Source organism: Falco rusticolus, chromosome 8 (genome assembly GCF_015220075.1).
Source record: "Falco rusticolus isolate bFalRus1 chromosome 8, bFalRus1.pri, whole genome shotgun sequence".
NCBI classification, from domain to species: Eukaryota; Metazoa; Chordata; class Aves; order Falconiformes; family Falconidae; genus Falco; species Falco rusticolus.
In genome coordinates, this window is record NC_051194.1 from 20,539,251 (window position 1) to 20,645,738 (window position 106,488).

The following is a 106,488-nucleotide window of genomic DNA, read 5'->3' on the forward strand; positions in this document are numbered from 1 at the left end:
GAAGAGGACATAGAATTATTTAAGGAAAAACATGCAGATGGCATGTGCTATTGGAATAGAAAATGAGACAGGTCAGTTATACAGACTAACCTGAACTGGTTGGGAGGTGGAGAGCAGATGAGACATGTATACTTTATCATATCAGAAGGCATTATTTTATATGATCAAGAATGTAGGTCACGTCTGACTAAAGGAATTGTATACATAAGAGCCGTGTATCAAAAAGGGCTTTGGACTAGTCAGCAAACCAGTTCCATTGAGAGCTTATGCTCAATGTGTCAGCTGGGATTGTCCTTGGATATGTAAAGTTGCTCATGTGTGCCAGGGAAGGGTTGGGACACTGGTTGATGGAGGTTGGGGATGTTAGCTGCCTTGATCTCTGTCAGCCCTTGGCAGCTCAAATTTACAAATGGCTAAAAGCTGTGAGCCATCAGTTACCAGAAAGGAAGGTAGATGGCTTTTCAAAACATTTTAAACAGTTTTCTGAAACAAAGCTTGGGGTAGGTGGATGGGTAGGCGAGCAGAAGAGAAGCAGACATGATAGCCTTAGATAGGAAGCATTTGGACAGTCTCTTCATTTTGAACATGTGTCTGGACATGGGCACAAATCCAGTCTTGCCAAACTTGCCCAGTTTTGCATTTTAAGACAAGTTTTGGGAGGAGGCTAGGGGAGCTGGACTAGGGCAGGAAAAGGTAGTACATGGTTTTCACCATGTTTTGACAGTGCATAGAAAATACAGGAAGGTGTAATAGCCTCCCCCACCCTGCATTTAAAAAAGGACGTAGGACTTGTGGTTGAGCTAATTTATCAGAGAGAAATGACCTCACCCAGCTGCACAGACATGAAGAGACCTTGGGAGCTTTCAAAATCAGTTAAAAAAAAAAGCACTCTTTGCCATGTGAGTGATTGAGCAGCAGGGCATCTGTCCCATTTGCTGCCATAATCCCACCATTGATTGACTTGTATGGATTTGGTAGTCAGCCCTATACCTTTGACAGAGCATGTACCAGCGGCCCAAAGCCCATTGTCAGCTACAGTCAACAATATAGATATTTATGGTGGAGCATATACATGACCTTGCAGACTGAGGTCAGGGAGCATGGACAAGAGCCTCTGGGGTTATAAGTTTTTAGTACATACCTCTGTGTTGAGGAGGGACAAGACTTAGTATAACATAAAACTTTTCCAGAGTCTAACCTGTGGAGTGTGCAGCCCATGCTTACACCTGCAGTTTGCCTGTGACCTATTTATTATCTTATACAGCTACATGATTCTGGTCGACACTGTGACAGTGAGCGCTTCACCGCAAAACTCACTTGCTGTAGGGGTTTCACTTTTAAGTTAATCAATGAAGAACTAACTGCACCATCAATATTGATCAGGCTGTGAAGGCTTTGGCATTATAGCACTGCAATATCCTGCTGCTTTCCATTAGCTGTGTGCATACTGTGTGCCAGCACCTACGCAGCTTGACGGGTTAACAGGGGGTGCCCAGCACTACACAATAAGGGCTTAAGCAAAGATAATTGATAGGATTTTTTATTTTTTCTTAGGTACAAACAACGGGAGCAATATAACTCACAGGTCAGCAGTTCCTGCTGTCAGCCAAACAGCGTATTTGGCAGCTTTGCAGATGATACGGGCTGTCCATTTGTGAAAGCTTGCTTGACCTAGCGAGCCATTAGCAAGAACTGTAGGCAGAATAGTCCCTCCCTCTGACTGCAAGTGAGTGCATTTAGTGCCCTGGGTTGACTTGTCACACTTTGAATCTCTGATACCTTCTAATGTGGAAGATTTCTCCTACCAATTCTGGCTAATAAATGTCTCCTTGTTTGTGCTGCTGGCCAGCATCTGACCCTAGGTGGTCAGCTGATACCTTCCTGTGCAAAAGGAGATTAAGGATAAAACTGGTTTCACGTTTTTGTGCCATTTACTCCCTGAGAGCAGAGGGAGGTACTTGTGCCTTCCAGTTCCCAGTGCAGTCACCCTTCAGGTAAGATGCAGCTCATCTTCACGATTGCAATTACACTGCAGCTGCACTTTGTGATGCTTAGTGGCAGCTTAAATTCAGTCCTACAAAGAACTTTCTGAGTGTATAGGTAGCTGGTCTAACGGAATTTACATACCCTTGGGGTTAGGCAGCTCCTTTTTATCAGGTAAACACCCATAAGCAGATTTGTGGTTCACTTTCTTGAATGTCAGTACCTAAATGTTGCATAATCCCCCTTTAGGCATCTAAGACAAACAGAATGTCATGGGTTTAGGCTTGTCCCTTATCTAACATGCATCCTGGTAATTTCCACACTGCAAGGTAGGGAGTTGAGAGCAAGTTCAACAAGGTTAAGGCCCTTCATCCTGTCCCCATGCAGCCCTGGTGCCAGCTGAAGCTGCCCACAGCTGGGGTTCAGCATCTGGGAAGGGCCAGGTTGGCACAGTGGATCTAGGCAGGGCCTGAGCCTCCTGTGCCAGCCCCCAGGAGTGACATCTTGGGTCCTCACTGAGCCTAAGGCTGTTTGCACCACAGGTGATGAAGAGGAAGGGAGACAGCAGTCAGTAATAGCTTTGACAGTGTATATATCTGAGGGTGGGCAGTGGAGATGTTTGAAAAGCCACAGGCCCTGGGGTACAGAATTTATTTGATTCATAATTGCTTAGCACAACGTTTCACAGGTAGAGAAACTGCAGGTAAGATTCTTTAAAGACTGGTGGAAGTAAGTTCTTCTAGGCAGAGGATGATTCACGTTTTCCTAAAGGAGGGCTATGATATAGTGGGGGCTTATTTAGGACATGGGATTAGTTTTCAGTCCAGTTTTCCTCAGAATTACATGCATTTTTCTACTGAGGCTGCACTGAGTGGAATTTAAGTCTCAGAAAAGTTGAAGGATTTATCTAACAGGAAAACTATTGCAGGATTAAAAGTCTAGGGTAGCTGTGATTGATGTGTTTTACCAATTACTATGTCTTGTCAGGCTTCTTGTATGGTGCCATTCCCATAATTAATGGGCAAGGACTTTCTAATTTTCCTTGGTACTGCTCAAATGGTGCCAAGACACTTGAAGTGTCCATAAAGTACCACCAAAGCAGCTGAAACAGGGCTGCCAGGGGCATCTCTAATATTATCCCATGTCAGTGCTAAAGCCTGTAATCATGTGTAATGCCCCAGCACTGATGCAACACCCACTGCTGATCCCATAGGGCAGCCCTTTGGGGCCTCACATTTGGTAGAAGATTCAGATATTACTCCTGGAATGGTGCATTCATGACATGGGCTTTCACATAGGTGTGCCCAACACCCCATTTATGTGCCTTATTGCAATGGTAAGCCTATAGGATAACATTTCCCACCTGACAGTGTACATGGCATTATCTCTTCATGACATGTCCCACTCCCCACCCCCCCACCCCCCATAAAAGAGCTCATTATGTTGAGGAACAAGTGAGTTGAGTGGTGGGAGTGATAAGACTTATGATTGCTCTACTTGGTATGAAGGTCAGTTTAATACCTCCAACTCTTTGTCAGGGTCCTGATTTTAAAATCTAGCAAGCCTAGCATGTCCTATACTTCCCAGAGCACATATTTGCTTCATGCAGGTTAAACTATAGGTGATGATATCAAAAGGTTGTTCAGCTGTCCACTAATTTCCTCTTTAGAGACACAGGAAGGAAGAAACCAAAGGACTTCAGTGTTCACTTACTCATCAAAACCAAACTTCTGATCAAAGTGAAACTTCTGCACATTTACAGGAGCCTTAACAGAACGTGGGACCCTTGGCACTGTGTTTAAAAAGTTTCTGTGTCAAGGAACAGCCAGTAGTTTCCAGCAATTAAATAACAGCAAGATTGAGGAACCTACTTGTTCTTTAGGACTCAAATGAAGATAATGACTCAGCTCCTTCCTGAATGGATCCTAAATGGGATCCACAAAACTTGTTTCTAGGGTCAACTAGGATAAGGAAGGAAGACTGCACATGGTTTATTTTACTCAGTTGTTCACACACAAGCTTGGCTACAATTTGAATTAAAATGTGAGGCCAATTGTGTAAAAGAAAGCTGTATTTGGCTTTACATTTTAAGAATATAATTAGAGTCTGACAACAGCTCATTTTAGAAACACAGAAAACTCTGACTGAAGTGTGTGGTGGAATGATCCAGGAAGAATCATGGACTCATTTTGTACCTAAATATTTTACATATAGATTAGGGAGCTAATAAAATGAGATTTCCTGGAGGAAATCTGTTTTAGACCCTTGAGACTGTTATGCCCCAGAATGGGCAGACCTAAGTTCTTGACCAGCCAACATGAGTAATATATGCTATAGAAATTGTACTAATAAGCACTGTTCTATAAAGGTAGCTTATGCACATTTCTCCTGGGGAGAAAGTCAATTAACCATGTAATGGCTTTTTCAAAAAATGGAAGCACATCAAATGAGTGAAGAAGGGGAAATGAAAGATGACCCTAAAAGATATCAAAGCTGGCTGCAATTAATTTCAGAATGGATTTTCATATATGAAATTTGGGAAATGCATTTTGGGTTCTGTGTTCTTCTCCTTATGTAAGATCATTGCAGAACTTTAATTCAATCCCCTCCTGTGATGTGCAATGACCCAAATACTGAACAGAAAGAAACTGCACAAGACTAAGTCTTAGAAGCCTAATGTAAAATGAGATATCTTTTTAATGACAGGATGCAATTAATATACAACATAACTCTGGCTTAGTTGTTATAAAAGCCAAATAGTTTTGGCCACTGATCTTGTACGTATAAAAACCAGACTTCCAAAGACAACATGCTCACAGAAAATATATGGATTATGAGAGAAATAAATTGTTCAACTGGTAAAAAGCCCCAAAATTGTAAATCCTTGTTAACAAATTCTGCAGAGTATTTTGTCTTGCTCATTTCACTGTCAGCAAGATGATAAAAGAAACTTCTGGTTTTTTGAGTCTTGTTGGCTTTGGCCACCTCTGATTTCCATTTTTGTGTGGTATTTAAACAGTAACCTCCAAAGCTGTAGCAGAATGTGCAAACTCTGCCCCCTGCCCTGCACCCCCCTCCCCCAGTCCTCCACAAATACTTCATGCCAAGAGGTTCTCCTCCTCCTCCACATCCAAAATCAAAGATGTCAATGGTATAAGTTGTACCCCAGCTTTGAAATAGCCAAATTTCACTAAAGACATCTCAGCATTCCAGCTGTACTAGAGGGTTCAAATAAGGAAAAGTCTTCCAAAAATCTGGTGAGGTGCCTGATGCAGTGAAAACACAGTGAGTCTGTATAATGTCTATTCTATAAGTGCAATCCAGTCTCTATTTAAATAATTCCGGCAAGAGCATCTCTTCTGCTCTGAGAGTTTTTTCTGTTTTATCAGATCTCCATACTGGAATGCTTATCCTCAGATATTCTGCTTCTGTCTACCAAGTCATGTAAGCATACAGTCCTCCTGCAGCAACACTTTAAAACTTTGTGTTTAAACAGGCCAGTCAGAGACATGCTGCAACTCCTGGTTCATGCTGTCTTGGAAGACCAGCTGTGTATGACCACTAATGAGAAATGAATTAATATGATTTGCTTGTATAGAGGAAATGCAGGCACTCAAAAGAAAAAAGAATTAAATTAAAATCTAAAAATAACCAAATGTTAAAGATTTCTGTAAGAATTAAATCTTTGTGATGAATTTTTGCCAGCAGCATTCAGGAGAACTACTTTATGATGAGTACAAAAGAACATTATCAGCCTGTTTAAGTTACCAGTTTATGAACATTTAAGGAACACCTGGATTACTCACCAAATAAAAAAGTAAGTCTAAATGTACTTGCATAGCACACCTGCGCAGAAGAACAGCTCCCTCCCCAAATCTTACAGTTTTTCTTCTTGACTAGTCTTTAAACCTGAATCAAGGATTCTCTTTCTCAAGTAGCATCTTTTTAACCGCCAGTAAAACAAGACTGGTAGAAAAAGAAAACTCTGAATAGACCACATGAGGCCATTGGTTGTTCATGCTTTGAGATATGAATTCTTTTATTAGAGTTCTACCTTCTGTGATGTTTAAAGCCTTGCTGCAGGTTCTTAAAAATGAATAGGAATTGTCCTATTCTGAACTGTCAGCAGTTTGGAAATTTAAAACATCCAGGACATGTCTCAAGAAATCCAGTTGTTCTCTTTGATCCTAGATTAAAGGGACTGTTAGAAATTTTAGAGCTATGTAGTTTCTTACAAAGTTCCAATTAATCCAACACTTGAGCTTTATTCTGTGAATGTACAATTATGTAGAAAACTCCTTGGAATTCCCTCATCAGCTATACTCTATTTAAAAATACATGTATTGGTTTCACATCAACATCCTCAACCACATTCAGCACTCCATTTATACCCTTAGGTTTAGTAATTCACAGAGCTTTAGCTTCACAGATTCTTACCAATAAATCCCAAAATGCATGCATGGCTTGGTTTAAGAAAGATATTTTACTTGTGTTTCATACACAAAAAACTGATAATCAACGGTGGCTTAAAAAATTAACACTACTCCACTTTTTCACAAGTGTACAAAAAAGAAATAATGAATTTACATTCAACAGTAAAGCTTAATGTCCACTCTAATAATAGCTGCATTGACATTCACATACACAAGCACAGAATAAATATTTCAGGATTCTTATAAGAGCATACAGCATACATACAGTACTTGAATTTTACATAATTAGTGTTAGTAGGGTCAGAAATTCATAATCTCATAGAAAAGTAAAACTAAAATCAGAAAAGGTGTGGGAGGTAACACCAAGGTACTGCACAGAGCTAGCAGGTTAGTAAATCCATTTCTGTGAGGAGTTTGCTTCTGCTTCTTCATATTAGGACAGTTTGTTTGCAAAGGTGTATCCAAAGTGCAGAGTAATGCAAAAAAAAGAGAAGATATTCTTGTACTTATTAATACATGCAAGAGGCAGCCCCCAAGTCACCCGACAGAATAAAGCTGTTATTGGCAAGTGGCCGATATAATACAGATGTTTCAGGCAATTTTTCTAAAGCACTTTAATAGCAGCAATTGTAATTTATAATGGCTCTAGATTGACTTCTGTTTGGGTTAAAGGGCATCATATTTCTTTAACATTTACAGCTATATTTCTTTATAAATAAATATCTCAAATAACAAATAGCATAGTTAATGTTTCTTTTTTCTCTCTTTTGCATAAGTGTCGTGGAAAAACTCTGACCTTTTCAGAGATATAATGTGCAAAATAATGTTAGAGTGGAAATAGTGACACAGAGCATCACAGTCAGTTACATTCCTGGAATGTCAGCCCAGCCCTTCTTACACTCTGAGGGCTAGCCTTGCCAGGGTAATGCAGGGCTTTAAGGGACTATTTTCCCAATGGCTTGCTTGGTAAGAGATAAAATTTATGGTATCTTAAAGAGCTGTAAATGTGAGGTTTTATTTGCAGGAGTGTGTACAACACATCATATATAGGGCATATGTTTCCACGCAGTGACTTCTCAAGATTTGAAAAGTCTGGTCATCTCCTTTCAGACATTTCCTCCCCAGCCTGAACATCTCTGAACATTTATATTCATTAGGTGTTTCTCCTGTTGCATATTTACCAGCTCTTCTTGCAGTTTATAATCTGATCTTGTATCACCTAGCTGACACCTGCACACAAATATTTCCAATCAGATAGAGGGTGCACAACATTAAAACTTTTAAACCTGTCCTGTAAGTGTCATCAAGACAGGAGCACAGGAACCACAGTGCAGAGTCCAACCTCTCACTGGCTGTACTGTGAAGATTCTCCTTTTCGGCGTAGGAGAAAGGAAACTTGTGTCTGCTTTTTAGATTCTGAAAACAAGCCAGAGTGGAGAAAAAGAGTTAACACCAGACTTAATAAAGCTTTTAAGACAAAACCTGTTAAGCAATTTAGACAGACACTGTGAATTTCCTGCAGATTTTGTCAAGTCTGTACATACAGGAAATTTGTTAACAGTAGGAAGAAGTTGGGAGTTGCTACATAGGAGAAATCTGCCATTATTACAAAAACTGGCTAAGTGGCTTCTTTCAGTATAAACCCCTCACTGGTCACTGTTCTCAGTGGTGCTGTTGCCCTTTTCTTTTTTCTCCTGAGTCTTGTTTCCCTTCTTCTTTTTCTTCTTTTTCTTGGTCTCTTCCTTCTTGCCAAAGGTTATGAAGTCACTTTTGTCAATTTGGCTGTTTGGTGGCTCCTGCCGGATGGAGATGATTGCAGGAGATCCTGGGATAATGAATTTGTCTGGCAACTCACCAGGACCACCTTGTTTGGGATTGCTCGGTCCAAATTTAAAGGTCCAGCTGTTGCTGTTCACACCAGCTCCCACTGGGGGGGACACCTCTCCCGCCTCAGGTTCTGAAAAAGTCAAAACAGCAAGAAAAGCTTAAAGCACCATTAATTACAAGCACTCAGTAACAACTTCTTACTTGAAAACTATGGTTTTAGCCTGGCTCTGCACTGACTTTCAGTTGCCTGGCTGTTCATCTGGGAGTTATGGACTGGTTATGGTCTAGGCTGCTCAACACATACAACAGTATGCACTTACTCACTCCACATACTGGTGGCCTCAATATGCTCTGGATCCCATGCTGTGCCTTGAAATACAGTTGTTCTCTATTTCTCTTTTGAAGTGCACGGAATAAGAGATTGCTGTAATGCAGCCCACTGTAGTGTTTTACAGCATGAAACACAAGCATGTGTATTGTGTGGCACAAGGGCATGTTTGAGCATGTCAAGTCTTTTGGGATAGGGTTAGAGGAGTGTCCAGGGCAGGGGCAGTCAGCCTTGGCAGCATGCACATCCATCCTGTCAGCTGTGTCCAGGATTCCTTGTGCAGGCAATGAGGTGGTGCATCTCAGAGATGAACCTGAGAGCCAACCAGCACGTAGGTTTGTATGTACACGTGTATGCAATGTGGCAGACACAGACCTAGTATAAAAACAGAGGCAAACTGAATTGCCTGGGTAGAGATACTGCATGACTCCATCAGTCAGGGTGCAGAATCTGGTCTCAGCAATATTCATAGTCTTCTTCACGGTGAGGCTCTAACAACCTGCTCCCTTTTTCCAGGAAATGGGATGACTCTTGTAAGAAAGTTGTAAAGTTTTTCTAAACTATGAACTTATGAGCACAATGGGAAATCAGAAAGAGTTGGTGCCAAATTTGTGGTAAGCTGTCAAGAATTGTTCAGAAGTGAATAATATTGCAGTGAGTTCTCACACTGGGAAAGTCCTCACTATTATGTTTCTTTTTTCTTATTGTAGTATCACAACACAAAGGCTGGAAAACACCAGACTGGTGACTAACTCTTGGTTCTGTGAATTGATATGGTAGAATGGTAGAATATAATATTTTAAACAGGCACATATGAAGTGAAGTTCTGTCCCAGCTTTAGGCTTGCAGTATGAAGCAAGTTTTGATTTTATTTCCATGATTTTGACAGGATTGAGCTAATCAGATTGACATGTTTATGTATGTTGCCTTGACAAGGACAATTTTTGAGCATAATCAGATGCAACACAGATTAGGTTCTTCTATGAGAAAAAATCCTAAAACCTGGCTGTTTTCTTTTTTCTTAAACTTTGAAAATTCTTTGTAATTTATGTAACTCCCAATTCTGAATAGTAATAGCATATCCATTTTGTGTATCATTTCAAGCACTTAAAGGATTGTGATCAAGGGAAAGCTCACTGCTTATGTATTGATGCTAAAGCCCTCAAATCTGATGGAAACATTCTTATGTACATTCTAAAACTGCTGTATCACAAACATAGGACCTGTCACACTTGTGATGCTCCTAGCCGCACACAAATTCTTGCAATACTGCAAAAACAATGCCAATACCACTGATGTGATTAAGTCTCAGCATTGTGTATTCTGCATCAGAGCTGTCCAGTTGAATAGGTAAAGATGTTCAGGGTAAAGAAGGAGGTGAGACCTGCATTGCTACAAGGAAGGGTTGGAAAACAAGCTCCATATCCCTTGGAAGAGGAGGCAAGGGCACAGAAAGGAGAAGAAACAGAGAAGTCCTAGGTCTCCTGCAGGTGAAAGAGGGCAGGAAAACAAAGTAGACAGCCTAGAAGGAGACTGCCAACAATTTGACAGCCCAGAAGGTGCTATTCAGTAAACCTCAGCTAACGACTGCTCCATACCCCTGTAGCGATAATGAAGAGTACTGCATTTACTTTAGCAGCCATTTCAGGAAATTAACAGCATCTCCTGTACTTCTTATTGTTTTATGACTCTTCATCTGCTGTGATGTTGTTCTTAAAATTTTCTAATAAAATGTATGTCACACATATCGACATAATGCTCTCCTGGTTCAAAAGCTGAAGAACACATTCTGCTGCTTGACAATCCTTCTCTTGCCTGGCAGCAAAATAAACAGCACTGGAAAGCATGATTCCTTTTTAAGCTTTTCCATACTTACGCAGTATGTCCATGTTACAGAACCAAAGAAATGTGTATATATGACACATCAGAACTGTCTCTGAGACCATCTGTGTAATAGGTTTTGCACAGGAAACTTTGTAAAGGAGGTGATATGACTGCTTTTATAATGTGATGTTTAATCAAGAATAAGAAGAGCCTGTATGCTTCTTTTCCCCCAAGACTGTATTTAATGATGATGAAGATTTGACTTTGAGTTTATGATCTTTGCAGGGATCTGCTGAAGTTGTTTTAGTGACCTTAACTTCCCTTGCATCAAATATCTTTTTTGAAGTTGTTATTAAAGTGGAATTTCCTCTGTTTTATCAGTTGTAGCTTTTCTGTAAATTTTCTACTTAAACATCTTAAACATCAGCTTCAGATTTTTCACACATCTGCCACTGGTAATAGTAATGTCCTAGCAAGCTCTTTCATACTAAATTCATTAATATGAACCAGCTTTAAGTTCGGCTTAATAAAGTATTTTGGTCAGGTACCTTTTATATTGCTTTTCTTTCTTTGAGATGACAAATTACAAAGGTGAATGTTGTGTGTCTTGGCCTTTTCCCAAATTATTAATGAATTGTCTCCCTCCAGGAATACAAAAATGTGAGCTTTCATATTGTACATAATAAATTAAGCCCCATTTGACAAATAAATTATTTCCCCTTCCCAACAAGCCCATGCAACATTCATTCCCAACACCACTGGCCCACAAGCAATGCTCTTTTCCTGTTCTTGGCAGGAAAAAAACAGCTGAAGGTGACCCCAAACCATGTTTGAACATTCCTTGCTCTGACTGGGGAGAGCCCTGTAGCAGTGAATAGTCCAAAACCTGCTCTGAAGTGTACAGGGTTACAACACTGTCTGGAGTGCAGTGCCACCGCAGCACAGCTGAAACATCACAGTGTGTTCATGCCATTTTGATACAAGCACAACGACAGTGACTTTGTATTTTCCATTTTAGCACACAAATACGGTAACATGCAAGAATAGAGGGTGTCCTTGAGGTACAGGATCTCTTGCATGGAAACTCCTTGCCAGTCTAACAGGGTATACATATATGTCTACATCATTGAAATCTAATTCAGAACAGGATTTTGACCCTTTAATCTAGTTCTGCCTAAACAAATCTACTCACTCAATGATGTCAGTAACATTTGTCCCAAATCCACCTGACACAATGTATCCAAACACAACAAACCCATCCTAATCTACCCTGGGATCAGGATTCTGCCAACTTAAAGACTTAGGGGGTTTACTTGCATTTCTGCATGTTCTTCCAGCCCCTGATGATGTTTGTTGTCCACACAAACTAAGCATTTTAATACTTGTTAATACTCACTAAGCCAAAGGACACTAATTATCCTTACAGCTGTGTGGAGAGCTCACATACAAAAAGACAGAGATGGACAGAACTTAATGAGTTAATAGCCAGCATTTCCTATGACTGGGGTTTCAACAATCTCCTCAGAAAATTTCCCTTCTGTGCGGTTTACCTGGTATCATGTGTGTTTATCTGTATTGGCAGGCTGGAAGGTCACAGTTCAGCTGTACTAACAATATTGTATGTTTAGGCATTTCAGATCAAGGATAAATGTCATCGCCTAGTTTCCAAAGCTTCCTTAAACAACTCTTCTGTTTCTTACCAGCAGGAACTTAACAACAAAAACTTTCCACTTAGATGCTGTTTTACATTTAACAGGATTAGTTGTACTTCTCTTGCATATTTTCTGGGTCTTATCGAATGCTTTACAGTTGTTTATTAGACTTAGAGGAAAATCTAAATAAAACAAGTCTACAAGCTATATTCATAACAATTTAAAGCATTACACTTCTCATCTTTCTACAGCTACACAGGAGGTTTTTGCCAGGGTTCTTACATAAAAGCGCAGTCTGGCCATTTCCTGGTGTAACTCAGAGGATTACTTTGGAGACTGTCCCTTTGCTTTACGCTCAATAAATATGGCGATCTTCATGTTCAATGACCAAATGATTTCTTTTTAAAATGCATGCATGCATCCAAAATCGAGGCTGCACCTGCAGCTCCTGATGCTGCTTCGCTTGTGTGTCTGTGTGCTAAAATGGGAAATGAACTTTTCACCCCTTCCATTTCCTCATACTCTCACCAAAACACAAGTGTCTCAGTAGACTTTAAATGGAACCTAGAGCAACAGAGACTCTGCATTCAAGTACATCATATATTTGGTTGGGAGGAAAGGACCTCTAGGTTGTCTTTCAAAATAATTATTTTTCTATCCAGTGACTGTTGTCTGAAAATACATACATACAATAAAAATTACATACAAAACCCTCCACATCCTAAAATCACCTATCTGAAACTGGAAGCAGTAGGGTATGGTGCCCAGCTACTTTTTTATCTTCCAGAGGCATTTACATGTCATATGCTGTAGCCCTCTACTTCCCACAGGACTTGAAAACCATATAAAGCTCTGTCAATAGGCACTTGTTCAGCAAGTCATAATTGCTTTGAAAGCACCCGATTTCCTACACACTGTCAGATAGAAAGTGCCATGTGGATATCATAGGCTCCAAGATCCCAGAAAGGAAGCAGATTGCAGGGGAGCTGTGTCACCTCACTATGCACCAAGCTTCTCGCTTGCGTGCTCCGGGCACTCCTGATCTCAGCGCTGGGGCTTTGCAGAGGTACCTGACTCCTGCTGTGTTCTGTGCAGGGAGCCCAGGCACCTACTACAAAGAACAGGTGACTAAATTTAAAATATAGTAGGTGTAGGCACCTAAATTTTTCTTTCTTAGATGTCATCCACAGAGTAAGATATCACTTTTTCTTAATTCAGCCACCAAACAAGTATGCATTCAATCTAAACTGTCTAATTTAGTCCTTGCTACAGTCTATAGAGACTCTCAGAAGGCAATTCAGCCCACATAGCTTAAATGTCTAGTTTTAGATGCATTGAATTTTCTTTGTTCCTCTCCTTTCTCTGCTGGAGCTGTATTACCTTTGCTTCTTTAACTACAGATAAAGCCCAGACAGCCAGTTTAAACTAGACAGCTAACTTTTGGGGGACTAGTACAAAAAGAGTTGAATTCTGCCTTCAGGAGCAAGCTAAGCAGCATCACGGCTTGGGGGATGTTGTACCAATAACCATGCCAGAGTATTAAAAAAATATAAAAAGTTTGAAATTAATATGTTTAACAGTGACAGCCACAAAAATCCTGTACAACTATTTGCAAGATGAGGACACTTTCTCAGCCTTAATCCCTTCATGGGGGGCATCTTCTGTTAAACACCTGAGAAAGTTCAGTCAGGTTGTTACAGTTGCACCATTTTCACCCCTTAAAAGGCCACATTTTAGTTATGACAGCAATGACACCAGTACAGTTTAGGTCTTGAGAGATCTTCTGCTGCAAAACTCCAAAGCACAGGTCTCTCACTGAGATTTACAGAGTTGTCTTTTCAGATGCAGCATTTGTGAATTCACTCGATGGGTTGGCTTTCATCAGCTTGTAAAACCATCAGAGCTGGTATGTAATACTGAGTGATGGGTACAAAAAGTTTGAAACTGAGATGTCTTCTAAATTTGGGGCAAAATGCCTGCTCACAGAACATGTCATCACTCAGCCTACAAACTGATAGCCCATCAGTTCTGGGTTAAGACTGCAGTTTCTACCTCACTGATATTTTCCTCTCTTTTGGGGAGGCCACGTGTTTCTTTCCTGTCCCTGTATAGCCCCACAGCTCCAATCTGGTGTTTACTAGGAACAGGTGGTGATCACTTCCCATAATGCGAGCTGGCCATATATTCATGTGTCATGTACATCGTCTCTACCTCCTATGCTTCTGCTGCTTTCTTAAAGATCCTTTGTCAGAAGAAGGCTAACTTGTGTTAGAACAGATATGTCCCTGCTCAAGGGGGAGAAGAGGAAACCATTTCTGTGCAGCTTTGTTTCCCTGCAGAGACATTTTTGACTGTGTGACATGCTCAGCCAAGACAGCAGCTTGCTTTCACTCTCTCCCTCCCCTTCACCCCTCCCTACTCAATGCTTTGTCCCTGTCTTTAAAAATTTGGTGGCTCAAGGACCCAGGATATCATTCAGTTAAAAGCTTTCAACTAAATAAACTATTATTATTAAGTTTAAAGGAAATATTTTTCAGTGTTTTTTTTTTCTAGACACCAGAACATGCTGACTGAAGTCACTGTGAGACTAGAAATACCCCATCATTAGTCACAGACCCTTCTGTCCGCAGGTCAGAGTAGCAAAACACATTAATTAAATGAATTTATTTAAAACTGAGATCATGCAAAAAGCAGGAGGCAAATCACAGAGAAAGCTAGTCATTAACCTGATTTCTCTCTTCCCTTCCTCCTCCACTGATGCTGTACTGACTGCAGCTTCTGCCTCTGGCAGGCTTAATGAATATTCACTGTTACAAAGAGCCTGACATTCTGCACTGATTCTGAAACAGCACATCAAATGCAAAGAGCATGCACTGAAAAAACCTCTCTGTGTCATCTGGAAGATCTCTGCAGACATTCTGGCTTTACTGATCATCCCTAAGCCTTTTTGAGATTAAAACACCCATTTAATCGTTTTTTAAAAAACAAATCAGAACAAAAAAAACCCAAAACCCACCCCAGAACAAAACCACAGCCAATAACACAACAAAGCAAGCAAATAAAAATCCATCATCAGCATGATAAAATGACAGATACTGAATTGAAAGAGAGAAATGATTCATTAGAACAAAGCTGAACCATTTTAACTACCAGTTTGCCAAACAATCCCAACCATCTCTAAGGACTATATTAATGTGGAGTCTTAAAGAGAAAAGAAATAATTCTCACTCTTTGCCCTTCCATCTGTTTAACCTGTTCCGCAGTAATGATTCAGAGATAGGAAGAATGACCAAAATGAAAACTTCTCCCCACCAGCAAGCCTGTAGCTTTAATCCATTGCTGGGGTTTAAAGTCAGTAATGTTGAATGGGGTAATTATAGCACATATGTTGTGGGAGATCCGTAACCCCCCACTGCTCCAACATCCAGACACAAAGCAGGGTAAAGGCATGGAGGTCACTTCCAGCTCAGTCTCAGGTTACTGTCCATGCTGACATCAAAATTTAATTTAAACAGAGATTATTTATCTCATTATAAGAAAAACAATCTTACATGGCTCTGTAGTAAAGCAATTGTCTCAGCTCTGTCAGCATACTCTGAGAAACATGAAAGCAAAAATTGATTTGCTTGCTACCACAACCTGCTGTGGCTAGAGCACAACACAGGGTAAATGGCTTCTCGCAGTTGCTAAAGAAGCAAACAGAGCATGGTGGCGGCAGCTCCTCTCACTCTTTTCACTGAAAGAGGCTTTTCGTCCCACAAGAACATGAACTTTCTCAGGTAACATCCTTCCAGTGCTGTACTTGTGCCCAGTCCTGCTCCCACCAGTAAAATTTGTCTTGGAAAGCACCTGCTAGTACTCGGTCAGCACAAGCTTTAACCTTTTCTTCACTGAACTGAGGATTAATCTGCTGCATCACTGAGACAGCAAGCACACACATCCAGGATGCTTTGTATCATCTTTCCAGCTCTAATCAGATGCTGGACCTGGGGGGTGCAGCATATGAATGTTTGCATTGCACAGAGCTTGTTAGGGAGAGACTACTCCTGCGATATAAGGTAGATGGATTTTTATTTGGGTATTTCACCATGTCTGCAGGCCCACAGAGACCATTCTCAAGAGTTCATATTTGAAAACAGCCAAAAAAAACCCCCAAACCCCAGATGATTTTCATCGTATAAATGCATTGTTAATATAGTGTGGGCAGCTAGAGCAGCAGTTGTTCTGCCCTTGCTTGGGGACTGCAGTGTCCCTCAGTACCTGGGAATGGAGAGAGGAGAGGTGGTGTGGCAGCAGCTGGGGACAATGTTCCCCTGAGGCCCCCCCCCGCGGTGGTTTGGCCCCACTGCCCCCCACCCCACCTCCACCAAAGAAAAGGCTTTTCTTTGCCTTCATGTCCAACCAGGTGCTATGCAGCCTCCTTTAGTGCTCTAAACTGAGCAGGCTGGAGGTGGCACACAGCCACCCAGGCCTCTGCTGAGGGCTGGTTTTAGGGTTGCCAGGTGACACATCCCAAAAATGTGGACTTTGAGACAAATATATAAAAACTGGGATGTCTGGTTTGTGGCTCAAATCTTCCTCTGGATGTGACCAAGAGTGAGGTGGCATTCTAACTGCTTTCAGCTGACCGGTGCTGTGTGTGGGTGCTGCCTCTATTATATAAAGACATGAAATATTGCAAAGAGAGCAAAACCCATTGCAGAAGACAAAGCTCTGAATGTCAGGAGGATGGGAACAGATCTGTGCATTGCTTAGTCTATATTATGGGAAGCCAATTCTGGTTGCTGTGTTCTGTTAAATCTAAGTTAAAAAAATATTTAATTCTTAGATATAAGCACTTCTATGTGAAAGACAACAGGCTCACAGACCATCATAAATCCTGCTGTGAAGATGAAAAGGAGGAAGCATTTCATGGCAGCTGTTGCAGCCTATAACAGCACTCTGCAGACAGCCAACCCTCCCACACCTTGCTCTCTGCTAGATGAGCTACTGAACTGAGGCCAAGAGCGCAGACGCACTATCTGTCTGGTCCCCTCCTGCCACTGGAGGACAGTCTGCTTCCGTGGGGTGATCACAGGACCAGCAGCTTGGACTCCTATGCACAGCCACTGCAGCCACCTTCTGCCTCAGCCCCCATCTCAATGGCTGGCTGTGACTGATTCCCCAAATCAGGAAAAATTTAGGTCGGGGATTTCAGGTCACCTGAAGGGATGACAGAAGCAGGATTTGATGTTCTTCTAGCACTGGATATCCTGGACAGGACTAGCTTGTTTTCGTTTGGGTCCACCTTGGACAGTGAACACTCCTAAGAAAATTCAGTTAAATTCAGTCCCTTCTGCTTACCCTCAACAAAACTGGTTACCAAGTACCAGCCTCTACAGTCCATATTACAGCTGGTGCATAAAGAGGAAAGAGCCCAGCTTGAATGCCAAAACCCAGTACTGGTAGGCAAAAGAGAATCCCCTCATTTTAACTGAGCACAATCAACAGAAACACAGTAACTATGGAAACTTGGAGCATCAATTTTAATCTTTCGAAGCAGAACCTAATTTTAACCAACTAATTGGATGCTTGAAGAGGTAGTGAAAGAAAAAGGGCCACATTTATTTCCATGCTTTTAGAGGCATCTATTTTAAGCATGAATGGATGTGTGAGCTTCACCACTTAGAAATGATGGCATAGTAATGGATCACAGACAACTAAAGAATGGTCTTAAAATATGTTTTTTGCTTTCTTCATCTACGTTTAGCTTACAGGCTTCAACCATCCCTCTTGTATATGGCTCCCACCCTAGAAGCCCAAACCATCGCAATCACCAGGCCAGAGGACCACAGTGTGAGGCATCCTGCTTGGATCTTCCTTTCAATGAACACACAAAGCTTTGCAGCGTGGAAAATGTAGTGCCTTGTCTCTCAGAGTTTGAAGGTGGCTCCATGCCCTGAACCTCAGAGCTTGAACCAGTTCCCTGGCTCCCTCCGGCTCAGATCACAAATAAAGGGATAATTTTACTGGTATTTTATGGATGAAAGCTGAAACTGGCCTTTTCTCTATCTGGACCCACAAAGGGAAAGAAAGGGTTCTATTACTGCCTTAGTTTAGTTTGGTTTTATTATTCTCAAGGGATTTCTTAATTTTAAAAGCAAACTATACCATACAGTTATATAAAATTAATTTAGACCTACAAAATCCTTTAGCTGACCTACTCTGACTAGTTTATGACTGAACCTCTGCAAACTTCTCCCTCCTCCAAAAGCCAATTAACTAAATACTAACCAATGTCTATTTTGATCCTCACTGACATGGCTGTTAGCCAGCAACGTGCCCTGAAAGAGGCATGTTACTTTAATACCTTCCTTGGGAAGGGGCTGTAAAACTGAAGACAACGCAGGCCTCAAACTATTTGGACTCTGTCAGTCACAGCACTCTTTCCCTTCCACAATATGTACGTCACATTAGCAGCTTCCTCACATCTCCTGTTACGATCACATGCCATTATTATTCCTTTTTACTGATATGGGATGAATAGACCCAATAATATTTCATACCAGCTAAAAAGGAATTTTAATTAAATGTGATGAGTAACTGCTAATACAATATGATAAGCCCCCTGGATAAGCACGCTACACAATTTCTCTATTTTTTAGAATCCTTCAAACATCCTCTGAGGAGAAAATGGAGATGACCTTGCAATGACTCTCCACATCCATTCTCCTGCTACAGAAATTGCTTTGCTCTTTTGGGTGGTTGTGAGGTCCACACTTGGGGGACCTTTTCTTAGGTTGTAGGTAAATCCAGATATTATGATCATTTAGCGTCATCTTGATCTTTAACCTTTTAAAGCAGATTATTTTGGTACTAATGAGATGAACCAGACTGACTGACCTGGAAGTCTGGACCTACTGCACCATGGCACCAAGCCTTCTACCTGTTTGTCCTTCCCTGTGGCTAAGGGTGTTCTCTCTAAACTGAGAGGACAGTACCTGCTTGAACCGTATGATGAAAAGTTCACATTAGGTTTTCAACAGATGTGTATCTGTGTAGTTCTGCTGAATTTAATAGATCTGCATGCAGTTCTGCTCTGGCTGGCTGTTAAAAGCCAATTTAAATGTGCTGATGAACCTCCTAACTTGCTCAGTGCTTTATTCTATTTATTTGTGTAAACTGAAATCACAAACTGCTAAGTGATGTACTGTAAAGGCCATAAAACACTAAATCAAAATAAGTTTAATAAAGAGATTCCTTGAGGGGGGATAATACACAATTATGGAGTATTAAGTATGGTTATCTAAAGATGAACTCAAAGTTGGCAGTTGCTTGAAATGGATGGCACCACATTGCAACAGCCATTTTAACAAAGCTGCAGATGCCTTTTGTGCTTTGTCTGTAGGAATACACTTTCTTAAATATTCATCAGAAAGTAAGTCTTGGAGGCTTAATACTTCTGCAAAAAGTGGGTAGAGCCATCTCTCTTAATTTTTGATCACTGTAACCTTTTCACAATAGAGTCCTCATAATCCCAGTTTAAGAGTTGGTAGATGACCTATTCTATATTTCAATTATTTTAATTTTATAGCCCCAGTCATGCTTTCAGACAAGAACTGTCCTCTCAATGGAACAATTGGAGAAACAGCTCAGACTTGTCCTTCCACGTAAAATGCTGTACATTATACCCAGGAACTGCTCATTTGCTAATGAACTCTCTTTCAAGAAAGGCATTGCTCAAACAGTTGTTGTAACATATCAGAAAGTGAGTTATATAATATGCCTGCCACTTCACTTCTCTGAAGGAAATGTTAAAAATGGAAGAACTGGCTTGAAATGAACAGAAAGATCAAATCTAGGAAATGAATTATTACACATAAAGTGTAATGGACATAAAACGGATGTCTGAGAGCAAAGTAATGAAAATTAACTTCATTTCTACATCACTGCTTAATAGAGGCTGACTTAGGAAAAAAATCCTATCCTTTAAGTATTAGAAAATTCACATTTCTTGTAGCTGTGATCCCTTTAAATGAAAAGGCAGGGAGAAAATCAAGGACAGACTGTATCTGGATTGATAGCATAGTCATTTTTCTTCCAGGAAATGTGTCATATGCCCAGGTAACTAGGACAAGCTGTCAAAGAATACAGACGTTTAAAAGATCGTAGTGTTTATGAAAGCTAAAAAGTGATGTTATTGCTTCTTGAATTCTTCACTTCAAAAGGAATTTTGAGTTACTATCTGGTGGGTTTTACAGGTAGAATATTTAAAAAATACTTTAACACTGAATTAAACTTTAAACTTTTGTTTTCTTGTTGTAAGTGTGTGTATATACCTATATGTTAATATACAATTGGCTCATTTGTTTTTAATTTCTGTGATTGTTGAGGAGGTGACTGGCTTCTTAATTGTTACAGATATGCTTTACGGGTAAGTGCACTCAGAATGATGCTGAGGGCAACTCCTGACAGCAGCAGGAAGTGGCATGGACACCAACCCGAACACGGACACTTCTCTGAACTGCAGCAGCCGGGGGCTGTGCAAGGCACTTTTTTAGCAGAAAGGAAAACAGTGACAGAGGTGCATGCATTGCTATGTTCTTTGCATAAATTGTAGCCTGCTAATAACTGCAGTAGCCCTTGCACAGAGGTGGACACGCATACTGTAAAGACAAAGTTTCTTTCAGAAACTGTAGGCCAAATCAGATGCTTACACCTCAGGAACACTTTAAAGATCGAGTTGGAAACATGAGGTAAGACCATATTATCTGCAATTCCATCAACGCCATATGCAACCAGGGTCTCCTGAACCAGTCTTTGTGCTTCCCAGGATAAGCCAAGCCCTCTCTCACCTCAAAGAACACCCCATTTCAGATTCTGCTTTCCCAGAATCTTTCCTCAGTCCCAGTGCTACCAATTCAGGTCATGGAGGAAAGAGCTTGTTACATTACTCACTCCGTGTCTGGAATAGTATCTTAATGGGTATTATGTCCTGGTCCATTTTAATCCATGCAGACCACTGAAGTTCACCGAGTGCTGATGTGTGGTGTAGCAGCTCACATATGTCAGATCATATAATCATAAATGCATATTGCTGCCATACCAGGGAACACTGTTCTCCCAGTTGGGATGCCAGGTGCCAGGCAAACCCACTGACCCACCAGCTCTCCAGATCTCTCTGCTGACTGCATTTGGCGTATGAGTTGGCAAACAGTAGCAATTCTTCATTGCAAAGGTGTGAGAGCAGCATGTGTCAGCAGGGGAGCCAAAAGAGCTTCATCTTCAGACTGGAAAACCTGACAGTTCCATAAAGTGGGATTTCTGTAGCTATTGCAATGTATTCCCTCACTGGAAAGTGTGTGTGTGTGGGGGGGGAAGGCAACTTCTGCAGCAACATGCCAGTTGCCTGGACAGCTGAACAGCAGCAAGAGCAGCCATTCATTAATCTTTATATGCTTTCTCCCAGTAAGCACTAGGTGTAAATGGCTCCAGTCCTTAAATTGCTTCATATTCTCTCTATCATCCATGTACTGAACTGAACTTGGATGTATTCTCTTTGCACCAGACTTGAAGAAATAGCTTGGGGTAGCCAGTAGAAGCACAGTTCATGACAAGGAGAAAAAAAAGCTCTATTTATATCTCTTCCTGCTGACACATGGAATAACACACACTTCATTCAAGCATACATACAGCTGCTTAGCAGCTGGAATTTCTGTGCTGGCTTAGAGACTGGAGGAAGTGCAGTCAAGGCACATATACTGTGTATTGCGGAGAAAAGGCAGCAAAAGGATGCTTCAAAATGCTGTGCTTGATCTAGCTCATTCAACTCACCAGAGGCGCACACAATTCTGTATTTTATATTCAAAAATGTGTGTGCATATTTACTGAAACTAGCACTAACATTTAATACCTCTTCCTGTAAAAACAGTATAGTAATACATGTAGATCTTCGACAAGCAGCTATTGACAAATTTTGCATCAGCAATTATCCAATTTGCGTCACTAGTGAAACAACTCAGTGAACAAACAGATTTGTATCTCTGTGGATGAGCAAATCTGCCAGTTGCTTAGAGCTGATGTGTCATTCTTCAGGAGGGGACAATACCTGGAAAGAGGACGAATATTTAGGCTCAATAGCAAATGCTGATGTGAGCCGTAGAGCCTTGCCTATAGTATCTGAGAGAAAAAAATAGAAGAAATGAATTATGATGAATTTACTCTTTTTTTGCAGGGGCCAGAGCTTTCCCTTTGGCACATAAATATTATTTAGAGATACAGACACAATTTGAATAAAAAAAAAGTGATTGAGGAGTCAGCAATACACCAACAAAACAACTGTTTTATATAAATAGTATAAATTTCAGTATAAATACTGAAAATTACTGTTAATTGCTCAGCTGCTGCTCTCTTCAGGGCTCAGTCATTCACCAAAGTATACCAAACCATAGAATCATAGATTCATAGAATTGTTTAGCTTGGAAAAGACCTTTAAGATCATCAAGTCTAACTGTTAACTGCCCAGTCCACCACTAAACTACATTCCTAAGTGTCACATCTACACATCTTTTAAATACCACCAGGGATGGAGACACAACCACTTCCCTGGACAGCCCATTGCAATGCTTAACCATCCTTTTGGTGAAGAATTTTTTCCTAATATCCAACCTAAACCTCCCCTGGGGCAATTTGAGGCCATTTCCTCTTGTCCTATCTCTCATTTCTTGGGAGAAAATACTGACAGGCACCTCCCTACAACCTCCTTTTGGATAGTTATAGAGAGCCAGGTGGGATAACTTTCCCCCTACGGAAGAAGCTGAGATAAACTCATTGACCCAAGGCTACACTAGGACCCAAAGTCATCTGTTTGGACAACTATGTCTGCAACTGCACTCAAACCTGCAGAGCTTTCTTAAGGCAAAACCCACTATTTTTCCCTTCTGTAAATAACTTAGGGATCAGTTCATACTCCTCCCAAATATCTTTCCTCCTTCTCCCTGCAGCTTTTATTTAGTGCTTGTCTTCAGAAACCAGAGTGAATCACTCATTTCCTTCCTCCTAATCTTCAACTATCACAAGCCTTTCTTCAGTTTTTCTGCTGTTTCTTCAGGTAATTCTGCTTTGGGCTCAGTACAAAAGCTGCATTAGGAAAGAAAAATGCTGAGCAGGTGGCACTGCCACAGTCTAACACACACCGAATGGAATCAAGTTTGTTCCCCTGGGGCTATTGTATTTTAATCACAACTAAATAATGAAAGAGCATAAACTACAGTCTGAATTTTCTCATGTAGCTTTTTCTACCCATGTGGGATTTTTGTGTCTCTCATCTTTGCACTGTGGGATCATATCGTGCCCATTCATCCTGGCAATTGCCAGAATATTTGTCACTTTACTTTAGTATCAGTAGTTCTGTGATTTTGTGAGAATCTCAGGTTGCACACGGGGAAAAAAAGAAGTTGCTTTGGCTGCTAATGCACTAGAAAGCAAATGAAAGGAACCCATTCTTTGTTAAAAATAATAATCATAATTTTTAAAACAACCTCCACTTGAGGCTTAAGTTTTGAGGTTTTGGGTTTGGCAGTATAGGACTGACCCAATGCAATGCCATGGTCTGCTTACCCATCCTGTTCTCTACAGCAGCATGCATTTAATAACAGGTGCTTTGCCTTACCCAGGCATCTGCAACAAACAGAACATGCCCTGCATGCCGCAGAGAAAGCAACTGCCTTCATAAATCTAATTCCAGCCAATGAAGAGCTCGTGTCTGAGAATCACAGAGCTGAGTAATCAATAATGATGGTCTGCAAGGCAGAAAAATATCTTCTGATGGCTTCCTTCAAAGCTGTGCATTGGTTTCTGGATTCTTTTTCAGTGCTCCAATATTACACTGCTTCCCTAAAGGCTGTGTGGACCAAACACTGTTATCCTGCATAACTGTATCTGGCACTTGACCTGAATATGTTTCTCCCGATTAGGCAGTGACATTCTCATCCGGAAATTCTGTTTATACATTCAAACTGTTGTCTCAGCATAAAGGCGTACCCAAGGTATTCTGAAAACCCAGCTGAATGTTTGCTAGGATGTACTCAGAACCTTGAGTGAATACTATGATTTGGAAGCTTTCACCCCCAGATTCCAGTATGTGCTGCAACTTGCACCTCCCAGCCTATGTGTATGAAGCGATGGGTCTCTGTCAAGTGGTGGGAGGGACAAGTCTCCACACCACAAATAACAGTTACAACACCTTTTTCCCTAACTGCCAACCTCAGCAAAGAAATAAAAGAATGATAAATAAGAAACAGCCAGCAGCTACTAGCTTTTATTCTTCCAGGTCAAAAATGAAACACAAGCAGGTCTGCAAAGGAGGTAGAAATCTTTGCTCAGCACCTCTCCTCTGCAGTAAATGGGAGACCTCACTGCCAGGTGCAACAATTTGCCCTTTTTCACCAATAACAAAATTATCTCAACAACCAAATATTTCCCTTACCTTAATCCATGTTGTATATTTTTCATATTTACCATCAGCATTGCACCGTCTCAGACCACATGCTCTGTATGAAAAGACCCTGTAACACTTGCCACTCTTCAGAGTGAATAAAGGCCATTCAAAACACAAACAGTCCTCTCTTGTCTCTTCAGTTACCTTGTGAAAGCAGAAGACTTTGTATACAGCCCAAAAGGCCAAAACCTCAGTATCTGGCAGAGCAGAAAGCAAGCTCTGCTCTACCTTTCTATGCTGTATCTATCTATATCTATATCTATTTCTATTCACCAGTTCCAAGAGTAATGCTTTCAGCATCTGCACTTATCTTAACTGCTAACCCAACATAGGAAGGGAGCAATTGTGCATCCAAAAGTCAGAAACAAGGATATTTAAAAATTATAGCTCATCAACACTATACGTTGAACATTGTCTTGACTAGTGTGCCAAAACTTTGTGGAAAAGTGTATTTGTATATTCATAAAAATTAATACCATGGCATTAATGCAGCTCCACTTTTTACCAGTAATTATTTTAAAGTGCAAAATGGACAATCCTCTCATTTTATGCATGCTACATGATGGCTGCTAGACTTTTTGAAGGCTCAAATGCTGCTGCTCCAGCACTGTATAATCTCAGAATTACACAAAATCAAATCTATAATCCCTGTGGCTTTAGGAAAAGCTGATCTGTGTGTGTGTGAAAAGAAAAGAAAAAAGAATGATAACTGATGATGTAGAAAACCCAAGAAGTTAAATTTTTTAAAATCAGTGATCTTTGGATGTTTGATTGCTGTGCTCTGTACGTGGGACTGGTAATAATTAGCTTTCAAGTAACTTCTACAGTATAACATTCTGTACTGCTCAAAGGAAAGGTTATTGCTGTGAAGCTGAAACAGTAAATATTTAATTACTATTTTCTCCAATTCCCAGCCTGTACCTGAAAAGTAGATGTGCAATGAGTACATGCAATCTTGTCCACTTTTTCCAGAATCCATCAGTATATTATCCAAATGCCAGGCAGCAGTATTAAAGACTGTTGAAATGTTTGGGTTAAAATAGTTTGGCCTTCCAGGCACTGTGAATCTTTAACGGAAAGTATCAATTAAAACTGAGCTCATATGAAATAAAATTTAGATCATAAATGAGCTAAAAAAAAAATTAAAAATATACAGATAATTAGAAGTCTCTAGTTAGGAATCTCCTCACCACATTTTAGCTCTTCAACGGGAGCAGGTAGAGGTACGGAGACAACTGATCAGCCCACGCAAGAGAACAGCCACTTGCTTGAGCAGTACAGAGCCTCACTTCCCATAGAAGGCACAGGCTAAATATGCATGTAAGATTTTCACTCATTTCCAGGATTCAGAGGAAAACCTGGGGCTCTCCCACAACCAGATAACCTGTTAATTTCAGTGCAAACAGAAACCAATGAAATTTCACAGAATTTCACAAGTCCAGCTCGCTCATTTTGGTCTAGGACTGCTCCTAGAGCATGAGATGCAGTGGTAAGTCTATGCAGTGCATGAACCACAATGGTTCAAAGACGCCATGAGGAAGAGTGCGCCAATGCAGGGCTGAGACTCCTAGCCATGAGCATAGCTATTCATCTCTTCAGGGGGAATGAAAGCTCCTGTCCTTGGAAAGGAATCCCCAGTGGCAACAAGGCAGCTCTTGCTTGGGGAGGACAAGCAGCACAAGCTGTGGTTCAAAGAGAACAAAATCTAAACACCATGATTTCTGTTCCCCTGTCAGATCTTCTGCCCCCTCTTTCAAGGAAGTGGTATAGATGGTAAAAGAATAGCTCAGATCATTAAAATAATGTTGATTACCTAAAAGTGAGATACAAGTGCATGTAAATAGCACTGGCACTTCAACAGGACAGAGCAAAGAAAGAGGAAACTAGAGTAAGATACTACACATGTGGATTACAGAAAAAAAATCATGGCTATGTAGATGAAGAATTCACTAGAAGTGAAGGATCAATACACAAGGATTTCCTCTATACTGACAAATGATCAGAAAACCTACAGCTAAAAGGGTTAATAGCATAGGAAGTAGAGTGGTTACATGCAGGAACTCTGAATCATCAATGGGGTTTTTACTCTTTCAAGTATCTGGTCATGTTGCATTATTGCAAGTCAACAATCTGAAGGGCTTCCTGGATACTGATAGGGAAGTACAGAATTTGGAAAGGCAGTTGGTGACACTATAAAGGGTTACATCCTTCTATCCTGTGGTCTGGGCTTGTCTACTCAGAGGCTCAGTTTCCTGAGGACTACTGGAGTTTTCAGATGTTAGCATTATTCAGTATAGGATTTCTTCTGCCTTTTTCATCTTCAGCTTGTCTGCCTGGCCAAATCTTCCTGTCTTGGAGCACCTAGATACACTGTAAAGCTGAGTCTGCAATGAAAGGGAGATAGTTGGCTATATCCTTCCTACATTCATTTCTAGAGGCATATCTAGGGTATGATTTGGGGATTTTTCTCTAGGCTTTATTTCTTTTTTGTGAAAATGGTAATTCAGTGCAATTTCTTTAAATGGGTGCCATTCCTTTGTCTTGGAGTTCCTTTATTGTCTGCATATATCAATTCTAAAGATCTTTCAACCCCTAATGCCCTTAAGCATTTAGTCTCAGAAATGTGTACCAGAAGCTGAGACAAAGGCAGTCAGCCACTCTGACCAGTCCTCTCATTTTGTCTGGTAGAACGCAGTCCTTGCACCACAATCAGAAAAGAACACCTTGGGCAGATCAGTTTGTCCTCAAATGGTAGAAATAGCTGATTTTTTTCCAATAAGTTGTTAATGCTGATTCTCACTTTACCTGCAAGTTTGTAAATAATTATTTGGCTGTGGATCTGCTTTTCTAATTTTAGTGGCTATAATAATTTCTTTTTTTCACAGACTGTTCTTGCTACAGAGGTATTACTACATCTGATAGCTGCAGTACATCCACATCTGATAGAAGATACTACATCTACATTTCAAGTAGTTTCATGAATGTCACAGTGGATTCTGTTTTGACTTCAGCTTGCTCTTAGAAACATCCTTAGAGGGTGTGGGAAGGACAGGAAGAACTTACAATGAGTTTTCAGTTCTCCCTTATGAATACATATGCTTATGCAACACTGCAACCACATGCAAGTCTTACTCAGCCTGCTATGATGAACTCCAAGCAACAGTGTCTCATGGTTAGTGGGTTTCTTCTCAACAGCCTGCAATTGCCCACTAGCCATCAAATAGTTCTGTTAATGCAACACAAGCATTTGGTCACCTTCTCTAATACAATACTGCTGCTTATCAGTATTGCTGATTATATTGCAGCTGGCAGCACAGTCCACCTGAAATGGAATTGGTCATTGATCAAATAGACTGGCTGCACATATGGCAGCTGAATGCCTGGCAGGTCTTTCTGACTAGCTATCTACGGAGAATGTCGGTCTGCTACAATAATACCATAGGTCTCCTCTTCATCGTAAATTTCCACATTACCAGGTGGATTCTTGTACCTAGTTTTTCTTAGGCTGGATGGATACAGTATCCAGACTTAGAACAATTTTTTTCCATACACAGTGTCATTGCCTGTCTTTCCCAGCACAGGGCAAAGGTTATAGTCTTATCTAAGAACACAGAAGTCATGTATTTTGGCCTGTATCTACAGAACAGATGCCAGCATTTCCAGTAGTCATGATAGGCTACTCAAATAATAGTGAAAAAGGAACTTGATGAACATAATTCAGCTGACCTGTTTCAGTTACCTGCTCTAGAAAGTGACAAACTAAATGTAACATGTCATTTCTCTCCACCAGAATTTGCTTGAGCCTAAAAGTTTGTATGACCAATTGGGATGCGATCATTTACACCACAGGTCACTAAAGTTAAAACAAAACCCCATCCTGGTTTTCTTCCTGATTCTGTTTCTTACATGTTGACCTGGTACATTTGTCTTGTGTTCAGAGCAATCAAATGGTGATTTGTCTCCTAAAGACCTCAGCATTTCTCTGATGTTGTATCTGGTTGGTTGGGTTGGGGTTTTTTTTGAGTGGCCCCAAAGCCAGATTCACTGACTGATGCGATAGTTACCTACACCTGAGGCTCTGCATAAGCAAACAAGGCAGCACAAATGGGAGAACTGTTCAGTATTTTTGCAAGTTCACTGCAATATGGAGGAGTCACTCATGCTGAGTGTAGCCTAAACTGTTGCTATAGTGTAGCTGTAACCCTCATCTCTAATTTCAGAAATCACTATCTCCAGTGTTGGAGTTCTATGTTCTTCATGCAGATATCTATTCAATATTCTACTTCAATAATAACATATTTAGAAGAATTAATTCTGTCAGGGGATTACTATAGTTCTCAACCCTCTTATCAAATGCTTCATTATTCTTGGACATAGTATCTCTCATTGTTTGTGTTCTTGCTCAGTTAATGAAAGTCCTTATCTTCCTTTTCATTATCTGTTACAATCAACTCTACAACAAGATCATTTGTTGCCTCTTTCTGCCACTATGTTCTCACAAGGTTGATTCTCTACAAGCACAACAGCCCTTGTTCTGAAGATGCAGTTCCAGCATTTAGTCTGTTGTATCCCTGCCCCTTTTTGTGCCAGCATTAGTTTTCATTAGCAGCTAACTGAGTTGAAAATTAAGTCTATGAAAGCCTTTTTAGGCAGATCAGCTCCCTGAACCAGCTAGTTCCATAGTCAGAGATGAAACAATGCTGATTTGAGAGAGGACTGGAAAGTATGGCAAGAACTAGAAGAAAAAGCAAACCCCAAAATGCCAGATTTAGACTGGTATGAGTTGACATGGAACAACACAAAGCCCATCCATCTATTTAGTCCACACAGGCTCCCTGAAATGCAGGCAAGCTCTTCCCTGCTACAAGCCTCACTATCTCCCCTGCCAGCTGCCCCCATGTTTCTTGGAATACAACCTAGGGAACAGCAGGGAAATGTCCCATTGCCTTAAAGCTGAAAAGTAACTCTTTTTTAAAATCAAAATTACTTGCAGTAAGCCTGTAACACAGGTAGTACTCCAGACATCAGGAAGAGATCAGCTTCCTAGTGCTTCCTCCAGACTGCTTTGTGCAGCCTCTCTTCTTTCATCCTCCACAACCTTGCTTAACCATCACCAAAACAAAAAAACCACCACCACCAAAAAAAGAGGCATAGCAGCAAAAGTCTGTCAAGTTCATGATATTACTGTGCTTTACAAAGTATGGATCTGGGGTTTGGATTTTTAGTTAGGTTTCCCAGCAACTCTGTGGTTTTGTACTGACCGCTAGTTAATATAGGGTTCTTGCAGACCTTCTCAAAGAGACACTTTAGAGTTTTTAACTGCCTCTTTCTGTCCTTTAATGCACAAGTGGAGTGCTCTCAAAGGCTGCCTGGAAGACAAGTACAAAGCAGGAAGAAACACCTACATTTTACTTTGACCTACATTTCATCTTCTGATGATTTTTTACTCCACATGAAGGAAATGGGAAAAGCTCTTAAACTAGTATTTATTTCAAATTAATCAGGGGGAATGAACAAATGGAAAGGAGAATCTGCAGATTAAAGTTACCACCAAAGATCTCCAACCAGGGCTGACCTCACAGCAAAGATATGAAGGACCCAGATGCAGCTTCTACAATGTCTATTACAAACACTTGCCATCTGGGAATGGTAAAAAGATAAATACCAGGCAAGAATGAGGTTAATTGCAAACCCTGATGAGGATTACACTTTAAAAATTATATTTGTCATACAACTCAAAGATTCATAAAAATCCATCAAGAAATAAACACTTATAGCATCAGTAGTCATGTCTGGGGTTATACTTTCCACTGAGAACAGCTACAAAGCTGGCAGAAATGCTCTGAGCTTCCCATCATGCTGTCTAGCCAACATGCCTCAGAAAAGATGAGAAGCTGACCTGCATGGATTTAGTCTGCACAACCCACTGGCCTCCCTGCTGGAGCTGCCAATTAGTTTCAGTTGTGGTAGTGTTTGCTCCGATGTGGGAAATTGCCAGTGGGGAACTGGGTTAGGATCACCAAACTATTTTGCCTGTCAGCCCAGAAGTAAGTAGTTCTCTTTCCTAATAACGGGTCTTCTAGATAGGTTTAGCTGCAGTTTGAAAGCCTGTACACTGAGATGAATATACTGCTTTACAGTGTGGAACACCAGAATTGTACTTTGTTCTGTCTCCAAACTTCACTGTTGAAAATAGTTCACTATATAACTGCACCTGCACTCCTCAGAGTGGTAAAGACAGGGATCCAGAGTGGGCCATAGCATGTGTGGTCTTTGTGAAACTCTGTAACCTTTCTTGCCCCACAGGAAATAAGCTCAATGAAAAGCAAAAGGTGATGTTCATCATGATGCTTTATTTCTCCAACTGGAGTAAAGCCTGGGAATAACTGCAGTAGATAATCTGACACTAATGTTATTCATTTATTTTAATTCTTCTGTTTCCAGCTACACATGTGGGATACTCTGCTACCCACTTAGCATAAATTTGCAGCACAATAATAATCTACCCAGAACAGGTAGTTTTTGCCACAAAGAGATGACATTATACATGGTAACTAGAGGGAACAAATACCTTGGAAAGCTAATGAGTAATGTGGTGCTAGCACACTCCTGCTGATAGTCTATGCATGCCGCAATTGCAGGTTATGTCTGTGGGTCAGCTTATCCTCTATATATGACTGAACACATTTGACTCCGGGCGTTTGGAAAAGACACTGCTTACCATTACAGTCTGTCTGCTTATACTGAGATGACAACAGGAGCAGTTCAAAATGTTACAGTGAACAAGGAAGACAAAGTATTCAGTTACTGTAGCTATTAATTATGACCACTTAAACACCACTATAGGCAAGCAAGTTGATTTACCCCCAAAATGACAGCCTCTTGCTCCTGGGAGCGTGCAGGATCATGGAAAACTAATATAGCACATGATAGTGAAAAACTGAGAGCAGGAGGGAGGAGAATGTAACTTGCAACTGCAGATCCTGAGATGTGTTTAACTTGTAATGTTCCTTGGTACTAAAAATCCAGTTTGGATTTTGTGTCTTAAAAGCAATGTTGTAAGGCCTGCAGGCAGAGTTTGATGGAAACATGGGGGAAGGAATTGTTCATTCTGCATTTTTCATTATTATTATTATATTTTTAATACTGGGTTTTGCCATTTTTCACTCATTGCTTTTGTTTCAAAACCCCTCAGATTTTATTCTCTTACAACATTCTGTTCTCCCTTTAAGCCCAGCTGCTATATTCAAGTGATTATGTCCAACAAAAATATCAGAAAATTGAATCAAGAGAACTAAAGACAGTTCAGGACTTCCCTGTTTGTTTTTAAGTTCAGTTGATGGTTTCTTGGTTTCCAAGTGCTTTCCAGTGTATTAAAAATCTGAATTTGAAAATCTGCTGAAATTACTCAAAGATCAGAGCTTGCCTCTTGGAAATAACTAGGTATTTCTTTTCCAAGGTTTTAATAACCTAGCTAGAATAAACTATCCATAGGATGAGGCACTAGGCCAAGGAGGTGTGACCCAAGTAGGTAGGCAAAATACCTCAGCCAGCTCTAGTAACCACAGGGACAAATCCAGAGCAGGAAGGGCAGAGGACCTCTCTTGCCACTGATTGTCTAAGTGAGCCTAAGGAGATTAGCTGCACAATTAGGTATTTAATCAGTGCCACTCCCAGCTGGGGCAGCAGGCTGTCTTGTGTGTGCTTCAGTATTATATGCCTGAGGTCTGACCTTTATGTGGAGATTGAACTCCCTTTGCAGCCCCTCAAATCCCACCCCACGTATGCAACAGGATAGCACACAAGCCCCTATAGAGCCTGTGAATCCATCAGCACAGGATTTACTTGCCAGCCAAAAAATTACTTGTTTTTTCAACAGTTCTTTTTCCTAACAGTCAAAAAACAAGCCATGGGATGTCAGCACAAAACAGAACTGGGCCACTAACGACAGCAAATGAAGCACTTGCTCTGCTCCTAGTAACCAACTCAATCAAAATATAAGCAATTTAATTTCATCACATTCAAACCAATACCAATGAATTCTGTTCTAGCTCCAGTCTCCTTGATGGTGTTTCTTGTGGGATGGGATGAACTGCTGATGTTAACTGTTTTGCTCTGTTTGCCTGTTGGTGTCTGATGCCAGCACTGCATGCTGAGAGCTGGGGCATGCAGGCTCTGCACAAGGTCCTGCAGGCTGCACCAAGTCTCCCCTGCCTTCTCTAAACCTGCCTACCTGTGCAAGCAGAAGCAGCACACTATTTTTCTCAGCATAAACACATAGCAACAATTTCCACAAGACCACAAAGGGTTTGTGGTATTTTTTTTTCTTCCTAATCAACTCATTTATTTTGCTAGCTGTGTGTGCATGCTAAGAGAGGATGCTTTTAAGTATGGGTGACACTAATTATACATGACAAGAGCAGAGAAGCTGCATCCAGATTCATTCCCTCTACAGCCAGAGCCTTGATTTTCTGTGAATTAAATCCCCATGATGAAGGGGATGCCTTTGCATGCTGCTATTACTGTTTTACATCTCTCATTACACCCTGTGAGTGCACACAAGTAATGACCGAATGCGTTCAGAGTTTAGCTCTCAAAGTAAATTCAGTATCTCTAGGTCAATGTTACATAAATACTCAGAATGTGTGCTGGAAAAATATACACAGTATTGGAGTACTGTTGTCTCTGCTTTGTGCAGCCCAGTTCCCTGGCAGTCCCACCGAAGCAAGAATACAGCAAATAGATCAGAGAGGTGTGAGAGAGAGAAACATAATGGCCAAAAGGAATGTAAAGCAGCCCCTACCTGCCTCTTTAAAAGCAGGGCTTGTGAGCTGCTAAAGGTCTGGCATAGCAGGTAAAGGGTCTGTAAGCACCGCAGTGAGACATGAAGGCTGAAACAATGATCACGGAGTGCTCAGGAAGCCCTGACCCAGCCGGCTGCAGAAGAGCAGAGAAGGGTGGCCCAAAGCAGGTTCCCAGCTCCTGTTCTCTGCTCACTCCAGCTGCAGGGAGAGTTGACCCTCACCACCACCACAGAGCACTCAGTGATAAGAATAATTTTAATTTTTCTGCACCTTTTTTCTCCCTTTTTAAAACAAGCTAATGATCTTTGCCTTGCGCTCCCAGACTTCGTCTGCCCTGCTCATATAAGTCATTAAGTTCCTTAAGGCAAGACTTGTCTTTTGCTATTTGTACAGGTTTTGTGTAGCACCGTCTGAGCTGAGAGGCACTGCCACACTGCAACACTGGTGACAGATGCTGAAGCAATGCCTGGTTACAAAAATAAACACATGAAAAATACATTCATGACCCTGTGCACAGCAAAGTGCTGCATACAGGCAGACATCCATTAGGGGAAGATGTAATATCACAGAGTGGTCTGCACTCCCTCAACCTCTTTGTCTCCTTCTACTGCTTGCAATATAAATACATTTCAAATCAAGATTTCTTAGAATTGCTTAGAACCTTCCTTATTTTATCCAGCTGTTTTCTATCAGATAGTGAATTGTATATTGCAAGAGATAACAGGGTTGAAAATCCTTTAGAATCATGAATATCATAGGCTGTTTCAATATTAACATGAGTGTATTTTCTTTTTAAAAAGTCTAAAATTAATAAAATTAAGACCACAGCAGTAGAGAAAGAGAAAAAACCAAACCCAAACCACACACACAAAAGGGAGGCACAACAGGGAGAAAATCAAGCAGCTGTAACCTCATGTGGAATTAGTTTGATTACCATCAGTTCCCTGAAGTACTGACCAGATAAACACTTGTTTAGCTTATAAATTCTGCCAAGTTCTGACAAGACCACAACCCAAGGTAGTATAGCTGCAAATGAGTGATTTTCCTATGTATTTATTAAAACCTCTGAGAAAATTAATAACGATGGGAATCAAAATCCATGTCTTCTGCAGAGCTACAGAATACCACCAGCAGGCATGCAAGACAAACTCACTGGACTACCAAGATCACAAAGAAGAACATGCCTAGAGCAATGGGCAAGCAAAAAGTTGCTTAGGCTTGATAATCTGATTTTTTTTTTTACAAAATATTTCCTACCATATGTCTAGGAACTAATCACATCACTGGGCAGATCTATTTTTTTGTAAGAAGCATTGTGTCATGTTCCCCCACTTTTTGCTCTTACGGAGAAGGTAGGTTAATCAGGGTGGGAAACCTGATAAACTAGCTGGAGTTTTTGGACTTTGATTCAAAAGAGTTAAATGATTGGCTGTTACAGATGTAACAAAATTAACCACAATCAGAATCAAGTACTTGTCAAGAGAAGTTACTTTGTTCTTAAAACAAAAAGTAGATTTAGTAACAGCTATCAAATGAGAAACTTTTTTTAGGTGCAGCTGTAACTTCCATTTTGAGGAACAAAGAGATTATTATAGGAAAGGATGAGTTAAGCAGATAAGGAGTTATTGTCATTAAACTTTCTCCTAGCACCTAAATATAGAAATCATAGCCAGCTAGCCAACTAAGCTGCTTGTGTAATATCTCTTACTTTATCATTCCTTAAAATGACAAAGGCTTGAGCTGCAGCAGCTTTTGTCCACAGTTTGGGAAGACCTGCTTCTTATTATTCAGTTACAGAAAACCACTAGCCTTTCACCCCCATTACTTTACTTTTTCCTGGTTTTAGAAATTTTGTTATTAGTATCTCAGCTGGAGCTATCAGTCTTAAAAGAACCTTCAAGAAATCTGCATTGGAACAGTCACTCCATGCAGAGGTCAGAAGCTGGACATGGTCACCTCCACTTCAGCAAATTCAACAACTGGCTCCAGTCAGGGACAAATGTGGCCCTAATCTAAATGGAAGGCCTGCACATGCACAGGGGTGTGACTAAATGACAAGATGCACAAATGTGTTGCCTGGAGCTAATGAGAAAGGTTGATCCTCCTCACAAATCTTTGCAGCTGGTGGAATCAAGAATTATTCTCCACAGTATAAGAAGACATAAACTCTTCCAAGACCATTCTCTTGCATAATCAAAATGGGGGGGAATGGGGCGGGGGGGGGGGGGGGGGGGGGAACTGCCTCATTCAAATATATCAAGACAAACAGACCACACAACTTTGAAGTTTCCAGCACTAGCCTTTTTCAAATTCTGATGAGTCTTTTTTTTCCCCCTTACACTAAGTCTTCAAGGACAAAGGTATCACACACTATTAAATCTCTCATCCACATCATCTAATTTACTTGGTACACTCCACTGAAAAATAATGGACCCCGTGATAAAGATCACAAATGCTCTTTCAGGTCAGTCATGGGGTTTTTTGCAGCTAAGAGGAAAATAATAAAATAACAGAAAGTAAATTTAACATTAGCCAAGTCATGACTGCAATTCCTGTATAATATAATGTATCTTCCTCTCCTCTCTTTGCCTGCTCAGCTGAACAGAAATCTAAAACTAACCTATTCATTTACCTAGTCCTGGCTGCAAATACTGAAAGCCCAAACTGCTGGCTCAGCTATAGTTTGCATGCGGTAAGGCTGACAAGATCCTGGTCAGGACAGTCAACAGCTTCCAAAAAATAGTAATCAGTATGTCAAACTGCATCTGCCTAAAATTTATTTCTTGTTTTGACATGTTTTTTGAAAAATCTTTCTGATTTCAAAATGCTTTTCTCCTGCCCAAGCAGCATCTGAAATTCTCAGTTCTCTCCAGTTTCCACCAGGCTGTCAGAAATGAAAAGCATTTATCACAGAAAATTCTTAGTCCCGTGTGAAATATTGAAACGGTGATGTGTGGCCAAGCCGGTGATCTACCTTTGAGCATTCCTGGAACAATTATGCGGAGGGGAGACATAGTGGACAGATGAGCAGGAAGAGACCTGAGTCATTAGATGAAAGCAATAAACAAGCTTCGAAAAGAAATAGGGAAGCGAGGTGCATACTTGGCAAATCGGATTGGTAACAGGAAAGGGGTGAAAATGGAGGAAACAGAAGTGGAAAGGCAAACAGCAGGAAGTATATAAGGAGTATCCTAGGAATACAGAACACTGGGAATAGGGGTAAAACTGAGGACTATGCGTCACATTGAAAGTTTTGACAACCAGATGGAATTGAAAATTCAATGACCAAGGTCAAAACGTGAGATAAAAGAAAGGGATTTAGCCTTACATGCTGCTTGCAGATTATTTCTATTTCTGTATGGTGACATTGCTCTGCATCTGCATGAGAAAGCAGGCAGAATTTCCTGCTCCAGACTCTACGAGCTGGTAGAGACACTGCAGCTTTAAATCATTATTTTAGTGTGCTTTATGGGGATGATTTTTTCCATGATTACAAGAGGCTGTGAACCAAATCTCTATGATACTTTACCACATAGGTGTAGGAACTAGTTAACCTGCTTATGACCTTCATGTTGGGGATTTATTAAATCACTGATTTAAAGACTAGCTTTTGTGAGAAGCATGAATAACTTGACTGTTCTGTATTTTCCCTATTTTCTCCTTTAAAATATTACACATATTATCACTGTGCTTCTTAGACCACTTAGAGTATTCTGTTTTTGAAAGTTGGAGTTATGAAATTCCATAGAAAATGGGTTATTAATTAAAATATAAAGAGAGGATATACATGTGCACAGCTGCATTTTCTAGCTCCTTCTATTTTAGACAGCTGCAGCATTCTACAACAAACCAAGATCCCAGTTTTGTATTCTGGGTTGCTAATTAATTATCTTTTATAGCTTTAATCAATGAACAGCTAAAGCTAAGCCAGACCAGTGTTCTCTGCTGTTATTTGTAAATTAACCTTTAAGAGTCTCAAAGAAGCAGCCCTTCCAGCGCCTGCACATTCTTTGCAATGACTGCTTTAGGAGTCTTAATTAGACTGATTTTCTGTAGATGAGAAAGGTCATTTGAAGAAAGCGAGTAGAAACTCACTGACATTTAGGAAGAAAATGTTCTCCCTTTACAGCCACAATGTAAAGCTACATTGTATGAAATACATTATACCTCAGGTCTCATAACCCTCAGAGTTATTTTCTTAGGTTCTTTCTCTTTAAACTGAACTTGTAGAAAAATACTTCAGAGGCCAAGAGCCTTGTGACAGTACTGTGACCCTCTCTGAGATTTTACTGGAGTGTTATGCCTGCTGAATTTCAAGAACAGTGTCTGTTGCAACAGTGAAAGAGCCAACCTGGGGGAAAAAAAAATCATTCATTCCTTCTGTGCTGATGTTAAATGGACTCAAAGACACATATAGATCAAATGATTATTCCATGAAAAGAACAACTAACTGCAGTGTGGCTTTCTGTCCCCCTTCATCACAGTCTATTGCCCAGTCTCAGTGTGCCAATCTTCTTTCCAGTGACCTATGCTCAGTAGTCATTTAAGAGCCTACACTGTGCCATTCCCAATGCTATCTGCCTCCTGTAGACCTTCTAGCACCCTTTTCCAATTGTTTCCCTCTACCAAATCCTCTGTGCTCACCCTCCTGTTCCAAGATTTTTACTGGTGTCCCCCCTCATCTTCTTAGATTTCTCTGCTCAGCTCTCTCCTGCTTACACTAATGTCCTATCTCTCATCTGGGCCCTTCTCACACTGCTCCACTGGAAGAAAGTATCTCTTTCTGACAGACTGTTCTTATTCAAGTAGGATTTACTTGTTTGACATACAAGTTTGTGAAACAAAGTATACACCAGGACTTACACTAGATAATGACGATAACAATAACAGTAATAACAACAATAATAATAATAATAATTTCTTCTCCTATCAAGGATTCTTAGACATTTTTATTAAAATCCACACAAGCATCCCCTTTCCTTTCTTCACAGGTTTCCCACAGTCATTCCACTCACAACACTATATCCCAAACCAGCAGCACAAAACCTACTGGGAAGACTGACTTTACCTTTCAGATAACTTGGTTTATTTGCCACATTTATAGTTGCTTCTCATTTAATTTTCAGTATTCATCACTTATTCTACAGCCCATGCCCCATCAATGGACCCCTTTGGCATTCCAGCTGACCACAGCAGGAACCATCCTCTGAGAGCAATGTAAATCTATTCCAGAACAACTGCAGTTCCCAGCATAAATCCAGGACAATCTGAGAGTATATGGGCATGGCATACTCCTAGCCCACAGGGCATATGTAAAAAGGTCGCAGAGTTAGGTGGGAGGCAATAAACAGCACGAATAACTGAATAAAGAGAGGAAAGCTGTGAGAAATGATCTTCAGAGGACAAAAATTGTAAGGGTCAGAACTGGGGTGACAGGACACAAGGAGCTATGCATCTTTGTATAAAGGTTTTATGTATATACAAACCTATCTATATATGAAAAATAATACGTACATACATACATATATATATAGCACATACAGTTCTCTTCAGACCTAGAGTTGATCTCTGGGGTTTCTTGGTTAAAATATTCCCCTGATTTTTTAAGTAGCTATGAAACCCACAGCTAACCTGTCTCTCCTGCTTATAGCCCTAAAGGAACAGCAGCCAATATTACTACTGCTGTTTATTTGGCTAGTTCAAGAGATAAAGACATGCACCAATAATGTCAAGCATGGACGACTGCCCATGTTGAGGTCAGTACATTCTCACACAATATAATTGCCTTTTTCATGAGTGCTTTAAAAAAACACAGCTACCACCTCTCTTCCCCAGATAATTACCCGTGAAAATGCAAAAAAAACCCAAACCCAAAAGACAGATATACTTAGAAGAATTTTACCACCGCAAAATCAGAAGTGTAAAATTAGCGTATTTTAGGATGGCATTTGCCTGTGCAACCTTAATTCAGTCCCTTGTGCATATTTGTAAGGCTAGACACTGAAATCCTAGCTTCTTGAAGGCAGAAGGCCATGGGCTTCAGAGATGCCAGTATTTCACCCACAGTCTTCACCTATGGGCTTACAAATTTCAGATGCAGATTTTTTCATCAGGTCCTTTTCTCTTTTGTTTACAGAGCTGTCTGAATGGAAGTATTTTTTTCCCCCCTCTGTATATTTGTTGTGTGGCCCAGTGCCTTATTTACTGTACACATATAAAGCCTACATTTAATACAGGATTTTAAATTCTGTAATTCATCACAAAACCTCATCATTCTCCCGAGTCTTACACAAGCTATGAAAGCATCTTTAGACTGTTTTTGTGAAGCACTTGCATTATTTATTCCATTTTGTAGAATGGAACCAGGAGCACAGAGAAATACACATAGATTTGTCTAATGCCCACTAATTCTAAGCTCTGAATTATGCATAGATCTAATTTATTCAGAAATCTTAGGTGTTGTATGTTTAGAGCAAAGCTTCTCTTTATCTTAGTTTCTATTACGAGCTCCCACCATTTCTGCAAATCAAGCTCCATTTATTCAAAGCTAGGCATCCAAAAAAGTTCACTCAGATTAGTGATCACCTATAGAAAGCCTGATATAATTGGACATAGAGCAGAAACCAGAAATTTGTCTGCATTTACTGGACTCACTATATAGCATATGGAGGACAAATGAGATGCCCCCAAGAGCTAAACACAATGCTGTCCTCCACCCAGAGGGAGTTTGAGCCTTCTCATCCCACCTCAGCTGGAAGTATCCTGACTACAAACCTACAAATTATTGGACTGGTGCATAAGAAAATGCAAAGACAATTAAAAAATGCCAGAGCCGAGATTCACTGTCCCCTGCATAGGTGAAATATGCAGTACAGTCAATAGGAGTGCTGTCAGACAAATGAGGACCAGGTTTTGCTTGGGCAATACGTATTTGCTGAAGCATCATTTGGTGTTCAAGTACAGCTATGCATTAGGAATTAAGGATTTACTGATTTAACACTTGACTTGTTCATCCTTCCTAAAGTGTCCCTATGACATCATCTTTGAATGCTCTCATTGATTAACACTCTGAATCTGTCTTTGTGAGGCATCTTACCGGTGGCTTCTGTGGATTGTTAAATTAAATGAATGGTTTAGTGACAAACTGATTGAGATTAATCAATTGACTAAAACAACTGTATGGGGAATGTATGCACAGAGCAGGCTTGGAAGTGTTTTCCAGTAATCAGAAGCATAGACCTGCAGCCGCCACAGTCTGCTGATGATAACAGAGAGAACAAATAGCTTATCTAGAAGTTTATCCGGACCCACGTGCATACCATTCATATGCAAATGTTATGTTAGAGGCAAATGCATTTGTTGATTCAATCGACTGCAATTGACCATAATGAGTTGAATCTCTTCTGAAAAGCATCAGTTGTGCATGTTAACCTGATGAAAAATTACAGGTATTGAACTTTAGCCAGAAAAAGAAATAAGCATTGAAATAGATATTTGTGGGAAACTGCAGACAGGATTCTAAAATAATGGTAGTAAATTGCTGAAAATGTGATGCATGGTGATGTTCTTAAGCTATGAAAATTAACACAATCATTAATCCTTGATATTTCTCTATGAATTGCTTGTTTGCTATTAAGGACCAGGGATATCTGTAGCTTTTGCTTACAAAGAGCGAAGAATACCTGAAACTCACTAAAAAAAGGTCTAATTAATGTTACATCAGAGTCACTAATCCCTTGGGAGTGGACAAAGACAAAACAAATTAGTCTTTGTTATGCAGGAAAAAATATTCATTTACATGGAACCTGATTCACAAAGATTGAATTTAAAGGTAGCTATAACTAGTGTGGATATTCCATAATACAATTTTAATTAGTCACATTTTTCTGTATGGCAGAAAAATTTCCTGTTGCTGAAGGTATTTCTTACAACCTGTTTGAATACATTACCTAGAAGCAAAAACCACAGAGAAACAAGTGATCTACAATGCTCAGTCCAAGGGCCAGAGTATACAGCCTTGGTACTTGGACTCTCCAGCTGCCCAGCTCCACAGGGCCCCCTGCCAGCTCCTCTCACTATGCCCTACCGTTTTCTCTACCCTACATAGCCATCAACACACAGAGTGACATGCGTGACAGGGATGCATTCATTGTACAAGTACCTCGTTGCATGGTCATAGAGGGAAAGAGCAGTAACAGTCAAGGGTTACTGCTGCTTCTCAAACAAAGGGATGTTCATGTTCCCAAAGCGAGTATTAAAATGATAAGACCCAACAAGAATAGCAGGGAGGAGTCCAGCTAGCAGAACAGGGCTCTGGGACACAAATGCTAATGGACATCCTCAGAAGACAGGACCATCCCAACTTTACATTTACATTCAGGTACTTAGAAATCTACATTACCAACCAGTAAGTAAACATCTGGGTGCAGATTTGCATCCACACTGAACTTGCTATAAGGTGATATACTAAATGTTCAGTCAAGGATGATTAGTGCAGCTGAAAGCCTGAGGGGATCCCTTGCAAAGGTTAGAGTGTACTTGTGGTGATATTTTCAAATGTAAGCTCAACAGTTACACACCCTTCATTACATGCACAGGCTGTAAAGATTTCCTGCAAAGCTTTCAACAGAAAAGAGCACACAAACCCCAGGTAATTATAGCCTAGGGACCTATTATATATTATATTAATTTCCAAATCTGTTTCTGCAAACAAACAAAAAAACCCCCCTTCTGGAACACCAGTGCAGGTTTTGCTAAACATCACTAATTCATGGATATGTTGTAACTGTGACTGCAAATCCTAAAGTTGCTCCTCAGCCCCTATGTTCAGGTAAAATTCCCATTTAAGACAAGGGAAAGTTTTTCACCAAAAAAGTATTAAATAAAGCAGCTCTCACATCTTTGCTCCTCGAAGACCCCACTTCTTAGCCTTTGCCCTGCCTCTGTGATATGAGCATCACTCCTCATTTGAATTTCTGGAGGACTCAGAATGTTCACAGAGCTGTCATGCAGGGCTCACAACCCTACACAGGGCATCCACTAAGTTGACAGTTTAGTTTGGATGTGACTGAAGGCTGCTGCACTGCATCTCTAAATTATTCCTGCTCCAACATAAAAAGTGAGAACATTTTATTGCCTGCACTGCAAAAGGTACAGGTGATTTTTATTTTTTTTAATTAACTCATTGAGAACCTTTGGCCAATTCTTATTGACTGATGTGAAGTCATCAGTCAGTGACTGACTAAATGAAGCTACATTCCAAAATGTTCAGTTTCCATCATCTCGTACTAGTGAACAAAAATAACTAGCAAAAAGAAATAGGTCTGATTTCACCACAGCAAATGAGCAGAGACATTCAAGGAGACTTACTGGGTTTGTAAAAATAACAAAGGGAGAACTGATAAGCTCCTACCCTAGTTATACTGTTCTTTTGAAATGCAGGGCAAATCAGCTCTGGACTCAAGCATTTTGAATCTGAATACACGCATCAGAACTGAAGCCATTCCATTATTTCATTACGCAAAGCAATAAACTCCAAAAGCATGGTGAAAGCTGGGACCAAGGACCCTTATCTCCAGTGCTCATCTGAAATTGAGTAAAGAAAAAGATGTATTTTATACTTTATTATTCCACTCTGTTTAGATACCACAGATTAATTTACAAGAACTTCACTCAGAGACCCAAAACAGAAGAAAAACTAAGATGGAAGCATTAGGAGATCTACTTCAGGTAACATTAGGTCCTCACATATATTCTGGATTTTCACACTCTTACCTGGAGTAGCACTGGAGACTGTTGGCCACTGCTGATCAGGCCCTCCTGGTCCTCCACGTAGGACTCCTGCCTCTTCCATATGCACAGCACTGAGTAAGTATATATCATAGTTAGATTATACAGTTCCCCTCTGCCCTGGGCTTTATAACATTTCCCTTTCTTGCTACTCGTCAAAGGTCACACCTGTTTGTCGCTGTGCAACTATTACTATAGTATTGCATGATACTCACAAATTTCTGCTGGAGCATTGGATAACTAGCTGTCTTAACTTGCAAAAAATAATAGCTTTATTTACTAAAACACAGTTGTGGCATAATGGATAAACCAAACACATGTGCAGGACATTTTCCTTTCACTAATTGGAAGGCACTAACAAGGAAGTTACACACCTTTGCTGTTACAATGTATTAGCATTAAAGCAAATGAGAAAAAGTTGGTGGAGTTCGTTCTGAGCTTCTGTCATGCTACTTTAACAGTTCCCACCTTCCCGGGTTACAGTACACTTCTCGTGAACAATTCAGAAAGAGAAATACATTTTCTCAACTGCAGAAACTAACACAGCAGATTTTACAGTGTCACATCACACTTGGCCTTGAAAGCATCAATTTGGATATTAGCCAGCACCTTACGTGGAAGGAAAAGAAAAAAATCTGCCACTTTTAATGCAAAGCTAGGCACATATTTGTGTGCAGTTCCTTACAGAAACAGGATTCTGTGGCTGTGTCCCTGTCTCTGTTCACCTGCTACTCAGCTCCCTTCTACACTCCCAGTTAAACTTAATGGGCAGGTTCAACCAAATGTAGCAGATGTCAAGGGTCCTATGGATACCAAATTTCTACAAGTTTTATGATGAAAATCATCAGCTGGGCAAGTCACACAGGCTCAGAATCTAAGATTTCAAGTAAGGATAGGGGCTCCTGATGCGAGAGAATAGAGGAACACATGCAACTTCCCACAAAGGCTTCAGTAGCTCCCCTGCTTGTGAGATTAATTGCTTTAAATGAGCTCTGACTTCTCATTCATTGTTCAAGTAACTTAAGGCAACATCTTGAACTCTGCATAAAAAGGAATGTGGATCCACAGGATCCAGTTGGGAATACACAAGAGTGTGCCTGACTCTGTAGACCAGTACTTAAGAAGCTCAGGTAGGCAGGAGAATTCCTGCTTCAGGATTTTGCTCCCAGACTGTTTATCCATTTTGCAGTAAGCAGTCAGGGATTACAAAATAACCAACAAAACAGCAGGAAAATAAAAGAAAGAAACCAGTTTGCCTAACAGGCCACAGAAACAAGCATGCTCTTTCTTTCTGTCCTTCTGGTGCCTTGAAGTTTAAGTTCGTTTTTATACAGCAGCCCAAAGCCAGCTGGAGCAGCACACTGCCTTCACACACATGGAGCACAGTCTCAGGGACAGACAGTGTGAATCTGAGTTTTGGTCTTCAATCTAATGAAGACTCCTTAGCCTTATGGATAATGGATAAGACGATGACAATGACTACAGTTCCCTTGCACCAACAACTGTGGGAAAACCATACCATCCTGCACTTTTGTAGTGCCACTAGGAACTACTGCAGCCTTGTAATTCCATCTAAACCTGTAAGGTAGCCTTATGACTTACATCAGATTATACCTGAAAATAAAACCAGATTTCTAACCTGCTCAGGAAGGAAGAGAAAAAAAAGTAGTTTTGTTTAGGCTCTACAAAAACAAATTTAGTACAAATCTCTTTTTCCATGTGTACTGATAGCAAATTATAGCAGAGACTGCTTGCGATTTTAGGCAGAGGACTTTCAAAGATGTATATAGAGATTTGGACAGAGCCTCATTTTTCCTTCTTTGAAAATCCATCTCATATCTTCAAAATATCCTTTAAACTGTATTAATCATCTTGATTGCACCATGTAGTTAATAGACCTACTACAGGAGCAGCATATTTTTATGGTAATGAGAGACAACAAGATGGAAAACACATCAATGCTGCAGACAGTCTATTGAAACCTATCAGCATTGATGATTACAGGGAGCTTTAAAGCAAACAAAAAGTGTGTAATCACAGTTAAATAATTCAACAATTGTAGGAATTATGCCTTGACAATCAATGTATACAAAGGCAGTAGGTAAACACAAAACCCCCACAGATGTACAGTAGTACGGTAATAGCATTAAGATGCAGTTGGACTGAATCTGTAACACTAGGAGATAGGCAGTGACAGCAACAGAACTCAGGTGCTTTCCATCTCAGGGTACAGATATCATCAGTCTTCAGAGGAGCCAGACAACTTTGTCCTTTTCACAGAGGACAAAGACAGAATTCCCCTTCATGTGGGGAAACAACATACATACCTTTGCATTCCTGCCCTTAGGGATGCAGAGTAGCGCCAGTCAGGATTGGGGTGTTTTGGCTGTAGAAACAAAAGCCCAGGGTAATGTTAATGTATGTTAAACGTGCTGAAAAGCATATACATCTGGCTAATTTTGTCAGAAGGGTCTATATGGAGCTACTCAATTTTTGTGAGCATTCAGAACCGCCAAATCTTTCTGCAAATCTAAAGAAATTTTCAAATGGACACACAGAGAGTGTCTGTAATAAAGTCGTTTGTATGGCCTTTGGCTAGAGGTGACCTCTGTGGAACGACATTTGATGCTGGAAACCTAAGGACAGTTATTTCATACATCCACCAGCATTATGGGCACAGGAAAAAACCCGCATCATAAATCCATAAAACATACTGTTTGTTTACCTGTTAAGGCCAGGAGAGACTCGAGCTCCTGCATGGAAGAGGATCTGCCTGAGGACGTGTCAAATACAGACCCCTGCGAAGGGGAAGGGGCATGTGGGGTAGCCTGTCTGCTGTGAGGTTTCTGCTGGCATTCAGCAAACTGTAGAGGACTGAGCTAGACTGAAGCAGATTTGCAGGCTGCAGCAAGTCTTTTACCAAAGGCAGACATGTTCTTTCATACAAACTGCTATGTTCTCTATATTCCTGAGAGGGCATCAGAGGTGGAATAGGAAAACAGCTAGCAATACCCTTTGACCAACAAACCTCAATATATGCTGATGTGCTGCAGAATGGCATGCTAAATAAGGAGATAATTAAGAAATTCTCTGTTGCTCAAAAATTGCTCCAGAAAATCTATTTTGCATTGTCAGGGGACAATCACAGTGATTTTCACCTACAGCCAACGAATGCAAGTTCAGGTTCTTTAAAATTAGGCCCTAAGCACATATCAAGGTTACTTCTCACTATTCTCACGACATTCTGTAGGTGGTATCACAGCCAGTGCTTAACTGCAAGCACTGGAATTCAAAGACATAACTTGCGTCCAGAAGCATAATGGACTATACTAATTCCTAGTGTGTCTTGTACAGTGCCAAGCATACAAATAATACATGACAGTAATGGTTTAATTCTTTTCAAGCTATTGGAGGCAGATCAGAAATTAATTTGGCCCCATTGTTTTGAAGAGAAAAAGAAAGTGTTGAATGCTCTGAATTATTTAAATCCAACTGTCTTTCCTCTTGAGGTTGGGGTATGCTTTTCCCTGGATCAATACGTTATATTAAAAAAAAAAAAAGGAACAATTACAACTTACACTAGCTCTCTATCACCATTCTGGGTCCAGCATCACTCAAGAGTGAGATGCTCTTGGATGATGTGCATCCTAGTAGTCTTTATGGTCTGAGTTACACAAAAGGGCGGAGAAGCTGCTATTTGCAACCACATATTAAACATCTATGCTAGCAATTTCCTCCCCATTTAGCCCCTAGTTCTCTGGCATGCTCAGGTTCTGCTGAGTTTAGCAGAATGCAGCGTGAAAAGGGGCCCATTATACATGGTTCCAGTATTTTCTGATTCATTCCATTTTGGCCCCAGTCCCAGGGATGTCAAAGCAACTCTAAGGTCAACCATGTAGTAACAGTCAGTGAAAGCAGGTAGAAAGTAATACACACTGATGAGACCCACTTCCGAGTTTGCCTTTCTTGATGTATGAAGGGTGCCAACACCCCAAGTTTTGGCTTTTACTCTGCTGGAGATTTTCTTATAGCAGGGGAACTACTGGACTGAAGGTGGGGGAAAAGCCTCTTTGCTCTTTTTTGCAATGGGAGAAGTGCATGTTCCCAATTTGTACAGGCTTATAGGCAGTGTGAGGAGGAGGAATCTTACTGCAGTCCCAGGAAAATACAGAGGAAGTGAAATTATATCAAAGAGCTGGAAAAGTCTGACACAAGTTGGGTAGGAGTGAGAAAAGGGGAAAACAGCCACTCGCAGTATATAGATTTTTGTTTTCTAGACGAGAGCTGGAAAGCTCTCAGCTGAGAAACAAAAATCTATGTTCTGTTGCAGTGGGAACTTTCAGGCACCAGATCATAACTGGGTGATGATGGCAGCAGAAACTTATCAGTTAGAAATTCATCATTTATTCACTTCACATGCACAGACCAACATTCACCACATCAATATAACAAACAGCTGCAACTAGGAGATTGTGGTATTTTCAAAGGTTACTACTCAGAAGCTGTGGCATCTTATGGCTACTCCCAAACAGTTCTCTGTTTGCTACTGCTCTTTAGGCAGTGCTGTAGTGCTGCTCCTGCAGAAGCAGAAAAAGGAAGATGACAAGATTGGGAAAATATACTCTGGAGGTGGAAAGATCTACTGCCACAGTTGATCTTCAGACCTTTCAGGGACTGGTTTTTTCAGGGGCTCAGTTTTTAACTGTGAAAAAGTCAGCGTCTGGGACTTCTCTACTTTCTGATGTCTTCACAGGAAGAACAGGCAGTTGGGCAGCAGCTTGACTTTGTCCAGACCTATTCTCACCCAGTTCTACCATGTGGACACTGCTTGACTGGGAATTTTTAGACCTCAGCAAAGCTGAGAAGCACATTTGCCCCACACTTGTGTTATCACAGGACAATGTCCTGTAACTGGCAAAATTGGTGAAATTCCAATTCTGTAAGCATGGCTGGCTTCTCCTTTTGTCCTGCTAGAGACTGAAATTCTTAAGATCCTCTGGTCACCAGAGAAAAGTTGTTTCAATATATCTTTAAATGAGATTGGGAAATGAGGAGCAAGAAAAGCAAAAAAGCTTGACCAATAATAGAAGTGACCGCATAACAGAAGGAAACCTGTTCAGTAACATCTTTCCCCAGATCAGATGCAGCAGCATTGCTTATAGAGCCACCAGGCACTCAGTGTCTGCATGCTTGGGTTGGCTTACATCTCTGGTTACCAACAGTCCACCTTTACCAGACCACCCACTGAAACCTGCCACATTGACAGGTGCTGTCACACAGCATGCAGTCACTGTGCCATGACACAATACGGCCCACGTCAAAGAGAGATGTGTCTTCAGCACAGTCCCAGGGGACAGAATTCTGCACAGCAGCTCTCAGTGGGCTCCTCTGCAAAGCCCCATCACAGACTTTGCTGTGAGAAGTGTAGCTGTGTCATAAATCACCACCACCAGGACAAGGTACAGCTGCCAGGAAGCACGAGTACAGAGAGGAATCACAAAGAGGAATACAGACTCTGAAGAGGTCCATTTGCTTCCTGGTTGTACATCCCCCTACTCTCACTACATCACACAATGCTGACAAAGATAATATTGTTCCTTTTATCTCCCCAGCTCCCAATATTACAAGACCCCGTTTCTCACAGGCCAGCTCATTCTACTAACTTTAACATAATCTTAGCCTCACATTTCCCTCAGAGATTTTTGGAGGCCATGTATCTCCTTACCACTCAATCAGTGGAGGTGAGAAAAGTCACACAATACGGCACAGAAGTAACCAACTATTCCCTGTTTCTCCCATCACCTGCTTTTTCTTATTTAGTAACAGTGCACATCATCATAGTTGTGCGATGAGTCAAAACCTATCCAGGTGCCTACAGAAGTGGTTGTCATTGCATCAGGTAAACACCTCATGGCAACAGTTTGCTCCTGCCGGTTCTTCCAGGCACCAGAGTTGCATTCTACCAATCACATAACCACAAGCATTAATGTTCCCAGTCATAAAACATCCAACCCTATTGGAAAGTCTGATAAGCAAAGTGAATGTATAATATACAATGGAATCATCTTAGCAGCAAAAAAGCTCATGCAAAATTCCACACAGTTGTTTTTAAATTGCACAGCATGGGTTAATTTAAGAATAATTTCACTGTTCATGGAAAATAAATTCAGTTGAAAATACATTGTTATGAACATTTTGCTAAGTTACCTTTGTTTTAGCTAATACTTCAACACAGGAAGTTTCCCTGGGATAGAAGGAATTTCCAAATATTTTTAATGTTGTCCTAATCCTGTATTCATGAAAATCAGTGCAAAGGCTACCATTCACTTCAGTGACTGTTAGAACAGGGCCTGCCTGAGGCAGAGAAGTGCGAATCAAACATTTACAAAGAGTTACCAGGTGATGAGACTGCTAAAAACTTCCCACTCCATTCCTATTTCCATACAAACGCACGACAGAATGACAAGGTATACTATCAAATACATCCGCTTTGAAGCAATAATAAAAGGCATTTTAGAACCCCTGACCGCATACAGCTCTGCTTATTTTCCAGTGAGACAATGCTGACAGATGTGGTGAAACAGAGGGTTCTATTCCTGGTTTTCTTCTGTAAATGTTTAGAATTAATTCTATGTGGAGAACAAACTATTTATAGACTGAACATGTGTTTATCATACAAGAAATCAGAATGGAAACTGGAAAAGAGTGTAATTCAGAAGCCCAAAGATTTTCTTCCTGGAGTGTTCATTTGCATTCCTCACTCTAAGAAAACTAAGGTGAAGGGAACGGGCAAGTGCTTCTGTAAAGTATATTTAATTAATTCCAAGAGAAGGAAAACACTTCTGCTTAATATTGAATGCAAATTTCTGCTGGCACAGCAGTAAGCATCGAACCAAGAGTCTGACTGCACGGAAGCACAGAGCACTGACCCTGCTTAACAGAACAGGTTCAGATACTGCCACTAAACAAAAGAACAAACATTTATAGTTAACCTTTAAAATGTCAGTGGGATGGAGAAATTCTTAAAGGCTTAAGTTCTTGAAATGAGATTGTAAGATATTAATACCTTTAAAGCCCTGAGAAATCTCTTGGAAAGACCGCTCCAGACAATGCTGCGGGTTTACTAGATTTAGACACTTCAAAACATGCTTTCATTTTAAAGCAGTATCAAGATGTGTTCAACTCAAGTGTTTGGGTTTTTTTCTGTGTGTTAGCAAGCTGGTTTTGAAGTGCAAAATGCAGAGAAAGAGCCAGAAGCAAAGCAAACAGCCATAAAACTGCAGTGAAACCCTGCATTTTACCATCACTAATATGCAGCTTTTGTTTCACTTTCTGAAAAGTGTCCATAGAGTACCATTCAGATTTTTTTCTGAACATCACATGAAACATCATATTTTGTCAGCCATGTGTCACCACACAAAAAGGGGTACAAGGCAATGCACAACAAGAACAGTTTTCAGCTAGTTCTCTCAAGTATCCAGACTGTCCACTCATCATTAGGAATGTGCCAGGCTGCCTTCTAGAGCAGAAATCTGCTGTTAAAACATGTTGGTTTGATTGTTATTCCCTGCATTGAAGGGAAAAAGTTGTCATGAGATGCAAGACATAATGAATGAACTTATCCACACAGAATGTAAGAACAAGACGGCAGAGATGAAAAGGACCAAACACAACCCAGACATTACTCAGCATCTTCACAGGCCTATAAGGAAGGGGACTCCAGACTAAAGCACTGAAACCTTTCCTGAAAATGATGGATCATCGCTACAGCAGTGCTCAGTAACTAAATCACATCTCCACACACCCCCTTCACAGCTGTGGGCACCCTCTTTTCGGAAGGCAGGAATCCAGGCTGCCCGTAACCTCACACAGCACCAGCAATGAAGCCACAGTATTTTGGTGTCCCTATATTCTGCCTGTGCTGCCTGCCTGGTCACCCTGCAGCACTCACCTGGCCGATGAGACAACAATACCCATTAACCCCGCATTTGGATCCTTATTACCAGGCTCCTGCCAGCAATAACTGTTTCTGAGGTTTTCAGTGCAGCTGTAAGCATTGGTACCTTTCTTCTTTTACAAAACACACTTGGTTTGAAATATTCTTAAGAACCTATAAAGCAGGGGTCCTCAAACTTTTTAACCAGGGGGCTGGCGTGCGGATGAAGTGGCAGGCAGTCATCTGCGGCTGCTTGGTTTCCCCCCCAACCCCCGGTGGGGCGCGAGCGTGTGTGTGTGTGGGTGTGTGTGTGTGGGTGTGTGTGTGTGGGTGTGGGTGTGTGGGTGTGGGTGTGTGGGTGTGGGTGTGTGGGTGTGGGTGTGTGGGTGTGGGGGGGTGTGTGGGGGTGTGGGGGGGTGTGGGGGGGTGTGGGGGGGTGTGGGGGGGTGTGGGTGGGTGTGGGTGGGTGTCTGTGTGTCTGTCTGTGCGTCTGTCTGTCTGTGCGTCTGTGCGTCTGTCTGTGCGTGTGCGTGTGTGTGTCTGTCTGTGCGTGTGCGTGTGCGTGTCTGTAAATACCGTGGGTCGTAGTTTGAGGACCCCTGCTATAAAGGACCATATAGGCAAACAAGGTGAATGCAGAAGCACAGGCTGTCTTGGAGACACCCTCAGAACACTAGCAGTACAAGTCAGAACAGTCACACAGGTATCAGCACTTCAACAGAGACAAAGAATTCCCTACCTAACCTTAATACACAGAGCTTTCCCTTCCATTGCATCGTTCTAATTGCCCAAGGAAATCAGTCACCACTTAGTGTAAAGTAATTAACATCTTTGACCTTACACGGAAATATGAAAAGGACCTTATTGCATCAAGAATTAGGGATATTTATCCCAAATAATTTTGAAATATTTCTCCTCTCACTGTAAAAGTATTTGCAAAATATTAGCATTTGTGAAACCCTATGTACGATATGCACGCATAGAAAGCCCATTCATCTGGCCCCATCCTTACCACTTAACAGCTATTAGAAGATCAATTTCCAAAAACTGAAAAAAAAGTTCATATGATCCAAAAGTAACATATACATCAGAGATTGATTATGTAAACCAATGCAAGGACAACGATGCCTGTTGTTATGCTTCACAGGTGAAGGCATGGGCTTTTAAAGACTGATTAGAAGTTCCCTTTAACTAAAAAGAGGAAGAGCTCTCTGAAGATCTAAGAATACAAAGATCATTACCCTTATAAAGTAGAATTCAGTGTTGCTAAGCAATGGATGGCGTCTCCAGTGCATATGCTGAGCTTGAAACAAGGGAAAGACATGGTTTTATAGTATGTAATTAGCTAGGAACTAGTAATTAGTGAATGCCATTACATTCACCCACTTTCTCATGTATACCTGGCATCGATACATCTTCATAGTATGTACTACCACGGACAGTTTAAGAAGCAGAGACCCAAGAAAAGAACTTGTGATGAGTAGAACTTGTCAGAATTTCACTTCTGTTTAAATCATACAGAGCTATTTGAATAATTGATTCCTCTTTTGGATCATAGCTGCTCACAGACAGGCATTCATTAGTCTGTTCTATACATCTCTTTACTTTTATATCCCAAGTTCGGGCTGGCTTTGCTGCCACTGCCCAATATACACTGGTGTTCAAAAATTGCTAATTCATTGCATTCAATGGATTGATTCCCAAAACGTGATGGGAATCTGTCTGTTACACTAATTTACTACTGTCCTTGCTTCCAAAGCAAAGCCATTTTCAGCTATTGCTTCTCTTCCCCCTCCCCCAAAAATCAGATGTGAAGTGTTTATTTCACTCTGATTCTTCAGCATACATGCTTATAGAGTATGTCTCATGTTCCCTCCTGTATCAGAGACTCCAGGCATTTTATTATACTCAGAAAGATTTTAACGTACAAAAACTGTGCAGAAAGAGAAAAAATACTTCCCCCATACCCTGCCACTGTGACTTACAAAAACCTCACTGCATTAATTTTAAATGGCTTAATTTTGAACGGATGATAATTACTCTCTAGAAGCATTTTAATGGAAGATTTGCTAGCCCTTAAGATTTGTGCATCTTTGTGCAACAAAACAACAGTTGCAAAAGATGCCAACATCTTTATATGTGAATAAGTGTAAGGAAATAAATTATATTTCTGTGGCAAGAACACACAAGTCAGGCTCCTTTCTATCCCACCACAGTTACTCCTCCAGCTTTCCCATGTCTTGAGGCATAGCACACATTAATGCATGAACTGATCTTATGCCTGTCACAACTATAGGATACAAGCAACACACAGTAATGGCAAAATTTTCCTTTTGTAAATGAGAATTAGTCTCTCCTGTGTGTGCTTCTGGGTTTAGCTTCAACATATGCAGAAAGGAAATTACAGAGCGTGTAAACCACACACTAACTGCAGAGTGCCTGTGTGCTACCATAAAGCAACCATTAATTCTTCACTGTGGGAAATATTGAAAAGGTTAATACACTGCTGATCAAACCATAGGTATTAAACAATTTGCAGTAGCAACCCAGCAGGTTAGAAGTTATCACATTGTAACATAATGATGGTAACTTGCTGTAATTCTCTACAAAGACGTCACTGGATTTTCACTGTCCAGGAAGCATGAAATGCAGAATTGGGTTGAACAAACATTATCAAAGGAGGTAATGCAGTTTTCAGACAACTAAAACATGCCCACATTAGTAAGCAAAGCATATTATTGCAATGATCTACATTCAACAGCTTTGCCTAGGTATAAAGTCAATGAAGTAGCAAACATCTATAACTGCCATAAAGTTAGCTATCGATTTCCAGGATAATCACTTTTTTTTAAATTACTTTTTCCTGCAATACTAGTTTTAGCATTAAAAATTTAAGACCACATGTGTCATTCCCTAGCACTCTGTGGCAGGAGGCAATTTTAGATCTGTAAGAGAAAAGGGGAAAAAACAATACTCTATACAGCATACACTGCAAAAATGATGTGAATCCAAACAACAAATGCATGTACTGAACTTACCAAGCAGACCCTGAAAGTCCAAATATTTACCTAGAAACAAAACGCATCGCACAGATTAGATTCATTAGAACCATGTTTCATAGCTGTATGTCAGTGAGCCCAAAAGGGAATATGCTTAATCTTTGAACCTCTGCTTAAGTACAGATTCACTCAGAGCACTGTGCTGACCATTTATCAACGTAGCCTCACCTCGTTAGGAGTAATGGAGTCATTTTTTAGTATGATCAGGTTTTGTGCACTCTGCCCACTCTGTCCTGTCAGATGCCTCTCAGTCACCACTGCAGAGGGGCCAGTAGTTCCTGTTGGGCCACAGGTATTGTAAAACATAAAAGTGTCACTTCCTGATCCTGCAGTTAGGCATGCCTTATAGCAGTAGGTCTTAGTGAGAGACCCATTGCCCCTCACTTCAATGAAATGTGGTTGTACTTTTAAACCGTGGGGCAACCTAGCATCGATGTTGTTGTTGGCCTGCTTGTATAATTCAGCAGGGCACCGTTCTCTGACCCCACAGAACCCTGCACAGCAGGAGTCCCCATACAGACTGTATCTGTAGCACTTGATAACAGTAAGCCCAATGATCGTGAAAAGGAAAACGAAGGAGATAGCGCTCAACGCGATAATGAGATAAAGAGTGATCTCTGAGTAATTGCTCGGACTTCTAAAGTGCCTTCTTGTATCAGGGATGATTTTTGAAACTCTGTCCACCACAGCAACAGTGATGGCTACTGATGAGGACATCGGTGGCTCTCCATTGTCTCTCACCTCCACCGTCAGGTTGAAAGTAGGCATGGTGTCCTCCCCCAGTCTGCGAGTAGTCCTAATCTCCCCAGTATGTAGCTCCACCCTGAACAAACCTGGATCTGAGGTCTGCACCAAGTAGAAGAACAACCAGGCATTTTGTCCTGAGTCCCCATCAATGGCTATAATTTTGGTGACCAAATATCCAGCATATGCCGAGCGTGGGATCATCTCCAGGGCTGTTGAAGTGTTGGTTGAGGTAGGATACAGTATCTGTGGAGCATGGTCATTCTCGTCCATCACATAGATGTGGACAGTGACAGTGCTGCTCAGTGGTGGGATCCCGGCATCCTGTGCCTGGACAATCACCTGGAACTCCCTTAATGTCTCATAGTCAAAGGACCTGACAGCATACATGTTGCCGCTATCGGATTTAATAGAGACATAGGAGGCGACAGGTAGCCCTTCAATCTTCCCATCTATTAAAGAGTAAGACACATGGGCATTTTCGGCGACATCTGGGTCGGTAGCTTTGATAGTGCACAGCAAGGCTCCAAGGGGGTTGTTCTCAGGGATGTAAACCGAGTACACAGGTTCCTCAAAGTGTGGAGGATTATCATTGATGTCAGAGATCTCGACATGGATCACCTTCTGGGAGGAGAGAGGGGGGCTTCCAGAGTCGGTAGCTGTAACTGTGATGTTGTACGCTGCTGCTTTCTCATGGTCCAGTTTGCCCTGGGTGATCAAGGTGTAGGAGTTCTTGAAAGAGTTGAGCGTGAAGGGGAGGCCAGGGGGAATACGCAGACTCACTTGCTTGTTCAGCCCTGAGTCCTGGTCAGTGACGCTCATCAGGGCCACCACAGTTCCTGCTTTTGCATCCTCTGGCACTGGGCTGTACAGGGAGGTCAGGACCACCTCAGGAACATTATCATTAGCATCCACAATGTTGACCAGCACCTTGCAGTGCCCAGCCATAGAGACAGGGCCCTGATCAGTGGCTTGCACATAGATCTCATAGGAGGATGCCTCTTCATAGTCCAAGGTACCATTAACACGCACCTCCCCTGAGTGTGGGTCCACACTAAAGAGCTGCCTCACCTTCCGTGGGGTGTAGCTGCCAAAGGAGTAGATCACATCCCCGTTGGAGCCCTCATCAGGGTCTGAGGCATTGAGCTTGACCACTAGGGTGCCAGGTGGGGCGTTCTCCAGAAGGCTCACGGTGTAGGTGGAACGGTCAAAGGCAGGTGGGTTGTCATTGGTATCCACAACTCGCACAGAGATCTGGGCCGTACCGGACTTGGGGGGGTCCCCACCATCCACAGCAGTGAGCACCAGCTGCTGCAGGGCACTCTGCTCCCGGTCCAGCGGCTGCTGCAGCACCAGCTCCAGGAGCTTGCTGCCACTCTGGAAGCCTTTAAGGTCCAGGGCAAAGTGGCGGCTGGGGCTGAGCTGGTAGCTCTGCACAGAGTTGGTGCCCACATCAGGGTCCTGGGCGCTCTCGATGTGGAAGCGGGCCCCGGGCACGGCAGACTCACTGATCTCCAGCCGGTAATCCTGGCGGGGGAAGCACGGCGCGTTGTCATTGATGTCCAGCACCTCCACCTCCACGTTGTGCACCTCAATGGGCTGCTCGATGACCAGCTCCAGGCTGAGGAAGCAGGCGGGGCTCAGCTCGCAGAGCGCTTCGCGGTCCATGCGCTCCCGCACCAGCAGCGCGCCGCGGCCCAGCTCCAGCTCCAGGTACTGCCGGCCGCTGCCCGAGGTCAGCCGCGCTCCCCGCGCCGCCAGTCGCCGCGGATCCACGCCCAGGTCGCTCGCCACGCTGCCCACGAACGCACCGAGCGGCAGCTCCTCCGGCACGGAGTAGCGGAGCGGCCCGCCCGCCGCCCGCCCGGCGCACAGCCCCAGCAGCGGCAGCAGCCCCAGCGGCAGCAGCCCCAGCGGCAGGCCCAGCACCGCCGCCCCGCCGCGGCTCCGCCGGGCGGCCGCCGCCATGACCGGGGCAGGGGGGGAGCTGCCGGAGCCCGGAGCCGCCTCGCCCGGCCCTGGCCCGGCCTCACTCCCCGCCGCCCGGCCGCCTCATGCAAGCGGCGAGCAGCAGCCGCCCGCCGCCTCCAGCGCCGCCGCCGCCCGGTCCATGCTCGCCGGCTGCTCCGAGGAGGAGGCGGAGAAGGAGGGAGGAGGGACCGGGGCTCGCCGGATCGGCTTTCTGCTGCTCCAGCTGCCGCGCGGGAGGAGGCGGGGGAGGACGTTAAGCCGCGGCCGGCTCAGGCTCAGCACCTGGGCCGGGAACGGCGCCCCGGCGGCCGCGGAGCCGCCCCCCGCCCCGGCCTCACCCACGTGCTGCGGCCCCTGCGCGGGCCGGACCCCCGCTGCCGCCGGCCGCGGGCTCCGTGCGCCGAGCCGGCCGGGGTGAGCTCCCTGCCGCCGCCCCTCGCCGCCGCCCCAGCTTCACTGCTGAAGCTTCGGGGCGCGGGGAGGAAAGGGGGTGGGGTGGGGGTGGGCGCGGGGAGGGGAGGGCCGCAAACAGCCCGCACTCCCGGACCTGCTGCTGCAGTGCTGAAGTACATCCGCTTGGGAGGGTTAAATCAGCGCAGGGCTCCGGAAAAAAACGGGCCTCCAGCCAGGTCTGGTGCCGTCTGTGTGTTGCTGCAGTGTGTTTGACGACCTCTTTCTTGGAGACCTGCCCCCCTGCTCCCTCGGAGATTCATCCTTGCTGCAGCACTGTCCCTTGCCCAGCCTCCGCGGAGCCCCCCAGCCCCGCTTCCACCCTCCTCCCGCTGGGCTGGCAGAATTCTGCAAGTCACACCCACGAGTTATGAGCATTTAAGGTGGGCTCCAGTTTCTCATCCAATGCAATACACAGGCTCAAGAGGATCAAGTGAGCTGGAGAGAAGATGGAACGCAATCAGTTCTCCAGTTACAGTTTTTCCCTCCTCTACCCTTGTGATGGAGGACTGACAAAAGACAGGGCTGTGAAATTAAACTAGCTCAGCAGTGGGGGTGAGAGTGTTGCAGCTGCTATGAGTTGTACCCCAATGCCACAAACTTCAGCAAAGACAGACTTAAGCATTCATTCATACAACATCTAAATTACTAAGCTGACATATTCAATGAGACAAACCACAGGACATAGTCCTCCAGGCAGGCAACTGTTACATCTACTACCCAGTGCAGAAACTGCTTCCCTGCTAGTATTTCTCTCCCTGTTGTTTTTTTCCTTGCTTATGCCACAAAGTCTTCTGGAATGTCCAGTGGATCCTCTCTGGATCGGGCTGGTCTATCAAGGGAGAGGGCGACCTCAACATTCAGCTAAAACCTCTTTTGTTGCCTTTTGTGGACCTGGGCACCCCTCACCATGTGGGATGACTTTTGAGAGCACAACCATACGCTCTAAATCCTGAAAGTTTTTACTATAATACCTGATGCACAAACCCCAGAGAGCAATTGCCCTAACTCTGACCCTTAGCACTGCTAAGAACAATTGCCCATCTACCAGCTTTTATCAGTGGCCACCATTATCAGAAGAGACAATATTAAGAGCAGGATTACCTGACACGTGTTTTGGCTGATGAGTTCATTTACTTCTCAGCTCACTTTTGTGGCCCAAATATTTGCCCTCACATCTATTCTAATGTGACCGGTACCCCAGTGTCTGCAAATACTGCTGTGTATTTGAATAAAAAAACCCCAACCCTGTTTATCTTTCCAAGTATGATAAATGTAGGTCTGTGTGCAGACCAAGAAGGGCAGATAGAGATGCCAAGTGCCTAGAACATCTGGAAAATTGCCCATTTCATCCAGTTGTCTAAACAGGAGCCAAACACTTCAAAAAAAAAAAAAATCAGCTTCAAATTTTTGGCTAGCCACCCACCTTTAAGATCACAATATTCACAGATTTAGAACAAAATGCCTTGACAGTCTCACAAAAATAAAAGCCAAAACAAACCAAAACAAAAAAACCCCCCAACCTACACCCTGCTAAAAGCTATAAAAAAGCTACAGCAGCAGTAATATACATGGATTATGTGACCGTGTGCCAAAACAACTTGCAGTCATCAGGTAAAGCAAAAGCCTGAAGGGTCACACCCTCAGTGTTCCAGACAACCAAACAGTGGTTTCATCCACAGTCCATGGATCATTTCTGCCTCATACCTCCCATGTGTACAGCCAGAAAGTCCTCTAACAAACATACAGCACACCAATAAAAGACCAAAAGCCACAGCAACACTGGCAACATCTAAGGCCCTGCCTTAAGGAACACGTTTGTAGAAACTCTCCTGGGAACAGAAAATGCCCATTCTAAGAGGCGGTGGGTGCTAAGAACAAGAATCCTCTCGGTAGGCAATGCCTTTCTAGCCACAAGTTAATTTTATTCACAGTGTGTGAATGAAACACACCAACCACATACAGGGGCTTTTAATACCAGCGAGGGATCTTTCACACTGTTCCTAGACCCCAGTGAGTTACTGTTAAGAGTGTTACATGTTATATGTTATAGACATTCAGGCTCTGCTCCAGTGCATTCCAGCAGGTCCCCCAGCAAGGAAGGGCTGATGAACACTCAAATCCTGGCCCACTTCAGCATTTACATGCTACCTAGGTCCATCTTTCCTCACGTCCTGTCTCTCTGTGGACAGCTAAGACTGTGTATATCAGAAGTTTTGCAAAACACCACAGAATGTAAAACTGAACAGAGATATCATACACACACTTAACCAAGCCATTCTAGAACATACTCCATAATATTTACATTCCCATCAAACATGTTTCTAAGCCTCAGGTTCTTAGAAAATTTTCCTAATTTCAGAATCATAACTCCTGGCTCCTTGCATTTTTGTAAGTTTTATAGCACCAATAAAATAGGTACTCTGATTTTCATTTTACAGACTAATACTGTAACTTGGCTTATTTACAGTACCACTGTACAAATGTAATAGCCTTTCTCAAAATGTTAGCTTTATACAGTTTTTCTGGCTATGCAGTTTATAAGTGATATACTGAAACTGATTAAATGTTCCCCAAGTCCCTTTAAAACTGTACAAACATTCATTGATGGCCACAATAATTTTAGTTATTTCCATCAGCTTTAATGGTAATGCTGAGTCAGTTCTGCAGGCCTCAATTTTCAATTCAGGAAAAACTTCCATTGAGAAAACATTTCAGGATCTGGTCTGTAGTAATATTGATTTTTCTAAGTGAAAGGAAAAAATTGAAACATAGAAAAACATAATTTTAGTTTCAATTGAATTGAGGCTTAGGGGCACTCTAGTTCTCTTTTCCCCAGAGTTTGTTTTCCAGTAGTTTCTTGAAATTTCATGTAAGCATCAGATTTTGAAACACCTTCAAGGCTCACCAAATAAATATGTACCCAGTGGGTTCAGATTAGTGCATGTGAGCAAGAGAATAAGAATCTGTCCCTGCAGCAAAAACAGTTGATAAAACATACCAGGTCCAAATATCCATTTGCTGATAAATCTGGTAACCCCTGACGTGACTGGATACTCTCTGTGTGCAGTATCTATACATATACAGGCCTATTGGGCTTTGCTGACATACAAAAATTTTATTTGTCACCACTTTAATTAGCTTGGTTAAATTAAATGGTATGAGTCCTTTAACATGAGCATAAATGTATGGGTGTAGCAAAGAATACACTGATTTTATCAAGTCCTGCAGAAGAAAATTGAGTATATATCAAAATAGTAATACACCGATACATACCTATACCAGAGGTTGTAGTAATACAACTATTTTAGTATGAAAAGTCCTCACATTCCTATGTAAGCCCTCCTTGAAACAGTCTGACCTATAGGTATGCCTGAATTAGTAGCAGTGTAACACAGTGTCACAGAAATATTCCTGTACTGATATTTCTCTTGGTAGCGATACAATTATACACAGATAGAGTTGTGTAGGTATTTAGGGCCTTGAAAAGCTCATCCATTTCAAATACCACCTGTACAAGGAATGCTTTTATATAACATTGTAACTAAAATCACTAAGTTTGCCTGAGCAGCAATAAATCTGTGTTCAATTTGCTTCATTGCATAACACTATGCAGAGTCCTTCCTCTGGCTATTTTTGAGTGTCACAAAACAAAAGGAGAGAGAAAGACATATTAGAAAACAGGAATGTGAAAATACAACATGTTAACTGAAGAACTCTAAGCTATTTCAATATCTGAGAAGACATTTCACTTCTTTGTAAATAATTTCACCCACAGTAACTCCCATCCCTTAAACATAATATCCAACGACGCAGTGTCATGATGTAGCTCCTTCCTGAACTGGTGAGAAGTCACCAGCTCCAAGGACCAGGCCCTAGATTTTGCAGGTAGTCTTGTCAGCATGTTGTTTTTTAGCAACAATAAGATTGCTGGCATACTATATAAATGCACACACAATTTCTGCCTACTGATAAAACAGTGTGCAAAAGAATATGGAGACAAATCTAGAGAACCCAAGCAGGTAAGCAGTGTCATTCTCTAGAAAAACCTAGAGTCCTCTATGTGCCTGCTTAGATGTGGTGCCTGCTTACATGTGTGCCTACAATTTGTCTGCCTTACTTAGAATGAAATCAAGTCCAGAGGAAAGGAGCATCCATCAGTCACAGGCCAGGTTACATCAACCACATTGGAAAACAATACCCGCAAACTGTAAGGGAATGATTCAGATTTGTGAAGTTTCTTATATACAGTTTTTGCCAGTGAGATGGTGGACTGTAGCACCATCTTCTAGCCCACAGGTACTCATGAGATCTACAGAAAAACCATCATGATAATTTCAGGGGATGCTCACACCACTGCTACAGTCCAACCCATCTTTCACTTCAGTCTCTTGGGATTCCTGCATTCTTCCAAACTCTGCTTACTTCAGTCATGCCCCCTCTCTGCTCTTCTCTGAAGGAGAATATGTACAAGGTTGTTTCTGGTGATTTCCCATGTCTCAAGTACTATCTCAAGAAGATGCTACCTAGAGATGATAAGGCAATGTAAAGGCACAAGTTAAAGGGATCCGTACTCTACAGCAGCTCCCTGCCTGACAAGCCTCCATCAGTCTCAGTTTAGCAATGTGAGCTCAGAGATCCCAAAATATGGGAGTAGGTTTCGCAGTCAGAACAGAGCCAACAAGCAACCTCTTAAATAAGGCCCTGCAACTGAACCAGATCTCTTCCAGTATATGGTTTGCATTCTCTGTGTGGGATTTTCTGGGGACATGGGATTCTCCTCCTTCCTAAAAATACTGCAAAATGCCCAACTGCATAATGTAAAACCTACTGTTTCTATACACAGCTGCTTTGCTCCTATGTTCGAGTCACCTTCCACATTTGAATTATTTGTTGACAAGTCATCTTTTCATATGCAACTTGCCTCCTCCAGTGTTTGAAACAGGCCTGGTACCAAATTGCTCAGTTTGATTGGCTCTATTCTTTCATATCTTTCCCTAAATCAGTTTTTCACATTGGTATGAATTAAACTGGTAAGAATTTTTTAATTATTTTTTTTTTTTGTACCACAAACTTCTGAAGGCAGACTCTTTAAAACATTGCTGTTATGGGAACCAAAGCTGCTAAACATCCAGAAAAAATCCTGTTTGTATTTAGGTCACAATTTCTTTGCAGTATACTACTACTTATTCTAGAAAATAGTATGTTAAGAAAAAAATGGTGGTGAGTTGGGGTATGGAGAAGGGTCTGTGTTATAAATCTGAATTCAAATAAACCACATATAACAAAGATACATAGAAAATACATTTCTTATTCTTCTGGTCACCAGTGTACATTCAATTACTTCTCACTACCAGCCTACAAGTTAGGGATGGATATGTCTCTGACTCATTCTGTTTGTCTTTGGCTATATTTTTATGATGACTTAAAAATCCTTTCAGTAATTTATTGACCATAATGTCACATACTGTGCCTTTCTAAATGGAAGGACATTAACAACTTGGATATTGAGAAAATAACTTTCATCTTTCTAAACTCACCACAAAGCCTGTAAGTGCTATTTCTAGTGCCAAAAGCTTTCTTGAAGGTTTTGGTTGCTGTGCTTTCCTTTACCACCATTGCCTCTCTTCAGAGCTGCAGTCTTTGCCATCCTTCTATGTGGGCTGTGATTCTTCAGCTCAAGCAATTACCACTAAATTTCAGCTCAATGAACTAGTTGAGAGACACATTCTAGTCACACAAATCTCTTCCAGACAATTATAACTGAATTTGTTTCCCTACCTCTGGCCTACTGCCTTACCCCATGCTTATATTCATGTGTTGCACACCCGAGTTTGAGGACTGGGATGAAGTTACAAGGTAGCTGCCCCCCTCTTGAAACTGTGAATGTGTCAGAGCAGTTGCACAGAAACTGAAGACTCAGTTTCATTTTCTGCTTTAAGAAGTTCAAACTTCTTTCCTCACCTCCCTAGAAAGGGCCTTCATCAGATGCCACAGGATGGCCTCCACCTCCATATGGAAACATGGCAAAAACTTATGCCATGCTAGGTCAAAGAGAACAGCAAGACAAGAAGCACGATCCTGCATTCTATACTGAGGTACTCACTGGAAAGGAAGAACAGATGGTAGAAACCTGTTTGTGCTTCAAGAAGTTTTATTAACTTTATACTAAAACACCTTGGGATGATATAATTCACAGTAGAACTAATTCCAGCCTTTTATAACTTTTGTTGCTTCTTATACACACATATCTGGGTTTGTTAGTGATGATAAACTATCTTTGCAGCATTGAGTCCTCCCACTTCAGGCTCATTGTATCAGAACCCGATGACAGTGTCATAGATAATGCATAACCAGTATCATTACATGTGCAATAGCACCCTTTATTCTTTGCTATGTTTTTAATCTTTTGTTTCATACATAAATGTCGAGTTCTATGGTTGTAATTTAGTTTTACTTATGTCATCTTTTTTCCTACCCTATCCACAAAATTTAATTATTAGTCAGACGGTCCTTGATCTGTTTTTTGGGGACCCTCATTCATACCTGCAGATGAAGCTTTTCATACATATTAGTCTCATATTAGTATTTATGTATCTCAGGCATATTAGTATTCTGTTAACTTTACACTTCCTATGTGAAGATCTCAAATCTGAAGGGTCTATTTTCCACCTGTTTCTCTTGAAACCATTTCTTCTGGAAGATTTTCTAACTTGTCCAATGTCATGCAGGTATCTGCCATTAAGTCATATTTCTGAGGAATAGGTACATTCTGGCACAAGGTTACTGCAAAGACTGCTTTGCTTATCCTGTTAAACAACATCTTCTACTAACTTGCGTGGTCCTGTCTGTTCAAGTCTCTACTAATGGCTCCTGAGCTCTCCTACATGGATATCCAAGTTGGACTGGCAGCTCTAAATCTGACAGTGTTGTCAACTTGCTCACAGTCTGATTCTTAAATCCATCCTTTCTTCTTTTCCTTTTTATATTCTCTTTTTTAAATATTCATTCCATACGTGTTGGGGTTTTCTTTCCTATTACTAGCCACAGCTTAACTTCAACTTTCCATCTTTTATTTATACTATCCTCCCCTTTTTTCATTTTGCTCTCTATACATTTCTCTATCTTGCCTCCTTCTACTGAATATTCTCTTCTTTCCTTTCCATCTTCCACCTCTAGTCCATTCAGTTATTTTCTACTCCATTTTCAGTCAGTCCTCCTACCTTTTTCACTCTTGCCTGGGGTCATCCACTCACTTTCTCTCTTTATGTTGATCTTCCATATTTCTTTCCCCTCAATGTCCTAGGACTTTTGCATTTGTCCTTCTGGAATACAAGAAATTTACTGTGTCCCAAAACGGTGCTGATAAGGGATGCTGGTGTCTCCTTTTCCCTTCGTTTTTGTCTACACAACTCAGATAAAGTAGGAAGCTAAGCACCAAACAGTGGCACAGAACCAATGGAAATAGATACCTAGGTATAAAAATAGACAACAAGAATCAAAGTACATGCAAGGACTAATATGAGGACCAGTCACCTTCTTCACTGCTGAGAAAGACTGACAGCATTTTCCTTAGAGCCTGTCAGTGCCTCTCTTTAATAGGCAAAAGAGGTCATGTCTGCATTATAAAAGCTATACAAGTACCCAAGTACTGTGCATTCACTCTCTTGAAAGCATATACTGAGTTATATCTATTAACTTAATTTCTGCTCCCTGTTTCCTGCCAAGTGTCTCTTAGAAGTTAACCACCTAAACCTGAAACCACCTAGTCTGGATCTGAAAAGGAGCTGGCGATCACATAGCTTCGTTATCACACTGTTTTAATGATGACCTATGTTTGCCTTTGAGAGTGTTAGAAGTATTGACTGTCAATGCCCTAACTATAACCTGTACATCTTGTGCTATATCAGATTTTGCTTTTTGGAAGGTTGTGCTTTCTCCTCCTTCATTGGCACTGTTCTTTCTTGCTCTGCTGTTCACCTAAAGACTATCCCAGGTTTGTTGCATTTCCTAATAGCATCTCCATGAACTCTTTTAATTCATGAAAGCACATCAAGTTAGAAAATTATGAATTAAAGACACAAAAGCCTATCTTAAGCTTTAATTTCAATGTTTAATTTATTGAGCCCTGTACCTGGGCGATCATGTCCAATTCAGAGCCACTAAACTGCACAAAAAGACATTGTGAAGATCTTTTCTCAGCAGAGTTGCCCTGCTACAATACTAACAGGATTACCACTTGTACTAAATGGTTAACTCGTGCTTTTGTTATTGAAAGATTCTTTCACTGCAACTTTCTTTTACAAGTCTGCCTAATCCATCCTTGACACATCTTCAAGTTAACTAAAATGTTGCAGACCTTCTGCTGACTAAAGAAAAAAAATAAAAGAAAAGAAAGAAAAAAAACCCCAGACTCACCTGTCTCACACCTGCTGTCACTCTGCTTCCTGGTATTTTCAAAAAATACACACCACCAGGTGAAGCATGCATTAACCTATCACACTGAGTGGCTAATACCAAGTGCATTTTCTCAGCAAAGAAAACCTACATGCAACTTCAGTCCTGTGTGACATCTTAAATGCAACTTAAGTGTTTTGTGTTTATTTCCTGTACAGGAATGCATTCCAATATTCCTTTGTTCACCATAACAAAGCCAGGTTGGGTACAAGTTATATTCAGCATACCTGCCGTGACAGAAGAGCCAGATATGGTGTGGAGTGAATCTCTGCACATCTGGTTCCAGCCTTTCACAGCATTCTCAGGATTAGTCACTATTTAGACTTGCAGTTCTCTATATGGTGGGAAGAAACTTCACACCAAGAACAAATGATTGAGGAAAGTCTCCATCCCAGAACCTACCCAGCTTTTAGCACAAATGGGAAAGACTTTATGCAGCAACACAGCCAAACACCAAACAACCTCTAGTCCCACCGCCCATGCGTTGCACTTTCAGCTGCAGGTCTTTGCCTACAGTTCTGATACAGGTGCCATGATCTCAAGTATACGGGCAGAAAATGAAAACCCTTCAACTGTTTTAAATAGCAGCTGAGAGCTATAAAGGGGGCAGGAATGTATTAGAGCACAGGCCCCAAAACCCATAATGAGTCTGTGAGGATTTTTTATGAGACCAGTATGCTGCTCCACAGCTTTCTGTATTTCATATATCTGCACAGGAATGGCTGAGCAGGGAAAATAGGGCAGGAAAATATTTCAGTTTGTCTGCTAATTCTCAGAAAGCATTTCTGCTCTTAGAAGATTTTTACCTCAAACCCTACTACAAAAAAAAATAAATTCCATCTGCCCACACTGTGCTGTGCTTGGACTATTTTTAACCTATAACCACATATATGACGGGCAAAATGTTGATTCTGCAGATTCTGCTGACATTATCTGACCTCAGGGCAAGTCCCATTGATTTTCTTACTCAGCAGAACCAGAAACAGCATTTGACCCTGACTTAAGACTCTCTGGCAATGATTTTGTTTTACATTTGTGTTTCTCTTCAGGGTCCTGGCACACAGTGGGATCCTGCATCCTCCTTGACCCCCAACTCTCTCCTAAAGAGACATGTAAAACTTGCTCTTTTTTCTCTGTTGACTTGTAATCTACGTTTCAGCCATTTAATGCCCTTTACTGTACTTACACAATCTCAGTCATATTTTCCCTTTAAAAAGGTTATCAGAACAGCACAGAGACTTGGATTCTAACTGTGCACTTACAAGTAGTACCTGATAGCATGCCAAAAGATTGTCTGCCAGTAATTCCATGAAACAAAACAACTAGCAATGATTTTGTTCTCTCACTGCTTGTTAAATACTTTATCAATAGTTGGAGTTCATTACCCGTAACTAATTAGAATTCTTCCTTTCTGTAATCCATGGTATTTCACCTGTGCCCATTTGTTACCTTTCCTTTCACATGTAGAGATTTGCAAAGAAGTATATCTTTAAAACTAGTATGAAGGAAGTATAAATAAGAGTGTGTGCACATGTGAAACACACAAAGAAATACAAAATAAGGATTAACAGAAAAAGTATGCATTAATTGCTACAGAGCACCCTATATGGGGATTTAATCGAACTTAATGAAGAGCAACAAAATGGCTTAAAATAAGGTGTCAAGAAGATGGAGAAGTGAACTGGAGCCTTAAAATGCTCAGCCAAGGAATACAAGAGAACTGTGAAATTAAAGAATTTTACCTAAGACTAAGAGGAATGAGACAAAATAATGACAAAAAAGGCCCCGAACAGCAACCAATTCTAAAAGGAAACCATGGCAAGTCTTAGATCAGTCTATTATCACCAATGAATGAGAATCTGTGAGCCAGTGACCCTTGTCTTCTGCACTGCACACAAGTGATCCTGGCCACCAGTGACCATCAGGCACATGAGGTGCTGCATGTGAGTACATGGGTGAGTGAGCAAAATCTGTGAGAACAGGAATGGAAACTAGAGATTTGGCAGAATAACTTTTTTCCACAAGATCTTGCATTCCGTTCTGCTATACTAATTCCCTACACAACGATCCCAGATTCTTCTGTGCAAGACTCGTATTTGTACACAAGTTCAGATCCTGACAGGGTAAGGGTTCAGTCAGAAATGATGAGACGTAGCAATAGCCAGAAGATGCTGTGAGGAACCAAAAGAAAACAAAACCAGACAACACTATGTGAAGGGCCCAGCCCAGAGAAGAAAAAGCAACAATAACTTTTACAACTCAGAGACACACTAAGAAAGAGTTGAGGGCAGAGCTGTATTAACTTTCTGTTCCAGGTTCACTTCCCCACCTACATACAGACATCAGCACCAGCTCCTCCATTCTTCTTCACAGTTCCTCACAGCCTCTAGCACTCACTGCTGCTATTGCTGCTGGAGAACAGGACTGACTCCAGGCAGCTGAAGGGGCTGTGAGGAGGAGAGAAGTCAGCAGCATCTCTCAGCTCACTACCTGGATGGGGACAACAGCAGAGAATGAGGCAGTAGTGAACAGACCTTCATAAATATATGAACTGTAACGATGCCCACAGTATTAAAAAAGGATTAGGCAGCACAGCATGAAAAAAGCCCTGTGTCGTGCAGGCTGACAGGCACACATCTGGGGGAAACAGTGGTAAGTTATTAAGAAGATGACAGAAAGCCACTGATGACAGCTGTCTGGTTCAGCGCCTGTATGCCCATCTGACATAGCTCTATTCAGATTCACCAGTGCAACAAGTTCATCTCTGAATTACAGCACATAAGAGCATCTGACAGTACTTGAAAGGGGAAGCAAAGAAAATGGGAGATGCAATGTATGTGGTGAGGCAGATTATGACCAGACGCCCAGAGAAAGGACCAAGGAGAAATGGCTCTCATGCAGTAACAAGAAGGGGACGAGAATTCCCTGGAGCTAAGTTGGGGCTTTCAAAAACGGGACAAGACAAAAGCAAGATGGTGACAGAAGCAGTTGATCATGTCATAAAATCAGGAAGTCAGAACTGGGTTCTGTTCACGTTACATCAAGGGCTTCATGATTTTTGGCAAGTATCTTCATTGGTTGCTAAGATGTCAGCATTATCTGGGCTCAAACGGCCACTGCAAGGTTTAAAGCACTACTGTAAATGATACTTGGATATTTTCAAGGAAAAAGGAACATATACATATGCATAATTTATTTTGTTTTGAATGCTGAAGGGAGAGATCAGTTTGGCTTTTTTAAAGTATACATTAAGCAAATCTGCTTTCAAACTTCTCTTCAGAATTCTTAAAACCTCAGCAACACAAAATATCTATGGTTTGAATTTAGTAAGAGTTTAATATTTCTTTCCTTGAGCAAAAAGTTCTTATTAAATAGGTCAGAGTCACTGACCTAATACAATATTCTTTTAAAAGCTAGACTATATCCAGTGTTTAGCATTAGTACTATAGTATTAATGCAGATTTACTTTATGTATTTTGTATGGATCGTACACATGGCAAACTCATTCTTCAGTACTGAGGGAAACCCACATTGTGTGTGCCTGCTGCTGCAGTAGCTGGCAATGGCTCCGTAATGCAGAGGGCAGGGTATACTGCTGGTCCTCAGCTGCTCTTTCAGAAGGGCACAGATCTCCCACAGGTCATATCTGCCAACCTTACAGGGGTACACCTGTCAGGCCTGATATACTTCAAATGACACCGGACTTGGAGCTTTTAACAACTCAGCTGAGCTCAGTGTATTTCTTCCATCCTTGAACAGAGAAACCACAGCAGGACATGTGAGACTGACTGATAAGCAGTGATGATGATATCAAATGTACCCACTGAAATAAATCCCTCTCCTTGTACTAATCAAAACATTGTCCTCCACAACCAGATAGACCAGCAAAATCTCAGTGTGATTCTTCTCATTTAATATTCTTTTTCAACTGTCCTGTTTGGAGACAGATTTCAGGATTAAGCATTTGGAATAAAAACTACTGCTGGCCACATGGTTAGGAAAAAACTTAAATAATATCCAGCAGCAGCACCAGTGTTCCTCCTCTGTTTCTTTACCATGCTGAACAGTGGCTGAGGGCACAAAGTTTAGAGGCCTTCAAGTCCAGTCCACTGTGAAGGCAGGCATATCCTCCCAAACCATTACCACAGTGGTCAGGGGAGGCATTCCTGTAGAAACAGGGAAAGTCTTTAGCCAACAAAGTCAAGGTTCATGAAATCAGAAAATGTAGCCTGTTTCTATGTCCTGGAAAGAATGCAGTAGGAACAGGAGACTGGGTCAGGTCCCTCTCTCAGGGGGTTATATATTTTAAATCAGAGAACAGTCTGAAAACATTTCTGCAAGTAGGAACTAGATTTCAGAAGAAGGTGAAGAAAGAAGGACAAGCACTGGGGAGGACAAAATGAAAGCACAGAGTCAAAAAGAGGTTTGGAAGGACAGAAAGGCACAACCCAGTCAGTCTTCCTATCTTTTGGATACTTGGTCCTGCAACCATGAACACCATAGTTATCTTCCTGCTGTATGTACACCAGGAGCAATCTTGATATTGTATTTTCACCAAAAACTTTTAGTTCTTTTTTAGTCCTTCGTTCAAGAATTCTGGCACATAAAATCACCCACAATAGGAACTCTGCCAAATGTTAATACTGCTGAGTTATTTTCTGGGGTTTATACTGCTGTAATACAAAAGCCTTTACACTTTGCAGTCTTGCTAGAATCTCTCTGAAACAAAGCATCTGCAATCCAGGTACTAAAACAAAGAAGCTATTAGATTCCTGAGGTATCAAACATTTTATCTATTATCTCCCATTGTGATACTTCTGTTTAATTACAATACTGTTGCATCACGCAATGACTTATTCAGGCTCTGTTTATTTCTTCTCATCTTTGATACTTCTGACGTGTTCAATTCTCTACTCTTAGTTTCTTACACTCCTTTACTGTGTTTTTAGTGATATTGTGAAACTAGTCCCCCACATGAAGCTTCATATGGCCTACTTGTTAAAGAAGTAAGGTCACATTTTCTACTGATGAATACCCACCGTGTGGTAACTGACCCTCAATACTTACAAGCCTCTTTGAACCAATTTTTCCTCCTAAGATAGATTTAAAAAATAATTGTCCTTGTCAAGCCAAAACACATATCCAGTCATTGGAAGACACAGAGGACAACAGTGTAGTAAGTATTCAGTTAATCTAATTAAGTATTAGTTACACTACTGTCCTCCATTTGTATATTCCTAAGGATTAGGTTTTTGGTTAGCAATTGATCTAAACCTCAAGCACGGCATGACCCAAATACATATTTTTAATATATTTTTATACCTTATAAAAGTAACCCATTAGAAAAAAATACAGGAAACAAATCTTAGAAATTAATGCCAAACTCTGCAAAGGTGGAGAACAGGACAGTCCTAAGATCGAGGACTCTTTTTTTCCATATGAGCTCAACTCTCTTCTACATGCAATAGGAATGTAACTAGAGGGAGAGGTTGGGCCTTTTGACACTTTCTCCTGAGACACCAGGTACCACTTTGTATGATGCTTTTCCTACCTCAGGTTTACACCCTTATCAGCTGCAAAGTCCCAGTTTGCCTGCAGTTTCTTTATAGCACATCAGTTAATGGGACTGACGAGGTTTGATTCTGTTACTGGTTTTGTTATGCTTAATGGTCATGCTTTATATCTCCGTGTGTTTGCCTCCCACCCTTTCCTTATCATCCCAATATAGCAAGGTCCTTAGTCACATAATCCTGCTGGAAACACTCCACATATTCTTATCGATTAGAGTGATTGACCAGATTTGTTCTTATCAGTACCTCCCTTATCATTTGTCTGTCAGGTTTGTCTCTGTAGGTTCTTGTTTATGGGTCCTTGGGCCAGATACCTTCGAGGCGCTCTCCTTCCACATTTCACTTGAATCCTCCAGACTGTGTACTCCTTTCCTGTGTGCCAGCATTCCTCTCTAGAAACAGCATCTTCTATACTTCTGTATTGGATAAGCCATACTTTTTACTTTTTCTCTTGTGAACTTTCATAAGGATCTACTTTAGAAAAAAAATCCCTCTGGACAATTTCCTCTCTAGTATAAGTCTCTGGAATTTAAAGTCAGTTTATTTCTCTGTTCATCATCATCATCTCTAGCTTCTCTAATAGTTTCCCATGTAGCACTTGATAAAGTTGTTCACTAGTGTCCACATAAATGGCTCTTTTTGTAAAGTTCTACACACCACTACTACTGACTACTGCAGTCAGGCAATGAAATCTTCATAAAGCCTCTTCCTTCCACTCCATAAGAAGACAATATAACAGCTCTCCACGTATACATACTACTCTGGATTTAATGAAACTTTTAACATAACTAGCTATTGGATTTGGATTCTCATGTGTCTTCTTTCTTTCTTTCTTTTTTTTTCTGCCTCCTGTTCCACATTGTTCTTTCCTCCCTTCAGCAGTTTCTTTGTTAGCATCTCCAAGTCATCTCCCAGCTTTCTCTCTTCCTCCTGCCAGTTCTTAGCAGACTTCCCTGAAACATGTAATATCCACCAACACTTAGCTTCTGTTTGGTACTTCACTTTGGAACATCTCAAAGTACTTCACAAAGGAAGGAGTCAGCACGACTGACATAAGTTTACAACAGGGAAAATGACTGACAGTGGTAGAAGGACATGTCAAGACTGTGCAGCAGAACCAAGACCAGATCCTGTCTGTCTCCCACAACCCAGTTCAGTGCTCTGTTCATGGGATCACTCTGTCTCCTCCTGCGCAATCCAATTCTACACCTTCTGAACTGAAAATATGGACCTTCCACTTCCTTGCACCCTAGTCCTGAACTGGGCATTGTTGGGTCATGGGGTTTTTTTGCTCCCAGTCTTCCTGTTCTCAGCTCCAACCCAGCCCCAGCTTTGGTCTGGGCCACAATCATACAACTGCAATCATAGGAAGGTCCTGCCAGGTCTAGGGCTCTATGCTGACAGGACTCAAAGGGAACTGAGCTTTCCAGCTCTTACAAGTGTCCATCAAGTACAGCAAGCAAGAATTTCTCAGAAGCTTGTAATTCAGCCAGCCTTAGCAGATCTTAATGGCTAACAAACATGGCACAAAAACTACTTCATAAAAATATCAAGCCCTTTTTCCAAAATATACTTCAGCAAGACTTTTAAAGGAAAGATCAGACACATTTTCATTATAGGCAAAAAGAATATTTTTTACTACCCTCCATCTGAGGAATGACAAAACTGTTCAGTTGAAGTTGTCTAACAGGCAATCCCCAGTTCACACCTATCATCACCCTGAGAGACTAGAGGGGGTTTTATAATGAATAGCATCAGACCTAGTAAACAGTGGTATGAACACAGCCTGAAACATTGAAAGGTTTTCATTCATTCAATAATGGACAGACCTGGAAATATAGAAGCCCATAGCTCCAAGACAATCATTCGTGATTGCATTCATTTAGCAAAAAATAATTTGAAAATTGCTCATGCTGCTGAATTTCCTTCTAGCTGTCACTGAGGGGACACACTTCTCTTCAGATGGCACATCAACCTATCCTTTCGTTTAAGCAAAATATCCCCCATGTAAACAATATAGGTTTGCTACTAGAAGCAAATTCAGTTTGAACACAAGATGCTGCTATATACAGTAGTTACAACTGTCCAGTTTCTCTCTGTGAAAATATTTTGGAAAATATTCTTTTTGGAAGAATTAATATTAAATTTAAAATGCACGATATTAAGTGACTCAACACTACTTATAATAGTAACTAAAAAGTGTCTTTCAGGCAGAACACTTTTATATATAAAAGTCTTTACTGGAAGCAAACCAGGCTTGAGCATTAACAGCAGCCAAATATATGCTTGGAACAGTCTAATTGTACAGCATCATGGCACCAGAAGGATACTATTGCTACATTCGTCGAGATGGCTGGAAGCCCTTGGTATAGGGAGATGAAATATATTTTGAGATAATGTATTATACATTCATTTAGGATTTTTAATGTGTTTTAAGTGGCCACAAGTGATGGAGATTTTCCAGAGCACACATGAAAAACACGCCAAGACTATGATTTCTTTAGAGCCATTTTTTTGTTGTTGTTACAAATGAGAAAAAAAACCATGGCAATGTTTTCAGGAAACAAACAAACAAACAATCCACAACAAAGCCATAGCTATTGTCACTCCATTCTTCAGCTACTTCTGTTCTACAGAATCAGGAGGGAAAAGGGACAGTTAGAGATATCTATGACTTTTTCAATGTTTTGGACTACCATGAGATGAATCCAGGACTCCCCAGAGTCCTCCGATGCCAGAAGTAAGTGCTGTCTCATTAAACAAATTATCATCTCCCTTCTCTAATGACAGAACGGCATCAATGGTAGTCCTGAAAATCTTCAATCTGTCTAATCTTGAATACTAGATCCAATGTTAAAAGTTAAACTTCTCCGTGAGTCTTACAATAGCATAATCTCAGATAAGAACTGGGTTCCTCAGGCCCTTTGTCCAGTCAAGCTTTGAATATTTCCAAGAATGGAGATCCCAACACCTCTCTGGGTGCTGTCCCTGGGTTGCAACACTCTCAGGACACTCCTCATGTCCAGCAAGAATTTCTCTTGTAACCATTTCCTCTCTTTCCAGCAGTGCAATGCCCGTTAAGGTAGTGGAAAACTACTGTTAATTCCACACACAATTTTTTTGGGGGGGTGGTTTTTGATTTTTTCGTGGTGGATTTTTGCAGGGAAGGGGGGGGGGGGGGCAGTTGCTTTTTGTTTGTTTTTTCCAACCAAGTTAACTTAAATATTGGCTGTTTTCTTAGAAGCTAAATTATGTTTTCTAAGAAGCTAAATTACCTGCATTAAAGAACACTGGCCCCATATCCTAGGTGATAACGCAAACAATTAATGCAAAAAAATGCAAACAAAAAGAGAACCACCTGGTGATGAACTACTAATTTATACAATGATGACCTATAGCTCCAGGCCTCAATGGTTCAGTTCAGATTTTATCCAAAAACATCTGGGTCATGTTTGAGCAGCTTGAGCGAAGAAAAGCTTTTTCATGAAACATAACATTGCAATAGTAAAGGGCCACATTAAGAGCTACGAAATGATAATATTCTTCAGTACAGATTTCTATTTTACACCTATGTTCTGACCAGGATCAAAATGGCATCTTTCCATGTTCTGTGTTAGCTTGGGTTAATTTTTCTTGTATTTTTTTTGAATAAGGTGAGATGCATGAAATAGATTGAATGCATTGTAAGAGGAGCACGATGTTGTAATAGAGAAGACAGGAACTCTCTAATTCTAATCCCTAGACAAATATATAATAAGATTAAAACAAAGATGAAAGTGCAAATATCATTCCTAAACCAACAAACCAAAATCCTTTGAAGGTATTCCAGCTGGCAACTCAGATTAGACAATTCATTTGCCAGGGTGTTTTTACTTCAATGGCTAAAAAAAGGTGAGACAAGGTGGCAGTTATAACTCACCTGCCTGGAAGAAAGAAATCACCGATATTATATTGAAAACAGCTTTAGAGTTTGATTATCTTTAGGGTATTCATAATTGCCCAACCAAAAACCAGCACACCTCCCCTCCCTAATAAAAACACACATTCAACAACCCTTCCCCACAAAAAAACCCCTAAAAATACCCACAACTCCAAATAAGAATTCACTTGAAGAAACATATATAGACAATAGAATTTATACAGGCCATGCTCCATGAGACTAGGATTCTACAAAGAAGAAAACCAAGACAACAGAAGGAAATACATTTACAGCATCACATTTTAATGATTCCTGAAGTATTCCAAATTTTTCTCATGAGGTAAACCTATTGGAGATAAATAGCAGGCTGACAGAGTGGAATTAAGATGACTCGAATAAATTTGGCTAGACTTTCTTCTTCCTTTTTTGGGGACTGGAGGTGTGACAGGTAAGGGAGAATGGGTAATGCAAGCAAATGAGCTTCTGCCTACAAACCTGAAAACCTAAAAAAAACCAACCAACCACCAAACCACAAGACAAAAATCCCAAATGCCTCAGCTTGCATTGTTGCAGGGATCATAGTCCTGTTTCAGCACCTTTAGCATTCTTGTGCTCTTTGCACCCATGCCCTTTCACAAGATTTAGTCACTGAACATTCAACTCAGCAGTTACTCTGAGTAGCGCTTCCACTGGCATTTATCAATATTCCTAAATTCTGCATTTTCAACTAACAAAACTCAAATTCTGCAGTTCTTTTACAACTAAACAGGTGTTTTGAGCCCTTGGTATCTTAAGACAAGTGAAAATGAAATCCACAGAAAAGGGCTTCCTAAGCAAATATGTAATTGAAGGTTTGGGGTTGTTTTGTTGGGGCTTTTTCCCTTTTCTGTCAAAAAAAAAAAAAAAAAAGATTCTCCAAAGTAAATACAAACAAAAATTGACTCATTGAAATCTATGGAGTGTGATGTTTCACACAGAAATTCCATGGCACCACAGATCCTATGGATACGTCATCCTCTCACAGAATACCTAGGTGCCTAAACCTTTACTACATTAACCTGTTCTCCCCACTTCTCCCAATCTCCACTGCACTAATTTTGACTGGGCAATAAATGTCCAGGAACATTGCTTTTTATAGACCAGCACACCTGGTCCATGTTGTAAGCACACACGTTAAATCGAATAGTTTTCTAAATCCTGCAACTTTTAAATGGCTTAATTTAGTTATTACCATCTCAATTACGATAAACCAACAGCTTAAACTTGTTAAATATATTTTTAAAAAAATATAAATCTCTGCAATGTCTCTCTGAAATCCTCAAGCATTTACTTTAGCAACATCTATCTCACATTTTTAACCCAGCACCACCCTCTCCCCCAGGAACTGCCTGTGACTAATTTATCCCGTGGAAATCTACTAGAGGATATAATTTGCAAGCTGCACTCCATCATCATCACAGAGCTCAGTAAGGTAGGGCACACTCAGCACACTCCTCCATTAAGGACAACACAGAATTACAGACTGGTCAAGGCTGGAAGGGACCTCTGGAGATCATTTTGTCCAATCCCACCATTTAAGCAGGCCCAACTAAAGCAGGTTGTCCAAGACCATGTCCAGACAGCTTTTGAATACCTCCAAAGATGGAGACTCCACAACCCCTTAGGTAATCTGTGCCAGTGTTCAGCATACTTTCAGTAAGAAAAAACCCCAGCAGTTTCCTTACACTTACTTAGAATCTCCTTTTTTCCTCTCACTGGGCACCACTGAAAAAAGCCTGGCTTTGTCTTCTTTATACCTTCCTTTCAGTTATTTACATACATTAATGAGATTTCCTTCCCGCCACACTGAGCCTTCTTTTCTCTGGGCAAAACAGTCCCAGCTCTCTCAGTCTCTCCTCATATGAGACAAGCTCCAGTCCCTTCGTTATCTTACCAGCCCTGTGCTGGACTGTCTCCAGTAGCTCTGTATCTCTCTTGTATGGGGATTCACAGAGTGTCACAAAGTTAGACTGAAATCAGACTTACATTGAAATGTCTGATCACAACCCTGTGAATTTAATAGCATGCAATAAGAAGTGCTGTAACCATAAAGATATTGCACCAATCTCCTCATAACTACTGGCTAGAAAGAAAAACCTAAAAGCTGTCTAAAATAGATTCCCAAGACACATAGGAAAGAGCTATGTAGTTCAAAAGATGAAGAGCCCATTCAGACATAAAACTTCATTGCTTGGCTTCTGCCCACTACAAAGGAATTGGGAAAGGTTAAGGAAAAACAGCACAGAAATTTTGGAACCAACAGCCTCAGGTTTCATGAAAGAACATCATAAATTTTGCAGACCAATTGTACAAAGATGGTTGACTTTGGGAAGACAGCTTTTGCAGCATAGGAAAGAAATTAAGAGCCACTAAATGAGGTGTCAAGACCAATCAGGCTGGGACAAGCCCAGGGGGAGATGGAAGAACTAATAGATCAAAATATAAAAATCATTCCTTTGGAGAAGAAAGAATCCAAAGATCAAAATGTGCTCATTTTCCTTAGAGAGAGTACTCAAAGACTAGAGACTACAGACCTCTTCTTTATTTCTTAATGCACCTTCTTTCTCTGATAATTAATTTCTACTTGCTATATTTGTCAAATTTGCTTTTATTCTTCAAATGTCTCCAGTAGAACCAAATCTTTGAGCTGTTGCACTGCCCTTTTCTATGCCTTACAAATCTCAATTGAGTTATCTTAATTCCCCATGTATCTACTTGCCTCCCTTTTCAGTTCTGGTGTTGGATTTTGTTGCTACTCTTTTGATGAATCGTGATTTTAAACAGTCCTCAGCAAGCTGCACTCTTCACAGAATTCCTTTCCTTACATTAAAACAAGGTAACTGTAATCCAAAAAATACATAGCATGAGTACAGTTACATTGGGCTACATTAAACATCCAGCAGCCTCTCTCCAACAGGTTACCGAGGTTTCACAAGCCAATAGTATGAAAATATGGCACATGTGGAGCAATCAGCCTCTTGAGACACCATCCCATCTCATGACAGCGAATCCGTTATTTTCCTCTATTTTCTGTATCTTGAGTGTGATGTTGACTATGTGACAAATAACTCTGAGGGAACAGAAACTGCTATCACCAAGGCAGATATTAAAATGTTGGGAGTTCACATCCTCAAATCCCCACTACCTGATTTCCATCACAGATTTTTAAAAGAACCAACAAATAAAAGCAGATTGAGGAGGGTTTGGTTTGGGTTGGTTTTTTTGTTGTTTTTTTTGTTGGTTGGTTGGTGGTGTTGTTTTAAGATAAACCTGTCAAGCTTGGAGTAGAATAATCAGATTGGAGAAAAGCAACTGCAGTGCCAGTAATTTAGAATGGTAAAATGCAGCCAATGTGACCACAAACCCACTACTCCGCCTGTTTGGATAAAAATTTGGTGGAAGGAATAGATGAGAAATGAAGGTACACTGAAAAGGAAGAAAATTCTCAGATTCATCAAAGACAACTATTTGCTAGACTGGTTTTCAATTCTCTTCAATGAAAACATAAACTGAAATTCATCTAATCTATTCCGATTTCAGTAAAACATTCAGTACAGCTCTACATCAAAAAGTTTAACAATGGCACAATAAGTTGGGCTATTTAATAACAGTCGCAGAAAACAAGCACATGGCATCATTCACTGCAGGAACAACTTGATGCCTGTCACAGAAATGGCCAACATCTAATAACCCAAAGTGCAGACTCCCATAAGGTACTACTAATAACTAGTTTCAGTTATTTAAAAGTTGTGCACCTAGTCTCAGCACTGTTTGTAGACTATGTCTAAACTCTTATGTCTAAGATGAACAAGATGACTTGCTCTCAGCAGGTGGCTATGATTTTTTAACATATGAGGTTCAAACATCAAGCATTTAGATGAATGAAGTTAGGCAGAAAAACCACCATCCTGGGAACCAACCCTTCCAAATCCACCTCTACCCCAAAGAAGTGCTGCAATAATACTTCTGTGACTGATCATTCAAGATATTACAACGATGGAGAAGGCAACTGCCATGCCAAGAATTATCAGGTGATGTATTCCCTATCTCCTGGATCACAAAGTATTCCTATCACTGTATAGAAGGCCCTTTGAAATACTATACATAATTTTGGTCACATATTTGCAAGAAATATATATCCACAAAGGAAGAACAGATGTAAAGAAGGGACAGTAGCGTGATCAGACAAGTGCAGAGGTGACCGTAGAAAAAAAAGACTGAAAGAGACTGACTTGTTTAGCTGAATCAAACAAAGGCTAAGAAAATATGTGATTGCCCTCTAAACTATGAAGAAAGTAAGCCCCAAAGAGGGAAAAGAACTACTTGACTAAAAGGACATTGCTGGCACAAGAACAAATGTCTACAAATTCATAGCAAATAACTGTTGACAGAATGTCAGAAGGGGGTTTCAAAGACTTAGAGGAATAAATTTCCAATAGAAATAATCAGCACAATCTTATGAATTTTACAATTTAAATTAGTATTTTTACAATTTAAATTTAAATCTTTGAATTTGAAGATTTAAGATTAAATGGTGGCTGATAGAGGAAAGGACTGGACTTGATTCATATGTTTTCATACAAGAATTACTATGCACATCTACTTTCCCTCAGCCCAGGTCACCACCCCGTCTCATCCTTCTCTGGCCATCATTGCCTTTGCCTTATGCATCTCCAAAACCAGTCACATTACTTTCCACATACCCTCAAACCCTTTGTCTCAAGCTACTCCTTCTGTCACTGTCCCTTCCACTACCTCTAAAAATAATACCCCAGGGCAGATCAGACAAGCAAAGTTTCAGTCAGGCATTTTTAGCCTTTCCTGGACAGTGTTCTTTTGTTGAGGTTGGGTTGGGTGGTTTTTTTTAAGATTTGTTGGGATGCATTGGAGCTGTATCTTTCTATTTGGAGTGGCCAGAAAGAGGCAAAGCTACAGCAGTCTCCCTTGCAATTTTATTTTTTTTATCATCTCTCTTTCTAGGAGTTTCTTGGCCTGACCTCAGGAGTAACTTCTGTAGCCAAGAAATCTGCCTACACAACTGAATTCTTACAATGTGGGCATAAGACTGCTGGTTCTGGGCACATTGTTATCAGCACACACAGAAGAAATCGGGAAGGTGTTTCACCCTTATATTTGACTATGTGGTGGGGCATGACCCCATCAGAACAAGATGCAGGGAGGGCTTACTCACATGGCTGGTCTTTACTTCTGCGAGTAAGCTACTGATGCTTAGCCTGAGGCAGTTCAGCCTAAATTGCATGCCACTGTCTCAGTGTAAGTGCATCCATTTTTGTCAGTGGAAAAGCATGCCATGTTGTGTAAAATTATTCCACTCTTACTACAGTTCAGCAAAAACGTTCTCCATATCTAGGTTCATGTCTATTTTTGGATATAACCTAAATATTGAATGTCAAGTCACAGAGAGGTCATTATACTCTGAATGTAGAAATAACTTACAGATCTTTTGCATAGCACAATGGACAACACAAGCAAATGAAAGAACTGCAGCAATGCATGGCCACATCCAAATCCCAGAAATACTCAATGTACTGCTGCTTACTTTAATAACCCCGGTAGTACCTTTGTCTCTAATCAGCACAGTAGCATAGCTGTGTAACATGCTTGTCACTTATGCTACATTGCAGAAAGACAGAAAAATACTGAAAGAGATACAATTACAGTTTACTGTATCCCTATTATGGCCATACATAGTTCTATTTTTAGCTCTAACCTAAATAGAAGATGTAAAAGCACAAAACAGTCTCATTAATCTGCATATGTAAAAATCATTCAAGCCTATCATTTAATTCAGTAGCAAAAAACAATCAAGAACAAAGAAATGAATGTCCTTTTTGAAAATACATTTGATTTCTGGAATATCAATTAACTTCTGATACGTGTAGACTTTTTCTATCTTTCACGTACCAAAACCTGCAATCTCCCCCTCAATTAAAAAAGGTAAATAAAAATCAGGGATATTTAAGTTCTGCTAAAATTGTAATTTTGGAGTAATATCCAGTCCCTTGAATTATAACTATGGAGTTGCTCACAGTGCCTTTTAAATATTTGATGCTTTCTTTTCATTACATTTATATTCTTAGGGAGCAATACAATGATCCCTCCTCTAAAGTTCAAAGGGTCACTCATGTTTATATTTTTAACTCCAAATGTGTCAGTCAAAAAGCACTCAAAGACAAAATTTAGTCAACACCCAAACCTGAATTTTATGTTTCACTGAAAATTCTATTGGCAAACACTGAAAAAATATAATGCGCTCATTTTAATATAAAATGAATGAAAATATTCTTCACTAATAGTGACTGTGATCTTTCTGCGTAACAATCACTAAGTTCATAGGGATTTGGATTTAAGCAGTAGTTTTCAAGAATGAGTGACAGATCTCTTTCCCAGCTCAGATGACTAGAAACTATCTTCCAAGCATCTCTTTAACATAATTATACTTTATTTTAAATCTTGGTGAATCTAAAGCATGTATACATGAAAGTACAGAAACTGCAGCTTCTGCCCACTCCTGATTATTTGAATAAGAATGCCACTTTAATAACTTACAAATTTTGCAAGAAATATGTAAATTGTATATATATGCATGTATGTGTGATACATATGTAGCTGATTCTCCAGTACACTAGCCACTGGAATCATCAGCACTAGATTAATAACAACTGGCATCATTTTATAAGGGTAGACAAGTTTTCACAGTCTCTGCCTCTGCTCCCCTACTCAGCCTAATTAACGCATAGCCTTTGGACTTTCCACATAGGTCACATCTATGGTTACCCATCTCTGCATGTTGGGAGCTAAAGAAATAAAATTGCCAAAGATGACATCTTGGATTTATTTTGCCCGCTATCAAAAGCTCCTAAGAAGGTGTCTCATATTTCAAGTTTAAAAAATCACCTGAATGACTGATATACAGTGAGATGTAACAAGATACATTTTAGTTGCTCTCACTACAGAGATTAGGGATACTTGTGCATTTTCATTATTATTCAGTCCATTAATATGTTGGTAATCTGAGTTTCAAGATATTGCTCAATAGGAACACAGAAATTAGTTGTTTTTTAAATCACCGTTGTTATGGAAGCTTTGTGTTTACCAAAGCGGGGGTGGGGGCTGGGTGGGGGTGGGGCTGGGAACAACCCACAAACCCATTTCACATTGCCAACAGATAAATCAGAGAAGGCATGATAAACTAAATGCATAGTCAAGAGCAAATTAGGGATCTTTTCTAGAACAAGGGAAAACTTACTAAAAATCACTACTTGGAAATTCCAGTTATAAAAGGAAGTGCTATATAGCTGAATATGTATTTTATTATCCAAAGAAGTTGCTGAAGCTACCCTTACATCAAGGTTCAAAAAGAGGCTGGCCATTTACATGTATTTAAAGGTACAATAATGATTTCAAAAATGAAAATAAATATAATGGTTACAGACTTAGGACAACCTCTAACAATTTTAAATTAGGATAAAAACAACTGCAGGAAGCAGATTACACCATGTCTGTCTAAGATGGGCTCTCATATTTTCTTTAGAAGCATTCGAAGTAGCTCTTCCTACAGACTACTGGCCTGGACAGAGCCAACAGTCGTTAGTTACTGTTATGTACACTAAGGAAATTTGACAGTTTGCAGGCAAAGCATCTCAAAACTTCATAAAAATATAAAGATGACTCACAGCACATATTAAAATACAACCAGTGTTATTCTGCATATAAGAAAACTGAATCTTGGACAAGTGACACAGCAACACCCGGTAAATCAGACCTGCAGACGTATCCCACTTGTAGCCCTGCACTGTGATCAAAAAAAGGTATTCTCTCCTGCAAAGTCACCCATCTCACTACTGATAAGAAACCAGCTTGGTTGGAGGCTCAGAAGAGAAATATTTTATATTCACAAGACCTGTGGATTGCCTGGAAAGAGAGATGAGCACTACAAATCACATTTCTGAAAGAGGTGCTGGATATTGAATTCCTGCTATTCCACTACAGGCTTACCCTGGGCACTGTAAACCTGTATCTCAGCTCAGCAAACTACTCACCACTCAGTGAAATGATCTCAGTAATGAGGCGGTGGTGGGGATAAAAAGATATTTTAAAAAATAAATCACAGTCTCCATTCAGTGTACATTAGAATCACCCATGGATTAGACACTTAAATGGACTCTCATCATGCCCCTACTTCACCATCTGAAGACAATGGCATGGCTTGCAAGATAGTTTTCACTTACATCTTCTTTACCTTCAGTTATGTCTGAAGGTCATAAATATTCATGGAGAAAAAAGTATTTTGTCATCCCATGACTATATTTCACTCAAAAAGATATAAAAGAACCTGCAATTTCCTTCAGGTGCCATGAAATGATGCCTGCTCTCCTGCAAGTACCCTCTTCTGCACTGACAGCAACCCAGTGTAGACACAAGGCTATGTGCCTGGGAGGAAAAAAGTGAAAGGAAGATGTACTTACCACAAGGACAGCACTCAACCGATCACTTTGGACCCGCTGCACTTGGATGCAGGGTCCTGGCACTTGTAACCTTGAGCCACTGGGAACGTTCCCAGCATCACCATTTGGGATGCTGCTGTTACTAGGCCCAAGACCTACAGATGCCCTGTACAAGTAGGTATGAGTCAGTTTACCCATGCCAGTGACCTCCAGCATGTCCGGTGGGAGGTGGGAGCTAGGAAGCATGTGCACGCTATAGCAATACTTTTCATACTCATCAGCTGGGCAGCAGCAGCTGCTGCAGCAGCAAGTCCGGCAATGGCACAGCCGCACAATGGCAAGAAAGAGGAGGAACGCTGCAAAGATGCAAGAGACACAACCAAGGGAAACAATCAAGTAGATGTTTGTAGTGTTGAGCAGTGGTGGTGGCTCCCCGCTGTCATCAAAGTCTGGCAGTGCCTGGGGCAGGGTGTCAGCCAGCAGGATGCCCACTGTCACAGTAGAGGAAAGTGGTGGATCCCCATGGTCCCGCACCACCACAACCACCTTGTGTTTGAGGAAGTCAGTGGAGCGCATGGAGCGCATGGTGCGTAGCTCACCAGAGTGCGGTGCCAAGTGGAACAGAGTGGAGTCAGAGGAGTGGGCAAGGTGATAGGAAAGCCAGGCATTCTGCGCATTGTCCTCATCATCTGCCACCACTTTGGTCACCAGGTAGTCCTCATCAGCCAGGCGGGGCACAACTTCCACAGCTACTGAGCCGTTCTGGCTGATGGGGTACAGGATAGCTGGGGCATTGTCATTCTGGTCCAAGATGTAAACATTTACAGTTATGGCAGCACTCAGAGCTGGTGACCCATTGTCTTTGGCTTCCACTTGAAAGCAGAAGCTCCTAAGCTGCTCAAAGTCAAAGGCATGTTTTGCATAGATGCTCCCATTGGCCAAGCTCACAGACAAAAAGCTGGCCAGGGCACTGCCTGCAACTGTGGCATTCCTGAGCATGTAGGAGACGCGGCCATTCTCCCCCATATCACGGTCAGATGCTGAGACCTGGTAGAGGAAAGCACCAAGTGGATTGTTCTCCTCCATGAACACATCAAATGTGTCAGCGCTGAAGACAGGGGGGTTATCATTCACGTCAGAAATCTGTACCCAAATGGTCTTCTGAGTGGTGATGGGTGGAGAGCCCAAGTCTGTGGCTGTAATGGTGATGTTGTACCCACTGATCAGCTCTCGGTCCAGAAGCCCGCTGGTGATCAGGCTGTAGTAATTTTCAAGGGAAGGCTTTAACTGGAAGGGAAGGTTATCAGGGATCTGGCAGGTTACTTTCCCATTCTCCCCAGGGTCCTTATCCAAAATACTCAGCAGAGCTATCACTGTGCCAGGCACAGCATCCTCAGGAACAGGACTGGAAAGGGATGTAATTGTTATCTCTGGGCCATGATTGTTCACATCAGTGATTTCCACCAGCAACTTAGCTGTGCTGGACAAGCCAAATGCCCCGTTATCCCTTGCCTCAATAAGCATCTCAAGGAATGATCTCTGAACAGCTAAAACACCATTGACTGTCACCTCCCCAGTGTGCGGGTGAATTAAGAACATTTGCCGGAGATCAGCAGAAGTAGCATTGCTAAGTGAATACCTGATCTCTCCATTTGGACCTTCATCCAAGTCCGTGGCATGCACTTGCACTACCAAAGTGCCACTGGGGGAGTTTTCCAAAATACTCGCCCTGTAGACAGAGTGCTCAAATTTTGGTGCATTGTCATTGGTATCCAGCACAGTCACAATGACTGGGACATCACTGGACTTTAGAGGATCCCCACCATCCTTGGCTGTAAGGACAAGTCTGTGAGTAGCTTGCTGCTCCCTGTCTAAGGCTTTCTTCAGCACCAATTCAGGATATTTACTCCCGTCCCCACGTGTCTGCATTTCCAAATGGAAATATTCATCAGGGCTCAGAGTATAGTTCTGGACACTGTTCGTCCCTTCGTCGAGATCTTGGGCGCTGGGGAGTGTAAACCGTGCCCCCGGTGACAGGAACTCAGGCACATTTATATGATATTCACTTAAGGGAAAGGTGGGGGAGTTGTCATTTATGTCCAAGACTTTAAATTCCATCCTATAAAGCTCTAGAGGGTTTTCTAACACGAGTTCATAATTCAGAAGACAGACAGACTTTAATTCACAAAGCTGCTCTCTGTCTATGCGCTCACTAACAGACAAAGCCCCCGTGCTTGCATTTATATTAAAATATTGCTTACTTGAACCGGTGATCATGCGAAATTTCCGAGCTGAAAGTGTAGCTGCGTTTATTCCTAAATCCTTCTCTATGTTCCCAACAGACGCTCCACGCTCTGTTTCTTCGGCGATGGAATACACTACTTTCCCGTTCGCGGTGCAGCAGATAAGGCAGAAGACCATTAAATAGACCCGCATTCTTCCTCCCCTGGCTCAACTCCCTGCAGACCGGCTCAGCAGGAACATAATCCAGAATTTCAGCAAACACCCGAAGTTCCCAGCGCGACGCGAACGGGCAGCACCGGTGCGCGCCGGCGGCAAGGTGACAAGTTCGCTGCCGGCGCGGGAGGCGGCCCGGCGGTTCCGCCGGCGCAGTGCGGGGAGAGGCGGCCGGTCTGTGCCCGGCGCTGGCGCTGCCCGGCGCTGGCCCTGGCGCTGCCCGGCGCCACCCAGAGGCCGCCATCTACGCCGCCGGGGAGGGGCTGCGCTCCCCCTGCCGCTGCCGCCCCGCCGGCCAGCGGCTGCTCCCGCCAGCTTTTTTTTTTTTTTTTTTTTTTTAACGCGCCGACGGAGATGAGGTGGGACCCCGGGTGGCCGAATTGGCAGCATGGATGCGCTCCCGCGAAGGGGAGATGCAGAGCTGAGCCCCCTCCCTCCCTCCACTCCTTGCAGGAGAGGATGCGCTGCCGCACGCTGTCAGTGTACCGCGGCGGAAGAGAAACACGTATGAGAAGTGACAGGCATCGGCTAAACATGGGTCAGCACAGTCCAGGCATGCTCCGGCTGGGCATAACGTTTCCCCAGAGGGGTTTTAAGAGCACAATTAAAGGAGGCAGAAAGAAAAAAAAAAAAGGAAGCGAGAAGTTGGGGGGGGGGGGGGGGCAGGGAAGGAAAAGAAACAGTCTCTTTCCTGCTTCCCCTTCTGGACAAGGTAAATTAACACGAATTATTGGAGAGCAGGATCTCTCCTCTGACAGCGCCCAATCAGTTCACCCGCAGCCACAGATGAGCTCCCATCCAGCCCACCAAAGCAGGATGGGGATGGCTCGGGTGGGCGGGAGAAAGTGAGAGGCTGCATTAGCCAAATTACCTTATAGAGAAGTAAATATAGGTGCCAGAGAGGTCTTGCATTTAGGACATGTCCAGGAACTGTGGGGAGAGACGAGCTGATACCACAGAGACAGCAGATTACAAGTGAAAAAAAGAAAACAAAATTCAAAATCAAAGCTCTCAGCTTCCCCGACTTTCTGCACTGAGGGTACAGTTAGCAACTACCCTCTAAGCAGGTGGGAGAGAGCAGAAAGCATTTCAAAATGTCCTGCTGGAAAACCTTCCTGAAATGACCTTCGGCAGCAATTTACACAGATGGGCCTCAAGCCCTGACAACCCCTCCGGTCTCCTCTGTTTCCAGTTTCCTTCTGTGAGAGTTTATTATCATGAGATCCTGATCAGTCAAAAGCAATAGGCTACAAATGTGTGACAAGGACAGATCTTAACCCTTCTTGAGCTCATTGTGTTTCTTTATGCTGCTGAGAGTTTCCAGGCAAGTGAAAAAGAACATTTCAATTATACATAGTATCAGGGCTTTTAAAATTGGAGAAAATCAGGAGCACATCCAAAAGTTTTACATTTCCCTACCTGTAAAATTGATACATCAGTCTTTATCCTCACAACTCAGCAAAAGCTCCCAGTGAGGTTTGTATCCTGCCCACACCAGAGCAAGCCTTGGTCAGCCCTAGCACCAATATCAATGGATATTATGATTTTTTTAAACTCCAAGCGCCCCTGGCAGTACCTGAATATTGCATTTCATTTCTACTGCATTGACGTTACCACACCCATGGGGGGGGGGGGGGGGGGGCGGGGCAGGGGGCAGGGGCCTGAATGCAGGAACTGTAGAGGGGGTGTGCACCTACCTTAATTCACACACTACGTAAATTTGTACCGTTGCACACAGTATGCAATATAAGTATTTATAGTATGCTGTTTTTCTTTCTTGTTAACTGCAGAAATCCCCAGTTCCCCCTGAGTCAGCATAAAATTGTCATCCAGACTCCCCCTACTCCAAATTTGCCCTGGACTCCTGCCAAGATATGATGTCATCTACAATACATGATTAAGTTCCTAGTTTTACTGTTCTGTAGTGATGCACAGTCATTTTAAACACACTGAACAATGCAGTGACACCTATTAAAGTCACAGCAAAGACTGATAAATTTCCCCGAGTGTTGGCCTACAGCAAACATAAATCCATCTGTCTGGGAAAGTTCAGCCAGCTAGGTGTTGTGTCCCAGGTGCACACACAGATTCTACTCACCCATCTGGGACTGGGTTTGCATTGAAGAAACTCAAGAATTTTGGGCCTAAGATCCTCCTTCTGAACAGGTAAACCAACCCAAAGGCAGATTTTCTTTAAATCTTAGTATTAGAATAACAATCTGTGGATATGCCTACAGGTGCCTGAAATACCAGCACTGCTAGCAGAAAATCGTTAGTGAACAATTTTCAGAAATATCTGGCAGCCTACACTGATGTTGTCTTTAATTCTCTCATTTACTACCCATTTACCATCAAAATAACTTCTTCAGCTTTCTGCTACATCTCTTTAATTCTCTACTATTGCCTAATGTTTATTTACATGGCTCTAAAGGAACTTACCTTCAATTCTCTTCCTTTTTATCAACACTTTTAAACCTTCCACAACACTACTTCAGTATTTTAGCATTCCTTGTCCTATTGTCCTTTTCCACACTCTGCAGTCAGCTTCACCCACAAGAACATGTGTGTTGCTGGCATCATCTCAACACCCACCTCCTACTGCACTGCATGAGTGCCTGATCCACACACTGCTCAGGTAGACAGCTCTGGGCACAGCCAAAATCCAGTGCTTAGTAATATTAAATATCCAGGGTCAGTCACACCACAGCCACTCCTGCTGTGAAGGCAGTAACACCATTGTGCCACGGGGGAAGAATCCAGTCTTGCCCTTTGTGTGAAGCCACTGCTCTGCTCAGCAGAGTCCCAGGCCTGTTCCTCTCTACCTGTTCATGCTCTGCCTCCCACATCCATCTCCCCTGGGAGTCTCAAGGGTACCTTGCAATGCAGTTTCTCCACTTTCAGTCTTGCTTGGTTGGTGCTCCACCCAACTCCTCTTTTCAGGGTCTCCAATCTCAAAGGTCTCCTCTCCACCTGAAGTCACTTACTCTAATTATGTTATTTGCACATCAGTCATATTAAATGCCTTTAATGCAGACACGTCCCTTGGTATCACAGCAGACAAGGTAACCGCTGTTTAAAACCCCACCTCTTTGATCTCATATTTGCTTTCACTTTACCAGACTGTTCCTTCCCTTGGCTTCACCCATTCTTAAAGCCGTTTTGATCCGAGTTGCTGAGGAATTCATCTTTTCGCAATCCAGAGGGCATGGTCCAAGACCTCTGTGGTCTCACTCACCGTTACACAACCCCTCTCCAGCATGCCTCTCTCCACAATGTGCTCACAAAGAGCTTCCTCCACATCCCTCTGCCCTACAGGCCGTTGCAGTGCTGCATTTATACCTCCTCAGAACCCCGAGCATCCCTTAGGTACTCTTTCTGCCACCCCGTCTTATATTTTCAGTCAATCATCTGGCAATAAGACGGCATTAGTCCAGCCATGCAGTCGTGGTCGCAGCATTGGTAGTGGCCAGAAGAAACTGTTAAGCCAGCAAAGGCAAAAAAATAAAGGTGAATAGTAAACGGCGTTATTTCGGAGCTGTGAAGCACACAGCTGCACCACACGAAGGACCGCTCGTGTTTGAACAGCATCATCTACGTCAGCGATGACTCTGAGGCGCCGCTCCCGCGGGCGAGGCCAAGCGCAGACGCGGAGCGGTGCCTGCCGCGGAGGTCGGCGGACACGTCCCGCCCCGTACGAAGGCTGGGAAAGCCCCACGGGCGCCCACCAACCATGAGGGGACGCCCACTGGTGCTCGGTTAGGACACGGCGCTTCAGCGGGGGACGGCAGAAGGGACTGAATCCGTGCGGGGGAGCAGACTGAGCGACAGCCCTGCGGTTTCTCCTCCGAGGGGAGCCGATGAGCTCTCCACGGCGGCAGCTGTCCCCGGAGCGATGGGCAGCCTCAGCCCTCATCTCCGGCTGCAGGGAGCCCGTGGAAAGCTCGTACACTGACGGGAGCCGGACAGTGGAATGAGGAAGACCAGAGCTCCTCCTCGGAACGAGCCCAAATCGCCAGCACGGAGCAGCCGACGGAGGTGCAGGGACCTTGCGATCGCCTTTCGCACATGGACTCCTCCGGGCAGGAATGAGCGCAAGGACGGTGGCACCCCCAGTGACCCGAAACACCGGGCTCTTCCCGCTGGGGACCCGGCGTAGCAGCCAGCCCGCGCTATCCCATGTGGAGCCCCCCCGGGAGATCCCCCTCCGCGGGCTCACCCTCAGCCCCGCGTCTCCCCCAGCGAGAGGAGCGGGCAGAGCAGCTCTGCTGTCGCCCGCGGGGCCAGGCTGATCCGCTGTTCCCGCACTCTCCCCGCCGCTCCCCGCAGAGGCAGGCTGTGCCTGCTGACAGAGCAGGCAGTGTTGTCAAGATGCCCTTCAATAAGCCACGAGAGCTCGCAGCTGCTATGTGGGGACAGCGAGAGCGGAGGTGACTAAAAGGAGCCCGGAAGAACGATATCATCCACAGAGGATTTCTAGATTTCAGCGAATCCCGAGAAAATCGTCATTGCCCACATCAAGCCACAGACATACGGATTCACAACGTGCTATTCAGTATATCGCAGGCACGAACGCATCGTTTGAACGCGGGGGCATTGATTGGTCTATTTAGCCCCGGTCAGAGATCATCGGGCATGACAAGATGCGGAGGCAGGACACCAGCAGGTACAGAGGACCAGTCCCGCTCGTGCGGCAGAGCAGCTCCGAGCTGAACACGGCGTCTCCCGCAGCTCCTGTTGCCACGCCGGGCATTTCCCTGCCTGTAAAATCCCCGGTTCTGAGGCTGCAAAACAGCTCCCGGCCACCGCGGCGCTGCGGGCGCTGCTCCACCGCCCCTGCCGCTCCCGGAGCCGCCCCGCAGCGCGCCCGGCTGCAAGCCCTGACTCACCTAGTTCTGTGGATCAGCGGGAGATAAACCACAACTAGGATTGTTTCAAAACACACACGGAGTTTTCAACTTTCTTTAATGGTTTTCAGTACACCTGTAAGAACCGTTCTTGTCAATCGGAGCCAACGATCTGCGATTTTATTTTTTTAATCCTCTTCCTTCGTTTAAAACGCTTCTATTAGTACAAAACCCAATAAAACGTACGTTATCAAAATAAATATACTGCATTATAGATATCACTTTGCCATAAAGCTATAGTAGTTATCCAAAAGGGTGCCCTTGGTGAATTGAACACATAGCATGAGAAAGAAAAAATACAGAAGTACTGCTTGTTCTTACTACTCCTGCATCCCTACAGTTTTCGGGTTTAGGCTATAATGAAAATTAAACCAGATATAAGAGATCTTCGCTTTTCCCTGTAAAGTTGTATCCAGTTTCTAACATCAAACAAGGAACTCTAAACGTGACCCTAACAGCTCATCTCAAAGAGTGCTCTGGAGCTGATCTCGGTGAAAAGAAAGTCGACTCAAAGCCATCAGTGCATGGACAGGATCAGTTCCTTCAATAACGCTGTTAAAACAGCGGGGCAAGTAAGCAACCACTCCCCACATAGGGAAATCAGTGTGGAAACCAGTATCGAAATCCCCTTTCCAGCTGAACTTCTGTTTCCCTGCTCCTTCTACTCTACTGTTGGGAGAACCAAAAGTTTTAAACGTACCATATTTAGACTATTCAATACTTCATATAGAAGCTCTGCCTTCTATTTTTCCCTTAAACCCTCTTCCTCCCTCTCTCGACTCTCACCGACTTTCCACAACACGTTTCTGGGGTGGATGGGGTAGAACGGACGCGACAACACTACAAAGAGAGAGGGACCGGGTCACAGAGAAGCACAATGACATCGAGGAGGGATCCTCCCTCAAACAGTTATAAACTTTTCCATGAAGCATCCTGTATCTCACTCCACTTTCCCCCACACTTTCACCGGACTTCCAGAGGCAGAACAGTATTCCTGACCTCCGCTAACGTTTCTCCTCACCACACCCCATACTGTCACATCACGTCTTTCAGTTTCTGATAACTGGCGACACCCACCAATAGGCGAGCTACTCAATCAATAAAACCCGAGCAAGATTTTGCGCACATGAACACGGTAGTCAACAAAACAAACTTAACCACACCTCGTTTCAGAGATACGTAGTACCCTAATTACAGTCTTCCTGAGGGAGCTACAAAACTCCTGGATACACCCCGGCTGTTTTCACGAGTTTTGTGACACTAAAAAAAGGGAAATAACAGATCCGTCAACACCTACTAATGCCACTTGAGGCTAAGTGTGTGCAAGGGTAGTATCTTACAACGCTAAGAATGAGTTTAACCATAACGTCCTACGCAAGAACAAAGAAAAGGAGATATGAAAATTTTGTGAGGCATCCAGGTATTCAAACAATTAAATTCCTAGGGCGCACACACGAGTCTAACATGGCTAGATCAAACAGAGGTAAAAGACTAAGGCTTCCTTGAACAATCATAACCACATTATTAAAAAAAGGCGCATTAATAAATAGATGATCCGTGACAAGAATCAGGAAAACACAACTACCAAAGAGAGAGGGGGGAAACACTTCCGAATGCACTTACCATGCCAGAAGCAAATAGGGAGACAGACGGCTCCTTCCCGGCACAACCGCTTTCTGATGCGGGGCCGGGCGGCGGCGGGAAGTTGGGGCTGAAAACCATCAGGTCGCTCTTGCCCGCGCCGTCCGTCACGCACAGGCTCCGGCTCTGGCGCTGCGAGTACGACCAGCTCCCCACCTCGCTGGCGCACACCAGCGTCGCCGGCCCGGGCCCCGACAGCACGGCCGCCCGCGGCGCCCACCGCGACGCCCCGTACAGCACCACGGCCAGCAGGAACAGGCTCGACACCGCGCAGATGGCCACCACCAGCCACACGTTCGTCGACGCCGACGCCGCCGACGCCGCGTCGCCCTCCGCGCCCGCCGCCGCACGCAGCCCCGGCCCCGGCCCCGACGAGCCCGCGGCCGCCAGCGCCGCCTCGGCGCCCTCCACCAGCGACACGCTCAGCGTGGCCGTGACCGAGCGCGCCGGCTCCCCGTGGTCCCGCACCACGATGACCAGCCGCTGCCGCGGGCCGTCCGCCTCCTCCAGCGCCCGCGCCGTGCTCACCTCGCCGCTGTACAGCCCCACGCGGAACGGGCCCTTCCCCCGCGGCTCCCACAGCTCGTAGCGCAGCCACGCGTTGTAGCCCGAGTCCGCGTCCACCGCGCGGATCTTCGCCACCACCTGCCCCGCCGGCGCCCCCCACGCCGCCCACGCCCACAGCGCCCCCGAGCCCGGCCCCGACGCCGCCTCGCCCGCGGCCCCGGGGCCCGGCCCGCCGCCGGCAGGAGGCAGCAGCGCCGGCGCGTTGTCGTTCTCGTCCACCACGAAGAGCTGCACCGTCGCGTTGCCGCACAGCGGCGGCTCCCCCGCGTCCACCGCCCGCACCTCGAACTGCAGCACCTGCAGCTCCTCGTAGTCCAGCGGCTGCAGCGCCCACAGCCGACCGCTCTCCGCGTCCACCGACACGTAGCTCGACGCCGACCGCCACACCCCGCCCGACACCGCGCCGCCGCCGCCCTCCGCCACCGAGTAGCTCACGCGCCCGTTGCCCGCCTCGTCCGGGTCCCGCGCCCACAGCCGCGCCAGCTCCGCGCCCGCCGCGTTGTTCTCCCGCGCCAGCACCGTGTACACGGCCTGCGCGAACGCCGGCGCGTTGTCGTTCACGTCCGACACCGGCACGCGCACCCCGCGGCTGGCGCGCAGCGGCGGCGCCCCGCCGTCCTCCGCCCGCACCTCCACCTCGTACTCCGCCACCCGCTCGCGGTCCAGCGCCTCCCGCAGCACCAGCGAGTACGAGCCCGCGAACGTCGCCACCAGCCCGAACGGCGACGCCGGCCACACCGCGCACCGCACGCGACCGTTCGCCCCCGAGTCCCGGTCCGACACGCTCAGCAGCGCCACCACCGTCCCCACCGCCGCGTCCTCCGGCACCGGCACCGACAGCGACGTCACCCACACCTCCGGCGCGTTGTCGTTCACGTCCAGCACCTCCACCACCACCTTGCAGTGACCCGACAGCGGGGGGGAGCCTTTGTCTCTCGCTTCTACCGTTATCTCGTAAGTATCCATTTCTTCGTAGTCTAATTTTCCTCGAAGTCTGATTTCTCCTCTGTTTTCGTCGATAGTGAGCATTTCTTTAACTTTTGTCGTGACGTGCCTACCAAATAAATACATAATATTACTATTGAACCCTTCGTCCAAATCCGTGGCACTGAGTGTGAGTAACACAGAACCAGGTTCTGAACCCTCTAAGACTTCCACTTTATATACCGACTGGTTGAACTGGGGCGCGTTGTCGTTGGTGTCCAGCACCGAAATCACCAGCTCCACCGTGCCCGTCAGCGGCGGCCGGCCCCCATCACTCGCCGTCAGCACCAGACGGTGCACAGCCACCGACTCGCGGTCCAGCGGTTTCGTTAAAACAAGAGCCAGAGACGCGCTCTGGTCCTTATTCCCCTGATGTTCAAGAGAGAAGTGCTCGGTGGGGCTGAGCGCATAGGAGAGCTGCGCGTTGGCTCCGGTATCTGCATCCGACGCGCCCTCCAGCGGGAACCGGGACCCCGGCACCGAAGATTCCGCGATGTTAAGGGCTTCTTCGTTGACAGGGAAGAGCGGGGCGTTGTCGTTGATGTCGGTGACCTCCAGCTCCACGTGGAAGACGCGCAGCGGCCGCTCCACCAGCACCTCCAGGCGCAGGGCGCACGGCGCGCTCTTCCCGCACAGCTCCTCCCGGTCCAGCCGCGAGCTCACCACCAGCGCCCCGCTCGCCCCGCTCACCTCCACGCTCGCCCGCCGGCCCTGCGCCACCAGCCGCAGCCGCCGCGCCTCCGCCTCGCCCGCCTCCAGGCCCAGGTCCTGCGCCAGGCGGCCCACCACCGTCCCGGCCTTGGCTTCCTCCGGCACCGAGTAGCGCACCTGCCCGCCGCCCAGCGCCCAGGCCGCCTGCAGCACCAGCACCCGCACCGCGGGCGCCCACCACACGCCCATCGCGCCCGCCGCCCTTCCCGAACGAGCCCCGCTGCTGCCCGCCGCCGCCCGGCTGCACGCCTTAAGGCCTCCCCGGCAGGCGCGGGGCGCTGCAGCCGCTCTCCGCCGCACCGTGCCTCCCGCTAACGGCAGCTGTCACAGCAGCTCGGGGCGGAGCTGCCGCCCTCCCGCCGACTCGCAGCCAACAGCGACATCTGGTGTCCGAGCTCGGCCCGCAGCGGCGCTCCGCGGCTGGAAAGCCGGGCCATGGCTCCGCCCGCTCGAATGACAGGCTCCGCCATTCCCCTTCAAAATAGTCCCCTTCGTCGGAAACGGTGGTAGGCCCTTCTCTTCTCTCGCCGTTTTTTTCCTCTCTCTTCTCTCTTTTCTCTCCTGTCTGTGCCTCGCTTCGTTTTTCACCCTTTTCTCCCATCTCGCTTTGCTTATCTCTGTCTTCTGTGTCCTCTTCCTTTTCTCTCTTCTCTCCTTTCCCTTCTCATTTCGCTTTTATATCTCTTATCTCTCTCTCCTTCTTTTCTTTCCTCTCCCTTCTGCTTTGCTTTTCTCTCTCTTCTCTCTCCTTTCGCTTCACTTTTCTCTTCTTCCTTCTCTCTCATAAAGGCACTTTAGTAAATATGTATTTCCCAAAACGTTTCCAAATACCTACATTAATCCAGGAATCACACCTGGGCAAGGTCTTCACCAAAAAAAGCCTGCCCCACTTCTGATCTTCTGACTTCCTCTTCCTTACACGTTGATGAGAAGGCAATAACTCAGTTTCTTAATTTATTTCTTTCTTTGCAAAGAGAGTTCAGATGCTTTCACTAGAGATGATCTTGAGATTCGCTAGAGATCATTTGATCTTCCATCCATGGAAAGTACTCGGGTCTCCAGAAGACATAGATTCACACAGAATTTCTTGTGCCTAGTGCAGCAATTTGCTAAATTTCCTACTTTTTCATTACTTTGTCACAGTGATGTTGCTGAGCAATCACACACATTCTCCTTGGGTTTGATAAAGTAAATAATAGAGCGAGGCCAGAATGGTTTTGCCTTTTGAAGTACAGGTCCAACCTGAGAAACCATCGATGCATACAAATTCCAAAGATTTTCAATTCATCAGTGACTCCCTAACTCTACGTGTCAGTCTAAACATAATTCACATGGCACAAATCCTCTCTGAAGGGTGAAATAGCTCAGGGAACCTGCGCACTCTAGTAGTCTTTTTGTGTCTTGGTAAAGTATTTCTAGTATGTTTTATTCCTCACTCATACCTGCACAATGAATGACATGTTCTTTCTTACCTTTTGGGGCAGGTAGGCACTCACAGGACAGCAAAACAATGTTCCCACTACTGATGGAGATGAGTCACTGCAGCATACGGTACAGTCATCCACCCATGATATAACTGAAGCCAAAACAAAAGTGTTGCACCACTGCTCTGGCAAGGTACAGTCTTACATGTTCCCAGGCTCCACCTCCATCCACTGACATAAACAGATCAGGGACCCTTCTCTACACAACTACAGGCACTTGCTGTTACCCTGTCATGCAGGCCAGGCAGCAACACAAACCAGATGATTTCACCCAGTAGTGAGTTGCTGGTTCTACCACAGAAGCATCAATGATGCAACAGGATGTCAAAACAAAATTAAGATACCAAATGCTAAAAAAATCTAGGTAGGTGTGTTGACAGGTCATCTTTAATCACACATGATGCTATTTTAACAGTTGTCTTGATTTATTTCCAGGTCTCCGTTGTCAGGGCCGAGCTCAAGGATCACTATTCACCATGTCAGGGAAGCAGGGCTGGAAAAACAAATAGGTTTTGTCCAGCCTCTCAGATCCCTCCTGTATTGCCAGCATTTCTCTTTCAACTTCTATGAAGATGGAAACAGAAATTGCACCTGAAGCCTCACAGCATTCTCTCGAGGTAAACCTCATCTTAAGTGACTGTAAGATGGTGAACCACAGTGATCGCAAGATCCAAAAAAGTCTGAAATCAAATAGTCAACACTATTTGGTTGCATGACTCTTGCTCACAATTACTGATATATCTCCTGAGAAAGGCAAGCTAAGCCACGCTATCCACAGGGGACTCAGGAGTTTCAGGTGTCATCCCAGTTCATAGTCACATGAGCATCATAAAGCATATACAACATGAGACACGAAGTAACAGTTTATTTTAAAAAGCACGCTCAGGAAGGGGCGGGGGAGGGGTGTGGAGAAAAAGAAAGAAATGCAAAGCCTACCACTGCAAGGTACATAGAAGTAGCAGAGTCAGGAATTGTAGGTGAGGTGCCTCTACAAATATATTCGCCCACTAAAAAGAAGTCCTCTAGCAACACATCTTGCCTAATATAGCACTGTGGCTGCACGATTTTCACACCTACCTTGGTTCATGCTCTTCTGCTGTTAAGTACTTTGTGTTAGAAACTACATTTACATCATACTCAGAACGAGGCAACATGAAATGCTTCTACTATCTTTTCCATGTCCATAGTAATTCTGTAGAACTTCACAAACAAAAAAAAAAATATATACCACACCAGGTGAAGAGAGAACATGGAGTACCAACTGTGAGACCTTGCAGGATCTCCCTTTCAAAGGAATATAAAAAAGAAGGACAGACTTCTGATTAAGGAAAGAATGGAAACCAGCACTTCACAGCAGGCAAAAGCAAAGAGTTCACTACAACTGTCCTTCGTGCAAGATAGGAAAACGCACAAAACTGAAGACAGTCGATACAAAATGAAAAAAGGGTGAAAGAGGCACTTAGAGTTGTGATTAACTACACAGATGGCACGAAAACTAAACCTGATAATATCAGCAACATCATAAGGTCAACACTGCAGTCGGTCAGAGATCTTTGCCAGGAGCCACACCATTTAATAACTCATTAAAACATCACAAAAAAAGTAATGGAGAGTGATGTAACAAAGGCTACAGGAAACATTACCCTACCGAGCAGAGTTCAAATACAGGTCTGTGGGACTAACTGCAGAAAGAGTTGATGACCTCGAAGAACTAGGTGGGAAAATGGCAAAAGACTTTCCATACAGCACACTGCAAAACTGAGCAAGTGAGGGAAAAAATGCAGCTTCAACAGAGACAATGACTGACTCTGAAATGATGCATTTGGCAGAGGGAAGACAGTGACATCAATGTATCAGCTCCATTCTTGTGCCAATCAAAAGGGTAAGACTGTGAAACCACAGAAAAAAACTTCATTTCATCGAGCTTAGTGGAAACAGAAGGTTCACCAACACGTTGAATATTTATTGTAGGTCCGCCCCTTCTCAAGACAGTGAGAAGAAGACAGGACACCAGGACAAGTTTCAGAGGTGGACAGCAGGATAAACAAAGATTTAAGACAGCTTCTGTTTGATGAGCATTTTTTCATGTTAAAAAATATAAAAATATAAGGGAATTCAACAGAGAGCTTCAAAGCAGAAGAATGTACTATGAAGTACTATGAAGTATGACAGGGAATAAAGACATGAAAAAACTAGATGGGATAACACAGCAAGAAAACCCACCCAACAGCAAGATGTCCACTTGTGAGGATGAGTTTGGACTGGAGAGTTCCACACATCCTTTAAACCACAACTTCTGTTCTCATCTCCTTATTCAAGTAAGGCTTCTCTACAAAAAGATACGAGGTGCTAACGAAAAGAGCAACCTACCCTGTCACACCACAGACACATATAAAAGAGTAAATGTTCATGTGAAGCTACTAGCACCGAGGACGTGACACTATAGAAAAGGGCTGCAGAACGACTCCAAGCAGTTCTAACCCTCAGGAAAAGCAAAAAGAGGCATAAAAAAACCTGTAGGGGTGTAAAAATTACAGAACTAAGAAAACAGCAGTGAAAACTGCAGTCCGAAGTTACAGAGTAAAGACCGCCTAGTACCGATTGCGCTCAGGCACTGGGGGCTGAGCCCGGCCACCGCCACCGCCGGCCAGGGGGGCGGGCGACAAGGGCGACAGAGGGGCAGGGGCGTCGCGGGAAGGGGCGGGGAAGGGGGGGGCACTGACCGTGTCCAGCAGAGCGGGCGGCTCCGGCTGCGTCTCCTTCGCCGCGGGGCCGGGCGGCGGCGGGAAGTTGGGGCTGAAAACCATCAGGTCGCTCTTGCCCGCGCCGTCCGTCACGCACAGGCTCCGGCTCTGGCGCTGCGAGTACGACCAGCTCCCCACCTCGCTGGCGCACACCAGCGTCGCCGGCCCGGGCCCCGACAGCACGGCCGCCCGCGGCGCCCACCGCGACGCCCCGTACAGCACCACGGCCAGCAGGAACAGGCTCGACACCGCGCAGATGGCCACCACCAGCCACACGTTCGTCGACGCCGACGCCGCCGACGCCGCGTCGCCCTCCGCGCCCGCCGCCGCACGCAGCCCCGGCCCCGGCCCCGACGAGCCCGCGGCCGCCAGCGCCGCCTCGGTGCCCTCCACCAGCGACACGCTCAGCGTGGCCGTGACCGAGCGCGCCGGCTCCCCGTGGTCCCGCACCACGATGACCAGCCGCTGCCGCGGGCCGTCCGCCTCCTCCAGCGCCCGCGCCGTGCTCACCTCGCCGCTGTACAGCCCCACGCGGAACGGGCCCTTCCCCCGCGGCTCCCACAGCTCGTAGCGCAGCCACGCGTTGTAGCCCGAGTCCGCGTCCACCGCGCGGATCTTCGCCACCACCTGCCCCGCCGGCGCCCCCCACGCCGCCCACGCCCACAGCGCCCCCGAGCCCGGCCCCGACGCCGCCTCGCCCGCGGCCCCGGGGCCCGGCCCGCCGCCGGCAGGAGGCAGCAGCGCCGGCGCGTTGTCGTTCTCGTCCACCACGAAGAGCTGCACCGTCGCGTTGCCGCACAGCGGCGGCTCCCCCGCGTCCACCGCCCGCACCTCGAACTGCAGCACCTGCAGCTCCTCGTAGTCCAGCGGCTGCAGCGCCCACAGCCGACCGCTCTCCGCGTCCACCGACACGTAGCTCGACGCCGACCGCCACACCCCGCCCGACACCGCGCCGCCGCCGCCCTCCGCCACCGAGTAGCTCACGCGCCCGTTGCCCGCCTCGTCCGGGTCCCGCGCCCACAGCCGCGCCAGCTCCGCGCCCGCCGCGTTGTTCTCCCGCGCCAGCACCGTGTACACGGCCTGCGCGAACGCCGGCGCGTTGTCGTTCACGTCCGACACCGGCACGCGCACCCCGCGGCTGGCGCGCAGCGGCGGCGCCCCGCCGTCCTCCGCCCGCACCTCCACCTCGTACTCCGCCACCCGCTCCCGGTCCAGCGCCTCCCGCAGCACCAGCGAGTACGAGCCCGCGAACGTCGCCACCAGCCCGAACGGCGACGCCGGCCACACCGCGCACCGCACGCGACCGTTCGCCCCCGAGTCCCGGTCCGACACGCTCAGCAGCGCCACCACCGTCCCCACCGCCGCGTCCTCCGGCACCGGCACCGACAGCGACGTCACCCACACCTCCGGCGCGTTGTCGTTCACGTCCAGCACCTCTACCACCACCTTGCAGTGACCCGACAGCGGAGGGTTGCCCTGATCTGTCGCATCCACTTGCAGGCGATACAGAGCAACATCCTCAAAGTCTAAGTCACCTCTAACATGGATCTCTCCGCTGTTTCTGTCGATCCCGAAAACCTCTGTTCCATCTTGAGGGAACAGAGTCCGGAGATAATACCAGACGTTCCTGTTCGTACCCTCGTCCAAATCGACGGCGTTCAGCTTGATCACTGAAGTTCCGCTTTCAGTGTTTTCCGGCAGCTGCACTTTATACACCGACTGGTTGAACTGGGGTGTGTTGTCGTTCACGTCCAGCACCGAAATCACCAGCTCCACCGTGCCCGTCAGCGGCGGCCGGCCCCCGTCACTCGCCGTCAGCACCAGACGGTGCACAGCCACCGACTCGCGGTCCAGCGGTTTCCTGAGTGCCAGGAACAGGGACTCACCGTCCTCATCGGCTTTTTGCAAATCCAAGGCGAAGTGCTCGTTGGGGCTGAGCGCATAGGAGAGCTGCGCGTTGGCTCCGGTATCTGCATCCGACGCGCCCTCCAGCGGGAACCGGGACCCAGGAGGGGAGTTCTCCGATAAACTGAGGTTTTTGCGGGCGGCGGGGAAGAGCGGGGCGTTGTCGTTGATGTCGGTGACCTCCAGCTCCACGTGGAAGACGCGCAGCGGCCGCTCCACCAGCACCTCCAGGCGCAGGGCGCACGGCGCGCTCTTCCCGCACAGCTCCTCCCGGTCCAGCCGCGAGCTCACCACCAGCGCCCCGCTCGCCCCGCTCACCTCCACGCTCGCCCGCCGGCCCTGCGCCACCAGCCGCAGCCGCCGCGCCTCCGCCTCGCCCGCCTCCAGGCCCAGGTCCTGCGCCAGGCGGCCCACCACCGTCCCGGCCTTGGCTTCCTCCGGCACCGAGTAGCGCACCTGCCCGCCGCCCAGCGCCCAGGCCGCCTGCAGCACCAGCACCCGCACCGCGGGCGCCCACCACACGCCCATCGCTCCCGCCGCCCTTCCCGCACGGGCCCCGCACGGCTCCCCGCCGCCGCCCGGACGCGCCGGCTCTGCTGACCGCACCGCGCCGCGCCGCGCCGCCCCCCCCGCGCTCACAGCCGGGCTCTCCGCCGCACCGGGGCGGAGCCGACGCGCCGCTCCGCCGCCGTTCCTGAGCCTGCAGCGACACCGTGTGCTGCTCCGCCGCCTCGCACGCTCCCCGACAGCGACCGCGGACCCGCGCCGGCCACCTCCCCGCTCGCTCGGCTGCTCCTCCCGCCTCTTCCTCTTGCTGTCCTTCTCCTCACTGCCTGCCTTTGGCTTGCATGCCTGCCTTCCTCCTCTTCCTCCTCTTTCTGCCGCTTCATTTCGTACGGTCCCCTTCTTTCTTCCCACAATTCCTTTTCTTCCCTTCTCTTGCCTCGTTCTTTCTTCTCTTTCTGCTCTTTTCTCCTTCCGCCTCTTCCGCCTCCTCCTTCTCTCCCTTATCCTTTTCGTTCTTGCCTTCCGTGCCCTTTCCTTTACTCCCCTTTCCCTTCTTTTTCCACCATGCCCCCTCCTTTACCCCACGTGGCACATCGCCAGTCCCCTCACCGCCGCTGGAGACCCTCAATGCCGGGGCCATCAGCGCTAATTGCGGGCCATCAGCGCTAATTACCGGCCACCGGTGCCGGAGAGAGGGACACTAACCAAGGCGGAGGCTGTTAAGGACCGAAGCCGTGCAGCGTCTACAGGTGATGTCGTCCTGTGCTGGACATCTTCTCATCAGCCCTTCCCTTCTTCCTTGCCTTTTACTCCCATAGTTTCCTTCCTTCTCTTTCACCTTCCTTCTACTATACTCATACAATATAACATCGGCGCGCCCTGGTCATCTGCTTTATGGTTACCTCATCATTCTCGTCTTTGTCGTCTTCCTTCATTAATTCCTCTCTTTCTCTCTTCCACTCTTTCCTCCTTTCGTTATCTCTCCCTTTATCTCCCTCCCCGCCTTTCTGTGTCCAGCAATCCAGAGCGATCGGCATGCTAATAAACTCATCCATCTTATCATCCTTTATCTTCTTTCTCTCTGTTGCTTGCTTCGTTCTCGTTTCCTTCACTTTCTCTACATCTTTCCTTCCTTCCTGCTCTTCTTCCACCTTCTCGTCCCTGTCCTCTCTTTGTCTCTTCCTTGGCTCCTTCACAAACATCTTTTCTAGATGACTACATCACCCTCACCCCATGCAGCACGGACATGCCCTCTCAGGCATGAGCTCCCATTCCTCTTCCTCACCACCTTTCATCAAGCCTTGCACAGCGCCTTGGAGCACCCAGGATGCCGAGCTCCTCACCTCCATTCGGCATGCAGAGATAACGGCGGTGATGCTGGTCATCTCCCATACCATCTCTTCCTTCTTTCCATTCTTTCTCTTCCTTCTATCTTACATGCTTGCTTCTTCCTTTCATACAGTCCTCTCAAGGATCCAGCGAACAACACAGCAAGGCCATCACATGGCAAAGAACAGCTCTGCCACATCAGAACAGAATCCACCGCCATCAGAGACAAAAGCCCAAGGCCCAGGTCCTCAGACCTCCATGAAACAGGCTCCAAAGAGTTCAGGAAATCCAGGGCAGTCTTCCCTTCGGGAAATCCAGCCCAGCAAACAATCCTCCAAGAAGGCTGAAAAAGCATGGCACAACCACAGCTCCCAAGCACTCTCCCTGCACCCCGATGAAGAGCTATTTTTTTTTTCCAGCTGCTCACCACGTGTCAAGCCCTTGCCTCTTCTTGCAGGCAGGCACGCACTGCCAGAACAACACTCCAAGAACCTTGGTACCCATGAACTCCATCATTAATGTGAGCCATGCGTCACTCAGCCAAACAAACGCCACGAAGGGAAGACCACAGAGGTTTGGATATGAAATCCCATCTATGCTAAACACATCCACTCCCAGAAACGCACTGGGGTCCTCCCCATCTGTCCTTCTGCCATCAGCTCATGCTGTTCCTGCAAGCAGCAGAAGCAGGAAGAAAAGCAGGTGGCGGTGCTTTGCTGTCCAAACCTATAGGCATTACGATCCAGGACACATTTGGTTGACCCAACATGAAGGTACCACGGCTGAACGGGAACAAAAGTACAGTATCTCAAACACAGCCTCTTTAGGTACAAGAAACTCACCTGTAGAATTCGTGGTTGCTTCTTCTGGAAAAGAAACACTTTCAGGACAGGCCAGCTGGCTCTGAGAGACATTTTACCTTACAATTAACAGTGATTTCTGTCAAGAAAGAAACTACTATGGTTCTCTAAAAGCTTTGAAACCACTAAACAGTGCGTAGTGCTCCATTATGTACTGCTATCACAGCGGAAGCAAGAGGGAGACGTGAAAGCCAAGGACATTTTGTGAATGTCAACCTCGGCTCCAGAGAGTGGGAAAAGCAACATCTTACACTGATGGCCAACCACTGAAATATCTGCAACCTGACTGACAGCTGCAGAACTCAGCAGGCTGCATCTCACCAACCATTACCAACACACTGCCAATGAGAGAGAAGAAAAACACAAAAGGGTGGGAGGTTTTGGTAAGAGCAGAGAAGGAAACCAAAGGGACCCATTTCACCGTACTGAAACCCAAGGACTGCCAACATCTTGAATAGAGAGAGAACTTCTTCTCCTGCCTAGCAAGACTCAGAGCAGAAAGATAACAAGGAGACATTTGGTGAAGGGTGGCTCCGTGACCAAAATGTGCAAAATTTTCCTTTTGACCAGTAACATTCCATGTCAAAAGAAAGGAACTAAAGGCATGTCTATCATGAGACTTAACAATCAGTAATACCACAAAGATCACCAGTGCCTTACCATATGTGGAACTTCTGGAGGTCCCGAGAAGGTTGTGGGAAAGTAGCAGAGTGTGCTGGGAGTCTTCTCAAGGATTTCTACTGGAATATACTCTGTCCCGTGCCATGGCAAATGTCATCTCCAGGGCTGAGCAGACATTCTCCAGTCCTTCCACAATGACACAGGCCGTGTTCAACCCAGCATCTCCATTCCCCCCAGGCAACCCTCTTCCCCGCTCAAAGTCACCCTCACCCTTAACACATGACCAGGCCCTACTCGGTGCCACTAGCAGGATCACAACGGCAAGACCCAGATACTGCTCTAACCCAACAACACGCCCCAGCTCTAAACCCCACTCTGAGCACAACCCAGGCCTTTGCACATCCTCACCTTCCCTCACAACTGGCAGAAAGAAACTATGGAGGAATGCAAAGCCACACAGTGCCTGGCAGACTCTTCCCAGACACATGAACTGCACCCGGAAGCCTTCTGCCTTCTCAGCAATCTCCAATGGAAACACCACAGAGCTGCACGTTTTTAGAGTGTCTGTGATTACAGCTGGGACACCTCAGATCCCACTCTGCAGGGATTTTATTCCTTGAGAGAACCACACCAAAGGCTGAAACGCAAGCACACCCAAAATATCAGTTGGGTGGGAGAATTTCCACGACACAACACCAGAGCTGTGCTGCTGTGCAGGGTTTCGTGTCTATGTGCACGTATCAGAATGAGTCAACACTGGCAAGAGGACACACCATCTCTGCTGAGACCAGACGAGTAGGGAAAGTTGAGCACCCACAGGTCACACACACCTCCTTACCTCCCTGTTAAAATCCTGCCTGAGGAGGATCGAGGAACCAACACGGCAACATCAATGGCTGTGGAAACTCCTGTAGATGACCATGATTACACAAGGACAGCAGACGGAATCTGCCTGGATGCTTTGTGCTTTTTCAGCAATTTCATATTGAAATGGAGTTCTTAAGGATTCTGTGATCAGAGCTCTGACACCTCTGATCCCACTCCACACAGATCTTATTCTTGGACAGAGCAACACCAGAGGCTGAAGCGCAAGCAATCTCACCATGTCAACCGGGTGGGGGAATTTGTGCCACCTAAAACCAGAGCTGGGCTGCTCTGCAGGCTTTTCTCTGAACATGCACACATCAGAATGAGCCGTGCATGCAATGGCACACCACACACACACGTTCCTACCAAAGCCAATGTGCAACTGCACAAGCAGGGGAAGTCAAGACCACAAAGGCTACATCCACCTCATCACGTGCCCTTACAAATCCTAACTGAGGATGACCACGGAACCATCATGGCAGCATCAGCAGTGCAGAAGCTACTATAGATGCCAAACAGCACACAAGGACAGAGGTTGAAGCACTAACCTCCCACAGCACCCTTCCCAAGACAGCAGTGAAAATGTTCATCAGACAACATTCAGCAGTCTGCATTTCATCGCCTCTTACCAACACTTTGCCTATGTCAGGCAGGCAGCAGCACCAGGGCCACTATGGTGTGGCATCTTCAGAACTTCAGACAACTCTATTGGGTCTGGCTGAGCCTCATAGCAGCCCTTATAATGCTGTGCTTCTGTTGGTAGATAGAAAGGCAGTGGTAAAACACCACTGTTTTGACTACTGCTGAGCAGTGCTTGCACAGCACCAAAGCTGTCTCTCCAACCTTTCCCCACACTCTCACCAGAAGGCTACAGGTGGGCAAGATCTTGTGAGGGGACATATCCAGGGCACATGACCCAAAGTGACCAATGGCATATTCCATATCATATGATGCTTGCTCAGATATAAAAGCTAACAGAAAGGAGGACGACGGTGGGGCATTAGTTATGATATTTCTCTCACCGAGCAACCACTACTCCGAATGAGGGCCTGCTTCCTGGGAAGTGGCTGAACATCCCCTGCTGACTGGAGGTAGAAAATAACACCTTTTGCTTTCCTTGGATTCCACATGTGCGACTTTTGATATTGAAAAGGACAGGCCCTACTCAGTGCCACT

The 106,488-nt window shown here is 43.8% G+C and overlaps 1 protein-coding gene across 13 annotated transcripts; it reads right to left on the reverse strand.

The window, feature by feature from the left end:
* Positions 1–4,648: 4,648 nt before the first annotated feature.
* Positions 4,649–102,072, reverse strand: LOC119152920 (protocadherin alpha-C2-like). Of its 13 annotated transcripts, XM_037398715.1 has the most exons (6): positions 54,282–58,341; positions 54,093–54,122; positions 45,446–45,504; positions 43,104–43,192; positions 8,272–8,373; positions 4,649–7,832 (listed from the first exon to the last, which is right to left on the reverse strand). In XM_037398715.1, exons 1-6 carry the CDS (start codon positions 56,823–56,825, stop codon positions 7,762–7,764), a joined length of 2,895 nt encoding a protein of 964 aa, XP_037254612.1. In that variant the 5' UTR covers positions 56,826–58,341; the 3' UTR covers positions 4,649–7,761. The 13 variants fall into 13 exon arrangements, 9 of the variants coding, with proteins under 9 accessions (XP_037254612.1, XP_037254608.1, XP_037254616.1 ...); XR_005105978.1 differs by lacking the exon at positions 43,104–43,192 and having other exon boundaries at positions 54,282–58,349; XM_037398711.1 differs by having other exon boundaries at positions 4,649–8,373; positions 54,282–58,336.
* Positions 102,073–106,488: the final 4,416 nt, after the last annotated feature.

What these genes read in the sequence shown, in the direction of transcription:
- LOC119152920 (XM_037398711.1), bottom strand. Translation starts at nt 56,825, where the DNA reads ATGGCGGCGGCCGCCCGGCGGAGCCGCGGCGGGGCGGCGGTGCTGGGC. An exon ending in ACTCCATTACTCCTAACGAG is followed by an intron (nt 54,123 to 54,281) that starts GTGAGGCTACGT and finishes TTTTGTTTCTAG; the next exon opens with GTAAATATTTGGACTTTCAG. An exon ending in AGTCTCCAGTGCTACTCCAG is followed by an intron (nt 8,374 to 43,103) that starts GTAAGAGTGTGA and finishes TGACTTTTTCAG; the next exon opens with AACCTGAGGCGGGAGAGGTG.